The 144179-nt window shown below is 40.6% G+C and overlaps 1 protein-coding gene across 7 annotated transcripts; it reads left to right on the forward strand.

Moving 5' to 3' along the window:
- The first annotated feature begins 14365 nt into the window (after positions 1-14365).
- Positions 14366-116052, forward strand: KCNC2 (potassium voltage-gated channel subfamily C member 2). Of its 7 annotated transcripts, none has more exons than XM_075057721.1 (4): positions 14366-14998; positions 105525-106455; positions 108870-109037; positions 114931-116052. In XM_075057721.1, the coding sequence occupies exons 1-4, from the start codon at positions 14366-14368 to the stop codon at positions 115038-115040; spliced, it is 1842 nt and encodes a 613-aa protein (XP_074913822.1). In that variant the 3' UTR covers positions 115041-116052. The 7 variants fall into 7 exon arrangements, with proteins under 7 accessions (XP_074913822.1, XP_074913826.1, XP_074913821.1 ...); XM_075057725.1 differs by lacking the exon at positions 114931-116052 and adding an exon at positions 113794-113855; XM_075057720.1 differs by lacking the exon at positions 114931-116052 and adding an exon at positions 112948-113084.
- Positions 116053-144179: the final 28127 nt, after the last annotated feature.

Raw genomic sequence — 144179 nt, forward strand, 5'->3', positions numbered from 1 at the left:
TGAGTCGTCTCAGAGAACCTCTTTGGCGGACTCCTTCCAAGCAGACAAAGACCCGAGAGGTTCTCCTCTTAGACAGCCGAGGTCAGCCCGTGGCCCCTCACAAGCCCTGGTGAGAAGGGCTCACCTCGCGGCTGGGAGAGGACGAAGGTCCTTCCGATGTCTACGGGTCCTTCCAATGTCTGCGGGTTCTTCGATAACCCCCGCAACCCTGGGCTCCGTTCAGAACCCTTCTTGGGAGAAGCTTGCGGGAAGGAGACTTCTGGCAGACGTTCGGCTACCTACCAGCGTGCCAAGCTAGAACACAAGGACTGTCCCTCTGGTGGAAAAGCTGCTCTTTATAGCAACTTTTCGAAACATCAGCCACTTGGTACCGTCTAGCTGCAGGCAAGTGTAATGGAGAGGGCAGAGGCTGGACAGAGATGGACTAGAGAGAAGACATGAAGAAAGGACAGGCAGAAGACGTAAAACGGGAGCACTTAAGGGGGAGATGAAAAAGTAGGGGGTGGCAAAAAGTGCCTTTGCAGCAGGGATTTGTGGGGCTTCTTCCCTGTCTTTTCCCCATATTTCTATTTTATGCTGCATCTTGTATTTGGTTGTAAGTTGGGAGTGAAACTTGGCAGGAACTGATTAATTCAGGTTCAAAAGGGCTCTGTTCCAAGGGCAGCTCCTGGTGCTCCCGTGTCCTGTTTTTATCTACCCTATTTCTAGGGTGGTTGTTGGTAATTCTGCTCGAGTTCTGGCCAAGGCCCTCACAAAACTCGCTTTGGGAGGAGCATGCCATGGACAATACCCGCTTTACACTACTTTACGCTTCATGTGGGGAAACCCCAGGCTGTTAAAGGGAAGCACAGGTTAAAAACAGTGGAAGCTAAAATAGCAGCTTTAGGGGTGTATCTTAAAGCGATATTCCCTTTTCTTACAACCTCTGTCAAGTAAGTGAACACTTAATGACTCCTATGACTAATTCTGGGATCCTATGATTTGTCTTGGCAATAATTAAATCCTGCACTCACACTGGTAAAATTATTCCCCTGAAGTCATTTCTTTTGACAACAGTATTTGCCTTGCAGATGCTCGTGATCAACCGCAGGTTTCAGTTGTGAATACTGCAGTTGTTTTCATCCACTAGATGTTCTTGAATTTGTCTCCTTTCTCAGTGTTTCGTGACCAGAGGGAACAGCAACAGAGGTCAAATCAGTGCTGCAATTTAACTTTTGTTTTTTCCTTTAAAGCCAGCATTTTGGAAGTGCCCAATATAGCAACACAGTTTAAACCGAGTTATAATATTCTGCTTTTTATGGGTTTAATATGCTTTTGCAAAATATCTGTTCTAGAGATTATTGTTGCGTAGACCCAAGTAACCATAGGGAAATAAGCACTCAGAAAAGTTAGCTTGTTTATTTATTAAAACCAAGACAGCGAGAAGGGAATCGGTTGTTGGTGCCAGATAATTAACTTTCCATATTCCTTGTGTTTCTTTTCTGATACCTTAGTCCTTCTTTCAGACTACGTGATTTCCAAGTTCTCTTTCCAATTTTGTCTTGATATGCCTCCAAACTCTTTTCTTTTGGGAGCATCCTTCTTGGAAACGAGCTTCTTCAGTAACAGCCATAATGCTAAAGACTTTTCTGAAATAAATCAAAATATGAAGTAACATCCCACAACAAAAATCCCTGGGGGAGAGGATAGGAGATGAGACTGATACAAGCAAACAGTAGCTATGATGACATCACTACTCATTAATATTTTTTGTTCATTCATATCTTTTGACTCTTCCTTCTGGAATGCCAGCCTTGAAGAAAAGCCTACCCAGTACTATAGGTCAGTTCAAATACTCTTCCTTCACATACCGTCAGAAGAAATCAGTATCAAGATTTCACGAGGTTGTCTACTCCATTATCCTATGTTACCTGGAAAAAATAGTGTGTGTGCCGCCTTCTCATCTGTGATGGAGACTCCACCATATTCCCAGGTAATCTGTTCTATCACTTCAGGGCACTTCATGTTAGAAGTTCCCCGCTGATTAACCTGAATCTTTCTTGCTACAGTTTAAGCCGATTAATGTTTCCGCTATCCCATCCTTTCCTTATGCAACAGCTTTGAAAATTATTACTACATCCCCTTTGATCTGAAGTCTGCTAAATATGACTGTTTAGGAGAATTACATTAACTGGATGTGTTTAGTCCATTCTCATTATTCTCCTGAAGTGACAGTTGGTGCTTTTCTTGTGCTGAATGCAATGCCCCGTGCTAGGCACATGCTCTGGTTAAGGTCTTGCCGGCGAGGTACTTGGCTTACAGATTTTGTTTGTCAGCGTGTGTATCTCCTCAGCATCAACCTGATGTTATTAAGTATTGCTGAGGTTGTGATAAGTTTTAACCCACAAATTTGCTTCACGAGAACTGCTTTTTCTTGCATCATTTCACTTGAGGAACGGTGAAGTTCTGCCACCCTATGAGATATGGGGAGATGTTCACGGGGGAAAACCTGGCCCTGAGTGTCTCAGTTTCGTGGGAGCTTAGTGCTTATGCTTCTTTTCAGATTGCCAACATGCTTTCATCAGCTTTACCTGAGACTAGAAGAGTTATTTCTCCTTCCTAGTTTTGCTTGGTAGGATATATGTCAGTGAAATCCACAGCATCAACATGGAATCATATAATGGAAAATAAAGAAGACCCACACAATGATTTTGTTTTTAATTACTTTTTTTTAGAACAGAAGGGAGGGTAAAGGGAAGCTGAACTAAGACGTAAGGTGTTTAACAGCAGCTCTTTTCAGACACTGTATGTAAATGGTCTCTTATGCAATTAATAAATGTAATATAATAACGTATGCAGGTACTTATTATAGGTTTTATCATTGCTTATTTTTGATGTCATAGGGAAAATCTTTGTCTCAGCTGAAACGTATCTTTATTTGATTTTGATATGGGTGCTAATCCCTGGTACTGTCTGATGCGTAGAAGTGCAGGGAGATCACCTTCAGTCTACAGTTACTTTACTGTAATTCCCAAGGCAAACCTTGCTTCTCTTCAACAACGTTCAAGATGTAGGACTTCTTTTCTGCTGCTCTGGTTTTCCTTCTTTTACTTAAATTAGGCTGTCTCTAACCTGGTGAACTGAAAGGTTTTGTTTGGTAAACATAGTGAAAAAACCCTATTACCAGGTGTGATATTTCTTCAGCCCCCTCATTCACTTACTGCTGTATTAATTTCTGCAGTGCCTTCCCCCTCCTCCTCAGTGAATTTAACTACCATGAATAATACATAAAATTATGAACTGCCTTTCACCCCGAAGGAGCAGACCACAAGGTTGCTTTAGACACCAGTCAGGATTATGTCAAGATTACTAACTTGTTAGTATTCTTCTTGGCTTAATCGCATTTTTCTTTCACTAAAACGAAAGGAGTAGTAAAAACAGTAGCCATATTAGTTCCAAATAATCATGGACTTCAAACTCTTCCTTTGCACTTTTACTTCAAAGACAGTCTTTTTGATAACGTGTTAGATTGAATTGTGCTCTTGGGCTGTAGAGAGTGTTTGATGGCAGCAGCTAATGTAGACTGTGCATTCACAACTCGTATCTATGAGCAGTTTAAAGTTGGAAAAAGATGATTCTGACACTTAAAAAACCAACCCAGAGTGATAACAACACAGCAGTGCTCAGTTTAGACTGAGTTTTAATTGCCAGTTCCTAATATCTATCCTGATAGAAAATGTTCAGAAGCATCAAACAAAAACTGGCGTGGTAGATGTCAATTTAGGGATCTAATAAAATGCAAGTGGAGGCTGGTGACATATCGCTGTGCTACTGCAAGTGCTTTATGTCAATTCTGTACTGTGAAGCTGAATGTCCTGTTGCCAGAGGAGGACACGGTGATGCTCTGCCTTTAGGAGAAACGACTGACCAGAGCCTTTTTGCCCATCTGTATTCTTGAACGTGTTTTGCCTACAGGAAGGGTTGGGTGGCTGTAGGATGGGAGCTGACACGTGGAACCTCCTAAGCAATTTTCAAAATTAACAGTAAAAGCCTAAGCCAAGGAGTTATTAAAAAATGTAAATGAACCTGATAAGTAGTGGTCTTTTTTTCCAGGATTAGTGTAATATTCACATTAATTATGGTACTGCTAGATTTTAAACTAGAGCTTCCTTTCCTGGAGGAGGAGTAGCAATCTTTCAGTCACAGTAGTGGGAGAAGCTTAAAGGTACACTGAAGATGGCAGCTCTCTCTGCTCTCAGAGCATCTTTTTTTTTTTTTTTTTTTTTTGCATTTTGTCTTCTACTGTGCCTCTCCTTTTGATGCTGAAACTTTTTGAGCTGGGACATGTCAGTTACTGTTTCATTAATGTGCTTTCTAGCTTTGAAGTGCCTAAAAACTGAATCATGTGCTGAGCTGGGCACTGTGTGAACTACTATGTTGGGATATAATCTTTGCCTCAGAAAATGTAAAATCTGAGCTGGAAAAGGTATGAAAGAGAGAAGAGCTGAGGATGGGAGACAGGGAATATTATGTTAACGATACAAGCAGCTAACATTTAACATAACCACAAACATCGCAGATTGCCTCTTGCTTAACAAATATCAATGATAATTTGCAGAATGAAAAGTCAGAGCAAACCCTCATCTCGGCATCGGTTAGCAGGAAAGCTAAGGTAGAGCTTTAGATAGGTGGGGGTTTGAAATATTGTGAGGCTTTTCTTTGTTTTGGCAACTCCCAAATAGAAGATCTTTAGAATCCATTCCTTTTTAGAAAGGTCCTTTGAATCTCCCATGAGATTCTTCTTGGCTGCATAAAGTTTTGTAAAAAAATAATTATTACATGATATGGGAATGCTTCTTCCCTTTTGACAGTCAACATTTACTAAAGACTATAAAAGGAACGATTGTTGTTGTTGTTGGTTTTGTGTGTGTATTGTTGTTGTTAACCTCCATCTTGAGAAAAAGCGGGTGAGAATCCGAGTGGAACGAAGTGGCAGTAAGGGACTTGCTCATGCTTGCCTTGCCAGTAGCTGTCTTGCATACTTAAATGGAGTTCCTCACTACGGCAATGGCAGACTGACTTCTGTCTCTCTGCCAGTCCTGCCAACTGCCGAATTGCGAGCTAAGTAGAAGGGTGAAGGTTCCAAAACTGACACCCTGAATTCCCACCAGAGGCTGCCAGTAAGCTCGTACCCACGCTGCAGTGATCTTGAATTCAAAATTTCTTCTTAGGAGGGGTATAAAACTCTCGGGTAAGCTTAGCCTGCGTGCCTTCAAGGTGTAGGGGGATGAAGAAGGTGTTACAGCAACTCAGGCTCGAGAAACGGAGCCACGGGTGGTTGTGGCAAGGTCTTGGTTAGTTGCTGGCAGGAGTGAACGGCTTAACTTTAGGCACCTCTGTTGTGCTGCCGCAGTCTTTAGGCTGTCTGGTTATTCTGCAGAAAAAGCAGGGTCTTCCAGACTGTTAGAGGCATGTGTCTTTCTGTTGTTGAGTATGTAAAAGAAATTACCACAGCTAAACGAACTCGCAAAAGTCAGGAGCGTATTTGTTCTTCCTGTGGCGCACAGATGTCAAAAATCGATCCTACCGTAGTTTGGCAGATCGGATCGGTCCAGGACCTAACAACCGTCTCTGTTCAGAGTTCCTACTGCCAGAGGTATGCAAGGCCTTAGGCAAGGCTGCTGATGCCCCAAGGGCCCCGTTTTCTCCGGTCCAGACACATCCCTCAGGACGGGAAGGTGGCCGGGGTCGGTGTCTGGCCGTGTTGGACCTGCTTTCCCCGACCCAGGTGCTCGGCGAGAGGGTCCCTTAGCAGCAACGGCAGCCCCCGAGCCCACACCTTCCCCCTGTTGCCCTAAACGAGCCCTTTTTGTCCTTTAAGGAAGGCGTAGAGCAACTTGGAGCACTGCAGTTGGAAACAAATTGGGAAAAGATCTCAAGGGTAGCTATCAAAAGTTGCCGAAACGTTCACGAGATTAAGGGCGGACGCGGTATGTCCTTCGACGACGAAGTGTGACAGTCAATGTGACCGATGCGGTTCTACCCTGCGCTTAAGTACAGAAGGTGACTCGCTCAAAGACACGCGGAGACTCGAGAAATCCACTTGCAGTTTTACAACCTTGTATTATTTTCCTGATGCTGAGACGGGCTACTAACTGAGCCTTAGTTGGGCTGTTTCTGCCAAGACCTCTCTACCTCAGCGCGACCTTGCGCAGCTCTTTCAGGCTCACTGGCACCTTGCCTCCGAGGACGAAATGCTGACGATGCTACCCGCCACGGATCTGGTATTTCCCATCTGGCCCTCCCCTGTCAGGTAGGGTAATGGTCCGATTTACGGGTTATAGCAGAAATCTATGCCAGCACCTCTAACTTTTGTGAGCAAGATCGAAGCACGAGCAGAGGAGATGCAGTGTTTATCTCTTGAGAATACTGTTCTGTTTCCATGGCAGTAGACAGCTCAGTCCAGATTTGGGCAATCTTGTCTGCAAAGTAGCATGAAAAAAATTAGGAGAGAAAAACTTGACTGCAGCTGAATGGAGGCAGTCAAAATTAATCAAGCTTGCATACACTGAGATTGGGTCTGCTATATGAGACTGCAGACGCTATGAAGAAACCTCTTTGCTTCCTGCATGGCTAAGGCATCTGATTTAAAATCTGCCTGCGTCAGCCAGTGAGACTCTGCGGGAGACTTCTGCCACTCGCACTCTAGAAGTATCCCTTCTGATAGGTAAGCTAGAACTACTCACATTGGCCCACACCGCCACTGCATAACATAATTATTAAACTTGTTACAAAACTATTGTTACAAAAATCTCTTCTACACGCTGGTGGAGTGATCAATTAAATGGGTGTAGCATCAAGGATGCCTCGAAGATCATCAGTACAAACGTCTTCAGAAGATAAACCTATTAAAGCAGACCCCTTGCCTTCTTGGATACGTGTATTATGGTCTTTTACTAAAAATTAATGAAAATCATGGAGTTTTTTAGTCACAGAAAGGAGGACAGTGATAGATGAGGTAGGTTTCCAGTTAAACCCTGGTGGAACGCAGAAACTAGGTGGAACAATGCCAGTCATCTGAAAACCCTTGTGGTCCTTTGAGTGTGTTTTCATTGATTTTGATGGCATGTGAGGGAGGGTTTGCTGGCTTCCTCAAATAAATCACCATCATATGTGGGTTATGTATCGGATTTGAACTGATTTTAGGAGAAAATCAGTAAAAGCTGGCATTAAGTGAAACATAATACTGCTTCCAGAAAATTTTAGCAAGTGGACCTATTCTTTTAAAAGCACAGACTAGCTGTTCAACAACAGTTTGAATATCGATTGAGGTAGTAGATAGAGCGTGTACTGGATGATAATATAATTTACCAAAATAAAAATGTAAAGGTCTTTTCCCAACCCCTGCTCCCCGCCCCCCCCCCCCCCCGTCAAATTATGTCCAACTCAATTTGATCAGTTCAGAGACTTGGAAACTAGAGATCGCTTTAAGTTTCTTCGTAAGGCTTGTACGGTCCCCCTGTAAATTGGCTGTTTCTTAATACAGTCTTTGCCAATGAAATGAAAATGACAGATGTTTCAGAGCAAGCTATGTTATAGATCTGGCTTTTTTTGTTGTGTTTTGTTTTCTTTTCTTTCCTGAAGAGACTGCTAGAATAGATAACAAGGCACTTCTGTTTAGACAGATTTAGTTCTTTCAGGGCATGCTTTTCTGTAGCTGAAGAAAACTATTTGTCCTGCGTCTTCTAGGTGATTGTTGATTATTTATATTATGGGAGTGCTTAAGACTTGCAACCAGATGAGGCCCTCATTATGCTGACACGAAGTTTATTATCAATGTGTTGCCCAAAAACTTCAGTCAAAATGAATGAGGTGGATAAAGAATAGAAAATTGCAGAAAAGGTGGGAATAGCATTCCCCAAAATCTTCATGAGGCTTGTGCTCCTGTGCCAGGAGGCGAGTGGAGGCGAGCTTGTCTCTGCTGGCTCAGATAGCCACGCTGTAGGAGAAAATACGTGGCTTGGGCATTTCCCCATTTTTCCACCTCTCTCTGCTTTCTGATTACAAATGGAAAGATTTACCCTTCTGAACGATGGAAGCTTCTCCCCAAGAGCTGTAACTAGTTTGGAGGTACTGCATTCTTTTCCCTGTCCCTCAGGATTCTGTATGTTTGACTAGGTCATTCCAAGACCTTTTTTTTTTTTTTTTTTCAGTCTCTGGAAGTATATAGAGCACCTGGAAGAAGCTCAGTCCATGTATTTACATTCTACTTGAACTGAAGAGAAAACACCCATTGAGGAGCTCAGTACTGTTCTGACCATTTAATTAGTCTTCTTTACAAAGCCACTATCTCGCTGGCAGGTGACAGTCCCTCAGAAGTGGCATCATGTGCTGGCAAGTTATGAATGAGAAAGACACATCACTGACCTTTAACTGGAATTGAAGCAAGTTTTCGGGATAGATCAAAAATTCATTCCAACTATTTCAGCATCTGGCACTAAAAAGTGTAAGTATGGACAGAGCCTGAGGCAATGCCTCCTTTTATAAGCAGAATGTAATATCCTGTAGGTCTTGAAAATGTGCATCCCACAAATGTGAATCAGCACTGACAAAGCTACTTGAATTACAGCAGAAACAGGTGAGTAATCCTTCTTTCCACCACCTTGCATTGCTAATACCTCTGGCATTAGTAACTGGAGGGAGCCGAAGGGCACCGCAGGCTCACGAATGAAGAAGGCAGTGGCTAGGAGAAGGTTCTGGAGTGGCTGACCTTTGGGCAAAGGGTGTGTGGGATCCACTCCTGATTTAGAGGAACAGTGGAATTGGAAGCGGAGGGTGACAGTTTCTAAGGGATTGTCCCCTGTGAGAGCAAATATTTTGGGTCTGGGAGTTTATGAGGCTGGTGGGAGGAGGTGATTGATCAGAACGGCTCCGCTTTGCATTATATGTGTGTTCTTGTAGCATCGTGGGCAAAACAGTCCTCCGAGCTGGGGAATTTTCACTTGCTTTATTTATTTTAACCACACGGGAGGCAAGTGCCAGGGCTCCTGGCTGGCTGAGGCTCTGGAGGGCAGGGGGGGCTGGAAATGGATGGGACTGCAGGCACCCCGCGGTCCCGCTGCCCAAACCTTGCTTTTTCCACCCAAGATGCTCAGTCAATACGATCGCAGTTGAAGGAATGCCTTTTGCTGCAGAGGCAATGCTAAGCAGGTTGCTGAACTCACACGTGCCAGCGCTAAGGAGAGCTTTGGAAAACAGGGAAAGGTGGAAGGAATTTGGGAGAGGAGCAGAAAAGAGATGGGGGAGATGTCTGTGGAGGGAGCTGGGACATGGAATGGGACAGGCTTGAGTTCCTCTGTGATGGGGAATCCAAGGGACAGCCCATGGAAGGAGCCCAGCTCCACCTCAGCCCCCAAAAGAGAATCGGCAGATTCTGCCCTGGAACCGTCAACGAAATGGTGTGGCTTGTGGTGTTGGAAGCTTGTGAAGAGGGAGGTTGCTTTGAAATCTTTTGAGCACCTGTGGGAGGGCTGGAGAACCAAGAAGACGACGAGAACGTACAGGTTGGTGCGCTCCGGGGTCCCAGCTCAGAGCAGAAGGAAACACGAGGATTTCCGAGGGCGAGTGCGACCGTGGGGCATTTCACAAAGAATTGAAGATCTGGGGTTGGGTTGGGCAGACAAACCACACCAGCCTGTATGCAGTGCCTTGTACAGGGGACTCCCGTCTGCTACTGTGCGACTAAGAGTAGACTAATTTCATGACAGTTTTCACATTTTGTCCATCTGTCTTGTCCAATCTTAGTTTTATTTGTATTTTTCTGCAGTAAGACCTTTTTTCACTAATTCTGTGCTATTGATCGAACCAAGCTCGTATTTCAACTGCATTAACTAAAAATGCAATCATGCTTTGGAATTTAAAGATAATGACAACTTTCTGCTGGCTTTGTTTCCAGCCTTGTCCAATTTAACTACCCCATGGCTCCTCACAGTTGTATTTCACAGACATTTACTTAATCTATTAATTCTTTTTTTGCAATTTCAGAGTAGGTTTCTGACTTATCATCAATGTACTTCAGTATAATGTGGCTGTCATGTTCTGCAAGATCTGTAATGGATTAGTACATGTAATTGTAAATAGTAGAGATGATCATAAATAATAAGGGAGAACAGAAGAAGACGTGAAAGAAACAAGTAGAAGCTTAATAAAATGTTAATGGCTGGATATTTAAAATAATTAGTTCATTTACTTAATCATCAAGTAAATTGATATAAATCGATCATATTTTGGCTATGTTGCACTGTCTTCAACTGTAATTTTCCAATATAAAATTGATTTTTTGTTTGTTTGTTTCTCAATTACACCATCATATGAAAAATACGAAATGGTGACCTGCACTAGAAAAACTTCATGGCTTCTGCCTCTCGTGTCCTCCTCAGGAAGACGGAGGGTAGCTGGGCAGGTTAACCTTCCCAGGGACGCCCTAGTCATCAGGGACAGAGCTCCTCCAGAAGGTGGTTCAGAGCAGGACTGTAAGCGGGGGTACGGTGCCTTTGTCCTCAAATTTGTTTTTCTTTTCCACAAGTCCTTTCTTCCATTTGCTCTTTTATTGTTAGGCAGCTGCAGAGACTTTGCACTGCAGTACTCAAGCTTGTAAGAAGAATGATTGCTGCTAGTAAGTAAAATGCTGATTTGGCTCTGGTTTCTGGTGGTGGTCTTCACATCTAATTTTATTGCTTTGTTGGTTAAAACGATAACAGAGGACCTTTGCTACGTATCCAGCAGGGAAAATGTGTTGTGCGTTCCTCAGTGTCACTCAGCTCCTCAAAGAAAGTTCCAAATCTTGAGCTACAGAAATGTTTCCACTTAACTTTTACATAAATATGCTTGAGAGTATGTGTAAATAGTTTGTTTTTTTTTTTTTTCCATTTGCAGATATATTTCATGGTAAGACTTACTCAGCAGGCACATTTCTCTCTTACATATGTCTCATGCTTCCACTTTTATTGGAAGCACTGAGGAGTGCAAAAATTCAGGTCAGTCTCTTGTAGTGGGGAAATTAATTCATAAATGTTACTACAGTTGCCTATGTAGAATATTGTCATTCAAGAAAATGTCGGCTCTGGAAAGTCAATGTCTAATGTAATTTCAGTCTTTATTGAGAAGTCTGCCACATGCTAAAAATACAAGGAAGAGTGACACACAGAGAAATTAATAGCATTATATTTAGTAACAGACATGGTGTAGAATATGGACATTTTGACGTGACTGAAGGACTATTATATTCTGCAAGAGACCGTTCCTTTTCTTACCAATTGGAAAAACTATTTCTGTGGCTTATTCTTCCCCATGCAATAAAAAAGCCTGTGTGCTTAAGAAGTCTGAAGCGTAAACAGATTTCTCATAACACATGCCTTTTTTTATGGCATTGGCATTACAGGGTATGACTGTAAATTTTTTGTTTGTGAGATGCCATCCTTGTTAGTCTTGGGTTTCCTAGGCTGTTGGGTGGGATGTGGGGTGGGTTTTTTGGGGGGGTGGGTGGGGGGTGTTGTGTTTGGTTTTGTTGCTGGTTTGGTTTGGGTTTTCTTGTTTATGGTGGTTTGGTGGGTTTTTTTGTGGAGGCGAGTGCTTGTCTTGAAACTTAAGCACAGCTGTGGGACTTGAGCAGACAGCGACAGTTCAGAGGAAGTCCTGATATGCTGTGATGATACAGTTCGTGTCGTGTTTTGGCAGCTACTGCCACCCCATGGTTTTCCATAATGGATGAATGCTGCAGAGCTTTAATACATTGCATTTCTCCAGAAACCTCTCATAGGTCAGAGAAAAGACAATGAATATTCATTTTGTCTTACTCCCTCCTTCTCTATGGCCCCTTTTCAGAAAAATCCCCTCTGCAAAGAAAAGCAAGTATGGCATGAGCAGCGTTGCTTTGGTTTAGGATGGGTGAGTCCTTTCCACTGGATTTACAACTCTGTAATTGAATATTAATTTTGGCTCCTGGGAGTTTTCACTGACTGATTATATCTGCTTTGGCAGGACATATTTTGCCTTTTTTTTTTTTTTTTTTAAGGAACTTCAAAACATACATCTGGAGAGAGAGTTTGAAACCCATTTCTTAAAGTTGCTGCTGCTTTGGGAGTCTGCGTTTACATCATGGATGCCACATACAGACAGATCTGGGTTAAAGCCATCTGGCCTAAGCACAGTGTCCTCTGAGCATCACTTCCAGCAGAACTTTGCCTTCCCAACGCCAGCAAGTGCCCAGCCGAAGGTTCTGATGCAAAGGGGGACGTTTCAGATACCGTTATTCCACTCGTTACCCTACTTCATGCTAGGGACTACCCTTGGAGCGGAGGCAGATTTTTCTTTTGAGGAAGCGGCAAGCCGGATCACCTCTCATTTTGTGTATCTTCTCTCTGGGGCTGGAACCTTCTTTCCTTTTGACCAACCCGGCTGAAACCAGGCATCAGTAACATAGGCTGTAGAAAATAACTCGGCTGGCTTGGAGGCAAAGACTTTGGCAAAAGCATTGGGCTCCCTTGTATATTGTCGGGGACTCTCAACTTCCACACGCCCCCCCCAACCTCCAACGTTGAAGTATACAGAGTATGATGCGTACCCACCGCACCATATCTGGGGTTTTTTTGGTGTTTTTTTTTTTTTTCCAGCTGACATAAAAGTTGGATCCCCTCTCCCCAAGCCCTCCCTCCCTGACCCCCCACAGGCCAGGGCGTCCCCCAGTTGCCAACCTGTGCCGGACCTGGCTCCGGGGGGCTCCCCGGGAGCTGGGGGTACTCCTCGCCAGCACCCTGCGCATCCCCTGTGGGTGCTGGGTGACCTGGGTGCTGCAGGCACCCACCTGCCCAGGGCAGGACCCTCTCCTGGGGGGCTGAGCAGCCCCTCTCCTCAGTCACCTGGAGCCTGCATTCCTCCAAAAACCCAGCTATAGCACCAGCTCTGCCCCATTCCCGCCTGTTTTCCTTAAATGAACCAAATTCACCCGGAGCAGGAGCGGAGGCGGCGGTTTTGCCCTTTTTTTTTTTTTTTCTTTTTTGCCTTTTTTTTTTTTTTTTTTTTTCCCAGAGAGATGTGGTATTTGTTTTTGCTCTCGCCTCTCTCAGCCACCCCCCACCCCAGGGCTGGGGGGGGGTACGGAGGGACGGCTCCCCCCGCCCCGGGGAGGAGCTTCAGCCCCAATTGAGGTGGGTTTTGGGTGGTTTGTTTTTTTTTTGGTGGTTTTTTTTTTTTTTTTTCACCTTTGGGTTCGTTTTCCCGAAGAAGCGCTGGGAGCCCGGCAGCACCGGGTCCCCGAGGTGCCCCGACCCCACCGCCCATGGCTCTGCTCGCCCGCCCGAGATGCTCGTTCGCCGTCCCGCTGGGGAAAAACTGGCTTTGCCTTGTAAAATGAAGAGAGCGGGGGCTCCGAGCGGGGGGCGGGAGCCGCTTTTACGCTTTTCGGTGTGGAGCATGGAGAGAGGTAAAACAGCTACCTGAAGGAGGAAAAAAACCCAAACATCAAAAAAACCAAAAAAACCCCAAAAGATCAAAAACCTAGAAGAAAAAAAAAAAAAGCCAACAAGTAGTTCTCGCCCGGCGGGGAGGCACGGGGAGCGGCGGGGATTCGGCGTCCGCCGCCGCGCATCAACCGGAGCCCGCCGGGGAAGAGGAGCCGCTCGCTTTCCTCCGGTAAAGGTAACGGAGGGGAGGAAGAAGAGGAAGAAGAGGGGCTGGAGGGATGGGGGGGGGGCATGGAGAAACCCCCAGCTGCACGCTCGTCTGGATGATTTGTCCGAGAAAGTCGGGAGCTCTGCTTTTCCCAGGGTGTGCCCGCTGCCTGAGCTTACTGGGGGGGGGGGCTTGGTATTTCTTCCCCCAAAAGCAATCCCTCCCTGCCAAAATAGGGAGGGGGGGGGGGCGACGAAGAGACAAACCCCTAACCCTTCTTTTTTTATTTTTTTTTTTTATTATTATTATCCCCCTCGTTAAGCTGTTAGGCTAATAAAAGATAGATGCCCATTAAATAATTAACCGCACACTTTCTATTCCATCAGCTCGGTTCACGCAGCCCCACGAGGGAGAAAGGAGGCGAGGGGAGGGGGGGGGGAGAAAAGCAGCAGTGCCATTTCGGTAGCCTGCTTTCAGGGGAAGCGGGGGGCTAGGGCAGGCAGTGATGGTGGGGAATAGCCCCCCCCCATCTCCCCCAGCGATGCTTGGGGGGGCTTCTCCTCGATTTCTTCTTTCTCTTTGCGTTTAAGGTAGAAGCTCGTCCCCCGCGGAGCTGCCCGCCACCGGTGTGTGTGTGTGTACCCCCCCCAGCCCCCCCAGCACCACCATCCCCGTTGCCGCCTCCCGCACCCTCCCCAGTCATGTCCCACCCGGAGCGATGGGGAAGCTCGAGGACAACGAGAGGGTGATCCTCAACGTGGGGGGCACGCGGCACGAGACCTACCGCAGCACCCTGAAGACCCTGCCGGGGACCCGCCTGGCCTTACTCGCCTGCGAGTCCCAGAGCGAGTCCCCGGGCGGTGAAGAACCAACCCTGCCGCCCCCCAACCCACCTCCACCCGCGGGGGGCTGCCCAGAGCCCGGCACCGGCTGTAGCCCCCGGGGCAGCGGGGGTACCAGCGAGTTTTTCTTCGACCGGCACCCGGGGGTCTTCGCCTATGTGCTCAACTACTACCGTACCGGCAAACTGCACTGCCCCGCCGACGTCTGCGGGCCCCTCTTCGAGGAGGAGCTGGCTTTTTGGGGCATCGACGAGACCGACGTGGAGCCCTGCTGCTGGATGACCTACCGCCAGCACCGCGACGCCGAAGAAGCCCTCGACATCTTCGAGGCTCCCGACCTGCTGACGGGCGAACCGCCCCCCGACGGCGACGACGACGACCTGGCCGCCAAAAGGTTGGGCATCGAGGACGTGGGGGCCACCGCCGAGGGCAAGGGCGGGCGCTGGCGGCGGCTGCAGCCCCGCGTCTGGGCGCTCTTCGAGGATCCCTACTCCTCGCGGGCCGCCAGGGTAAGCGCCGACGGACGGACGGACGGATGGACGGACGGCGATCCCGCCCCGGGGGGAGGCTGAGGGGCTGCCAGGGGCGGGCACGCCGTGGTCCCCTTGCCCTTGGGGCGTCAAAGGGGAAGCTCGCCCCGGTTGGGGTGGGCGTGCGGAGGCGATGACGCTTCTTCGGCGGGCTGCTGCGTGGGGGTGACGTCGGTTCCCCGTGGGGCGGTGGTGCGCGTCCCCTCTGCATCCGCGGGCGGAATGGGGGTCCCGCCGTGCCGGCGTCCCCCGCGGGAGCGTATGTGGGGTGAGGTGGGAGCCGTGCCCCGAGGAGTCTGTATGGGGGGCCATGCTCACCGTCCCGGGTAAGGGGGGGGACGCTTTTCTGCGTGGGTGTGGGCAGACACAGCCCCGAGGTGCCCTCGTCCTTTCTGAGCACCTAACGTGGAGGTGCCCTTGGGGCCGGGGCAGGTGGTCCCGCCGGGAGGGCATCGTTGGGGGGGTCTCGGGTTTGGGGTGAGGAGGTGACGAGGATGCAGGCGAGCGACCTCAGCCCTGCCCCAGCTTCGCTCCGTCTGCTCTGGGAGGTGATCCGAGTTCCACAAAGTAAGTGTGACGGGGGGGTCACCCTGGCTCTCCCTCCATCGATTTCTCAGGGTGACCCTTTACCAGCTCCGTGGCTGAGGGTACGGGCACAAGGCAGTAAACAATCGTAGTAAGTTTCCATCATTTAGATTGGGGCTTTAGATTTTGATGCCGACTACTTTCTACTTTGACGATTTGGACTTTAGTTCCGTCTTTTAGTTGCTGTTGTCAGTGGCGATGCCGGTTTGCTTCCTAACCCCGGGCTTTGGAGCAAACAAATGGTTGTAATTCCTTTGAGAGAAAGATTTAACAACGAGAAAAGCAACCACCAGCAAATCCTCCCTGCAATACAACAAAAAGAACTTGTAATTGGAAACGTTTGATTATAAAATGGTAGGAAGTGTTTTGCAGCACATTTACCGGGATTCCTGTGAAGTATTCAGAGCTAAGCCTCGTTCTGCAGAAAGTGCAGTTACGGTGGGTGTCGTCTCCTGATCCGTTCCCCTGATCTCACTGGCAACCTCACAGATGTGACCCTGAGAGTGTGGTTAAGTGAATTCCTGATTTGTGCCCTATGGCCTGATGCAGTTTCTGTGGAAGTTAGCAACTCCCGTGAGCTTAGTGAGGTAAGTTAAACAGAAAGTAACAGTCCTTGGAGTCACTACTGTCCCTTGCTGAGTGCCAGCGTTGTTTATGTTTTTGAAGGTTGCCCACCGATACGTTTTCCCTTGACAGCCGGCTCCAGCTGATACTTGAAATACGATTTTAATAAAGGATCAGTTCTGAGGACAAACTACCAGAAGTGTCTATCTTTGCTCATCGATGGCATACCCACGTTGCTCGTATCTTAGCTGTCTGAATCCTAAAGAAAATTTGGCTGTCAGTTATGTGATGAACAGTAGCGCGCGCGGTGATTGCACTGCAGGTTGTCTTTCACCTCCTCTTTCGTGGAAAGTTGCTGACGGCGCCGAATCTGCGGCTTTTACGATAGGGAATCTTTCCACTCAGCTTTGCTGGAGAACCGAGGAGTGCAAAGTAAACGTTAAATGGAAGATACCAGGAGAAATAGGAAGGTAGGCATGCTGATTGCAATTGTGCCCTGGAGTTGTAGCTGTCACTTGGGTTTTCAATCCACTTCGGTCCACTCTTTGACAGAGCCTGTAGGCACTTGCTTTCCAAATTTTCCATCTGTACTAGACCATCCTGACCTGTCAGTGGCTCGGCTAAAGATATTTTGAGTTTGCAAAATGAATGCCCTAATTAACATAATAACAGAAAATTGCGACATGGCAATATTCGTGTCTTAGGAGATAAGGTATTTACCTTTTTATAACTTAAAGCCTGGTTTTAAACATTATATTCAGATTTCAACCCCAGGCAGCCAGAGTAAGGCAGTGTCAGAGATGTAACAACAGTGTCTAAATCAGCGTTTTCATTTTCTTCAAGGCTGCTACTCTGTACCTCGATCCTTCAGGCAGGGAGACAACTTTGAGAAGTGCTGGCAAGTTTTAAAGCATTAAGTAAATCTGTATTTAAGGACTAGCATGCACTTAGTAAGCACTCTTGAACACAGTAATTTAAGGTGATGGTAACCTTAGTTTGGAACTGAGACATTAATGTCAATTCAACATTTTCCCACACCTGAAACAAAGACGTTATTTTTTGAGTGTTCTGGCAAATACACTTCTTGTTTTGTGTCAGCTGAAATGATGACTAACTCTAAAAACATTTGAGTGAAATCTTGGCCTTACTGAAATCAAGACAAAACTCTGTGAACATCAATCTTTGCCTCGTAGTGTCAGCTACTGACTCATACGCCACTTAGATTATGGTGAGGCTGCTTAGTCGTAAACTTTCTTAATAATGGTGGTAATTATTTTTTTAGCATTACTGCCGGATTTAACTTCAGCAATGTCTTTTCTGGGAATTATGATGATGATAAAAATGGGATATTTTCTATTAATGAAATGGTACTTAATATTTGTGATTTTCTTTATCCTAAACTGTGATCTCTAAAAATAGAAATTTATAGAATTTCAAATATAAGTTGCCATGGTAACCTATTGGGGGATAGTGCACGCACAAGATTATTCTAGCAAGACCATCCAGTGATGTTACATAAATAGTGGAACTTGTTTGTTGACAAGAAGGTTTACTTTATTTGAGATTCTAAAAAAAAAGATTCAGCTTTTAGTGTATGCAGTTTGATATTCAGATGGCGACATCTACTAAACGTGTTTTTTGTAAATATAAAATGTAATCCACGTACATACAATTGCTTTGAAATGTGCAATGCTTTTCTTTGTTTCTCAAGTTCAGGAGTTATATCTGAATATTGTTTCTGGGTGTTTTTTTTGTTTGTTTTGGATTTCATAGACTGTGAAATGAAATTAAAGAGTACAGCGGTACTCCTTTCACTCCCAGGCTTAATAGAGCAATCATTCACAAACTGCTATTTGACAGAATGCTGTTATGTAGGTACAGAAAGCTAGTGGCATAAGATACTGTCATAGGAGGAGAAGCGTCGGGCAACTAAATCTTCCTGTGAGTTGGTTTAAGCATCTCTGAAACAGACACTTACCTGATTCTTACCTGAACCAAACGTGTATTGTGCGTTTTGCTAGTTAATACCTGTCAATGATTTTGGTATCCTTTGATGGCTCACAAGTGCAAAGTACTTGTTATGCTTTTGTAAAGTGCAAGGATACATCCAAATAGTTTGTAAGAAAGTACGAGAGGCATAATTAAGCACTGAGTTTGAAGGAATGTCTGCAGAAGCCCAGCAGGACCTGGAACGTCAGTGCTGGTCTCAGATACCATATTTCAAATTAATTAAGCTTTTAAGGCCTTTTACTTTTGAATAATAGTTGATGCTCTTTAAGGAATTAATTCATATTTGTCATTGATTTTTCCTAAAGATTATGGATTACTCTTGTACTTAGCGCAGGAACTCAGAAATAGCCCAGGGATTCGCAAAGTTTGTAGCTATATGTCCTTCACTTTCCGAGAAGACGGTAAATCTGTTCGTGGGTGAGGGGACAGCACCTGCGAAGTGGGGTGGCTCAGGGGGTCAGTATGGCCCAGGGCACTCGAGCAGGCGCTGCCTGCAGCACCCTTGCTGGTTCTGGCAGCTGAAGGCAAATTGCACAGCCCCTTTGCTGTAGGGTCTTTATCTATAGGAAAGATCATAATTACTTGGTTTACAAGGGAAGGAGAAAAACTAATTAGCAAGTATTTGTAAAGTTTGCTGTAAGTAAGTATTCACTGAAACACAAATAAAACCACAGAAGCCTGGCAGTTGAGGCATCAAGATACTTACACCTTCTTAAAAATACTGATCTTGCGCTGCTTCGTCGTGACACAAGGAGCTGGACTTGAGCAGTGAGCGGTACCATTGGATGGAAGTACGACGTTCCCGTCTACTGCTTTATGTGAAGTTACGTTGTCAGAGAGTCCTTTCGGCGTCCCGTAACATCTACACCAGCTCTGAACGTTCGGTGGGGCTGGTTGTAGGAAGAATCGGCTGAAAGGAGTGAGATGGGAGAGGGAGAAAACAGGATTTGATAGATCCCCTCGAAAGGCTAAAGCTACAGAAATCATACTGGAGAGCATTCTTATCAACAATAACTTCTGTCTTTATTGGTTTTTTTCCAGGTCCTAGATACCCGTCTGTATGGTGAATGACTGGAGTGGGTTATATTTTTAGGGCTTTGGCTGTTCGTGATGCAAAACAGTTTTTATTTTTGGTGGAAGCAACGCTGCCGGGATAGTCTGAGATACTGTGAACGGAGTGGTGAAGATATATTAATCTCAGAATATATTTTTGTAGATTAATAGTGAATAGCAAAGTTTATTTGCTTTCTTGACAAATAGAAAGGCCCTTTAATTTATAAGTGGAAATCTTTATTCTCTGTCTTCTATTCAACAACGAAAGCAAGTATACTTTAGATTTTACCATTTAATAATTTTTGAGTTATGCAGACATCTTCTATCTGAAAGTGATAAAATAGTAAGGCTGATAAAGAAACTGCAGAGAGGGTATTCCTTTTGCCATGTTGGTAATCAAAGTGCTGAATTTATTTTTAAATGGGAAAAGAGTCCTTTAGATTAAATTGGTGGAAAACCAGTCATTCTGCTTGAAGCATTTAGCCTTTGTGAGCTGTCATTTTTAAAGAAACAGCAAGATCTGTTCCTAATGACAAAAATCATAATGCATCGCTGTTACAGATATTCATACACTCTGTAGATTCATGGGCTACCTGGGCTAAATCGCATTGTAAGTAATTTTTATTAATTTACGTGTGGCATGCTGGCTTTTAAAAGTCTGAACTGGAAATTGTAGCCTAATGCGTGACGTAGTCAACATAAACTAGCTTGATTGACCTTAAACGTAGACGGCGTCTGATGGCACTGACATGTCGGTGAGGTAAAATCAGCAAGATTTCTGCCTCCCGAACTTCTGCCTTTCCCTCTACAGCTGTTCTGCCTGATGCTGCTAGTGTTTCCATGGAAACAAGCCAGCTCTTGGCTTCCTCTTCCCATTGAAAACAGCCTTCTCGCTGTCACTTATTCAACTGGGAAAAGCATTTTGTCATGGCTCTGACATAAATGCCACAGAGATGATCCGTCCTATCGTTTCAGAAAGAGACGCCGTTACATACGTGCGTGTGCATACAGCCAGATTTGTCTTCCAACGACTCTGAAAGAATTCGGTTAACGGACTTAGGCTGAATTTGCTTTGGTGTAACTGGAAGTGGAAATTAGCTTAACATACACAGCCCAAGATAATAATGGTGTAAGAAGTAGTTCTGGTTGAGAAATCTGGCAGACCACGTTCCCTTCCTTTCTGTAGTTAACATGCAATGTGCTATTGGCCACGTTTGTTTACAGTGGTAAAATTCTTAAATGGTTTACTGTGGGGATGAGAACTTATCTTCAAACCAATTAAGATGGTGGTGGGAGGAGTGGCTCACAACTTCTGGTGAATATTGTATAGGTTTCCATGCTACCGCCAGACGAGGTATCACATTGTCACGTCATTGTCATATGATGCAGTCAGGATATGAAAAAAGTGACATAAGAAAACTGGTATCCCTATATTCTTAAAGTGTCTGGTACTTAGTCCAAGGTAAATGTATCAATCAATACCCTGTGAAGAAGTCCACATTTTTGCTTGTTATAGTGAATTCGTGTTGAGTCATAATCAAAGAAGTTCAGAACTCAGACTAATCCCAAATCCTTGATTAGTTTCCTTCACTGTAGTAACTTCAAGATATTTTAAGGGAAGCTTGCGTAAAACTTGCTTGTCCTTTTCTCCCTCAGTGATCACTGGCAGAAAGTGACTGTTCTCTTCCTATGAAGTTACCTTGCAATTGGGGCAGAAGGATCAGAGAAGAGGAAAGGCAACCCTATATAAATACATTTTTAATATTTTAATAATCTCTTATGAAGTGCTGTCCAGTCATTTTAAGATGGAAGAGACAAGTTCTTCTCATTATCAAGTGCTGTTTCAGAGCTGTTTGTTTCTCCAGAGAGTCGTCCTGCTCATCCTGTGCTTCAGACTCTTGGCTCATCTTGGGGAAACTGGGTTTCCTTCAGCCACAACTGGAAAGAAAAGGGTTTATGCTCTCTGTATTTAACATCCGATGGGGATAGTGTGTTCCCTTTTAATTCTCTTTACTAAACTCTTCTTTAGACCTCACTTCTGGCAATGTGATTTACAGAAGCTTACTGATTCAGTGTAGAAACTTGTGGGGATTTCTGCAGGTTGGTTGTTTTTTTCTTTTTTTTACTGTAAGTAAAGTAGTTAGGCAAATAAAATATAGATACGGTAATATTTGGAATATCAAACTATCGGTTATCATTCTGCTTAGTGTATTTCTTACAGTGATACCGTTCCTTTACACACGTTCTTTGACAAGCACACACCCTTTCCAGTATAACCTAGTAATTGCATACAAATAAAATTTTGTTTTTAAAGCAATGCTAAGCAAAGCTGTTGATGAATTTTATATGGAGAACAAATAGGGGAGCTATGTCCACTCTTACTTATATGTGCTGTTATTTCCTAAGAGCCTTTCTCTTGGTGCAAGGGCTGAAACTTGAGGATATTTCAGTATTTCACACATCAGAAATCATTGGAAGTGGTGACCAAAATATACAATTGTGGAAACGTGCACGGAAATGCTAATAAAAACTTAGCATTGGCAATATTTATCAACATGATAAAAGGGATTCAAGTTGTAGTGATGACCTGGTACATTTTCTTCCCTATCCTGACATACACATGTATATGTTGATATAACTAAACGGTAATTTTGTCAGAGAGAGTTGTAGAGAATGAACATGAAATCACACTTTTTTTTTTTTTAGTTGTACAAATGTGTTTAATTAACATCTTTGTTGGCACTTTATGATGACTAAAGCACTTTTGAAAGAAAAACTCCACTTCCATCTGTTAATCAGTAGTGTTAAAAATAGAATGCCATCTAATCACATGAAATACAATTTCTTGTGATTTGTGATTTGCTTTACAGAATTTTTGACTGAAGTGGTGACTTGAAGCTTAAAACCCCAATTATCCAATTATTATTATAACTATGGGTTGTCGTCGACCCCTCCCCCCCTTTAAGTTGAAAATTCTGAGATGTTGCTGTGGTTTTGGTCTTTTTATCAGTAGGTTAATTATCACAGTGGTGTAATAATTCAGTCCTTTCTTATTACAGACAGCTTTTTGTAGTTTCTTAGTGTTTCTAGATGAACCTTAGATATTGGGCTTTGATATGCTCCTGCAAAATGCTGTAAACAGAGAACAGTCTCTTACCCTGGTGCTGAATAATGTGGTAAAGTTCATTAATATGCATTAAATATACCACACAATATCATCTAGTCTTATTTCTGAAATAAGTATAGTTTCTTAAATGTTTCCATTTTCATTAGTGTATAGCACACAAAATTGTTTGGGTCTTTTTTTACTATGCCTAGTCTTTGAAAAAGGGGAAGTATCCCCTGAAGTTTGTGGGTTTGGTTTTGATAATTTGCAGAGTCCTAGCTTTATAGCAGTAATCTTCTTTTTAACGGTTGGCCTACTTAATTTCTCAGATCATAAATGTTCACAAAATATATTAGGCTTTTATATGCTGTCTAATATATGATTGAGGGTAATCAAGTATGTGGTAATTAGTATTTTATATATAGCCTGTGCAATAACAGAATTTTATTTTTTTTTAAAGTAATGGTAAGAAATATTACAGGACAACGTAAAGGATGTTTTAAAAGTATACAAATGTGTGGGTATAAACTTTCTTTAGTTCTTAGACAATACCAAAGGAGATGTCCTCATTAGTCCTTATTCTTACATAGGTATTAAAAATTTCTCTGTACTTTTCAAGTGAGCTATTTTATCTTCTTCATTGGCACTTGGTAATCCTTTACCCATATGAACGGTAATTATTTTTAATAATTGGTTTCAGGAGTATCTTAATTTTCACAGGATAATGATTGTTAGGAGCTGAAAAAGTTAACTTAGATCTTTTCTTATATCATTCCAAGTGTTATGCAAGGGTTTTTTTTCTGACAGGAATTTTGCAGTATTATAAGTTTAGTCCAGACATAGTTTGGAAAAGAACCTTATTTGTCCTCCTGGTTTCTGATCACATTTGGGAAAGGAGTTCTCTTGCATTTTCAATTCTAGGTCTGATATCTACCTTCAGGTTTCCATTTGAATTTTAGGATATAATTGATGTGCAAACACATCTGGATTTCATCTTGAACATTCTTGCATTATTCTGGGAAATTATTTACATTATAAAAAAACTCAGCGGGACCTGTGTTTTGGCTTTCTCCAGCTTCCTGAGAGGGGAAGTGGGGAGGGAGGGTGCTGAGCTCTTCTCCCTGGGATCCAGTGATGGGACACGTGGGAATGGCTCAAACCTGTCCCAGGGGAGGTTTAGACTGGACGTTAGGAAGCATTTCTTTACCGAGAGGGTGGTCAAACACTGAAACAAGCTTCCTAGAGAGGTGGTCGATGCCTCAAGCCTGTCAGCATTTAAGAGGCATTTGGACAATGCCCTTAATAGCATGCTTTATCTGTTGGTCAGCCCTGAGGTGGTCCAGCAGTTGGACTAGAAGACCGTTGTAGTTCCTTTCCAACTGAAATAGTCTGCTCTAAATAGGGAAGTTCTGGTCTTCCAACCTTCTTTTCCCTTACAATGGAAAATGATGTCCTTTTACTTAATAATGATGATGTTTTATATTTTCATGGTTTAAAAAATAACATGTATATAGTAACTGGCATATGATAAATGACATCAACAGCGCTTTTGAGGCAGAAATCAGGTGGGGTAGGATTTCAGTACAGGTATTGAACATCAGCTCTGCTGTATAACTCGGTATCTGTTCATTATCTTGTAATACTTTATGTTAAACAAATTGTTTTAAACACCTTAGGCACCTGCATCCTTTGGCCAGTAAATTTTATTACTGGCTATATTCGAGGCTATTTGAATATAGTTTCAAATTTGAGGATTTGAGACTTTTGGCAGCAGGCTGGAGTTATTTTCCTGCTTGCCTAGGTGATATACCTGTGCAGCTTGGAAAAAGAAATGGTCATGTTTGTCATTTGTCTCCAAAACAGGCATGTGAAGCTGATGTTGCAGTGACCCGTGAATGGTCAACAAAATTGGTTTGATGCATTGCAGCTACAGGGTCTCCTTGGTTAGTCATTGCATGTTTTAAGTTCACGCCTCGATAGCAGAACAAATGAGCTGGGGGAATTAAAAAGGAGAAAATATTTGATAAAAAGGGAAAACTACATCTTGATGAAAAATGAGCCATTATGGACTGAAGCAAAGAATGTATTTTGATTATTTTGGTTTATCACAATATAGCCAGCCAAACCTTAAAACTGGCAAAGGCATTTTGTGTTGCATGTGTGGGTTTTTCTGAGGGATGTTCACTGCTTTAAGGATGGAAGATGTTGGTTTTCTTTAAACCGCAGGTTTATCTACTTGTTGCCGTTGCCACTTCCTTAATCTCAAAGTGAGAAGGGAGCTTTGATCTTTTCAAAATGACTTCCCTAATGACTAGGTTTATCACATTTTGGAAACAGCTACTGTAGGTCTTGCAGCCGGTCTCCACCTCAGTCCAGGAGCTGCGACAGCCGCAGGTGTCTCCCAAAACTATCTCGAGAGGCTCTCAGAGTTGGTTCTTAGTTATCTGTTTCCCCATTTTTTAGCCCCACCGTGTTGCATTCAGTGTCTTGTACTGTCACTGAGCCAATGACTGGCTATTCTAATACTCCTGAATCAAGGCCTTTTCCAATGCTTTTGTAATAAAATTAACCATTTTTCTATGGTTTGAAGTACGATGATAGCTATAGATGTCTCTGCTGTTAACACTACCTTTAGTAGCTGTGTTAGCAGCTTTTCTTCGAAAGCGTGGTGGCATGCATCACTTATTGAAATGAAAACCCAGCAAAATTTCAGTGATTTTGTATTCTCAACAATGTAAAGATGTTTAAATTCAGTATTCAGTAGCAGAAATGTACCCATTAGTCTCTAGAGAAGTGCAGATGTAGTTGGGTTCGTATTTCATTAGAGGAACCTGCCTTGCACTGCAATCCTGACAGATTCATGAGATGAAGGCAATCCTCTTTGAAATAATGCCTGGTTTGGTTCAAATATCAATAGCTAACTTTCTAAAATAGCGTGAGGAAAATTATTAAACTCCTGTCTTGTGCTGCTACTGTTTGTGTACTCCTTGAAAATACAGATCACGAGGTGTGTATTAGTAATTATAATGTACAAACTTTGCAAATCTTTGTTTGTTTGCTGGCAATGCAATTTTAAAATAACAAGGTAATTGTTACAGTTTCCTAATCATGTTGTGGGTAAAATACCGCCTCCAGAAACCCAGGCCTTGTCTTTGGGTAGGAAAGTCTTGGCAATAGTGAAAGTTAAAGGAAAATGCATGACCTAAATTTTTCATACTGTTCAGACAAGTACAGTGTGACAACTGTGTGCACTGCAGAAACAGGGGTGAAATGTGAGTCTGAGACAAGGGAGGAGAACGTTTGTGGTCCTAGTGCTTTCAAACTTCCAGTGGAGTTTTTATCCATATATATAAATATGGATGCAAATATTTTTTGTGTGAGTGTATATATATATGTGTGTATATGTACACACAAGCACACACATTTCTATACAAATGCATCTATTGGTGTTCCTAACTGTAATTATGATAGTCAAGGAGATTTTTTTTTTTCCTATTTGTCCTTGAAGATTTTAGTCAAGAAGCCTGCATCCCACATCTCATGACTTAATTCAGTGTTCTTGCTTTTACTTGTTTAATTCAGCTCAGAGCTATAAGTTCGAGTTTTGTGGACTGCATACCTTGCTTTAGTAGGCTATGATTGATCTATCTTACTGGATACACATATGTATTACTATATTGGCTTACAGTATTTTGTTAATCATGTTTGATAATAGAAGTAGTGTTCCATTCTTTATAAATTTTATCTCAGAAAAAGGGGGAAAACTTGAAGCAGTTATGTAACTAAAGAAATCTTGCATTCTGTAAATGTATATCTTATGGGTGACTCTTAGGGCCAGTTAAACTTTTTCCTGCACTTGGCATATTATAGAGTCTCCTTTGAGTGCAGGTTTGTGGCTGTCAGAAGGTTCTCAACTCTCTTTACAGCTTTTTCTCACTGAAGTTTTTGGAGCTCTGTCTAAATGGGGCCCTTATTTTCACAGCCCTGTAGAGATTTAATTGTTTTCCAAATCTTTATCCTTTGGTCCAACTTGGTTATAAATGGCCAGCTGGTTCAGAGTTCTTAGGTGAGGGATCAGTAAGTCTTTTCTTTTTAAAAAAAACCCCAAACCAAAACAACAAACCAAAACAAAACAAGGTGAAGTTGGAAGTCCTGACAACTTCAGGACATCTTTTCTCAAGAAAGCACTTGTTACATCAGGAAGCATAAATCAGCTGAAGTAATTGGAGCTCAGGAACAGGTTGAAAGAGCCAGCAGAGGCTGAAGGACTGTTGTGACTGGGAGGGGGTTTCACTGATGTAAGGAAATCCTGCTGCACTCGAGAGCTCTGCCTTTTGTGCAATGAATACTAAATCAAGATGGAAATTGTTTTACAGTGTCTTGTGCAGTCACTAATGCATTATGATATGCATTTATGTCATTTAAAAAACCACTTAATTATTCCAAAGCAAACCAATATCTTATGGTGTCCATTTTGTGGAAAGCACCTATAAAATGTAAACAAGGAGACTATTCTTTCTAGGACTTTATTTCAAACATCCTAATACAAGTAATTATATTGCTTTTATATTTTTATTTTTTTAATACAAGTAATTATATAATTATCTTGCTTTTATAGAGTTACACAGAATGGCTCAAGAACCTATAAAAGGTCAGTTCTTGTGGTAAATTATCTGGAATTGCACTAGAACCCTACTGGTTTTTATATTGTAAAAACCCATTCTTTGTATTATTTCATAAGACATATTAAGAAACTGATGTCTCCCAGGGATGCAGCTTTCCCTTCTTCAGCTGTTGTTAAGGGGATATATTAAATACAATCAGATTTGGCAATCATTTTCATTGGGTCGTGTTGATAACAACATACCATGATTTTTCATCTTTGAAGTGTTGCAACTTGTTTTATTATTAATTTATCTGTATTTTTTCATTTCATTGTATTTTTTTTAGAAAGAAGAGAGGATCAATTCAAGTCAAGTTCATACACCTCTGCTTCTTGTGAGGAATACTGAATAAAGAGAAGAACAAACCCAACATTTAAGCGGAAGATGCAAAAAGTCATAGTACAGTGAAAGCGGTGAATGGTGTAGGGATTGTGTTGCGATGAACTCATTTGGTCAGGCTAGGAGGGACACGGACAGTAGAGGAAGCTCAGTGACTGAAGTGTTGGCAGGGAATTCTGGAGATCCAGGTTTATGTCTTTGCGAGGCTGTAACATCTTCTGTGGTTCACCCTGTCTGCAAACCGGGAAGGTACAAATGTTCTCTTACTTTAGAAAATAAAAAAATAACGTAAAAAATTATGCAGTGCTCAAATAATGCAGTAAAAAAAGGGGAACTGTATTTTAGTTGGCGACTGTCAAATGTAGTGCAAAGGAGAGCTTAGGTACTTTTTAATGGAGGTTGGGGATTGTTTGCTGATTTCTGTGCCCAAAGATTTAAGCGTACATAATCATCTCGTGGTCCGTCCTTTTTTTTCTTTCTCATTCAGTGGATCTATGGTGGGAGTAAACTGGAACTGTGTAGCCATTTGGATATACACAGTAATGAATATGAGAGGAAGTCCTCATAATATATTGATAAATTTGTTTGCAGAGCAGAGTTGGAGGAGTGTATTCAGAGGAGGAGGCATAGATCCCACACCTGAAAAATATGGGAAAAAGAAAACTTTGAATTCAGTAAGAAAACATTGTCCATTCTGTGAACTGGCTGAGGCAGGGTCTACATGGGAGAAGACTCTTCAGTCACGTTAGTAAAAGTTGCTTTATAGGACGTGAACACAAGGAGATTGAATTAAGGTGGGGTTTGGCACAGATACAGTTTGTTAAAGTTCTTCCTCCAAAACTTACCATTAACATTTCTGAAATAAAAGGTTTCCAATATTCAATACACCTGAAAACAATGTAATTCTCCATCTTTCTCACAGGTTGCTGAATGTTTGCAAAGACATTTGGCATTTGGCCTGCGCAGTTAAATTCTGGCAGAACAGAGTAGAGAGTCTTAAAATGAGAAATATTGGTCAATCTTTACAGTTGGCTCTGCTACAAATTCAATCTGCAGTATATTAGAAAGATTGTTAAATATTTTCAGTGATCTCATGTTGATTCTTGGTTGTGTTCTGTAGCTGCTTTTGAAGTGTAGACTGATGGTGAGCCTTAGCCACCAGGCATGGGAGGAACGCTTGAGCTTGCAGGCTGTAATTCCATGGGATACATTTTATCAGACTTTTAACAAAAAGAATAAAAGGGCAAGATCCCAAGGAAATGCCCAGTGTGAGGAATACTTATGGTAGCACTTAATTTTGTATTTCAGGAGCTTTTGCATTGGTTAGTGAAAGCTGGTTGCTATTCTTTGCTGCTTTTTAATATGTTAATTAGCTGTGCTCAACTGCGTAGATGATCATTATTGGCTAAGCACATGGCAGTGTTGTAACTGAGTTACTGTAAACTCTAGTAAGATATTCTTCCAAAGGGATAGGTAATACCTGTTCCTCAATTCTGAAATAACACCCATTTTTGTGTCCTGCTTCTCATGTACAAGAATTCTAGCTGTGAGTTCTCGCTATAGAGAGGAGTGAATTCTTCCTATATAGGTGGATGCATTTTCGTGAGTAAGGTGTTGTTTAACAGCTCATTGTGAAACAAAGCCAAACATTTTGCTAACTTGATCAGAAACCTGAATTGTTCTGTAAGGTAGAAGCCACGGAGAGCAAGAGCATTGCCATCAAAATCACTGAAGTGTTTTGAAGATCTGCCTTTACAGAGGCCTGGGGGCGCCAATGATGTTAGTTTGATTATTATCTTTTTTTTCCCCCCTCTTCCCCCACAAACACCCCTTCCCAGTTCAGCATTACATTACTTTTACATATCAGGGAAGCTATACTGAATTATTACAGGAAATTCATTCATAGTTTAACTGCTGTGTTTCTGTGCTAGAAAAAAACCATCTAGCTATGCCTGGCCAAGATTTGAGGATGTGCTTGAAGCTAGTGACGATGTTGGCTGAATTAATTCCAAAAGACGGCGGTTGACAAGTGCTAAGTCTGCTGTGATCGTGGACAGGCAAGCAATTTCTTCATTCAGTTAATTGCTTTGGAACAAGATGTAGGACAAACAAGTGAGCTCAGTTCTTTTTCCTACCTGAAATGAGCATTGCCTATAGCCTTGACAGGACAAAGCTGCCTTTTGGGGATTTCTTGTGAGGCTTTTGATCTGTTGAGGTTTGAAAAGTTCTTCTCTGGTGTGTTGTTAATAGCTGCATAAGGCAGGGCTGGATTTCAGCATGATTCCTTACACAGAGTAATGTCTGATCTTGGAACAATATACAACTTTTTATTTAGAATTGGATGTGTGTTCCCAAGCAATAAACCAATTGTGAAATATTTAGGGAGAGAAAATTTATAGAATTATAGCTTTGTAAGTCTGCCGTATATACTTTCTGTTCTGCATGTGCACCATGCTGATGTTGTGCAACGTTCTGAACTTGGCAAAGCTGGTTCTGAACCAGGAGTGTAGGACAGATTGTGTTTCACGTTTACCACGTAACTTTAAAAAACAAACCTTCCATAGCAGGAGTTTAACATGAAAAAATAATTCCGTGTATTCCTATGGGTGATTGCAAATTGTTGGCATGGGTGACTAGTTTGGCCCTGAAAAAGCTATGAGCTGGTAGCCATGATAACAAGCTACAGTGCTTTTTAAACTGAATTTGCCACTAGGTGTTAAGAAGGTCCTCCTTCACTGCCGTGATATTTATTAGAGTGAAAACCCTAATATCTTAAAATATTTTCAAGACTTAACAAGCTAAATACTCACCTTGCTTTTTGTAAAGATTGGAGTTCATAGTAGTGTTCTTTTGAATCAAGGGTATTTGTGTTTAAAAGAAGGACACTGTGCTTCCCGCATTAGTCTGGCAATCTCTCAATCAGGAAAGGATTTCCTAGAATATGCAGGGAATCCTGGACAAACTGAGCCTTGTCAAGTTGATAACCTAAGTGTGCTAGAGGATTTGAGTGCTCCTATAAATAGGAAACCAATCTGAAAAAAATACATTAAGACCTTGAGGAGAGAGGATCCTAAAGGAAATATCTAATCAGGAGATGCTGAAGAAAAATGATACTTTTGAAATGGCAATTAAATAAAACGAAAGACCAGGGGAGAGAAAAGAAAAGGCTTGTTGGGGAGGGTTTTTTTTGTTTGAAGACCACAAAGTAAGTAAGAGCCAGGAAATGAGGGACTGGTGTTGCCCTGAAATGTAGGTTGTGTTGGTTATAGTTGCTTCTGGATTTGTTTTATTCTGCTGCCTAGGGAAGAAAAAATACACTTTAACCGTTTTGTAGGGTGAAAATATTTGCATTTAATCACAGTCCTTGGAAACTCTTCAGCTGATGAGGATAAAGTATTGGTGGGGGAAAGGGAAAGGAGAAGGACAGGGAGGAGCCTCAATGCCCGTTCGTACAGAACTAGAGTCTCCTTAGGCATAATTCTATACATGGTTCTCTAATTTTGAAAAGCAATGTATCGAATCTTTCAGTTTTCCATGGATCTGTCTGAAGCTGTATCCGAATGGTAAAAATTCAGTGTACCTCTGTAAGCTTCAGAGTGTGATCCTGTATATGCATTTGGTTTTTATTTTTCTAAAGAGTCATTAGCTCACCATCTTGACGCCGTGCTTGTGCATAACTTCTCTATCAAAAGCGGTGCTTGTTCTGCAGTATTTGTAGCTTTTTAGACAGGAGATTTTGAAGATAAATGCCTGGAAATATGTGACATAGATGGCATTGAGGTATAACTGTGTTAGACATGTTGTGGTTTCAGCCCAGCCGGTAACAAAGCACCACACAGCTGCTCACTCACCCCCAACCCGGCCATGGTGGGATGAGGAGAAAACGTAAAGGCAGGGTCGTGGGTCGAGACAAGGACAGGGAGGGATCACTCCCCACTTACGGTCACGGGCAAAAGACAGGCGCAACCTGGGGAAGAAACAAAATCAATTTCATTTGCTACCAAGCAAACCAAAACAAGGATAATGAGAAGTAAACCCCGACCTGGCTTCCCCCAGCCCTCCCGCCTTCCCAACCCCACTCCCGGTTCTCTCCCCTCAGGGGAGCAGGGGACGGGGGCTGGGGTCGGTCCCTCACCCCTGGTCTCTGCCGCTCCTTCCTCCTCAGGGGGAGGAGGACTCCGCGCTCGGTCCCTCCGGCGGGCTGCAGTTCCTCACAGCCCGCTCCAGCGCGGGTCCTTCCGCAGGGTGCAGTCCTTCCCTCACAGCCCGCTCCAGCGCGGGCTTTCCCCCAGAGTGACGGCCATCTTGGGCGGCCCCCGCTCCCCTCCGCGGGCTGGGGGGGACAGCCTGCCGCCTCACGGCGGGCTGCGGGGGCATCGCCGCCTCCTTCCCGGACCTCGGTACCCGCAGAGGGGTTCCTCTCACACTCCAATCCCCCGACTCACCGCAGGTTCCCCTTCGTAAATCCGTTCTCCCAGGGGTGTTTTACCGCCGTCGCTGAGGGGCTCGGCCTGGGCCAGCGGCGGGTCCGGCTGGAGCCGGGGGAGCTTCGAGCAGCTTCTGACAGGAGCCGGCCCTGCCGACCCTCACCCGATCACCAAAAAAACCTGCCACACAAACCCAAAACAACACAACACTCAGTGAAGTATGTATCCGTACGTACCAATATTACGAATATTATAATACAGTAATTTTTAAGAAAACTAAATACTGGTTTTTTTCAGTTCATAGGAAATTGAAAAATAGGTCATGTTAAAAAGAAGAGGCTACTAAGATAAACATTTAACATTTGAAATTCAGGAAAACCATTAAGTAGCATGGAGATTTTTTTTTTTTTTCATTTATTTCTAGCTCACTAGTTTTTTACAAAACAGCCTTGAATAAAATTATCCTAAGGCAGGCTGTACTATACGTTCTGAACTGACATACTCAAATCAAGGCTTTGTCTCCATCTCAAAACCTTCTTTAAGGCTGCTGTTGGAAGAACACTGGTACTGCAACAGTAAGAAAGTATCCTAATCAGGCTGTGAGGAACCTCAAATACCAGATGATTCTTCTACTTTTTTAAACAGAGAGAACATTTCAAAATTTTTTGAGGCTAAGAAGAATAGGTGAGCTGTAGTCCATTGTGGGGTACTCTTCTGCAAAAGTTACATTTATGTGATATCAGCTGGTAGTTATTTCTGTTCTTTTGGGAGAGAACCACAGAATAAAGTGTCAAGAATGGCTAACACCTTGCTCTGCAGAGAAAAGGTGAAGACAACTATAAATGAGGGGGTGGAACTTTCAAAAGACAATGTCAATTTTTTCTACATTTCCCAGTGCAGGGATTCCCCTTCCTTTAATAAAGGAAAAATATGTACGAATTAGAAGCCTAATAAACATGTTTCCTAAGCCTGTTTTCCTCCTTTGATCTTATCTCATGATTTTCTTTGGTCAAAAGGTAAAGTCTAGAAGGAACTGTTCAACAAACCCCTCTTATTTAAATTTTTCTCTGTAGAATGGAAAAGACTAATTTTTTTCTCAGCTGTTGTCTAGAATACAGGAATCTGATGACCTCTGGAGTCCTAGGCTTGAGCTAACTCCTGATGTCTTAAAAGCTATCCAAAGCTTCGTAGTAGTTCTTTTTATTAGATTTTTTTTTTTTGGGGGGCGGGGGGGTTAGATTTATACTATAGCAATAAAAATGTTCTTGTGATACGTAGTGCTTATGATTTATAATGTATTTTTAAGCTCACAGCAATGAAGAATAGGTGGTTTGCTTCAGTATTCACTTAATGTGCCTCTCTAATTCTGATACTGGTTAAAGAAGTTGTGCTTCTAAGTAATCTAGAACTGGAAATCCTTTGCTGGGCTGTAGGAGTCTTACATTATTTTCAAGGGGAATTTCACAGTGAACTGTTTCTGCTATGGATTAATACCATAAAAAAGTGGAATCGTTGTCCTTGACCGTGTCATCAATTTTCTGTCTTTAAAGATGGCACTGTTAATGCTATTAGCTAATGTTAGTTTGATATGAAGAATGAGAGGCAAAAAATGAGCAGAAGAACAAGGGACTTGACATAACATAAAATGCTGTGTGGCTTGACCTCTAGGATACATTTTTATTACTGGGTTTAGCAGACTTATTTTGTATCCATTCAATTAAGATGAAGACTCAGAAAGGCAGCAGAAGAGCAGTAAAAATTGAAAACGAAGCTTGGAGATTTGCAGTATCCCTTTTCCTGAATTATAAATGATCGAAATTAAAGTGTCAGACAGTCTTGATAAACTGATTTGTCTGTATTCATAATCAGACCACTTTACGAAAATTGCAATTATTTTGGAACAAACAAGAAGAAACAGAACAACCAAGAATATGAAAGTTGGTATGTGTGAATGATGATTTTATGACACCTTTCATCAGAGGTTCACTTTGGAATGCCTTATTGATAATAGTGTAGTAAGGAAAACTGTGCCAAGATTTGCACAGTCAAAGACAGTTCTAGTTTTGCACTAAATTTAGATTTTTCTTAACTTTTTTTAATTCATACATATGAATTATCATAATCCTTATTTCATAAATTCATTACTTTTTAGAGCAAACCGATTTTCTTTTGGCTATTTCCTATTTTTCTAATTCACTGGTCTTTCCTCTTTATTTTTTCCTCTTTATTTTTTTCTTATCACTTGAGGATTGTCTAAATTTAAGTAACCCGTTACTCCTCTGTAGCAAGATTCATCAGCAAGGCTCCATTCTGTAAGTGTGGGTCTTCACATCTGTAGAGCTAGTGGTACATCTCATGAGCTTAGATATCTGATCCTGCAAAACAGAATATGTGGGCAGAGTCCATAGCCCTTTCTTTTCCCTTTAGTGGGTAAAAAATAATAATAATAATAATAAAAAAATCATCCCTATAGACTCACAGCTCAGCACTGTTAAATATAATGAACAATATCCTTCTCTTTTCAAACATGGTTAGACTTACAAACTTAAAATTGCAGGAAGAACTGTCTCTACTTTTTAATCCTATTTGCAGATCCATTATATCCTTATTACAGAATCCTCTACACAATTTCTGCTTGAAAAGTTCTCAAATGTTGTGGTATATAATTTTTCAGCTAGGCAGCCAGGAGGTGCAATTCAGAGCACCTAAAATTAGGAATCTAAGTTCCCCATCTTCTTAATAGTTAGAGATATAGGCCTAGATGGTTAAAAATAGCTTAGAGAGATGCATACATTTGGACAGACTAAATCTCCTTTTGAGTCTTTTAAATATAATTCTGCTATATGTGTGACTGGAATAGGCATTTGTGCTCTCTATTTCATTGTGATATGTTTGTTTTCACATAAGCTGAACTACTGAGAAGTGAACAATGTGAAAAGTGGAAAAAAGAGTGAATCGTATTTGTGGCCTAAATACAGAATTGGCACTGATTTAATTAAATTGTCTGCTAAAGCTGATTTACCCAAATCGGTGTAGCAAGCTTGTATGACCATGGTTCAATCAGGTTAAGAGTGCCCAGTACTCATTTAGCTCAGTTTGGCTTCCAAACCAATTTTCCCACTCTTAACAGAATGCACCAGAGGCTAGCTCTGATGTAAATAAGTCAATTTGCAAACCAGTTTAGCTAAATTGGTGCAATTTCTGTGTGATTTCTGTATAGGCCACTTGTGGTATTAAGGTGTTCAGACTCTCATGAGATATTCTAGGAAACCACAGTTGTATGCCTAGAGCTATCAGTTTTGCTCCTGAATGCTTGATGTGTCTGAAATACACTTGCTTTCAGTATGCAATGCTTTTCTTGAAATTAATGTATTTGACTGAAATCAGATTGAACCGAGATTCAGCTACTCAGCTACTTGCTTCCAAGCCACTCACTGCCTATGTTCTGCACTTTCCTGCCCCTACTCCTTGCCTTGGTCTCTCTCAGCTGTAAATCCCATATCAGCACAGACTGTTCTTTCCATACATACACGCATGTTTGACTTGCATACGTTTTGGATTGTGTGGCCAGACTCCTGGTATCAGTTGGAGGCTTCCCTAATTGTTACTGCAATAGAGATAGTAATGACTTCCCAATGCGATTTGCTGTCAAGTTTGTGACCTCATCAAGGTCAAGCAAGTCAAGCGTAGCTTTAGAGGGCTTGAATGTGTTGGGGTTTTGGTTCCTTTTTTTTTTTTTTAAGAAGTCAGTAAAATCATCTTAATTGCATTCTAGCATGTATTATTATTGTTAAGGGGGAAGAACTGTGACAGCTGCCAGCATACCTTATTGCAATTTCTAACATCACATAACCACAAAGTGATGTTTTTTTCATTCTTTACATTCATGCTGAACTCCCTCCTTGTCTGCCATGCCCCTTGAACACACAACAGAGCTATTGCATGCTCTTGGGACATGCCGTGGCTGCATGAACCCTGTCGAGGCAGACCTCTAAATCTGTTACTTCAACATCAGTGATTTCTGTTCCCCCCCCAGCACACCCCAGCTTTTGCCTTCCCAAGCCGGGGAGCAGAGACAGGGATAGCTGCGCTGCACGGGAGGACTGATGCGAGGCTGGGATGTGTTCAGGATCAGCAGAGAAATTCTTGCAGTAAATAGTGGGCTTGTGTTTTTGCGGTGGGTTGCATGCAGAAGGATGAGAGGGTGAGGTCTGTTTGTCCTCTGCCATGGGAGGCAGCGTGAGCAGTGCCAAGGGAGCTGGCATGGACAACTGCCTATATGGACCTGTGGAGGTCCATGCAGGTGCAGCCTTGTTTTTCTCTTTTCAGGCCTTTTTTGGTCCCCTATTCATTTTGAGGGAATGAATGCAGCTCTCTGTGTTGGGTGGGGTAGGAGGTTATACAGTTGCAGCTTTTATGTAATTTACTCGGTCTGTGTCTGCCTGGGGAACAGAAACCCTGAACTTTCCCAAGATCTTTTTGTCATTGTAGATAATAGACCCATGCTTTCTTGTATGGGAAATACTTTCATACACTATATATAGCCTTTAAATGTAGAAATTACAGTAAAAAGCATCTATTAAAATTGTGCGGTTAGCACCCTGAATTAGGGAATACTAAAATTCAGCATTAGCAGTAACATCATCCTTATGTGTATATTTAAGATGCAGGACTGTAGTGCTGGGTGATACTGTTCACCTAGTCAATGGGGGCTGTTGCTACCTCCACAGTTTGTTCACCAAACTCCATCGCATGGTATAGACATGCTGGTAGGTAGCTATTAGTTTGTCATGTCCTTGTATTTCCTTGAAAACTTTGTAGTGAATTCAGTATCTATAGATCAGGCAATCTGGTGTCATCAAAAGGAAGGATCCCAGTGTGGACTGTGAATTGCTCGCATTCAGGACCACTGTGTTTTCTTTTGTGCTAAAAGGGTTTCCCTTTCTTTGGATTATATCTGTTCTACCTCTGTGGGAAGTGAAAATTTTTTTGTAACTTTGAAAGTCATTGAGAAGGATTTTATCTTTATAGGGTATATTTGAAAGAAACAGATTCAGAGATTAAATGAAGGAGAACATGGTGATGCTGTAAAGACCACCTTGGCTTTCTCATTGCATGCTAAGCTATGTTCTCAGCCCTGCTGCGGGCATCACCCTGATTTGTATCCATCCAAGCTGACTTTTTGTTCAGGATGACTAATGTATGCACTGGTATGAATGGACAGTTTACTGCAATGTTAGTGTTCAGCAGTGGCAAAAAGGCTAGAGAACAAATACAGACTTTCTGTCAAAGGCCAAGAACTGCTCTCCAAATATTGCCAGAATAAAAAAGGTAGTATGGAAAAACTGCATCTGAAGGACAGCTGCCCATTGCTATTTTGTTTTTCCAGAAGCTGGAAGCCAATTCCATTTGCTCAACTGCAGTTAATGGTGTCACCCATTTCAGAGGAAACTGTCTTGTAATGCACTAGAGAGAGATTGATTGTTTGAATAAATGTCATTGGAAATGTCATAAATATGAAAAAAAACTTGCTTTGAATTTCAAAGCAACAGCTCTTGCCGGTGAGACTCTAACCCGGTCATGCAATGTGTGCCTCTTTGGTATCACTTCAACGTGTTTTGTTTCATACTTGTATTATAGTTTTCAGTAAATGAGAAAGGTTGTGAGAACCAAAAGTTTTGCTGCTTTGCTGGCTTTGGATTTATTACATTTTCAAATGTTTGTAACCACTGTAGGATCTGACTTAGCAGAGAAATTAATGTTTCATGATTTTGACCTCTGAAGACATACAGATTTGCAAGGTTTGGCTGTTGTAGAGCTTAGGTTTGATTCTGGATCGAAAGTAATGTTTTGTTTAATCTGGAGCCAGGCAAAGTAAACAATAATGTGAAGAGGCATGAACTTTCTCATTTACCTCAGTGGATGCTGAAGCCAGGCTCTGACTATATGAGTGCCAACATCATTAACCCTTTAACTGATGGACACATTAAAACAAAAATCTAATTTATCTTATTTTTCTGGTTATTTATGTAATCTTGTAAAAAAAAATTGAAGTCCATTAACTTGAAAAGATTGTAATTTAAGGACTAAAACTAAATATTCAGGTAGACTGTTATCATGAAAGATAATGTTTAATTAATTAGAATTGTGAAATTCTAACATTATGAAGACAATACTATAGAGCTTATATGACTTTTGTGTTGTAGTTGGTAAGGTTTTGTTATTTTTCTCTAAAACATGGTATCATTCTTAGGCACAAAATCTGTATGTTCAACTGCAGTTGAACAGTGGTGTAAATACTTCCAGATGACTTCCTTTCAAAAATACCTGATACAAACACAGAAAAAAACCCGAAAAATAAAAAATACCTGTTCGTATTAGCCTGGGCCCTAAATACACCACAGTATTCCTCCCTCCTGAGCTTACCCGAACCTCTGCCCCTTGCGCTTTGCCCTCCTCCTCCTCCTGGTGCACTCCTCCAGCAGCAAAGTCCCACCTCAGGGTGAGTTAGTGGCTGTCATCCAAGAACAGGAATAGGTGATGTTGCTTTTCTTCCCAAGGTGTTTGCATGAATGCAGGCTCATTGCATCTTCCATTTGCTGAAGCTTTAGGATTTAAAGTTCAAATTGTACTTTCATAGCTGGAAAGTTATAGATTAACAAACAATTGCCTTGGATGAGATCATCCATACTTTATTCCCTCCCATGCTTGTTTTATGTTTTGTTCTTAATTGCAATACTACTTTGTAAGAGTTTTTAGAAGTGGTAGAAATTGTTTATATTTAGGAGATTCTGTATTTCTAGTCACAGAAATTTGGGAAATGTCTATTTTCCAGTGGATTGTGAACATAGACTTGTAGAACAAGAGAGTGATCTCAGATTATAGGTTAAGGTTTTGTGTAGTCCCGATTAATTTTTTTTGGCAGGCATTCTTACTTCACATAGTCATTGTGTGTAGCTGCTAAAAGCACCAAGTGACAAAAGTAGTTCCTTATGACAGGAGTGTTGGGAGCTAAGAGAATTGTAAAGTCAGGCAATGTAGACTGAAGCCATTCTGTGTTCATATTTAAATCGCTGTGTAACAATAATGATGATAAAGAGAGCAGTAGCTCACCAGGAAGAGCTGGCTGGGAAGCTAGAACATTTTTGCTCTACAGCCTCTATTTGCAGTCACGAATTTCTGCTTCACAGTTTCTAGTCATGAAGCAAGCTTTAGGGTGTTTTACAAGTAGACTCTGCAAGTTGATTGAGAAGTGCCAGATCCTATTGTTTTGGCCACATCAAATCCAGAGTCATCATTTATGAGTTCTGTCACACAAATCAAGATTTACAAGCCTCTTCCACAGAAGAGAAGACGCCAGTCAATTCGTATCTCTGTATCTACACTCCATGTGAAAGACTTACACTAGTTTATAAATAATCCAGTGAGGTATCTAAATAAGCACATAGAAAATAGAAACATTTATAGTGTGTGCTTGTGCCAAAACCACTTTGTCTTTATTGAGATACCTGTGTTTTTCTTATGGAAAATGGTAGCAAGATTTTTACCTGAAACAAGATGTGAAAATAGGTTTTGAAAAACTTGAAAACGGTAATAAACAAACACCTGGAATACCCTCCAAAACCTTGAACTCAACCAGATTTTCTCTTCCATATACTTTACATTAATTCAACTGTTTCTCTTTCTGAATTTGACATGCCTTCTAATGTTGTGCCTTTCCATGTTTGTGCTTATGCAGATAAGTGCCTGTTTAATGTGCTTACGTGCTTTTCTGAGTCAGACCTGTAATATTTTCTGTGGTGTGTGTGTTTCATACATAGAAGTCCACTCAAATGCATGAAAAACAGCTGAAGTGCTGGGCAGTATTTATTACTTGGGCAGTAATAAATTTGTCCAAACTGCAGCTTAGAGGAGATAGAAACTCCTAGAAATTCATAAATTTTGTTGTTGTTGTTGTTGGATAATTTAGATACAGGGAAGGAGAAATAATGGGAAGGGGCAATGTTTTTAAGGTGCTGATTTTTTTTTTATGAGCTGTTAGTTCTGAAATGTCATTTTCAGTAGAAATCTTATTAAAAATTAGAAAAAAGTATAGGATAGATTTAAATGTTTTGATGTTGAGGGGAAAATTCCCCTGAAAAAAAACAGAAAAACGTCCATTATGGAATGATCTAGATTAACATTTACTATTTTAGCGTGTTCCTCAAACTGTGAAGTCCATTATTTTTATCACTCAAGTGACTGTCCCTGGTTAGACATTTAAGGCTTTCCGGGGAAGCGAGAAGAAATCGGGCAGAAGTTAGAGCTCTCTGGAGGAGTCTTACAATAGCAGCATCAGAGGGCAAAACACCCTGGATGTCAAACACCCAAAGCAAAACAGACAGGCTGCTCAGGTCAGAAAAGATGGTGATGTGAGCTGCCTGAAACGTCTACCGGTACATCCAAGCCATGTGCGCTCTGACAGCAGTTGTCTGGAGAAGGTTCATTAATTTCAGAATAATAGTTGTCCTGTGAGAGGAAGAATGGAAGTCATGGCTCAGCATTTCAGCAGGTCTAAGAGATGGGCAGGTAGTTGAAAAAAAGAAACCAAAACCTGGTATGCTTGGTGGTCTTGATGAGTTCATTAAACCTCAGGCTCAAGTAGAGGCAAACTTTAGAAAAATGTAGTAGATGATATTTCTTATATAAACACGAATATCTTCTATTAAAAGCCTGTGTAGATAGAGGTAGTGAGTCTTTATGAACATTTGTTGGCTTTTTAACAGAGTTCATTATGCAGAAATATGTCTCTTCTGCTCATTTAAAAGTTTGGACATTAGACTTAATTGATTCATAAGAAGGCGACATGGGTAATAGGCTGTTATTAATGTGCATAACTTGCTAAGGTGAGCTTTGTTCTGCTGAATTAATAAGTGAATTGTAACAGAAATGGCCCAATTACCAGCAGAAATGGAACAGAATTTCTTTGTAGACAAGGTATAAATAAATACTATCAATTTGGATTACTCTTAAATTTTATTGAAACAAAAAAGCAAGTGGAGAAGAATGATAGAAATTCAACGTGAGAAATCACAACAGTTAACTTCTCTATAACAGCAGCTGTTCTGAATTAATGGAGTGTGACTGCGTGCAGGCAAGGGAAGGACTTGTCTCTTAAAGGAAGGAAGAAGTAAAATCCTTAGACATACCTCTGGAAAAAAAAACAAAAAAACACTTTAAAAGGAGTTTCTGCAAGGGAATTCAGTTGCTTTTGCCCTGCTATTTGGAATGCCTATTCAAAGCGTCTTCTGATATACTCCTGTAATTTGTACCATGATGCGTCTTCTTTACACTGCGAGCAAGATGTGCGTGTTAATGTTGTTGTGCAGGTGTCACTGAGCTGTTGTACAAGTGTGTAGGCTTGTCCCTGGCCCTGGGAATGTCAGCTGTCCTGCGGGGGCCGAGTTACCTAGTGCCATGGGTGTGAGATTCTGCTGTTGAGTCCCACCTCACTGGTGAGATGTCAATTTGCAGACCTGTTTGAGTCTTTCTGCTCTTCTACAGAACATTGTAGACCTGCTCGTGTGTGGGGAGGGACTTTACTTTCCCATACGTGGGAGAATTGGGAACTATGTCCTACCTGCTCTCTCTCTGCACGTAATACGAAGTCTTTTGCCCGGCACTCAGTTTTGACTTGGCTCCATTGATACACCTAATCAGTCCCAATCCCATTTGCAAAGTTTAAATGACTGCTTCACTTTGAAAACTCAAAGCAGGAGAAATGCTATTTCAATTAAATGGTAATTGCTGACCAAGGTGAAAAAGTCATAAACTAGTCAGAAATTTAGACCAGAACTGTTCTTTGCAAGAGTAGTTACTGGTTGCAGGAAAATAAGTTTTTGAGGAGAAAAAGTTTGTACAACCTGCTGGCAGCCTTATATGGGAGGAGTGTACTGCTGCTGTGTGCATTCCCTGCAGATGTACGAGGAGCCCTTTTGCATAATTTTGACACAACGGGTGTGTTATGTGAAGGAATAGGCACCACAAAAATCTTTAATGATGTTAAAATTTTGTTCTAGTATTAAAAGAAATTTTTTTGCAGTCCTTATGCCCACTATGCTCAGTGCTGTTTCCCAATTGCTGTAGCATGAGTTGAAATATGAGTTAACTCAGTTTGCCGATCTTTTTGACGTGGTAATGAAGATGGACAGAGTCTGAGGTGAAGGCCTTTTGTACAGGAACATCAGCAGACACATATGCCCACAGCGTAGGCTGGTTTTGTTATTAATATTTTTGCTCACAGAACTGTCAAGGTTAACTGTGTCCAGCAGATGTTTTACCAGGAGTGCTAAGTTCCCGATGCTGCTGGAAGGTTTTCATGTGAGAAATGTAGCGGTGTGTTTCTCTGGCACTCACGATGTTAGAGAACAATTTTTGTTCAGAGCAATGCTGCTAAAGGGAGAAAGAAATGCTAAAATAATGAAAGCATGCGTCTTGAATATTTGAGGTTAAAAAGTTCTTTGCATGATCAGAGCAGCAAATAATTACAATCAAAAAAGGGGGAAAAAACCCCCGAAAATACCAAACCCGCCCTAGTAACTCTGTGATTGGATATGCTGATTTCTCAAATCAGCCCAGAGTTTGAGCAGTGCTGGGATTATTTTGACAGCTATGCAGAAACGGGCACCTTAGTTTCAGTGTGATCATTCAGCTCACGGTCTTCTGCCTGGGGCTTTGGAACATGGTCTTTATGTCCTCTTTTCTTCACTGATTCCTTTGCCTTTAGAAATTAATAATTGGCCAGGTAAATCTGGACACTGAATCCATTTGAATGTAAAGTAGTGAGGGAGGTGAGGAGTGACCCGCACAAGGACCTTTTGAACGGACTCTCCAGAATATGCAACCCAAGAGGCTTTTTAGGGCAAAGTGAACCTCACGGTTGTGTTCCATGTGAAGGAGACTTACTTCTTCAGTGGAGGAAAGGCTACTGTACCTGTAGGGAAGAAAGATGCATGAAGGGTAGTAAAAAATGCATATGTGTGGTTGAAAGGGCAAAATGGGGCACCTCTGCTCTCCCTTCTCTCTGTCCCAGGAGTAACAAGCAGTTCCAGACAGGTTTGTTAGGAGTGATAGACTGAATCTGCTTCACAGCATTCTTAGTGCGATGGTGAACTAGCTCTCTTTCTGGAAGAATCTGATTTTGTATCAGTGAATAACTATGATGGGTGCAACCAATAGCTTTTAGACAATAGTTTGGTTTTGGTTGGTTTTTTTTTTTTTTTTTTGTAGCAGAGATGGTGTTTTGCTCTATGTGTAATTTCAGCATGTATCCAAGGTGGCCATTCTTTTGATTGTGACCTACTGGCATTACAACTATTTAAAGAATACCGAGCAGTCTAATGGGCAAGTGGGAGAAGTGCTAGAGAGATCTTCCAGTCCCTGGGAAACCAGGGTGGTCATCGTGGGAAATGGTTATTTGAAGAAGTCTGCCAAGGTAAAGGCAATTCTAGCTTATCTAACTATTTATGATAGAAAGCACAACTTGAACCAGCATTTTTTTCATGCCCATCTCTCCTATGCAGAAACTCTGCTTGTCATAAAACTAGAATAAGCTTTTAATTTTTCTTAACATCTATTATATTTGGGACAGATAGAATAAGGTGAAGAAAACAAAGACATGCAAATATGCCTTTTTTTTTTAATTCACTTTGTGTTTCTATCTATTTGGCTTTCTATCAATGAAATATGTTTGTATGAATAACAGTTTTCTTACCTAGATTTTCAGTGACTTCAAAACAAATTGGCTACTAATAATGGGAATAGAATTTGGCAAATGACTACCCCAACTCGGCAATAACATTTGTTATATCTGCCTTCTTTTTCTTTTTACTATAATATAATAGAGCTAGTAATCTGAATATATTTTCTCTTCAATGGAGAGTGATAACTACTATAATTATTAAAGCAATGCCAGTCACTTAAACATGTGGTGTTCAGTATGAATAATAGTCTTTCTTTTAAAACAATTTTCACTCCTACAGTAATAATTTCATTACTTACTTCATGTCACGTTATTATTAAATGGAGTATACCTAAATGCTCTTCAGAAAAGATATTGCTGACACTTTCAAATTAGTTTTAAGTCTAATTAAACTTCCACCATAACAGATCAGGCATTTGGGGATTTCCAAATTATTATTTTTTTTTAAAATAGCAGATGAAGTGCCACTGGAACAGAGAGAGATAGAAACACAAGTTGCTGTGACATGATATATTTGATCAATCACACAGAGCCTTCTTTCCATGTGGAAATGTTAAATGCAGAGTGCCAAGTGTCTCAGGACACAACTGAAGATTAAAACTGCGACATTTGAACCTGTCGCTGATCAGATGGGATGCCACAGAGGCTGATGAGGTGAAGTAAGAACATCTGACATGTTGAAGCCGATGGGAGTATTGGAATGGGTAAAAGAGTAGGAGACCCCCTTCTTGTAAATTTGTGATATTAATCACAGTCTGCAAGCCCAGAACCTGTTAAGTTTCCATTAGCAGGCAAGTAGTGCAATTAGGTCCAAACACAGGAGTACTGAATGCCTCCTGGTGATGTAGAGGTGAATGGTCTGGTCTTCCTGATATGCATTTTAAAATTAGTCCTAGGCCTGTGAAACGTGCCAAAAGAATACCACCCCCAGTGAAATCCCAGGAGGGGTCACGTTATGATTTGCATGTTTTATTTGCTTGTGTTCTGAATGCAGCATGCCTTTCTGATTTGTGGTAGTTATATTTTTTAGCTCTGGATCAGATGTATATACTGGGAACAAATTTGCTTTTTTTTTGAACACTGAAATGTTTGAGAAGGAAACATTTGATGAGTGAAATTGTGGATCTAGCTGCATCCACAGCTCTGGAGTAAAGAGAAGTATCGACTGATTGTCTTTATCCTACATGCAGTGAATAAAACTGCTATCACATCAAACTTCCTTTATTCCAAAAGAAGAATTAAATAATACTCTGGCTTCTTGTTGCTGAAGTTCTCCGTGGCTCAGAGCTGTGGTTTTCAAAGGAGAAAAACTATGTGCCAAATTATATTGCATGCCAATAATATTTCAACTCATTAAACTGCTTTGTGATTCCTGGTTGACAGATGTCAATAGTCAAATATATCACCCATCTTGTAAATTGCTGTAAACTGGGTTTAATGAATACTGGTGTAGTTCAGTGGAGCAACTCTCATTTATACCACAATAAAAGCTCACTTTTTTTTTTTTCTTTACTGGATGCATCAGAAAGCTATTATTACTATTTCTTGATTTATTTCAGGATTTTTTTTTTTCTCAGTATCAGTGTCCTTTATTAAGTAGGGAAAAAAGCCTCAGTTTTGTATGTGAGAATTCCATGGCTTTACTTTTAATAAAAGTTCACATCTTTAGTTTTCTGCTTGCAGATCAGACATTGAAAAGTATTTGCTTCTCTTGACTATTCCATGGAAAATTGGCTTGGGTGAATATTTTAATTTTGTGAGGGAAAAGGAAATTATTATTTTACATTACACCAAAATAAAGTGAATGAGAGGCAGTTGTTTAAGAGTTTGGCATGAGGTTCTGCTGGGCATATCCGGAAAGCTTTAGAAATTAATTTAATGTAGGATGGAAGCCAAAATGTAGTCCTGTTTATGGGACTGTGAACAATTCTAGGTTTAGTATCAACTTCCTGTTAAATGTCACTGTCACAACTGACAGAAGTATCTCCTAGACCTGATGAGGATTCTGATTTCATGTTCTTTCTTCTTATCTTGATAGTTCCCTGTCTAATTTGATGATACAATAAGTCTTTTCCCATACTATTTTTTTTTCCTCCTAACTTAGAAGTCTAGGCCACATTTCTTTTAATTTCCCTCATGTAACACAACCCTATTTACAGTTCTGGCCTGGTCAAGAGCATGAAAGTGCTTCTAAGTCATAGTCAAGCCAACAGGCTTCATTATTTAGGCTAGAAGAGCTGAGGTGATGACACACATGCAAAAGATAAATATTACATCATCAGTGATCCCAAGAACTTCCAGTAGAATCACAGAATGGTTGAGGTAGGAAGGCGCTTCTGGAGATTGTCTAGTCCAGCCCCCTGTTCAGGCAGGTCCGCCTAGAGCTGGTTGCTCAGCACTGCGTCCAGTTGTGTTTTCAATATCTCCAGGGATGGAGACTCCACAACCTCTCTGGGCCACCTGTGCCAGTGCTGGAACATCCCTGCAGTAAACCACATTTTTTCTTGCATTTAAACATCATTTCCAGTATTCCAATTTGTGTCGGTTCCTCTTGTCTTGTCTCTGGGCACATCTGAGAAGAGTCTGGCTTCTGTCTTCTTTCATTTTCACTGGTGCATGGCTGAGCTGGGTCAGCCCTGAACTTCGCTTGAATCATCATGAAGTACCTGCATCAAACTGTTTATACGGAGAGGCTTTAAGTGTTAAGATACAGATCTTCTAGATTTTTCTAAGACCATGTGGAAAAACAGTATTCTTAGTATTCCATTTGGTGTGGTTTATTAGTGTTGCATTTTAATGGTTTTTCAGTATGTAAAATAAATTTTCACTCATTTGATTAAAAAAAGAAATAAACATTGACTATACTGGAAAAAAGGTAAATTTCTGTTTCAGAGGAAACAGCACCTTCTTATTGCGCATATTGTCTTCTGCTGTCTGTTAGAAATCTTTAGCTCAGTGAATAAGATTAATACACATTTATAAAACAACGTACTTCTACAGCGTCACTTTTGTTGGCAGAAAAAATTGATAGCACAGAATGGGCCCTTAATAATGAGTGTCTAAATGATTGCGTTGTCATTTACAGGTGAATTTACTGTTGAAAAAGTACAAGACAAGCAGCTGGTTTTAGTTTTCAGCCAGTGGGAGAGTGCGGTATTTTCCTTTTCAGCAAGGAAGAAATACAGCGCAGAAAAATCCACATGTTTACTTCACAACATGGGGAAGAATCTTATTAACCTCACCTGCCATGCCAAAGGGTGAGACCATTTTTCTCTGTTAAAACTTGTGTAGCCTTCACGGGTTCATAATTGCCTACTCTCTGAGCAATGCATGTGAAATCTCCTGTTTTGCAGTGGCAAATGTTTCAATAAATCTCCATGAACTATGAGCACAGCACACTAGCGATAGAAACCCAGCTTGGATTAATAAGAAGTGTTTGTGTTTATAGTTTCTTCAGTGCTGAGACATTTCCCCATTATGTAGAAAATTTCAACGATTTGAAGTAGACTGGACTCAAAAGACTGCATGTGGCTACTGCCAAAGCTCATGTCTCTTGATGTCTTGTGGTTGGTGTCCTCTGTGACCTTCAGAAAATCATATTGTCTGGACAGCTTTTTTTGCGTGGCATTATTAACTACCACTACTCTCCACCTTTGTTCCTTAACTACTAAAACAGCGCTTGAAAGGTCATTCAGCTATCATGGTGCTACTTGTGGCCTCAAACAATTCAGGATACGTCAGCGCTTCCATTGTAAGTCATAGTTTTCAGGATGTAACTATGCTAAATACGTTCTTTCTGCTCTGAAGTATGATCGACAAGGTCTGTTAGCAGTAAGATTTGATTTTAATTAAGTTGTTTTAATGGAAAACTCTTGAGAGTGAGAGAGATTGGCTTTGGCTTGGGTTCAAAGCCTGTGCGCTTGCCACAAATTGCTGTGTTGCCTCACCCCAGCCAGTGGCTCCAGCCTTCCCAGCATCGTCTCTCCTCTGGAAGGCTTTGCATTACAGTGAGAGGATAAAAGGCTACTCTGAGGGCTTTTATCCTCTGAGTGCTTAGGTTAAGAGCAACAGCCTTGGTTTCATCCATACTAAATGTCAAATTTGTATCCAGTTTTGTGGAAAATAAACAGTTCTGTCATTAAGACATTTAAACACAAGGTTTGCCGATTTCCCAGTTCATGTTCTCTGCTAAAAGAAAAATATTTATTCATGATATGGCTCTTCTATGGCTCCAACAGCATTATGAATAAAATTCATGTAGTTCTTTTTCAGATAAGTTAAAATTATGGCTTGATTTATCACTTAAAGAGGAAAAAGGAGATTTAGGTAGAAGATTAGTTTCCAGTATCATGGTCTGCTCATTTTAAGTCTGCAGATTTGTGTAGGGGCATGAGACTTTGTATAAATAAATTTTTGCTGCCCTGATGAGACATATGTGCCTTGCAGTGATTACTCCTTGAGAAGAACACGTACACTCACACTGTCCAAGAGTTAAGGCAACAGGACATTAGCTTCTGCAGTTGCTGTCCTGTGAGAAGTCTACAGACTTTGCCTGTGGAGAATTATTACAGTTCTTTTGGGAAGTAAAAATCCCCTCTCCTCAGCAGCTGCAGAGTATATGATTAGGTATCATGGAGCATTGCCTTGGATTATAACCAGTCTAATTGCTGAGCCTGAAAATCTGGTCTTTTAAACTGCCTGCTGTTTGATTATGCCTCTCTGTCAGGATTTGGGATTACAGCAAATGGCTCCTAAGGGCAGGCAGAGGTACAAGAAGCAGATTGAAAGCTGCCTTTACACTTCAAGATATACTCCCTCGCGGCCGGTCAGGACTGTATATGCATGTGTGTATGTGCTGAGGGAAGAATGAAAATTTTCTGTTTACAAAGAAATGTAAACAAAACTAGGCATTTCTTGAGTATCTGCTCATGTGGGAGTAGTTGGGGATCCTTCATGAAGAGGACAGCCATGGGTGGGAGTGCTTAAGAGAGTAATGCTCAGGAAGGGTGGGGGGAAGGAGAAACTATATATCCTTGTCTTCCTTTGTTTGACCACTGTTTTGACGCATTTCAGCTTTTTCATGGACTCTAACGGTAAAGTTGATTTTGGTGTAGGCTAGCTTAGGCTTTGCTGGAACTAGGAGAACTCATGCTATCCAACAACAAAGATGAAAACTCATTTCAGGTAGATTTTAGGTAAATTTATGGATGGAATTGGGTGACAAGGTTGCTAGAAATTGAACCAACTCGTATGAGTCCATGGGTGTCCAGCTTGGTGATATCCCCAAAGGAGATGTGATTGGCATTGACAGTGTTCATTTGTACCCTTTTTGTATGAATCACAGTCCACAGCTTACTGGGACTGTTCCCTGACCTTCTGTTGTATATCCTGTCTTCTCAGGGGTTTTTCTTTTTATTTTTTTGTTTCCTTTTTTTCTCTTTTTGAAGCATACAGGGGTGGCTGCAAGTAGGTAGGTAGGTAGGAGAAACTGGTCAGATATGCTGATGCTGTGAGAAGTACTGGTGTGTCATCGACCCCTTGATGGTTTGCCATGTTTGCGTGCTCAGCCCTGTCACCAGTTTTACAGCTAGGGGAGGATTCTCACCCGGGTTTGGAAGTGACTTCACTGGAAGTGGTTGGTTTGTTATTATTTTAAAGTTGTTATCATTTTAAATTTATTACCATCTTAAATTTGTTATCATTTTAATTCCATTGCAGAATGGGGCCTGGGCTACTTCCTTGGAGCTTTAGGTCTCTTCTATGACAGCAGTGTAAGGGTTTTTTTGCTTGGGAAGGGGTTGGTTTGGTTTTAAATAGAGTGTTGTAAAGTGCTTGTTAGGAGAAACATGGAGTCACTTCTGTAAAAAATAAAATAGAATAAATATCTATTGTCTACTTGCCTGCAACAGTAATACTTGCCTACTTGGCCTGTGAGGGATTAGGCTTGAAGACTCTGGTAACATGTTCTGTTCCTGTGTTCCTGTGAATGGGGGCTGAACAAGCGAGCCTGGCATTTCCAGCTTCTGAGTGTTTGATTTTTATGATCTAATTAACATTTTTAATGTACTTCCTTATGAGTGGAGCATGTAATACAGAATATTGTTTTATGCAAATTGTTTTTTGAAAAATACTGAATAGAAAAATATCTAATTCTTTTCAGTTATAAAAAAAGCAACTTTCACATGTAGGAAATATCTACAAAGATGATACAAAAAGTACTTTTTCCATCAGTATGGAATATTTGTATTTTTCCTTCTGTATTCTACCTTTTTATATCAATGTATTTATCAGGCAGTAATAACTTTGAAAGATGAAGCATTTACTTTAGGTCTCATGCTTAAAGAAAACAAAATATAAAAGCAATAGGCATCTGCTTCAACAGTTGTTCCATTAGCTACGTGCCAGTCATTCATGAAATGTATCCCTTCAAAAATTTTTTTAGTCCTGAGGTGAATCTCTCTCAAAAAAGGTAAATCTCTATAAATTAACTTGATTTAATATTCAGTCCTTTTTAAACATTTGTAAATTTACTTTGTGCTGGGGTAGTGCACAAATATTGCACCTTCTCACTCAATAGGTCTTTTATTCAAACATATTAACAGATTTCTGTGTTTAATGAGAAATTTTGAATTTCTGTTGCCACTACATAGGCTGCAGCTATTATGAAGAGTTGACTAATGATTGCTCTTTCATGTACATCAGTGAAGGAATCGTTTACCCAAATGGTATTTATCAATTGTCTGTGAGCTATGGGAGTGTTTATCATATAAACATATTTTCTCTTTTCAAAAGACATGAAAAACTGCTTCAAAATCTTCTGAATGGAGCACTGGTTCAGGCTGTGTTTGGAAATGAAGCTGCTGTCTTTGGAAAGTGTGGAATATTATCTGGTTACCTACCATACTGTCTAACTTCCAACTATAAAATGCCAGGAAACCGACATCTTTCACGCAGTCAGAGGTACAGGAGGCAGCATCGCGATAGCTCTTGGGCTAAAAAAGAAGTGTGGTCTGATCTGACCTGAATTTGCACAGGTTGTACGTGCAAATGTCTTGGGAAGGGTCTTGAAGTTGGCCTTTGCTTGGGGCAGAGATCAGACTGGACATGGATAGGATGACCAGTTTGTCAAAAGTATTTATCATGGGCTTTTATGTAGGGATAGATATTGATAGTAAAGTGAGAAGTACAGTTTTCTCCTGTATTCCTTATACAATTGAAATTCTTATCAGAAATAAGATGAAGATACTTAATTCTGTAAGTTTTGCAAACTAAAGAGTTGCTGAACTTTTCTTCTCTGCTTAAATTTCCTCCCATGGTTTTTATTTTTTACTTTACAATATTTATTCTCTTTTAAAGAGATGCTTTCTTTAGTTGCATTTTCCTCTGCTGTCTGACACAAATTCTGCTTTTTTAGGCAGTGTTTCTGCCTCAATTGGAAAAAAGGAGAAAATTCTTCAACCTTCTTTGCCTGTTTTCCCTGTGATATATGCCTTTTGTGAGAGGCATTGGCAAGGAACTGAGGTGCAGAAAACTGTGAAATACATGAAAATCCTAAAAGCATCATATAAAAAATTGAATGTCTAAATGTATAAAGCTCACACAGCATATCATCCTACTACATATTTAACAGTTTTTCCTGAGCAGTAGGCAGCTAGTGTTGGAAAGTTCATGAATATTTTATTCTGTGAGATGAAAAGTAACCATGTAGCAAACATACAAGACCTACATTTTATATTTTGTTTATTCCTTTTTTTGGTTTTTGTTTTCATATGGGTGAATCAGCCTTTCATCTCCCACAAACCTTCTAAAATTATTCCCATCAACTTAGTAGTACTCATTGCTGAGAGCAGACCTCATCAGCTGGGGGTTCCCTTAGTGAAGAATTGAGCTAAACAGCAGATCACAACTGTTTCTTTGGTCTTGGGGCAGTTTATGAATTAAAAAAAAAAAAGCACCTGAAATAATAAAGCTGAATGTCAAAATTAAAGTGTAGTTTGAACCCTTTCTGCTGCTGGGAGCTGTAATGTTCTGTAACCTTCTGAACTGAGGACAGAAGCAGAAACCTGGGATGTTGTCAAAGGGGCTTTTTGACAGAGCAACTAGCTGAAGAGAAACCAGCCATCCTATAGGAGATGTTTGTCCTAGTTCTGGTAGTCAGGCTGTTGTAGTTCTGGTAGAGTAATGATGGAAGAGAAATACGATTTACAGGTAGAAATAATACCTTTTCTTAGATCAGAAGGCATAGATGGAAGAAACAATCAAGACTTTGGCTGTGTAAGCCCTTGTTCAGATAAGAAACAGAAAAAACAGAGATAGTACAGGTTGAAGACAGTTGCTGTGAATTTAATTATGTAGATCATCTAGACAACTCAGAGAAAAGGATTCTTCCCACCTGTGGTGCAAAGTGTTCTGTTGTGATGGATCATGTTGTTTGATCTGGAGGAGGCAAGCCTTAGGCTGGTAAAAAGTGCTGACATACCTGTAGACTTGAAGGAAAATTGGTATGTTGGGGGGAATGCATGATCATTTTTGCCTGGGCAATTATTTTGTTGCCATGCTGGAATTTCTTTTCCTGCTTGTTGATGGGCATCTGCTCAAATTATTATAAGCAGTTTTAAAATATTGTTTTATGCCCCTCCCCCCAACTCTTGAGAGCTTCTGTTGCCCTCTGCTTTCATTTTTATTAAAAAGTTTTTCTTTCCTTCCTTCCCTCCCTCCCTCCTATAAATCTGCTTAGCTTACATCTCACTCTCATTTTTCTGTGTTAATCAGAGAGTTCTCTTCTCTATGGCAAGATGTCAGGAAAGTTAACTGAACATGCCAGTACAAGTTCCCCAGATGTCATATCACATGCATGGTATCTAGAATAGAAGTAAAGAAATGATCTGTATGCATTGTAGTTGGAGGCAGAGGAAAGGAAAGCCTTCAGCAGCTGCCAACATTTATTTAGTACAGATGCTGAAACCAGGCAATCATTCTGCAGCTGTAGTTCTGAGGTGGCTAGGAGATCTTCTGTAAAGGGCCAGCAACTGAATGATTGTCTTTTCTAAAAAATGGAAATGCTAGTAACTGGTAATCAAATTCCAAAATGCTCCCTTGGAGCAGAACACAGATGCAGTAGGACAGCCAAGAGCACCTGAGCAATTCATGGCTGGTGGAAGGGGGCAGAAACCAATGGAAAAGAGACAGTTTACATCAGCTGAAGATTTGTCATAAGTCTGTGTTTTATTTCTGTAAATCCTAAAATGTACAATAGTATTCTAAGTATGTTACCTCTGTAAATCAGAGGAAGGGATAAGCCAAAACATAGAAAATGTACAATATCCATGCCTCCTCACTTGAAACTGAGGATTTGAAACAGTATTTCCTGTATACCTAAGAAAAGTTCAGGATAGTCTGTGGCTTGTGTGTAATAAAATGTGTTATGTTTACACATACAGCAGCTGGAGGAGGGAAGAGAAGGTTTTGTCACATCCTGTTGAGATAATATGTTGTTGGACTTTATTGGGAGCAGGAAACACACTGAGCCTGCTGCCTTTCTTCCAATTCACATGCCTAAAAAGAAGGCTGTACAAATAGGTCTGGGCTTGCCTCCTTTGAAGGGACTTTTGCTTCACAGATCTATCAATAAGTATGAGCATTGCACTTACAAAGATGTAAAGTTACTACATATTCCCATTGGCACTCTTTCTTTGTTTTTTTGTGTGCATGCCTTTCTTGCAAGGGCGGTTGTGAGGATTAAATGCTGTGGCATAGCATCGCAAGATGCTCTTGGACACTCCGAGTCCTCCTTCAGTTTTGTAAGTCCCGATCACTTTTCTTTTTGCACGTAAGCTTGAAGTAGTGCAAATCTTCAAAGCCTTTAGGCTCTTCTCTCAACATATGTTTATACTAGTAGAGTACCACTGAGTATTACTTCATTACATTCATGCCCCCTAATCAACACTGACTCTGAAGGTAAAACAGATGGAATTTGTTTGCTTATGAATTATGCAAAATTATAGTTTATTAAGTTCCTGCATTTTAATGGACAAATGAGCTAATGGCTATGTGGGTGGGCTGGGTACTACACAGTGTGTAGCTGCGTAGATGGACTACAATTGCTTCAATTTGCTAACGATGCTTTCAAGTACACCTGTTCTCTATTGTGGTTTTCAGCTGGAAAATCTGCCATCTGGAATCAGATCAGGTTTTGAACAAAAAAAATGAATGGCTATAAATTTAGGTCAAAACACTTTTTTCTCAGCTAAAAGAATGCTTTTTCATGGAACTTGGTAACAGAAACAACTATTTGTTGAGAAATATAAGGATAATTAGAAAGTAAAGAGTTTCATATTGCATGCTAATGGATGATGAAAGCTGAAAATGAGGGAAGTATATGAAGTGTATTGGCACCACTTTAAATTTTGCAGATTGCATTTAATCAGAACCTGATTTGGCTTGAAATGGCTGTTTGTTGAAACTCTGGGTTTTTTATGTTCTGAGAGACAGAATATAAAGCTCCAATGACTCTTTTTTGATTCAAAGGGAATGAACTGGAAAAGATAGGAAGCAGCAGATGACAGGTGTGTTATTTGGCCATTGCCTAACTTTATTTACATTATTCACAGACAGGAGATGGGCTTTTTGTCTTTTTTTTTTTTTTTTTTTTATAGCTGGGCAAAGTTTGATGAAAGATTATTTAAAAAATCAGCTTTCATTTTGGTTTTGAAAGACACTGCGCCAACCCAGTTTCATAACACTAGCCCAAAAGCACAAGAAACTATATTGCAGGGTATGTGGAAGTGTAGAAAAAGACAATAATTAAGGTGGGAAAATTAATCTTTTAAATTACTTTGAGTTTCTTGTAAGCATGAAGAGTTTGTGGCCGTGTAGGTGACTTACTAAAAACAACCAATATGTAAAGAGAAATAGGAATAGTACATATTGGCAAATTAATGTTTAGCAGTTAATTAATTTCATAGCTCCTCTAATTCTTGGTGTGGGAGAGTCAAAAACTAAAGAGGTGAGCTAATGTATGCCTTCATATACACTAGTGCCAGTGCATTGACCTCAGTGTGATTGCAGAGCTGTAACAAATGCTGAACTGTGGCTGTTAAGAGGGAGCCTGAATGACAGTTTCCTCCTCTGCTAGAAGCAAAAGCAGATCCCCTTTCCTGCAGACATCAAAGACGACGTTACAGCTACCTGTGTGTTATCACCAGGATGGAGGTGATTATGACCAAAGGATGCTAGCTGCAAGGAAGAATTAGTTATCCATTTGTCATTCAGGTCTTCCAAAATGCTTTAGGAAGGTATTTAGAGCTAAGATGAAAAGCTTTGCTTTGAAATGAAATAAGGATGCTTAGGCATTTATTTTCCTGTGGGACTGGTAAGCTGTAGAGGACAAGTAACAAGCGGCTTGGGGAAGAGTGGTAACACTGAGCCACTCTGGTAGCTTCCAGAATAGTCAAGGATATATCTTCCTTCACTTTCCAGTCACTACTTTGTGGTGATTACTGTTTCCTCTTGCTATTTTTATGCCAGGGAGAAGTGATTTTCGGTGTTGATTTTGGTGGTTTGAAAACATATTTTTTTTTCCCCTCTTGAAAAGGGGAGTGTTTGACTGCCGATACTGCATGGTGCATAAATGATGAGCACTGATGACAGCTGCTCACTCACATTTGTCATCATTATGTAAACTGCCGTCTGTCAGGAATGGGCACCGTCCAAATAAAAAGCAGAACAGCTCTCCTGAATATCAACTCCTAGGCTGGGCTGAGCTATGGCGGGGCCAGAAAGATTGTCTGATCATAGACTCAACTTCTTCCTTTTGCATTTGTTGCAGCGGCTGGTTTTCAAACAAAATCGGTGTGCCTTGGCTGGGCAATGTGCATGGCTTGCTTCTGGTACTGTGCTCCCAAATAAATATTCAGCAGCAAAGAACTAAGCTAATGATGTAAATTGTTTCAAACGTTGCCACTGTCGTGGGTTTTATATCATGTTCACTGTGAACAGCAGTGCTATATTTAGGTGAAAAGTTGGACTACCTGGTTATTGCTTTTCCAACAACACAGCTCTCAAATTCTCCAACCAACAGGCTTGGAAATAAGTAGTGAAAGACTACTGTGGCCAGAATAGAAGGAAAAGAGTAATGATTACTCTGAAACAGGACAACCAAACTGTTTTCTACTTTGCAATATAGCGTAGTTTGGAAACATTTCTCTGAAGACACAGTATTTTTGTCCAGTTAGTAGGAGATTATGTTTGAGAAAATTCCAGTTGAATATATTAAAAAAACCTAATGATAGTTACAAATTGCTGAACAACCTCATTGCTGTGCAGGTGCTTTTTTGCAAGTTTATCTCCTTATTTTTATGTTACAGCTAAGTTAGCATTAGTCTAAACCCAGCAGGGTAATATTCCACATTGGCCAGTGTACACTAATACTGTAGTCATCTCCAGCTGTGACAGCTCCTACAGCAAAAGGGATTTGTTTTGTTCACAGGCTTTATGTTGTTGTAATGTTCAAAATTTTCAGTCAGAATTATTGATAGACTCTGAGTCTTGATTAAAAAAAAAATTCTTGAAACTTCCTTTTTCTTTTTTTTTTGAATTTCCTCATGTCCTGTAAATCAGAGAGTCATCACAGAATGATGATGCCTGCCTCAATGGTGCTGCAGTGCAGTGCATGAACAGGGCAGGAGACAAGCAAGAGCTAAATTTTATGTACTCTGGAGGTTTACCTCCCTGTGTTGAGAGTGACGCAATATGAACCATTCTACTCCTGATCACAGGCCATTTAAAATGTGATTAGTGCATTTAGTCAAAACTTAAACATAAATAGAAAATAACCATCCATATAAAAATATTTGTTGTGTGTGATTTTTCCCCTGGAGTAATAAATTAGCCAGTAAGAGGTTTCATGCAGTTTTGTGATGTTTATTAGCTACTGTGCCACACTGTATCTTAGGAAAAAAACAACTCTTTTCAATTTTATGAAGCAGTAGAAGAACCTTTATTTGAACAGTTTGTGGCCAGATGTCCCAGATGATGGGTGCAGGAAACAGTAATTTTAATTTTTCATGTGTTTTTAGCCTTACTTCATCAAATACTCCACATATCACAATGAAAAATGTTCTTCATTGCAGTTTATGCTTGGTCTCAGTTACCTGAGATTGCAGATTTTGTGTTAAGGAGTTTAGAAGTACCAGGACAGCAGTGTGGGGTCTGTAGAGTTGGCTCTCTGGAGCAGGATGGAACAAATATTTTGTTATGGTGCACGCAATTAGGTAGTTCCCAGTATCAACACACAGCACTTCCAGTCTGTACTTTGTAGTCAGTTCTGTGCCACACACCAGCAGACAGCTACAGATTTTTCCCCACGCCTGGACTCCTCCTTGACCTTCTCTCTGTTTTTTAACAGTGACGCGAAGTCTTCCCTGTTTGCTCCTGCATTATTTATGTTTTGCTGCCAAGCCTTTCTTCTGGTTCTTCTTAATCCACCTAGAAAATCTACTTTTTCTATCTTTTGCCTTCTCTAGGAGGATGAAGGCTAGAAGTCAGCTATATTGTCTTTTGCTATGCTTTCTGCAACTCTCTTTTACTCCTTTCCAAACTCAAGAAATCAGCTTCAAGCATGAAGGACACCTGTATTTTTGTCTGTTGGTGACTTGACTCTGACACGAACTGATCTACACTGTCACATCAGGTGTGATGCATTTTTAAGTAGTCTATGGCTATGGTGTCTCTACTGTAATGCCTATGATTTGCAGTGTCATTAGTCGTGCTAGCTTGCGTCTGAAGTTCATGCTCAGCCTCAAATTCTGTATTGTCTTTACTTATTTGATTTGTTTCAAGTGAGGTAGTCCTCTCATCTTGACATGAGAAAAGAGCCAAACTCCTAGAGGTTTTCCCTGGTTGGCACTGTGTTTGTCTGCTTCATGGAGAAACTTCAACCAAAACATGAGTACGATGATTCAGACTTTGTAAGATCTTCATAAAGTGTCTGGAGTATTTCTAGCCTGTTCAAAGCCCCTTTCACTTGCTGTTTGCAAGGTTTTAGGATAAAAAGGTGGGAGAAACAGCTGAATTAGATGTGTGAACCATTTGTGATTTGCTAATGTAGTTAGCTGTCCTTGTGCGCCAAATATGCAAGTACCTTCACTCCAAGTGATTTTGTCACATTTATAGTTAGGAAAAAAATATATTTCCAGTACTTTTCCAGTATTTCAAATAAAACAATAATGTTTATTCTGTTCCAACACTTAGAGTGGAGTAGCTTCTTCTTTTGTGTTGAGTTTATTTGTTTTCTTCTTACTCTTTTCTCTCTTAATTTTCACCTGTGAACTGATTCGTAGGACTTGTTAAATCTTTCTGTTACATAGCACATTTGATCTGATTCTAAGAAATTTTTAATCGTGCATTGGCTGCTGAGATAAAATAAGCAAGGGGAAAAATGGAAAACTGCTTTGCGGAAATGAACCTTATTACAGCTTTGAGGAAATGACACTGTAATTAAAGCTGAGACAGATATTTTATTCAAATCCCTTCTCTTCAGCTGTGCATAGCATATTGAAAATAATGTTGGGATAATTTATCATATTTAAACTTTTTAATGGACAGTTTGTGGAGAGAATTTATACTTAATTCTGAGAGAGAAAATAGAGTATTTCTGCTTCATATATTCAGACTTCTGTGAACTTTTGCACAAAGTAACTTGGAAACTGGCTTTAAACTTCTATATTGTGTCAAACTTTGTGTATACTATTGCCATGGATGTTCCTGTATAGTGGAATTCTGTCTTTTCCTCTCAAGAGCCAGAAAATTGGAGTTTGGATTTTGACATTAGTACATATGATGTTCTGTAATGATTAATGATTTATTTTTGCAAGAGCAGAAGTGCAAAGGGAGCAAATAGAAAGAAAAAAAAATACAGATACAATTGACTAGGTTTCAAGTTCTTGCATTGCACCTGTGACTCTACCATCCAGAGACCTTCCAGATATCTTAAAAATAGCAAAATATATTTTTTAATTAGGAAAAAAAATTAGAATAGGCAGGCAAAATATAGAATAGAAGATTTGAAGATTGACCCAGACATGCCCCGTAACTAGCTCTTCCCCTTGTTCTGGTCAACAATGCCTCAATTTTGTTCAGTCTTTTCTTATTGCAGCTTTTTTTAAAGCCTTCTCTTCATTTACCAGTAAAGACAATAGTTTCTCTGAACACAGAGAAGCCATTCAGTTTCTCTGAACACAGTGAGAATTAAAGAAAAACATAGCTGTAACTTGCAGTTATATTGACTGTTATTTTTCATTCTAAATCCCTTTTTTTCAGTTGCTTATATTTTTGTCAAAATCACTCCATACCAGTATATACTAAACTAATTTACAGTGCACAGAAGGGAAAGTTCATCAAGCAGATCCCTTTCCCTAGCAAAAGGGAACTGTGTTTTAAAAGGTTTATGCTTAAATGAGAAGCAAGTTATGTGCATGAAATACAACAAATTTCATGTATACACACAAAACCCCCACAATAATTGCAAAGATGCAAATACAAATCTTTGAAGAATCTAGGTTTTTTTTTTAAGAAGTGTGAATTTTGTGATGGTAAGTAAGAGGTTGTTATTTTTAGACAGGAAAAGTAATGAATACTATTTTCAGTGTCCTTTCTTGGTGTAGGTTCAAGGTTCCCAACTATGGAAAGCATATAACTAGTGGTATGAAACCCTCTTCGCCTTGGCTTGTAAAAGCTTCTGAAGCAGATAAGTGATATCACATATTAAGTTTGAAAACCTTTAATATAAGCCATGTAGTCTGAGCTAAAATCCATTCAGGTGAAGAGAAGGGTGACTTTCTGCCCTGTCTCCTGTATCCATACAGGGAGTTTAACTATGAGCTTTTGACTGTGAAAATTTGTTTATTGTCAAGTAGCATAGGTAAAATAGGGAAACAACCTTTCTTTCCTGTGCAAAACAGCTACCACAAAATACTACACAGCTAAGGATATCAACTGTGAGGAATGCTTTCCTAACAAATCTACTCTTTGCTTCAGCTTTAATCCCCTCTTGCAAGAATATTTTCACAGATGCTTTTCAAGGAGAGCTTCCCCAGTATGGGTGCTGAGCTGGAGAGGAAGGCTGACCACATACTTGACTGGCAACTCTTAACAGGTTCAGATTAGCAAAAGGGTGAGCTCTTGTCATCATCTTGATCTGTAAGATGAAATCTGTTGGAGCTCAACAGGTTGTTCTAAAAAGCCTATGTATAGCAGCAGATAACTTATTTTCAATTTTCAGTGTTGGAGGTGCACGAAGATTTCCAAGATCATTCAGAGATAACTATTAATAGCACCATGCACAAAGAAGGTCTGTAATGCTTCAAAGGGACACACAAAGCCTAGGGCGATGCTCAGACTTACTGCTGTGTGTGATTGCAGAAGAAAGTCATGAGGCTTGCACACTTCTAAAGTCAGGGCATGCAAAAGTTCAAGCAGCCCACGCAAATTCACCTCCCCCCTTCTGCTTGTTCATTACAGTGCCTATAATTGCTCAATCAGTTTCATTTCTTCAGGGCGTTTCCTTTAGCAATTAAGAGATTTGATGATGCAAGTATGAATGAAGTTCTTAAATAATGTTTATTGGTATTGAGCTTTTTAGCCAAATAGAAATGCAAGCTTTTAGCTTTATTGCTGCTGCTTTGCCTTTGCAATCCATGTCTTTTTTGACCATGACCTTGTCTATTAAAGATCTCTCTTGTCTGTCAAAGCAAGCCTCTGTTCTCAAATGCCTATACGGTACATAATTTACCAGTGTTTTGGTCTATGGGTAACATTTTTACATGCTGCTGTAGCTGAAAGAAAAAGTACACATGAACAGTAGTACCCTGTCTGCCAATATTTAAATGTAATCTATTAAAAAGATTTTCTTTCCATGCAGAAAAGAAACATATTTCTTTGAAAACATAGGGCTAAGTTTTAGGGATGGAGCCTTAACTCCACATGTCATGGTCCTCCAGTCCAACAAAATGACTCTGGCATGATGCAGACACATATGGGTTTAAACACAGCATAGTTTAGGCCCTCTCTGGAGTGTATGAGTTGAGGTGAAAATATATGAATCAGGACCATTGTAGGTTTAAGTTCACAAGTATCAGCTTTTTCTTTGTGGAGGCTGAGGTACACAGAGCAGTTAGAGCAGCTGTGTCCTGCAATGGGTGATGTAATATGCCTGTTACCTTATCTAAGGCTCCAGCAAGGCTGCCATTAAACCTTTGTATTATTTTTGTTGTTGTTGTTTTTAAATAATAATAATAATCATCTGGTTTCTGTGTTTTCAGTGAGAACACCCAGCCTTATTTAATACACAGACCAACCTTTGCCTTTGGTTTCAGTGGTGTCAATCCACATGTAGAATTGTTCTGGATTTGAACACTGAGGTCTCTTTTCTCTAACAAAATAAAATTAATCCATTATTAAATGTGACTTCAAAAAGAGGCAATGTACCGCACTGTCTTTATCCATATAGAGTCAGGTAGTTTCAATGTAATGGCTTCAGATAGGTGCTTTTGGACATTTACATTTCTTGCAGAGTACTTTATGTAAAATGAAAGGCAATAAAACTGATTAAAAATATTACTGTAAAGGATTTTTATGATAAGGTGAAGTAGTCTAAATACATTTATAGTGACTGAAGAGATTTTAGGCATAAGTGGCAGGTGAAATGTCACAGATTTGATGTGTACTACTTGCCTCCAGCACTAGCTATTGCTGGCTAACCAGTTAGTAAAGACATGCAGTAATGTCAAACCTGCAAATACAAGCTATGTTAAAATACTGGAATTTATGTTCATAAACTATTATTTTCCCCTGCACACTGAGCCAATTTACTTCCAATGCCTTTATCACTGAATTGTCAGGTTTTGATGAGACTACTACACTTTCAGGCTCAGTTTTTTTCATTGAATAGTTGTTGGATAGTTGTGTTGTTTTTTTCCTGTCTCCCAAACCAGAGAAATGCTAAAGCTAGTGGTGAACTGGAATGTTAACAGTGAATGAGAGATAAGGCAGAACTTTTTGAAAATGCTGGAATTTATATTTATGAAAAGTTATTTTAGAGGAAAAAGGAAATGGCTCATAATTAAAGCAAAGAAATGAGAGTCAGGCATGGTCTTTGTTTCCAGCTCTGGCAGAAGCTTTAAAAAATCATTTAACCTTTTTGCATGTCTTTGTTTCCATGTCTGTAAAATGGCATGATAAAGGTGTACAGGAAGGCTAAGCTAATTCAAGGCTCTGGAGTGTTTAGAGACCTGTGGATGTGTCAGATGGAAACAACTGCAATTTATTTCAATATGAGAATTTACCTTATTTAAATTAACTTGATTACCATGCTAATTATTTTTTTTTATCTAGAGCATAAAGCACACTATTGAGTAGCTTGTGTGTATCAGGGTAATAACTTATAAAAAAAAATTGTGGAAGAGCTAGAAATGGATGTCATTTTCATGTCATACAACAGAGACCACTTTGATAGTCTCTGTTTAATTTATTCCAACTCTGAAATAATTTTGAATTTCTGTCAGGAATATGCAACAACAATAATTGTCAGGCATTACCTAAAGAAAAGAAATTATCATAGATTTTCAAATAAAGCAAAATCTTGAAATCCTGATTAAGTGAACTCAAAAAGCATATTGGGAAACCCCTGAGTTCAACCAGCTTGCACAGGTTTTTGATGGATAGTCTGTCCCTTCCTGGCCCTCCTACCTATTTGATTTTGGAAATGCTTTTAGAGTTCTGCAGAGGTCCTATTCTTTGGGGGAGTAGAGATCTGAATTTCTTTGGAGGTACTTTGGTTGAGATGGTTGAAATAGAGTGTTTGGCTTTGAAATTTGAATCTGGTTTGATTTCACATTAGAGTGTGAGGTGGAAAGTAAATATTCTTCAATAAAACTATCTTTAATTAAGTAATTTTTCTATTGAAAAACAACTTTATGTTTTAAAATATCCATCCCATTAAGATGGAGCATACTGTTGGTTTTTATTTACTCTGAATTAGAACATTTATTGTCCCATGGTGAAATATTTAAGAGCTGGTCTATGCAAATGAGACAAACAGCTAAAAATAAGTGAATAATGAATTAATGAGATGCATGTTACTTACTAAAGTGTCTCTAAGGGTTTATTGCCTTAGTGAAAAGAAAATGAAATGCTGTGTATATCTTCATGGTGGAAAATCAGCCAGTAGGAAGATACTGTCTTTGCCATGAGTAACCTCCCAGGGAACAAATACAAAGGAGAAAAATCTGAAGCCAAATCGGTTCTTCATTTAGGAAAAAATACTGCAAGTATCAGGATTAACCTTCTTCTAATTAAATGATAAGCTTTTATCAAGTTAAGCAAATACTGTATATTTGAAAATTTTATCCCTAACATATTATTATAGTTACTAATTTTGCTATTCTAAGAAATACAGATATGTAAAGCAGGTGAAATGAGGAAGTCATTTGAGATCCAGAAGGAAATTCTTTTAATGTTTTGTTTCAAGTCTGCAAGAACCTGAGGCACTTGATTGCAAGGTAATGTATAAGAGAGAGGAATGAGCAACTTTTCAAAGTACAGGCCTTCTGAATACGAAATCCCTGTGTAGACTTCAAGAAGAGGTAGTAACCACATTGGTTCTACCTTTTGATAATCTGCCTTTATACGACAAAGGAAGCCTCCTTCATCCCTGGCAGTAACTTTGAATGAGTTTTAGGTTATATCACCAACACCCCTTACAATCTATAGAATAGGAATGAAACAGTACAGTGAATTGGCCTAGCCTCATAGTGATAAGGAGGGTGAATTGTGACAATCTTTTTATTTTCATGTGAGAAAATAAGGTGTGATTTTGAATGTCAGATCTAGGGTTTTGAGCCAGTAGTCTCAGTCCTTCACAAGCCATTCCTACACTTCTATAGTTTACTATGTCTAAACATTGTCAACTCTTAAAGGAAAAAAATGATCAAGTGTATATGAGGCTTTTCCCTAGCCTTCCATAGCATATTAATGTCTTATGTGCTTTGCTTGTTGGTTCTTACAGTTTTTGTGTTGCAACTTCAAAAGCTATTTCAGTGTACTGGCCAGATAAAGCAATTGCTTAATAGGTACAAAAAGCTGTCTTATCAGAGCCAAGTTGCACACTGCAGCTAAGAAGGAATCAAATAAAGATTCACAGTGTAAGTTATAAGCTAAAGATGGTGATTTGTATAGCTCTCTGGCTTATCAAATGTGCAATATTTAATTGTCTCTGTTCCTTCAATTCTTAGAACTGTGGACGTTTGTTTCATTTATGTAAAAAATAGTTGGACTAAATGATTTACTTTCTTCTTACATCTTTAAAGCTAACTATGCAGAAGAGGGAAATGTCTTAAAAATTTATACTGGAAGGATTTTAATTACCTAAACCCTAGATTTAAAAGAGTTTATTTCTGTCCTATTTAGTAGTGACTTGAAAACCATGGATATTTAATTTGGAGGAGAATCAAAACAAATGAACTTCAAGTTGGCTTTTCGAAATGGGAATTTGAAAAGCTGTAGTTCCTGAAACAAAAACAAGTATTATTTGCACATAAAGGTCTTTCTCTGCACATAAAGGTCTTTGTCTGCCTAGAACAGTTTCTACTAGCTAGTGATATATGGTTTCTTATACAGAATTTTTTTTTTAAAACAATGACTTAAGGGGAAAATCATGCAAGTTAAAATGCTTTGTAGAGACCCTGTCCTTAAAAAGGGTAGTTCTGAAGTGTAGATGAAACCACACTGATTTTATATTGTGCTGTTTAAAACTGTAGAAGACTGTCCAGGCAGAAAGATTTGAAACACCATATGCACCATCTAGGATGAATATGCATGGAAAGTTAGCTGAATGATAATCTAAACTCATAAGTAGTTGCCTATAGCCACACTTTTTGATGTATCTCTAGAGAAATCCATCAGGGGAAGATTTTCAGCCTTCTCGTAAAGTTTTTTTTATTTTCTCCCCCACTATTTAAACACAAAAATTGAGAGGCAGATATCTGGGTGACAGCTGTTCGAAATAGAATGCAAGAATTTTTTATGAATGGGAGTGGGATTATTCTTAGCAATTTATGTCAGGCTTGTAAAACATCTTTCGCCTACTCATCCAGAACTATAATAACAGATTCACACGAGCTTGAAAGACAACTGGACTTTTCTTTCTTCCTTTTTGTTCCTAATGGATTGAACACCACCATGACCCTAGCTCAATAAACAGGGTGTTTGCCTGTGCTGGAGAACCAGTGATTTCACTGTGTTTGTATTAACTTCATGGGGAAACAGGATTTGTCCAGCTTTTTAAAGTTCCAGCAACGTGGCTTCTAGCTGGAGTTACCAGCTCTCCTGGATTCTCCAGGGTGAAGATTCATCTTAGGAAATGAACTGAAATACGTACTGATTTGTTTATGGTACCTCTGAAACCCATGAAACCTTTCATAAAGAACTTCCCGGAGAAAGTCCTCTGCCCACATTGAGTAGTGTCCCAATGGAGTCCCATACAGGACCTGGTTTAGTTGTGCTTAACCAGTAGGCCAATCATGAACAGGCTTAGTATTAGAGGCTGTACTTGTGTGGAAAACAATGTTTAATCAGGTAGATGAAAGTCTGAAGGACCTTACTGATTTTAATCATGCTTCCCAGAAAACAAAATAAGCTGACTTTTGTTCTTAAGACCTTCTGATAGTTCACGTTCTACCCTCACTGCAACTTCAGGAGCTATCCCTGAAGCTCTCTGCTTGCTTCTTTGGCAGAGGCAGGTATGTTCATTGGAATATCACATGCATAAACCTCTTGTAAATCTCTTTATGATAGTGATATTGTGTTCTGATGATGATGGTGATGCACGTACACACAGGTTAGAAATATAATTAAGAAAAGCTGAAATTTCTTTTGTAGATTTTTAACTCCTAATTTCTCATTTTACATGGCTTGTGGTTGGGGACCATGCAAAATTGCTTCCTAGAGTGCTGTAAATTGTCTAACATTCTGCATGCAGGTCACTGATATGTGTTACTCTTTGTACTTACCCTGTTAAAATGCTGATCCCAGCCAGCAATATGTGACTGACAGGGTAGTACAGATTTAGAATAACTGGTGGTAGAAATGGTCAATGAGTATACTGTTCTTTTTGCCTAGCCTAATCCATCTAAATGTTACTTGTCTACATTTAGCTAGTGTCTGCACTCCTACAGTAATCAGTGAAAAGAGTTACCATAGGATAAGACAGATCACTCTCCTAAGATACCCATCTCTCTCCATAGACTAAAGAAGAGTAATTCTACTCTTGGTTCCTCATCCAGCATATTGCTTTCCTGAAGGCATCCCTAGTTAAGAATGATGTTTGGCAAAAGTATTTGTGTTTGTCTCAACTTCAAACAGCCAAGGGGGTAAATTAGTCCTACCTGGATTTATACTGTGAAAAACATAAACCTAGTGTATTTGCTTTGCTACTTTTGTTCCGATTTGGGTTCAGTTGTTGTGGTACTTCAGGCTCTTTGACCCAAATCCATCCTGTCCCCCAGTGTATCCCTACCTGCAGACTATCCAGGCTAGAAGGACAGTCACTCTGGTGGGTGCATGACTCCTCAGCTGGAAGAACTGGACATGTTTTCCACCTGAGGTATAGACCCTGTTCTTTCAAAATGAAGCCTACCTGCAGCAAGTAGGCTTTTTCCAGTTGCTTCTCAGATGCCTGTTCTCCACACTAGTTATCTGCTAATCATTCCAGCCTCTGCTAAACCCCTTTTCAGGCACTCCCCTTCATCTTGGTTTAACACTATTTGCTGTCTCTTCTCCTCTTGTAACTGCATTGTTCACATAATGTACAATTTTACAAACATTTTACAGATCATGGATGCTCCTAAGGTAGCTATAGTGCTGCTGCACTTCTGGGTACTGCAAAAAACTGCCCAAATCCTTGATATTTTGGGTTTTTTTTTTAGTGCCTTTTCTTGTAATAAGAGCCTTTCAGCAGGCTTACTTTTTTTTTTCTTGATGAGAATGAGAAACTCTTTTCAAATATATGAACATTATGATTCTGGAGAAGCTGAAATTACTGCTGCAGAGGAAAAGGAGATTTTTGCATACTGGGAGTATCATAATTACAGCTGTGGGCAAGATTTAAATAATTCTTCCCGGCGAGCTGGGTGGGTGCCTCAGGCTATGCCGAGGCTGAACAATTTCTGTGTGAAGAGATCCTGGATCTGCCAGATCCTCCCAGGACTCCCAGCTTTGCAGGCCTGGCTTTCCTTCTTGGGGAAACCTTCTGGAGGAGGGAAGAGAGGGAACTGTTGCGTGTCTGGGTCTTGACCACAGCACAGTTTGAAGACAAGAAAAAACAAATTCCTGGACCCATGAGCTCGAAAAACTCCCAGCTTCAAGTTCAGCCGCAGCTTCAATGTGCAGGAGCCTCTAATCAGATGGAGAAGAATTCTTCTTTAACACACCACTAAGCCTATAAACCAAACTAGATTATTAGTTTCTTCTGAAAATAGTTCTAATTAGGATTTACTTCTATGAAACTTTTCTGAGGGCTGATATTTAGCTGAACTGCAGTCTACTGAGAAAGGGGACAACTGAGTGCTCTCTTGAAGTCCCTTAAGCAAATGTTAATTGTCTACACTTGATAAGGACAATAAGTGCTGGGGGGGGAGATGCTGCCTGCAACCCTTGTGGTAACAAACCTAAGATTGACTAGAACACAAGGAAGGTAACCCTTGGCTAAAGTTAGACTCAAAGTGAGATGTTGCCTGTGAAAATCTGAGCTTAAAGCAAAAACACACAATGGTTGGGGATTTCTGCTAGCTAGAAAATCTTTCTAATAAGAAAACAAGGACTGGCAGGATAGTGCTACTTTTAGCAGGAATTCTGCTCCAAGGCTTGGGCTTGGGCTGTACATGGAAGCTGTAACTTTCACTCTTTTCTGTAGCTTTTGTTTTATTGAGCTGTAAATGTTATGTGCAAATAACCATTTTAATGTTTCTGAGGCTGTCTGCCATGCCAAATATTTAGTTCACCCTCAGATAAGCCTATAGACTGTGTAAATTCCATGACACAGATATATCACATCTAAATATCTAAACATTGGTACTGAATTGAGAAGACCTGTTAAAAATGTATGAAAGCAGGCCTTGTAATTTGCATTTCAGCTGCTTTCGTTCCTAAGAAAACACTTTAAAGACAAATTTCTAGGAATTATTTCACTGAGGATTTATTAGCATCTATGTCCTTCTCTCTGCAGGCTCATCCAGTCTATGGCCTTTTGAAAAATAATCGGCATTTTGCAGTGGAGTGCTATTTTCAAAACCAACTACCAGTCAGAAGGCCTGAAAAGATATAGGAATTGATGCAGCAGAAATATATGCAATCAATTTGGGAAACCGGTTCAATGATAGCTTTACTCACAGCCCATGAAAATGTCTGCTTTGGCTGTGTTGATGTTCCTGGCAAGAGGCATTAGCAACATGAGGTTTCCAAGGGTTCAACTATTCATTCACCAGAGAGAAGAATCACTAAGAAAATACACAGGGTCTGAGTAATCTTAGTTGAGTTTGGTGACAATGTTTCTATTCCTTATGCAAAATCCTGCAGGAATTATCAAATAATTTCCTCCCCTTGCCCCAGTCTAAACCATGTGCTGTGGAAAAAGACAGGACCATAAGCACTAGATGTGTTAACAACAACCATTTTCTGTTTCTTTTTGAAACAGCCGGGTAGTGTATCCAACAAGAAAGTAAATTGGGTCTCTGATCTCCCACGTGTACCTCCCCTCTTCAGTATGGGACAAGAAAAGAATAACTGACCTTCAGTCATTTATTTGCAGACAAACGAATGGGGAAACCATTCCATGCTTACCTATTGATTTTGAGCATTTCACCCTGAATCGTAATGCGCAATGTCCGCGTATGTTCCTGCCTGCATTGGTCACACTAAGTGAATATAGTTAAAAGTTTCAGTAAACTAATTCTTAAAACTGGTGCTTTATTAAAATATTTATTGAATTTTTTTCTTTAAAGTCACATGAAGCAGGGAAGCTTCCAGATGAAAGCTGGTTACCTCATGGGCTTTGGAGAAGTTCAAGGTCAACACTGAAGTTTGTGGCATGGGTCCAATGGCAAGTGGGAATTCACAGAAAATTCACGAAACAGTAAAAGAAAAAAAATTGTAACCTTAGAGTAAAAGTTGCACATGAGCATCTCTTGGCAACACAGTCTGTAAAAGTGAGGAAGCTAATGTTAATATCAGCACCCAAAGTGCCTATCACTCAGATATCATGGCTGTATACAGTATTCCCGAGGGCAAATTAAAAGGCAACGTAGTTCCTGTCTTTATTACTTCGTGGCAGGAGAGTTGTGGAATTACCCTCATTGTTGCACTTGTCTGGTCCTGTCTGGAACACAGCAAGCCCCAGAAGGTTCATCTACTAGAAAATGAAAGGAAATGCTAATGCGACCGGTTTCTTTATCATCCGTATAATCCTCAGTTCCTTCTAGTAGGTACGTTGCCTGGTGGTTGCTGGTGTTTGTATTGCATTTTCCTTTGAAGAAGAACCTCTGTAGCTGATGAAGTAAAACCACTCTGGACCTAGATGGTGCTTTGCCCTTTCCAGTGCTACTGTGGGTGTGAGTTTATCTGTGAGTTTTTCCGCTGAAGCCATTTCAGTTTGTTCCCTCACGTCTGCTTCTTTTTGCAGTTGTCTTTATGTACCTTTCACGCACAGATAGAGGACATCTCCAGCACAGCTTCCCACTGCTCATAGCTTTTATCTGTAGAACTGAGTACGTCAAACAGTTTACATGTTCCAGGACCATTAACTCATGCCTATCTGGGCTGTGATGGGGGAAGAAAATCTTTACTTTGGGCTGAGATGCTGTGCCTCTTAAAAATGCTTATTTCTCTCCACTGCCTATGAAGGGAACCTATATTTAGATGTCCATGGTACAGGCATCTACATTTGATCATTAATGCCTGCATAATGCTGCATATGCTAGTTGTCTTCTGTTTGGATTCCATATAAAATAGCCCAATGATCCAGAGAAATTGGGGAGTCAGCCACAAGAATAAAGGAGAGAGTAATTTTTCCAGATTTACTATTCTAGTACCGTTTGATTGGTGAGGTCTAAGGATGAAAAGAAAGCACCTGGTTGGCAAGACCTGTTAGTTAAATGCTATGTTAGAGCACTATGCAGTCTTGCTTTACCTGACTGCAGAGAAAGCTGACTTTTATGCAGCTGGGAGGAAGGCAAGTGTCCACAGTGCCAGCATTCGTGTAAACAAGTTCTAGGAATCTGTCTTCAGAATGGGCATGGAGAACCCAAATTCTCATTTTTGCGTGTGTTAGCTGATTGAAACTGCAAGGAACGTTGTCCTTACCAATAAGTGGATCGTTGTGCGTGTGTCTGTATATATAAATTCTATATAAGTCATATATTCATATTTAGAACAAATAAATTATAATGTATATATACTTATAAATGTAATTTTAATGTATGTATGTATTTTACAGAGAGAGAAAGAATCAGCTACTGAGTAACTTTTATTTTCTCATAATCCATGCAATCTACTTCCATTTTGCATGTGTAATAAATATTGTGTACCTTTTCAGCATACAGCTACAGGGCTTAACAGATTAATTGCTGTAATGTAAAATGACTCCACTGTCCCTGAAGATCACGCTCTGTCAAAATTGCAACTAATTAATGCTTGTTGGCTATCCAAGTTGGTGCAAGTAGAAATAACTATACACAAAGCTATATTCTTACAATGAATTAATTAAATAGCATTTTCGCTAAGCTTATTCAGAAATTTCTTCCATGCTTTCATCAGATAGATAGTTATATTCTTCACCAAAATTTTTGAAACAATTAAGCCATTATAGATTTCATGGATTCAAATTACGTTTGAAACTGTCTGGGGTGGGGACTCCTCACTTTGGTGTTTGCAAAATTCTGCTCTCATTGCAATTGAAGGCTTTGGTACTGCCACAATTGAGTTAATAGCAGAAGATAGGAATCTTTTAATTTCTTATGTTTAGGATGTGCATGAAATAATTTATGGAGGGTTCTACTTTGTTTCTTCTGAATATGACAAATGTTATCAGTGCTTAAAAATTGGCCATTTCCTCTTTTTACTTCCACATGTGCTTCACTATCATGACATGTTAATTTGCATCTTCCTGTGTAATAGAAGGGTTGTAAAAGTGTAAGATTCACACATTTGGTTGTTTCTGAAGAAATGTCACTTTCATACAGCCTTATTTTTCTTCCGAATGTGAAATATTTCATATTTATCAGGGAAATAAAAAGCCCTTTTAAATGCAAGGACAGTATATATTAAAAACCAACCAAACAAAATTAATTAAAGCCTAGAAATCATTTAGGTAATGATCTAGGTTTACATGTCTTTGTATTTGAATGAGTCCTGGTAGTTATGGAGAGAAAGAACTTGATGTTTAGGCAGTTGAATTGTAGGTTTGGAAGTCTTCTGTACTGAATTGGTGGCAATTCATAACTTTATTTAGGGGAATGGATAACCACAGTATTTGTGAGTATTTACAAATCCTTATTGTCTGCTTAGCAGCAAATAACAAAATGAACAGATGTCTTTCCCAAGGTTCTTAAAAAGAACTCAAGAAGAGGGGGAAATGGCTTATTGAGCATAACTAATGCTGCACAGACTACCTCTCTCTTCAGAATAGATTCACATCTGCATGGTGAGGTGATGTGGTTCTTGTTATGAATAAAGCAAACCCGTTCCTGATTGCATCCTGACTGCGGTACATTTATAGTGCTAGCCCTTGGCATAATCTCTGTGGCGTACGCATGTTTCAGAGAGCTGCATGCATCTGTTTTATTTTCAGGCTTCCAGGTAACCTTTTCAGGTTATTTGGGGATATGGAGAGGGGAGGCAAAACTGACTCCAGACTGATTGTTGTGGGGCTGCAGAGCATCAGGAACCTTGCAGAAACGAATTGCTGCTGGCCTCAGCAGCTCACATGTTTTTAAGGGGCTCAGGGAAGGTTTTCCCACTGTCTTCAGCTCAGTCTCTGCGGTCCGGGAGGCAAGGTGACTTTTGGGAACTGAGTCTCCTGACACATACCCCAGGTATTCTCTCCAGCTGGGTGACTTTTCGTAGTTGCTGATGCAGGCCTGTGATTAAAAGTCATTAGCTCAGAACGTATAGTTTGTTCTAGAGGTTTGTCTAATGCAATTTGTATAATGCATAATCATTCCTGTCTCGCTTATCTAATACGTGTGGAAAATAACTCAGGTTATGAAATTTGCAAGAGAGGCTTGTGGCTGCAACATTTTGAAAATAAAAATGCTTGGTGATTGTTTATGCTTTTGTTCTCCTTTATGCAAATTAGCTGATGATAAATGAATGCAGTATTTTTTCTGTAGCCAAGCTGAAAACATATAAGACATGAAATCCTCTATCCTACATAACTCCAGCTCATCAGTAAACCTGACTGAATGTTTGTATCTTTGGTTTCTTTTCTGCAGTTTACCATGGAGAATGGCAGCAGTTGTTACTGCTGAAATAAATCTGTCACTACCTAATCATACTGTGTCAAATATACTGTTAAAGTAATGTTAGAAGTAGTTTGGATGTGGGTGCTTATGTAGAAATTCCCACCTCTACTTTTCAGTACGTTTCACATCCAGGGAGCTCTGTCTCTGCACTCTCTCTGAATAGTGCCATGACAGTGTCTTCCTCTGTTTGCTGGCTGTCTTCTGCCTTCAGATTTGCTGGTACGTCCTACCTCCCACCTTGCTGAAGAAGCCTTTAAATTCTGTGGTGGGAATCAGGAAACTCTCAGCTCCCAGGTAGCTAAGCTGTGCTATGTGCTGCGACGTATACCTTGTGCACTCACTGCTTGGCACTTGGACTGTAGCTTCTTGTGTGTCCACTTGTCTCAATTCATAGAGGAGCACTGTTGCTCCTTCCCTTTGACTCGGATACATGCTTAACACGTGCAGCTTCTCTCACCAGATTTGCTGTTGCCTCTTGACCAAGGACTCCTTTGATGACAATTTTGATGTGGTCAAGGAAACAATACCGATAGGTTGCTTGTAGCTCTGGCACAATGTAGGCAGATCATCAACAGGAATACTAAATGCATCCTGTTGAAAAATGCTGTGTTGTATCAAGTATTGAATATTTCTATTCATCTAGATTATTTGATTAGGTCAAAATGTGGTCAATGTTATGTCATTTTATGAGTCTGTGTGTAATTTCTGTCCTCACTTCCCTTGACAGTAACAAGAAAATCAGTGAAAACAAAGCTGTTTAATGCATTTGTCATCTATGACATTCAATGCTACTGGTAGATGTGTTTCATACAGACCCACTTTAATTGAGTGTGTTAAGTTTGACTTCATCTGCTCACAAACTGTTCTGTTTCACCATAATGGTGTACCATCTCATCATTTTTTTTTTATAATAGGTAGTCTTGCTTCATGTTTTTGTTAATTTTTCCAAAACCTTGCCAGGTCAAAGTTAAAGCTCACTGATCTTCAAAAGTCACCTGGAAATCTTGTAAGAACTTGTACTTTTTCAAAATTTCAGTAAGTCTGGAAATAGCATGAGAAACAGGATTGTGTCATTAAGAGCTTTGGTGGCAGGTAGAACACAGGAAGATGAAGGGGAGGATGGACTAACTGTTCAAGTCCAGCAGTAATGGGAACAGTTGGGATCCTTTTGAGGAGCACTGTCTTTGCCTTTGGAGGAATTCTGATTTCTTAAGTGTTAATACTACTGGAGATTTGAAAACACAATATCCACTCATCTGTCAGACCACTGGATGAGGCAGCATTGTTCCGTACTCAGCTTGCTCTTGTCCATTGGATAAAGCTCATTCTGCAGATAGTGTTGCTAAATCTTTGGCAAACTTCTGACTAACCACCCTCTTCCAGAAGCAATTCTCACAGGGGAAGCCAGATGATACCACTAGTCATTTATGTTGTTTGTTTTTCAGTTCCTTATGCAGTAAATACTGATTCCTTTAAACTTTCCAGGGAAGTTGCAGTGGAAGATGCGGGGAAAAAAAGAAGTAAAAGAAGATAGTGAGAAGGATAGTAAGAAGAGAGTAGTCTTGTGAGGAGAAGATAATAGCTTTGTGACTGCTATCTGTGGATACATTACCTATACATCTGACTGGTTTGAAATATAATATAATGGATATACAGAAGCAAAACAATCACATTGCAAAAGTTGGACAATGTTGAGACAGAAGGTTATATGAGAGAACATCTACAGGAAGAGACAAGAAAAGCCATCAATCTGAATTAGCAATGTGTTTTTCAAATCAAAATAATAATATTTTCAGTAGAATCTAAACATTTTATCTGCTTATAAAGTGCTATGTGAATGTAAGTTAGAAGCAAAGTATTTTTAAACAGTTTCCTCCAGTTTTTCCACTACTGAGAAAGATCCTATATTTCTTTTAAAGGACTATTTAAGTTATGCTCAAATGACAAGAGGTAAGATAAGGGAAAGAAGCTATCGCTATTTTTCCACTGAGGTTTTGGTGATTCCATTGAAGAAATCAGGTGGTGACACATGGAAAGAGAGCCCTGTATACAAATAAATCATTCTTGACATATCCCTTGGGCAGTTGGCTTTCTTATGCTATGCAGTGCACTGGGACGGACTATTATTATTTCCCATGTGATTATGTGTGTGCATATGTTGTCACTTTCCATTGCTGGAATAAGCTGTTTGAGCTGGATTGTTTCTGTGTTTAAATATTCCTTCTTTATTCATCAATGAAAAGTTGTTTTGATGCAAATTAAGGCCTTACTGAATTTGATTAGCAAGGAAAAATGTAATCTTTCTTTCCCCTGGCCCATCTCCAGTTGTACAGCTAAGGGGAGTCAACAACGTCTAAGGTGATACCTTAGATGCTGGAAGTGGTGTGAAGTAAAATGAAGAAGGTGCAGCTGTAGCTGTCCATTTCCAATTTGAAAGCCTCCAATTTGAATGTGTTGAGTGTTGGCAGCTAGCACTGAAACGCAAAGGAGCTGTGTGAGTGTTCATTATTTCCCCACACCTAGACCTAAGGCAAGATGCTTTGCATGAAGCAGTGGGAAAGATAATTGTCTTTTGTAAATCACCGTGTGATGCCCTGTGTGGTTTTCAGAGAGATTTTGTTTGTGGCGTTTTGTCTTTCCATCTCTTCTGCTTAGTGCCTGGCAAGATGATGATGCTTTCACTGTATTAAATCAGGACTAAGACCTCTGTGACTCCTGATCACAATTATATCTGGTTTGTCCTGGAGGGGAGAAGAGTCTGGTTACATTTGTTTGTCCATGAACCCTCTTCGATCATATTCCTTTTGACAATTATTATTTCTCACTGGCTCTAGGTGCTTGTTGTAGGGGTAAACACAGTGTTTAGCATCCCTGTCAGTATAGGGAATGTAACATGCTCAATATTTTGCACAAGGAGCACTAATCATTCTGTGGCAGATTGATTATTCTAGTAAATATTACTGAAAAATGACTGTTCAGTCTTTTCTTGTTCTTCGGGTGTTTCAGGATGTGCATTGCTGTGGAAAGCCCTAGGGATTGTACAGGTTGGCTGCAGCGAGTGAGGGGCAGGTTCCTAATGCAGCAACTCCTGTTTGCCCTGAGGTTGCTGTGTTATTTGCCACCCCTAAACACTAAGGTGTGGGGTGGGAGAAGAGAGGAGATTTCATCACTCAGATACAGGCATTTCATTAACCAGCCACAGCCAAGGTTTTATGACAAAGCCATATGTGTAATACTGGCCTGTGGTAGTTCTGCTTTGTCACCAACCCACCATTTCCCCTCCCGTGCTGCTCCCTTTGCTGTTTTGCCACAACGCTTTGTGCAGCTGTGCTGTGAATTGGATTTGGAAATGGATGACTTAAAAAGCATGCAAGCTGGGAAAATTTAAGTCAGAACAACAGCGCTTCTCATGAAACCACAGCCAAATTCAGAGGATAGTCTTCTGAGGAACTTTATGTAGTAAGTGGAAAGAAAGAGATTCCTTGGTAGTGCTCCTTTCTCCACAGAGAGAACGGGCTGGAAGTTGACTGGTATGAAAGTGCCTTATAAAACAAAATTTTTGAGGAGCCCTAAGTCTGAATTGCTCTTCTTTGTGGATTTAAATATGAATTTCGTTTTAACAAGCCTTCCTATGCTCACAGAATATGTAGGGTCATGTATTTTGTGCAAACCAAGTTGTTATCAATGGCAGGAGTGCAAACTGGATTTTTTTCTTGCAGTTACTCATTTTACATTCAGTGGTGCCTGCTCTTTTTGTGCTTTACAGGAGGAAATAATGTGACTTAAAGCTATTTTTTTGTTTCCCCTTTAGCAGCTCCCCATGCCTGAGACTTCAGAGATTTTCCTCTTCCCCTGGCACTTGTAATGGCTTTTTTTATCCACAATTAATAGTCACCGTGCTTTGGCTGCAGCTGCTTCAGAGCCTGCTCGCTGAGCCGGTGCTTTGGGCAGAGCAGGACTGAGAAGCTGCAGCCTGAGGGGTTGCCTTCAAAACGCACCTAACGCTTGGCTGGTGTACTTCAATCAAGTTTACTTCAAAGTATCTCTGACTGTTACTAGCTGCGCAGGCAGTGTTAGTTATCATGCTGTCAGATGTGCACACTGGATCCAACCCATTCAGAGCTCAGAAGGTTATTTCAGCCTTCTATTATTAAAGTGTTTAAAAATAAACCGTGGCTTTGAGCCACTGTCCAAGGTGAGGGGATGGTGAATACGCCCTTCCCTGCTGGCAGCACAGCAGAGAGCCCACGGATTCAGCTCTTCCCATGTTGTCAGAAGGAGGTGAAGAAAACTGTGTGGTTTCCTGTCTCTTTTATTCCCCATAATCAATTTTAAGACTTTTTGACATGTTATGATATCAGTTGCTAGGAAGGAAGACTGCTTTTGGCTGTATGTGTTGCAGAGGATACATGGGATCTCCCTAGTAGGTGAAATTATGGGTCCATCCTAGTCAATGTTCTTCAGGAACTTCAAATCAGCCAGCAGCATTTTGTCTTCTGTCTTTGCTTTCTCTTCTTTTAACTGTGGGATCTGTCCTAATACAGTAGAATCAGAGAGAGAAAATTGTTTCATGTAGAAAAGGAAACTGTTACAGAATTACGAATTTTATTATACCAGAACATATATAACAAGTTTTCCTGGAAGTGCAAAATATACATGTATAGATGTCTATATAAAGATGGTAATTTGAAATAATTTAGTATATGATGGTATACATACTGTCACTTCAAATACATGTTATAGAATTTTCTGTAGAGAGGGTATGGGTAAAGAATAGAGACATACCATTTTAACCCTTGTGGTTTTGTGTGTATTGATGCATTAACAAACAATTTAGAAGAAATTATTCAACTTTAAATGTAATTCTGCCAAAGACTTCTAAACAGAAAGGTGATTTTATGCCTAGCCCCAAGCATGTGTCTTAAGGGACTATTGCAGAAATGTATTTTTTGTATAACTCATTATTTCATAGTTTTATTATTTCATAATGAGTATCATAGTGAGTCAACTGAAGTATGAAATTATGAAAAGCAACCATTTCAATACCAAAAAGAAAATGCACAATCAAAGTAAGTATTTAAACTTCTTCCTTTATTCTTTGTTTACATAGCAAATGGAGCAATAGATAAGTGATATATCCATAAAAGAGTCAAGTAGGATTGAAATCATGTAAACACCATCTGTTGTCATTTGAAGCTCTCTCTAAATGGTATCTTGTATGTAACCTTCATAGTCAATGGCAAAAACATTTCCCTGCCTCCTTTTACATTTTTCTTTCATTTCTGTTGTCCATCCAGTGTCAGTCCCTTACTGAAGTGTATGTTCCCAGAATAGCAGCCTCCCTACCTTCATGGTTTCTCGAGTAAGGGATTCCAATTGGTGTCACGCTGTCATGCCCATGTCACGTCTGTGCTGTGAAGCACCCACTTTGGAGTATAGACCTTACTGCTGAATTATCTTATTCAACTGTATAATGTACTCTGAGGGCCAGATGCTAGCACGTCATGGGCATTCCTGTAGGCATTTTGCTGGCTGAACTGTGCCCCATATCCTGTATATTTGTTTCATGGGGCATGCTTTTCACTCCCCATGCCTGCAGACTGCTCATCGCATGAATTTTCTAAATGACAGTCACTCATGGACAGCTTGTACTCTTAGTTAGACCCTTCTGCTCCATGACAGTGCCCCTTTTCCTGCAATTTTCCTTGTTCTTGACTTCTCTGATCTTCTTTTCCTCTTTGCAGCTCCCCAACCTACCAACCATCCCTGTTTCATTGAGAAGACCTGCAAAGAGAACACAGTTTTGTGTGTGTGTGTAAAAAACCAGGGATTTGCTGAATGTCAGGAAAACAGTTCTTTTTCCCTCTCCCTTTGCCCCCATTTTAAGAAGGAAGTGTCTGAAGGTGAGGAGAAATAGCCTGTCTGACAACAAATAAATTTGCCCTTTTGACTTGCAGAGGTGAAAAGGACTGGAAAGGTTCAGGGAGGGCTTTCTCTATCATCATCTTAGCTTTGAACAGTGAAGTACAGAGACTCCTCAGCCCTCTTATTGAGTGGCAGCAGATGAAACAAGGGCAGGAATACTGTTTTAGCATTATATGATGAGTATAAAAGGTTTAATGGATTCCTTCCCTTCCCTTGGCTCCCTGCTTGTTTCGGTGGTCAGTCAGAAATGCCACCTTCAACCCCACAAACCTTGAGAAAGGTGAGAATAGGATAATAAAGGATGTTGCAAATGCAGTAGCTCTTCATGGGAAATTTGAGCTGAATATTTCTGATCTTCTTAGTTCATTTAGCATGTTCAGAAAGCCTTCTTGGTGTATACTGTCTCAAAGGGCAAGAATATGTTTTGCATATTTTCCGTTCTGCAGAAAGGAAGGCACCTGGCCCTTTTAATGTCTATTGATTTCTGTTAAATATTTGTAAGCAGGTGGAGACAATCTATACAAGGGAGGTAAAGAAAAGCCTCCCTAGAAAGAGAAAGAAATGTCATGGAATTATGATAAATGTATGGGAATTTTACTTTACAGTTAAAATGAAAATTAATGCCACTGAACTTAGGAACTTTTCAATATCTGAAAGCAAATTTAAAAGTCAAATCAAACAACTGCGTCACTGCACTGCAAAAATATGCCCCCAAAATGAAGTGGCTTCTGCATCCCTACAGCAAGCATTTTTACATTGCAAAAGAAAAAGCACTGAACAGAAGCATTCTTCCTGTTATCTTCTGCCTGATTTTTTCAGATATTATTTCTAAGCACATTTTAGCACCGTTAAAGATATAGATGATTAATCCCCATTTGCCATGTGAAAAGCAAGAAATGAAAGCCATAGCAGTTTTAACTCACACATAAACCTGCTTGTCAAAACTCAGGCTGTTTTTTAACCTTATTATGTGACGTTTGGGGATGAAGGACAAGGAGAGTAAAGCAACTAAATACTTTAAGAATTCTGAGAACTCCTGAGGTATTAGTTCGTAAGTCAGACATCCTTTCCCCTTGGGAGGCTTACTAACTGAATTAAACGAGAAAACAGAGTGCTTTCTTCCATGGTGTACTCTTATTTTTGAAGTAATAGGGAAAGGAGTTCATCAAGTACTGAATTTTGCTTTGATTTTCTTCTTTCAAGGCAAGCAGTATTTATTGTATTTTTGCTTTGCTTTGCATTATCTTGCATTGATAACTCCATAGGAAGATGCAGTCTGTGTATGTGTAGACTGAGGATGTAAAAATAAAAGGGAAAGTATCACAGATGCTTTTTAATTATATGAAAAACATATTTAAATGTTAGAGAATGAAGTTAACTGATGCCTTTAAAGCCTGGCAAAAATATATGATCTTAACTTGAATTTCATTATTTAAGTGCTTTTAATTCCTAGTTGCTAATAATTTCTTAGCTTTGAAGATTTGAAGAACTACCTACAATGCAATGTTTGCTTCTTTTGAGCTCTCATTATTATTATTTTCATTCATTTGTTCCAGAACAACAACAAAAAAGACAATATAGAGTCTAAAGGTTCATGTGCCAGGCAACAAGTCGAGGTTCACTTTCATATGCTCTAAACCTAGAGGTGTAAATAGACGTACTTATCAGAAATTCTGAAGGTCAGCAATTTGAGAAATTAATTTTTCACTCCATAGGGACAATACTTCACCTAATGCCTATGCCCAATGGTTATAAATCTGCTCGTGTTAGTTTATACTAGTCGGCTATTTCTTACGTAGGAAAAGTTCATCAAGCAACATAATAATCATCCATCTGTGGTGGGTATATTAAAGAGGTGACACTTTTCCATTCGTCTGTTTATTTTTGCCATTGTTAGAGTCCTACTTAACTGAAACAAGAAATGCGAAATACATCACAGTAAAATATATCTAGCTTAGGAAAATGTAGCAATGGTAGCACATCTAGGAAATAGGAGGTTGGTTGTGAATGTTATTATTGACTCATCAAATATTATGAAGGGGAATATTAATGTGCTGCCTTAGTTGGCCTCTGTGTATCACAGTTATGTGTAAGTATTTTGTGAAAGCAGTTCGTAAAAACATTCAAGGGTGTGGTTTTTATAGGCCTAGAGTATTGTAATTTATTTTTTTCCTGAATGAGTTTTTTCTACGATAACCTGAATGTCTTGGTTTTAGATATAGTAATTGTAAGAGCAGCTATGTAGCACTGTATATTTTCAAAGCATTGATATGATGGAGAAAACATGAAGCAGCTCTTTCAAAAAGAGAGTGGTTTTAGCTTTTTTTTTCCTCATAAAAGTAATCATATGGTTTATAGTTCCTTTTCTTATCTTTGAATTCAGTGACATTTTGCCTGGGGAACACAGGGGAGGATTAGGCTTTGTTAGTAGTTCAGTAGTCAGTAGTCAAAGTAGGAAGTAACCAGATTAGACTGGGTTTGGGTAAACCAGAAAATGTGATGGCAGTATTAGTTAGTTAGAGAGGTTCTTCTGAAAAGTGACATCAGTGACTAACTAGTGAGGACACTACAACTAGCTGTGGAGCCACAGCATGGGAAGGGAAGGAGACTCTGACCTCCTGTGAGTAGACTCATTTGACCGCATTAAGTGCCAGTTTCTCAATTTTTAAAACCTGCAAAGAAGCAGAAGGTGTGCTATGATAATTTGCTAATGTTTGTAAAAAAACCGCACCGTGGCCCAAGAAGAAAGTTAGTGCAGTCGCTCTTGCTCTCAGCAGCGTGTTGTCCCTCTGAAGATCCCACTCAGCCCTGAGGTCTTCTGAAAGGCATCACACGTGAGTGTGTGCCTTAAGCACCTTCTGAGTTTCCGATGAAGGGATGGTTCCCCCGAAAAGCAAGTCTTGTTGGTAAGTCCCTGGGGAGACGTTCAAAACTCATGTTCTCTGAATCACGATGTCTAGCTTGAACAGTAGCAAGCAAATCCAGGTTTGCCTCTATTAAATAAAATTGTGCTAGTGTAACAGGAGATATCACCAGTCCCTGGGGTTCTAAGCACTCTTTAAATCATACTATATCAAAGATGTTTTTCTCTTAAACTTTGCACTGTTTCTCTAGAGCAAAGGATTTCTTAATTTGTATTTAAAATAAGAGGTTTTGTTCACTACAGTGCTTTGTCACTCTAGTATAGAAGTTCATTTGTAGGCTTTCTATTAACTGATTGTTTTTTTTACCCCAGGTTGTATATCTGTGTTTTAAATAAAAAGGAGTAAGCAGCCAGTCATCCAACCAAATAGAGTGTATGTGAAGGTCAAATTAAGACAGCAAATTTGTTTCATGACCTGATGAAATTGCAGTGTTATTCTTTTGATGAAAATTTCTCTGATCTGGCTTTAACATTACATTTGGAAAAAAAAAATTAAAACCTGCCCTTATATTACAATTCCCCTTAATGCCTGACTTAGCAGAATTCTTTCTTTTGACATAAATTTACAGCTACAAATGGCCTGAGATGCAACAAACAGAAACTATTCCATTGTGCTTCGGGGTCTGAGACAAACGTTTTGTTTTGAAAGTAAAAAATATTTATGGACATTCAAAGACATCTAAAGAGTGTAATGCAGTCTAACCATAATGAAATATTTCAGGGGGGGAATAATCTCACTTTGATTTTCCTTTTTTTTTTTGAATGAAATTTTAGAATGCCATAAACATTCAAAAAAATTGAATTTTCTCTCCAATGTAAAATCTCATATTCAACATTTCAGACTTTCCTCACATGATGTGAATTTTACATCTGTACTTCCCCTCTCCCTCTCCTCCTAATTAGGGTAAGTGAAGCCTAACAGATCTAACCAGATTTGCTGTCACTATCAAATGTACTTTCTTAAGATATCTACTCTCTGTGAAATGTCTACAAGTTGTTTCAATGGCATAAGTATCCCAAGTGCATTAGATATGAAGATGGGAGGCATCTGCTCAAATATTGGTATCCACACAGAGGTTCAGTCACGCTGGTCTCCTTTCATAATCAGTGGAGGCAAATGTCCACTTTCATGTCCTGTGGTTCAGTTCTAAAGGAGACATCTTTACAGGTTAGATGAGTGGTAGCTTAAAATTGCCTGACTGTTGACTATGAAAAGAGACTAGAACATAGGAATTCTGTGAGAATATGCTATAAACGTGAGAGAATGTCTGTGCTCTGGAGCCTCAGTCAGCTTAAATGGAACAGAGCCCTTAAAATTCCCCAAAGGGGGCTGGTCTGGGTAAGGAGGATATGCACATCTCCTGATGCCCAGAAAATTATAAAGACACAATAAGGCATCAGCTGGTAATTTTGGGCACCACCAAGCCCTGGTGACAGAGAAAGAGGCTCTTTCACATCATAGTGTTGATGGATTTGGGGACTGTAAGTCACATGTAGCATCTAAGACCTCTGAATTTGGCCTCATGAATCTGGGAACCCAAGAAAAGTGGAGTTTATTAGCTAAGAAGAAATAGAAATCATTTAGGTCCCAATTCAGAAAAATGAGCAAGCTCTAGATTTTCAACACAAGCTTGTTTCCCACTAACTTTGATGAGATTTATTAGTCCTACAATAGCAGGAACTTACAAGATATAAGAAAATATCCTTTAATAAGACCTCTTTGAGATAACTTCCAGTCTGGTCAAAGATTTCATAACACTTCCCATTCAAAGATGATGTGTGCGTGCGCATTTAAGATACAGTAATTGTAATAACAGCTATGTAGCACTGTATATTTTCAAAGCATTTCAAAGCACATTTTCATAGTCTTATATGTGGTTTCAACTGCCCTGTCTCAGCACTTAAGAAATATACATCAAAGAGTTTTAAATCCTGCCAGTCCTACCAGCTCTGTTTCCCTCTTTCTACATAATTAAGTTAATCTTTCAAGACAAGTCAACACATGTAGTCAATTGGTTACAGGGATTTTTAAGATCATATTTCATATTCTTCTAACAGGCTAGTAGCTATGGAGAAATCTAACTTGGGAAATTTTCTACCTGCACTGACAATTCCTTATTATTAAATTCAAAGTGCATATATGCTGATTGATTTCTGATTAAATCCTTGTCTTCTGGAACACTCCAAATAATTTATCTAGTCAGTTTCTTTTGCAGTCAAATATTAAGAGGGAATAATTCACTGTGTTACGTGTAATTATTTACAATAATAGTGATTTGATCGGTAATATTTCCAGGATTCCAGACACTGGCAACATAAACTGCAATAAAAAGCTATTATAGTTCAGTTTGTTATAATTTTCCTCACATTTAGCTGCTTTCATGCATTATTAGTTGAGCTGTGAAATTTATAGGCAGCTTGAGAAACAAACAGCTACCTAGTACGGAGCACGAAACCTGCTTTTGGTGACTGCTGGCGTCTTGCCTGATGTGCTATTATGCTAAAAAAGTGGTATATAAACAGTTTACTGATGAAGGAAGAATCTTTAATTGGGAGTTTGACCAAGGCCAACTAGATATTAAGGAGAAGGTCACGTGCAGAAAATCGGTTCACTGATAAATGGCGTGATGATCTGCAGAATGAAATCAGGGACTTTGTGTGACTGATTGCCAAAAGGGAGAATGCAGCAGGGGCTACAAGATAAAAGATTTAATATCATCATAATGAGATGATGGTGGGTCCAGTGCTGCTCCTGACACACCACTTTGAATCTGGACTAACTTCTGAAATTGCTGAACCAGCTTGAGATTCTGTTCCCCCTGTTTCTCCCTGTCACAGAGCTATTTCTGCTCAACACTTTCTGGAAGGCACATAGCTATCTGTGTTTATCACCACTTGTTCCTGCATCCCTGTAGGAGAAGCATCCAAGGGAGATGAGTCGGGGGAGGTGGGAGGGATTGTGACGAGGACTGTTTGCTGACCCTTGGCTCGCAGAACCACCATGAGCAAACCTTTCCAGCTGGCACCAGGGGAACAGCTACGATGACGGACAGATGTAGGACTGTTACATTCAGTGGAATTAATCCAGGCTCGCGATAACTCGAGTGGCCTGTTGTTGACAATGGCATGGCTGTTGTTGCTATGAGAAACCAACCACATACTGGCAAGAGAGAAGGATTGCAGATTAAATATTTATGTCATGTTTGTTTACCTTTTCATTAGGAAAGCAAACAAATTAATTGCCTATGGCATGGTCAGGTTAAAGATAAGATGATGTATTTTTTTATTGTTCCAAGTGAAAATATGGTATCTCTTTAGATGTAAACTTAAACCATCCTAAATAGAGGAACTAGCATGCTGTGGAAGTTGCAGAGGAGCCACTAGCAATGGCGTATTTTCAGCTATGTATATTTGGCAGGGAGAGATCCTATCTTCTAAACAGCAGCTCTTTCTCTCTGTCCTTTGTTGCCGAGTGTACAAGAACAATTCCCAAAGCTGTTGCACTGACAGAAGGAAATGCTTGTTTCATTTCATGCTTTCCAGCTATGGTAATTGTGATAAGCTCCTTCCTCACAAATTTGCAGTAACTCATCACCTGTGGACATGCCTGTGCAAGGGTACAAGCCTCTGATCTGATGTATGTACGGTTAGTGGTCTCAGTCTAAACTACACATCCCATCCTAGTCTTTCTGTGGGAGGTGGTAGATGTTTATGGAAAACATGTTCTTGACTGTGGCACGAGTGACTACCGAAACATATGTGAATAGCTATAATGTTAAATAGGTACTGATGATCAGAGCCAATGCTCTGCCCGTGTCCCGTTTTTCCCCAACCAGGCTGTCTACTTGAGGAATCAGGATGCGCTTCCCAGGGGAAACATTGTAAATAGCCATCTGACTGAAGGTCAGCTCTAAGAAAAAGAATTAGTTATTTGTGGTGCCTTTCTACACTGCCATGCTAAGAACAGCTCATTTAAGGTTGTACTGCAGCTCCCACTTGTAGACACGTTCCCTCAGGTAGACTGAATCCTATTTTTCTGTTTCATTCCAATATCTAGCATTGCTTTTGAAGGTCCTGATGTGTTCTTCCTTCTTTACTTCTTTCTCAGCCTACCAAGTTGAGAAAATAAACAAACTTATGAAGCCTGGGATTTATTTCCTCTTTCAGTGATTGTGGGTGAATCTCTGTTACAGTAGTCAAAACATGGAATGAGTTGTTACTTTTTCTCCAAGTTTTCTCCTTATTAACAATATCGGCTGAAAATGTAAAAAAGAGTAAGAATTGCACAGAATATACAAACACACAGAGGAACACTTACACACCCAGGACAGGAAGAACTTTAGAAAATTTTAAACCTGTGCCTCATGGTGTTTTTATTCATGACTTAGACCAACTGTCCAAATTACATGTATCGGCAAAACAGGAAATTCTGAAGGAGTGCTCCTTCAGTACTGCATGGTGGCAGCAAGCCTCTGAACTAAATCAAACTGCCCTATTTGCAGGTAACTCATTAAAAAAAAAAAATAGGACTCTGAATTGAAAAAGTTTTATTTTTCTGTATCAAGTACGTGAGCCTTCCTTTCCCTCCTAACCTGGGAATTCCTCCTGTCTCCTCCGTGAGCTAGTTAGCATACATACGATAAGCAGCTCTCAAATCTAGCCTGAGGTTTAGAGTAAATTCATGCTGAAGATCAAAATGAAGCTTCTAATCAGATGAATGCCATTAATTCAAAACATTTCTGCTGGCATTTCATCAACTTGGGTTGCATTTAAGATAGGCATATTACCAGAAGTTGAATAAGGCCATGTTTACTTTTTCTTTTGTACTCAGCTACATTATTTGTTGTCATTATTAGTACTACTCTTTGAAATTAGGAGTCACTTTAAAGTTTGGAAATAGCAACAACTGTTTGCAGTCTCCTATAAGTCATTCCAGCTGGTAATCTTAAAAATGGCAGTGTCATAGTCTTAGAAGTGCCTTGGAGAGAGCTGGGTAAGTTTTATTTTACCGACCTTCTCTGTTACACCAATGTGTCCACACGTGCCTGGTTTACAGTGACAACTGAGTACTTTCAATTTGGCTGGTTTGGTATATGAAGAGTTTCCAATGACTTGATGCATATATATCATCCAGATGTAGTTTAATAAACACTTTTATCATGACAATAGCTTGGTGGAGAAATTTAGCAGGGACATGGGAGAAATGGAGCTTTCTCATGTACGCTGTCACCATTGCAAACTTTGTTTCAGGCTTACTTTCAAGGTAAGCGTGTAAGAGAATATTAATTAATGATTCATAGACCAGCATCTTGCTGCATGTCTGCATATCTTACAAGCCTGCACTGAATAAATTTGTTGGGCACTTCTAAATTACATGAGCCTTTCTAGATTTACTTTGAATAAAAGAAAGATCTTAAGGTCCATGTCATGAGCTGAATCTTGGATCATGTACCAATGGATTTCAGAGTTTGTTTTATTGCTTCTTTATAAATTTACTACACCTACTAGCTGCAGAACAATACAGCAGCAGTCGGTGCACATTGAGTGAGCTTACACACACGCAGGGGACCCAGAGTCAGCATCACATTACCAAAATCGATGTGTTTATTCGTGGGTCAGCAAGATTCTTAAGCATGTGCCCCATTGAAACCTCTGTGTCACCACGCTGACTTCAAAATAATTGCACAATCACTGTCTTAGACGGTCTGACATTGCCAGGCTAGGTTACTTTTTTTGGCTTATTCTCTTATTCCCCCAGTTCTATGACATTGGGTTTGTTTCTGGTCTCAATTCTAACAGCATGAAACTCCATTGCGTCGTACTAAGTTATTCTGTTATTACACCAGTGCAGCTGCATTCATCATCAGGTCTTGTATGGTGATGATCAGCCACTGAAGGAGTACAAGCCTGAATCAGCTTGTATTTTTGGAAAAGTGTCACTAATACCAGCTAGCATTGCAGGCAGCCTGGATCTGAATGAAATGGGGGAAAGATGTCTTTGCCTGTGCAGGCTGTTGCTGCTCTATCATACAGATGGGTGCATGTGTACCACACTAAGTCTTATCTAATGACCTACTGCCTCCCTAGCATGCCTTGTAAATGCACATTCAACTGATAAATGTTCTTCTTTTGGTCTTGCATGTGGCTTCCCTTATTGACTTCTATTATCTTTCATGGGCCTAAATTTTCAAATGGGCTGCTTCTGATTTCCATGTGCATCTGCTGATACGTGTAAATCTTATACGACCATATCTTGCATGAGCCAATTTTATGCATTGTCATTTCTGCAGCCAAAAACAAAAACCCAAATATTTTAATATCTGGCTCTATTTACACAGAGTTTTGGCTCATTTTGCTTTCATAAGGACATTTTCCACCTACCCTATATTCGTTCTTTGGAAAATGCAAGAACCTCATGTGCTAAACCAGTTATGGCAATGTCATGTTGTGGCCTTTTTAGCCCCTTGCAATGTGCATATATTAATAACACATAACTGCAGAAAACAAATATAGTCATGTTTTCACATAGTACTATTATCAGATAAGTAAAATAAAATAAGAAAAATACTTTAACTCAACCAGTACAGGTAATGACTTTCCTCTTCTGGCTATCCGATGCGGTCATGGATTTGTGACAATGAGTAATGTAATATACCAACAGTCAGTCCTTCTAGGGTGGGCACAGGCCTATTTACAAATGCACAAAAACCTTCCCAGCTTTCTTCAGTTTCTAACATCTGAGTATTTGGATCATTAGCCAGTGGTAGATGAAATGGGATTTAATAATAGACATTTGAGTACTTTAACTGGCCACATCCAGCATAATTTTTCATACATCTGAAATGAACTGTTAATGAATATGAAGCTGTGAAACTTAGATTTTCACACTGTTGGTCATCACTTCATATCTGAAGCATTATATCACTTGATAGCATGCTAGTAGTCAAAATGTTTAATGAAACTCCTACAAGCAGTATGGGGAATAAAACTTTATCTTTTAAACATAGACCTATACTTGGTGAGCAAAACTCCATCTCAGCTGACCTGACACATACTTTAGTTGGGGACATAAGTGTCCATAACCCTGTTTTATACAAAAGAACTCTCAAAACCTGTTCCATATTGGTAGTCTTCTAAGAGAAACAAAATTTCTTGCTTCCCAACTTCTTGCTATCCATAATTTCAGAACCTAGCTTTTAGAATATGTTCCTAGGCTATAATGTGTATCTGTCCCCCAGGATGCCTGTTGAGATTCAGCTGAAATTTCATGGTTGAAATCTGAAAAAAGGTGAATAATACTTAAATATTTTTTATTTCAGAGAGCCTCCCCTCTTGGCACTGCAATTATCTGTACCTGAAGGATTATCTGTTTCCCACTCGTTTACCTAATGAATAAACTACAATGAACTTACAAACAAGAAGGGCCCCAGAATAAGGACACTTGTGTAATGGCAACTGGTCAACAAGCCCTCTTAGTCTTGGTAGTCATTTAACCCCATGTAACATAGAGAATTTTCTGAATTCTGGAAAATTTTTCAAGATAGGGCCAAAAAAAGAAAGCTGTAACTGGCAGTGTGGGTAACTGTAAGAGCCGCACTAGGACATTATATAATCAAAGAAACAGTAGATGAAACGTTAATCAAATGAAAATTTTCCAGAAAGCTACAACAGCAAGGCATGAGATATGGAAGCACTAACATAAAGTTTGCTATAAATCCCATGCAGAAATGGAGATAAAAACCCAAGAGTGTCAGATTGAAACAGTGTGTACAAACTGAGACTTCTACTGTTTTTATTTTCCATAAAGCTAAAGAGCTTTGTCAGATTCCCACATTCATATGTTTCCTACAGGGAGCCTGGGCAAACAGTCCTCACTGGACCAGTCCTGTGTTCTGCTTATTTCTCCCTCTATCGAGTATCCTCAGTTCCCACTGCAGGAGGTGCTCAGCATTTCACAGGATTGAGCCTGAAAAACTCCATGTATTTGGCTCTGGTTGAGCTCCAGCCACTCTTTTTTTTTTTTTTTTTTTTTTTAAAGAAATAGTATTGGTGCCAGCTGTGCAAAATGGACACCCCCTTCGCCCCCTCTTGCTTTGTCTCATTCTTGTATCTGATTTCTTCTGGAGAGAAGCTCTTGTATTCAGCGAGCGCGTGGCCAGGCCGTTTGTCTGAAGGCCAGTTTTTGTTCTGGGTTGGCAGAATAGGATTTTTGTGAGCTTCCCCCCTGCTATCACTGCAGCTGCACCTGGCAAGAGGAAGCAACCCACAATCTAAAAAGCTCATCAGAACAATAATGTCTGCTTCTCTCTTGACAGGTTAATTAATTGCATGCCATTATATTTTGTGTGTGGTTTTGGATGGTTTTGATACTTTTCTTTCAAGTGTGTTTCCCAGTAGGGTTTGAAAAGTCTGGTGCATTGTCTGCCTGTCTGTCACTTCAGATGGTGCTTGATGCAGAAAGAAAAGACGGAGAGGAAAAGAAAGAGAGAGAGAGTATGTTGGGGTGTTCCAGTTAGAAAATCTTACCCACTACAACTGGGGTAAAATCATGGTTATGGCTGACTGGAAAACAAAAATTTTGTTTCCTGAAATTTTGGGCGTTTGAAGTCTGTTGCGTAGCCCTTTGGATGGCAAGGAAACGTGGACTCCACATCAGTCCAAGGCTGTAGTCTGGGGCACTCATTGACTCCTTAGAGACTTTGACATGGTCTTTCACCTCCCCTGGGAGCATCCTAACCCCCAGCTACTGGCTGTGTGCGTGGGAAACCTCTTTTGCGGGAGAGATACAGGGGAGAGCAGAAATTAAATTCTCTCCTGGAGAGACTGGAATTCCCAATGAAAATTTCAGACAGTTTTTCTGCAAATAACTGCAACTTTTCACCTCTTGGATTGCATTATTTTAGAAACTAAAGTAGCAACATGCAAATGATGTGCTAGAACTAAGGGAGTTGACCAGACGTTATGATTTTTCAAACTGGAATGTTTCCAGATTGCATTATTTTAGAAACTAAAGTAGCAACATGCAAATGATGTGCTAAAACTAAGGGAGTTGACCAGACATTATGATTTTTCAAACTGGAACATTTCCAGAGGTTGTATAACACATCTTTATGTCCTCCCACCCAAAAATATATTGAGACTTATGGGAGGAAGAAGTTTGACAGTTTTCAGTGTTCTTGGAAGATCCACTGCCACAGAAAGTTTTAAAAGACATAAGTGCCATATATGTATATTAAGACTACCTTGGGTAAACAGGGTAACATATCAATGTCCATGTTCAGCATAAAGGAAGATATTATTAGAAATGTGTTATTTATATGCAAGTGTGTAAGTTTGGAGGGCATCTGTCCTGTGGCCCGAGACAGGAGCTTTGTCGCCACACAAGAATTTGTCAATGAAAGACCCTGCATGCCATGCACTCTGCCATCCTTCCAAATGCTCTCAGTAACGTGCACATGTGCTGGAGTTGCTAATGGCTGTTGTCAGGCGCTGCTTTTGTGTACTGCTGTATGTGGTACCAGTGCAGAAAGCATGCCCTGGCATCGAGGGTTCAGCTTCACATGGATGAAGTGGGTGCAAGTGGGCATATTTGGACCAAGAGAAAAAAAACAAACCAGAGCATGATGGACTTACCCAAACACCCTAACATATGACTGGATGTCATTCACTGTATAAGAATTTTTCATTTCATCTAGCAATGACAGAGAAAAGAGAGTTCTGAAGGTCTGGGAAGCAACCAGACCCGCTGTGACATGTGGGAGACAGGTTATTTCTATCTGAACTTCAACGATTTTCATCTCTGTTGTATACGAGGAAGCTAGAAATAGTCTTTTTTGGCACTGGGACATCTAGAGTGTTGTGGCCTGGGAGCTGCCTGCCCTTGCCATGGTGAGATGGAATTGAGCTCAGAAGCCTCTAGTGCTTCCTGATCCAAAATCCCAGCCCACACAGTACACGGTATGACGGATCATTCTGGATGAGCTGGGTGAATGAAAAATATTCTGTACAGGTGAGTTTATTATTAATTTTAATTTAGCAAGTAACGTCTGTTTTCATTGTTATCCTCTAGAGAAGAGGGAGACTAGATTTGCAGACAGTAGTCACTACTGCTGTTGTGAAATAAGATGACTGTAGTTCCTTGTAATGGTAAAAATCCCCTTTTGTAGCAACATTCTTCCATTTGTTGAGTGGACATGCTGCTCTCAACCTTGGTACCTTGTGTGAGTCCTGCATCATGTTCACCTGACAGCAGTGACTCCCTGTCTTTCCCTTGGGACCAAACTCGTAATTGCACTGAGAGACATGCACCAAAGGTTGTAAAACTGCAGGTCAAACACAATGTTGTATAAGCAATCTGTATTTGAACTGGAAATAGCATATATTATAAACATATGTATAAACATAGCATAGATGGTAAACCCTGCTCATGAATGGTATTTTTTTGAGCTGTTCATGTGTTGAGAGCAGGGGAAATACCTGACTGGCTGGGATAACATTTGCATTATAGCATATACTTTACTGAAGGAAGAAGCAGCCTTTCATTCCTAAAATGGAGCAGAAAGAAGACCTCTCTCTGCTGCGTGCTGCAAACCAGAAAGAACCCTCTGGTGTATTTAAGTTTGCTTCTCTTTCCCCCAGCCTTCCAGGTTTGTCACATACAGTCTCTTAATATGTCTCTGCTTTTGCCTGGCAAAGCAATCCTGCACACTGCAAGTGATAATCTTATATTAGACCATTTTAGTGAGCATCATCTCTCCTAGTAGCTGCAGTCCAAAAACCACCTTCCCCCCCAAAACCACCCTACCAACCCCTCTTTGACCAAAGGTTGATGTTTCAATGCAATTATAATTCTGAACATCTTAAGGGACAGAGAGTCTTGATGGTGAAGAATCATTTGTGAGTAACAGTGTTTTTGTTAGGAATTAGGAGGCTGTAAAGAACACAGTCACCAGTAGCATCCTGCTAAAGTTTTGATTTTGTTTTCAGTTTCCCCGAGAGTTACCAGGGCAAATTTCATTAGACACCAGGGAAAGAGGCTTTCATTCAAATCCTGAAGAAGCAAACCATCTGGAAAATTCGTGATGAAATGGCTTATCTTCATTTTCTACATCTTGAACTGCAGAATGGTAAAGAGAAGAGTGAGTAGGTGAACTGATGAAAAAGAGCTGAAGAAACAAGGTGAAAATGAAGGCTGAGCCTGCCACTAGACTTCTCTGCTTGTATGCTGTTAAATAAAGTTGTTTTTCTTGGCATGCATCATTTTGTCAAGATGTTGTATGACTGTCAGTGATATGAAAACAAAGAGAATTTATTACCCTTCAAATCAGGACTGCAAAGCCCTAAATAAAAAACCACAGAGTTCCCCAAAGCCCGGTTTGCTACTTCGTAAACACCACCAGTGACCAACCTCTGCTGGTATGTCACATGCATATTTCAGCAGTGACAACACTTGTAATTCCGTGTACAAGTAACCTGCTGCTTATTTAAGAGAAGTATGCAGACAGATGTAACCAGTCTTGAAAGGAATGTGCCAGCAGTAAAGATCCCATGTAGACCTTAAACTGGAAATGGAAACTGTGGAACGTGCCTCTGTGCAGCCTTGCGTGCCGCTTCTTTTGCGGATTAAATTCACAGTCTCTAGTGAGCATGGTCTGCCTGGTAGTGGCAGCGGTGGCAATTCATTCTCACAGAGTTCCCACTCTGTGCGTAATCAGCAGCAAGATCTCAAGTCATGTCAAAGACCTTCTTTACTGCGTGATTGCCTGACTCTGGTCTTCAACACAGAAACTCTCTCTAGAGAATTGCGTTCCCTTAATGCGAGGTTTCCTTTGCATGCTACAAACACTGCCTTTCATTGCCGTGAGGATTGTTGTAAAGATACCAGCCCAAACTATAACCGGTGCAGAGTTACCTTCCTTCAGATAGCCCAAAATCCTAGCTACGTGGAGAAAGAACTGCTCCAGCCAACTCAATGGCATGTTGACTCTGACACGTGAACGATAATACAAGTATTGGTATTGCTGGCTGCTTTACTGCAGATGAATTTTAGCCATACAGGACATCCAAATGTTTATACTAAGTTTATATTTCTTCCCATGCCCCTTTGTGTGGAGAATTTAATCAAAAAGATCCAGGAATGGGTCCACTGTGTATATTGTACTATTGATTTTTCATAAGTAAGCTATTAATGTAAGTTAAAAATTAAAAATGGGGTTTAGAATCACAAGGAAAAGGGTGAAGATATTTATTTTCTGAATAACTGTAATACCTCTGAACGAGACAAGAGTTGTCATTAAAAGCCAAAGTGCAGCAGACAGACAGTAGCTTTCCCCGGCAAGCTGGGAAGGCTGCTTCTGAAGCCTGCCGGATTGGGATGAATGCTTTTGTCCATCTGAGCACCTGGTTCTGAAGAAATATATGCTGTGGTGGATTGACAGGTTTGACACAGGAATTAATTCCTCTGTTCTCCTGAGGTCACAAGGCAAGTCCCGTGTGGTTCCCCTCTGCTGCTAGCCTGCTCCCTCTCATCAATAACAAGCTCTTGGATAAAGAAACCTTCAGCAGGATGAGGGTCTGTGCACAACATCGCTGGTATTTGTCATTGTGCTAATTAGTCCAGTCCTGAGTATAAGGATTAGTGTCAGTCCCTAGGGCAAACTGGTGATAAAATTCTAAGAGAATGTTTTAGCTAAATAATGTTGGCAGTGCAGATACTATTAAAGAGTAGGAATACATTTGAAATGGTGCTGTATGCAGCTTCAATGCTAATGCTTGCAATGGCAATAGCTTAGAACATAATCTATGTATTAAATAAATGTGTAAATTGGATTTGGAAATATTCATGGGGACAGAGGGCTGGAGGAGCCTCTTGGGTCTTTGAGTCCAATTCCCTGTTATCACAGGCCCAGTGTCAAATAATCCCTCTCATAAACTTGTGTAATCTTTTTCGTATGCTTAAACATGCATCTCCCAGGATCTAGAGGAGGGCCTTGAGCTATCTTTCATCTCAGTTCAAGTGTCTGCTTTGAACAGGGCAGGAATGAAATGTGAACGTCACAGTTGTCTGAGTATCCTAATAACTGTCATACTGGTGGGTTTTCTCTTTCTCACGTTCCCTTTCTCAGTTCAATTGAACTGTTACTTCTGCATCCCTGGAGACAGAGGTAAATGGCATTTTAATGTATTTAAAAATGCAAGTAAGCTACATATAGCTTTTCCCCTATCCTTAGGAAAACCTTCAACAAGATTCTGGGCACCTGGTTGATCAATGCAATTTTTTTGCACCATGGAGCTAAAAGGTAGATCTGAAAAAACAATGCGTGTGTATGAACTAGCGTTGTCTGGGGCGATGTGCTCAGTTCCTGAGAATCCAGATACGCCTAGCTGACTACTGTTGCAATGAATAATTCACTGTCTCTAAATTTAGCTTTGATCTATGTGATTGTGTTGTGAGCTTGAAACATACTCACATACATCATGCACAGGAGCCTTAACAGCCTCACCCCTCTCATAAAAATGCCCTTCTGACCTCAAACTCTTCTCCAAGTGCATCACTCTTTCAGCTGTACCAGAGTGTTAGGGTGCACAGTTCATCAATTTAGGTATCTCAAAGATTTTTTTTTTTAAATCTTAAAAGACTTTTCAGAGGCTCCTGTGAGGTGATGGAGGAATTCCAAGGACACTGTCTCATCTGGCGTAGGAAAAGGTTAAAGCTGAGATACTGGTTTTATCTTATAGACTAGCCAGCGATTTGACTATGGAAAGGCATAAATCTTCCTCTGAAGAGGAACTGTTTTAATTTTATTAGACGGTAGATTTGTTTAATTAAGGTCACCATTTATCCTATGCTCCCTTCCACTTTCCTGGCATCTAGCTGATGCAGGGGAGTAAGCCTTCAGCCTCAAAGTCAGGCCAGGTTTGGAGGAAGAAATAACATCTTTCATTAGACCAGTAATTCAGTTGGAAAAAGCAGATGAGTATGCAGGCATGTGTGCCCTTCAGATTCAAATATGAAAGTCACAGAAACCACACAGGGAGAGTATACTGGCATAAAAATCCCACTCTGCCATGGGTCAGTTAAACTACTCCTGTTGTTCGCTACCCTGCTAGTGCAAATGGCAGAAGAGTTTTGTCCGCTGGATTGCAGCTGTGACAGGTCCTGTAAGAAGCCACAGGGTGAAGTTTCTGGGTTCATCATTTGCTCTTATTAAATCTGGGTTACTCCACAAAACCTGCTGCATTAAAACTACTATACCAAGTAACTAAGATTTAGGCAATGCCATAGTCTAGGTAGCCTATTCATTACATTTTTGCTTTCCCATAACTAACAATCATGAAACAAGGGCACCAGTTAGTATCAGCTAATTGTATTACTGTGGTATAGGTATGAAAAATTAAACCAATGCTGCTTAATTAGTATAAGGAAGAAAGAGCTTCCAGTCAAAAAAGACTTGGTAATCAGCTGTTTGAAGGTTTTGCATAAACTTTTGAGTATCTTGGAAATGGCTCTGTCTCTTCAATTTTTAAGAAGTAGTTGGGTAATTTCTATTCCAGCTCTTGCAGTAGAAGTCTTATTACGTTGTACAGGAAACACACAAGCCTGGAAAATTTTTAAATAATTCCAGTATGTTTTGATTAGATTTGGAATAGGAAAAAAAGTTTATATGGTTTGGTTATAAAACTTCGCTGGTGAAAACTAAGGTGGGCTCTATTACAAATCTTAATGGATGTCAAACCTCAAAATCTTAGTTTTCTAAATTTGCCCAAGTGTAATTTTAAATTAGGCCATCAGACTTGTTTTGAGTGAGAGGAAAAGTAGACATAAATGAGCCTGAGTGCTTAAGTGAGACAGAGATGATAGGGCTGAAAATGTTTCTGTAATTTTAATGGACATGAGATTTATGTACTAGACAAACGACATTATAATAGAATTTTCATGAATTTGTCTTCTTAAGAATTTCTCTCTTTTCTCCATTTGTCTGCATGGGTGTGAAACTCTATTAATAATAAATAGTATTATACTGAAGATTTTTTTCCCAGTTTTGACCCATTGAGCCAAATTAAACCTTTTCATGATAAATCAAGTACAGAAAGAATGATATTGCCTGTGTAGCATTTCAAGTTGCCAGGTCCCAGAGCCTAAACTCTGCTGTAATGGTGTGAACAGCGGGTAGTCTGGGGAAGGGAAACAAAGCATACAGAGATGCTAATTTGACTCAGCATGTAAATTTGGGATTGCCTGAAATGGGTCCTTCAAAATGTGCTGCCTTCAGCCCTTCAGAGAATTTTTAGCTTCTTTTTGGAAGATGGTCTTTTAGTAGTAAGAAGCCCCTGAATGTCTGATACCAGACCCAGAATATGGACTGAGATTTCCTCTTTTTCTCACCTTTGCCTTGATTCCAGGAAGAATATCCATTGCATTTTTGCAGCTGCTAGAAATATTTTGCCTGCTTGAGTGCGTAGATTTATAGCAATGTTTAATGAATGAGTGGCAGTGGTTTGCTTATCAGGCCGAGTAACTATGCAGACCTTTTCCATAAAGCAAGGTCAAAGTGAGCCTTGCTGATGCCTTTTTAAAAAATGAGTGCTAGAATATAAATGCCAAGTCTAGTTAAAAAAATAAACACAGCTGGCTGTAAAACGTAAAACATTGCTGTGATAGTCACAGCTCAGAAAGATCCTAAGTGAAACAAGCTTGATAAATTCAAGTGAATGGGAAAAGGAAGTTTCTGGAGGCAGCATAATTGCTTTTCAAGCAGTTCTGCTGAGTTGTCGGGAGGAAAAAACAGGCAGTGGGATATATGTTGTGTGTCGCTGTGACATGTTTGACTTAGTTGCTCAATAGAAGACCAAAGTCAGGTGGTTTTGATTTGCCTAGTGGGAAACAGCACTGGTCATTTAGGAAATTAGTAATTTTCTTGGACATGAGGCAACCAGGGATGGAGTACAAGGGAATGTCGTGGGCAGCAGGTCAGTCCTGTCCCAGGGACTCCCACTGCATGAAGTGTGTCCCTGCCACTGAAACGCATTGTCACGTCTTCTTTCCAGTCGCTCAGCAGAGACAAAGTTTTCCATGCTGAGCAGCAGAACATGTGTCTGTATCAGGGTAGGTCTGTAAATCAGTTTTCAGTCCTTTGGGAAGATACATGTCACTTAAATGCAATTAAAATACAGCATAATTTGTAACTCTAGTTTTCTTTATGATCTGCTTTAAAATGTAGAGGCGCCTAAGATTTGTTGAGTCAGGTATGTATCTGGGTCAAACTGGTGTCAGACTGCTGATTTGCCTCACAACTGAGTTAGAGTGACTTAATTGTGGACCTGGATTTCTGAATATGAAAAGAGGCATTCATAACCTCTTTATTTGTGCTCCAGCTGGTAATGAAAGACAACTGCTTTGTACAACTATAACAAATGGGAAAAGAATGAGCAAACGAGAACATTTGTGTTCCCGCTACTACATACAGATGGTAGCCACTCTGAGTTGTAAATATTCCCACACTATAAATCTATGCATAGCATATTACTTATAGGCTGTTCTTAAACAGTATATCAATAAAAGTGTATTGATATATAGATATTTTTCTTTCAAATATGACTATTAGTAGAATTGTAGCAGCAGAATATTAACTGTTAAATTGAACACCAAATAATGTTAGCAGGAGAGAGTGCAGATGAGGAAGAACTGTACTGAGGATTTGAAGAGTAGACTTAACTTCCACAGTATGAAAATGAACATATTGGCAAGAACTCTACCAACTGTGGCTTGATGTTGGTTGAGAAATTATAATGACCAGAGTTTCCAAGTTAGGTTGCTAAGGTTGGGCTTTTAGATCTTTATCTAGATATTTAAAAACCAGTTTAATGCTGACATTCTACCTTATCCCCCATAAGAAGGATGAGTTACAGATTTTTAGAGACATTAGCTTGGTCTTAGTGCCTGATACTTCATGTATCACATTTTTATTTTTCCCTTGAAGATTTATTTAAAATGCTGTGTTTGTATTCATTCCTTAATCTTTGAAGAGTGATAATGTGAAAGATTATGATTTATGAGTGATGAAGCAAACTGATAGTATATTTGCCTTGAGTTTATATTTTAAATGCCAGTAGTTTGGTTAGTAGCTGCTGATGGTATTTGGTTTCTTATTCAGTATACCCAGATGCAATGCACTGAAAATGCATCACACCATAAAAACATATATGACTTTTCCTTTTTTTCTTTTTTTATGAAAAAAATTTTCCAAGGGGAGTTTATGGCTAAGGAAGAACAGCAACTTTGAGAAATAGAGTCATGAAGAGACTGATGATCCATTTGGTGAGATATTTGGGTTTGTGTGAAATGAATGCTAATATTTAAATTTCACCCCACAGAACATTAAACCATACAGAGAGGTAAGGTTATCACAAGAGCTCATTCTGAAATCACATTATGATTTTAGCAGTCTCCTGATAGCCATATGAAATTAAACAGAGGGAAAAAATCTGTCGTGTTAAAGTCAGAAATGAGGACAATCCGTCAAATCTAAACCCAGAGACAACTCTCTTTAAAGCTGGAAGTAGTATCTAATTCTGTGATTTCATTCCAATGTTAGTTGCTACTCATTAGAGTGAAGCATGCCATGTACTTTACAAATGCAGTTTCTTTTTCTGCTTAAGTAAAATCCATAGTCGAGTCGTATTTTCATTGAACACCCAAATCCCTCAAATTTATTGGAATTTTTATGGGATTTTTTTTTAAGACTTTGGTTTTATATGACTAAGCAGCTATAAAACTGGATTAAAAAATCAGCATCGCAAGTTAGTTGTGGCTAATTGGAAACAGTACATGACATTGGCTTCATTCCCTGTCTAACTCGGTCTCACTCCTGCAGAACTAGGGGGATTCCACAAAGCAACCGTGGGTTTGAATTCCTGGAAGAATGAAAAAGGCTTGTGGAGAATATTATGGGACAAATATATGGAAGATTTACAGGAACAAAGACTTTTCTTTCCTCAACCTTGAGAGAAAAAAATGTCTATCAGATTATAATGTTTATGATGGGAATATTTAATTTTCATATAACCACTTATAACTGTCTTATTCTAAGAAATATTGTTCATCAATGAGTCTTAGAGTACATATGAAGAAAAATTCTAGAATACAGTTTTGTAATTAATATATCTGACTAAGTTTTTGCAGTCAATGAGATTGGATCTGTTTAACTCATAGATTAGCTCACTTCTTGTGGTCAGAGGGTTAGTAGAAGGAAGATACTGAAGTAGTTATTTTTTCAAATAATTTGCATCATATTCTGGACTATGAAAAGATGAGGCTTAAACTAACAGATATGAACAGACATCACTGGAAATAATTTTTAAATCTCCAAAGTATAGAAATTTATTTTTGATTTTTCAAAATGAGTATGATATTAACAAAAAAATACTGCTTTCCTTTTAAGTATTTTTTTATCCAACAGGAAAATTACTCTGTTTTGAGGGTTCTATTTAGCAAGAATGATCTGGTGGGAAAACAAAGAACTCATGACTGTGGAAACTCCCTCACTCTTGTTTCAGTCAGGAAAAGTTAAGTCATTTAGTAAATTCTTATCTTTTGCAATGAAAGCAGGATTTTGGTTTCAGTAGTAAGCAAGCTTCAAAGCTGGTTTCTTTAAGAAATAAACACAATCTCTTTTCTGTGACAGTCTCCCTGTAGTTGTATTTTTAGTCTACTAAGTGTGGTGGGGAGGATTATTGTTGTTTTTTTTAAATTGTTTTAAATTCCAGCAACATGCATGTATCAAGTCTCATAATGTGCCTGTGAAGATAGTTATTTAAAGCAACATTGTCATCTTTTTTCTTTAAAGGCAATTCTGTACCTGCATTAGAGCATATTAAATGTTGTATTTCCAAGGGCTTATTAAATATTCAGTAGTTTTCTTTTTCTGTACACAAGCATGTCAAGGGCAAGCCTTCTAAGTCCTGCAATGAAACTCAAATGAACAAACCAAATCTTAAAAGGGGCTATTGAATACTCATGTTAGAAAATATACCTTACACAGTGGGGGAGTTGAGGGAGGAGGTTTTGAGATCCAACCCCAGAACAAGTTGTATCCAGACAGGATACAGACTCTCTGGGAAAATACTGAAATATTGTGAGAGATTTTATTCAAAACTTAACTTTAGGACAGGAGGTAAGGGTGACTGTGACTACCAACAATTAACTGGGCATTAACCTCTTCACTGACTATGACCCATCCATCTTGGAATACTAAATAATGTGTAGAAATAGCCTGGTTTAAGGGTGCGGGTTGGACAGACGAAGCATGTCTTGAATTATGGAGTGGTATGAGTCTGATTTTATGAATATGAATAACAAACCTGAGTATAAGGATGAATTTCTAGCTCTGTTGCTGTTTTCTTTGGTCTGTGTGTAAGCTGATAAACCTTAGAATGCCTGAAGTCAGGCTCTGGCTCCATCACGGGACAACAAGTTGTTCAACCAGTCCCATGTCTGGGTTTGTGCTGGAAAGGAAACTTGGGTTAGATGTGAGCCACAGCATCCTCCGACCAGGTGCCTTTTCCTACTGTGAAATCCAGACATGGCTCAGGTCATTTGCAGCCACGATTTTTAAAGTGACCTTAATTTATTCAAGGCACTTTAGGAGCTATGTGCAAGGTAAAACATGACGTTGGACGCACAGAAGTTCTGATAATCCACAGACTGCTCAATTTGCAGTCCTAGAATTGGTTGTCATTTTTGAAGTGGCTTTAAACTCTGAGCAACTCAGTTCCCTCTGGGACACTGAATTCAAAATAGCTATCATAAAGTTTTCTGCTTCCAACAAGTTATCTGCAGGCATCTGACGCTCACTTTAGATTTATGCGCTTCACTAAAAATCAAGTTGTAGATGATTAATCCACTTACTGTGAACATTAGTAGGACTCGGTAACAGAGCTTGGCTGGTGATCCCATCAACTAGAGAAGCTGAGAGCTGGAATCTGTACCAACATTGTCTGAAATGTGATGCTGACACACATGAACAAAATTGGGTGCACGCCGCCTTCAAAATGTGAGCAGAGGGAATCAGCAGCCTACTGAGAGCTTTAACTACTTAATGAGGAAAGTTCTGCATGCTGTGTGTTACATACTGAACATTTTTGTAACTTTTAACTGCTCTCTTCTGGCAAAAATGGAACAAAAGTTTTATAAATTCAATTTTTATTAATTTTGGTTTTGAAAAAGGCTGGTTTGGTGGCCCTGAAGTGTCTGTACAACCATTCTTTTATGTAGAAAGTGCTGTCCCTCAGGGTAGAAAAAGAAAACCTAAATTAAGAAAGATAATTTTATCTCATCTATTGAAACAAACAAGAAACAACTATTTTTTAAAAACTTCTAAGAAATGGGAAAAGGAGCCTGATTGTTTGGATCTTAGTTGAAAATCCTTCTTCAGCTTTTTTCCAAAGAGTTTCAAGCCATGTGCTTGGACCACAATCTTTGGTTTAAAAAAGGGGGTCGATGAAGCTCTTTTTTGCTGAAAAAAAGGCTGAATTTGTCTTGCAACTAGTCAAAACCTAAGTTTTCAGAACTTCTCACAGTGAAAGGGTGCTAATGATTCAACAAAAAACCTGTCTCTTGCTGTGACCTTTCTGAAATGATGATCAGGCTAACTCCTTTTAGATTTGTGTGCTTCATTAAAAAAAACCCAAAACACAAGGTTGTGTGTGGTACCCCAATTGTTGTGGACATTAGCGGGACTGAGGAATAGAACTTGGTTGGTCCCATCCCCCAGAGAATCTGGGAGTTTGGACCTGTACTGACTTTGTCTGAAATGTGGTGCTTGGCCACTTGAACAAAAATTAATGTGTTTTTAGAGGCTCATTACCTTCAAAATGAGAGAAGATGGAATTAGGATGAAGCAGAAGGAAAGCATAGAGTGAGGATAGCACATGACTTAATTACGACTGTTTGTGAAAAACATTCTAGAGTTTTTTCAACACATTGCCTAGAATTATGTAATAATAGAAAGTATCTTTGTTAGTGTAAAATAAATTCCTAAGCATTTTTCTTTGACTGTTAAAATGTTTCTTCTTGCACTGGCCATTGTATTTTCTTCTTGCAAGTTCTCTGAACCCTCTGATTATTACAATAACATTGTAGGTCTTCTTGTGTATGAGCTTTCATCATGCTAGGTGATGTGCAAGCTCTCTCCAGAATGTCCTGATCCAAGGAGTTTACAGTTTGAAGGAAAATGCAACAAGAGATTAAAGGAATGAGTGTCTTTGCTCAAAAGCAATGATGTATGTGCTATTGTGTGCATGGCAAAACGTGCACAGCCCATTGTTTTATATTGCTGTGAATGGAAATTTGCAGGATTATCAAGAAATCTGTCACTAGATTAATAGCTTTTTCTTGCTTTTGTTTGTTCTAACCTCTGAAAGATGATTGCCTTTAGGATAACAGAGTAGGATACTCAGCAGACTGTGGAAATGTCTTTTTCCTTTAGGGATAATAAGGCACCATTGAATGTAGGTGCACAGTTAAAAATTTTGATCTGCTTTGGCAAGTGCCGATTGCCAAGTGCACTGTGGCCTTTCACAGTGTCAGTGTTGAGCAAAACAGTAATAAATTGTCAGGCAGTTCTACCTGTAGTTAACAACTTGGTATTTGGCATTTTTTAAGAAAGGATCAGAACCAGAACGGACTCTCTTTCTGAAATACAGTCCAGAAGCAGGTGCTAATTATTTACGTACTATTAGGTTCAGTTGAATGCACAGTTAATCCTTATGATATTTGAGTTGTTGGTAAATTTTAGTTTGGCTCAGTTGAATAGAATTTTCTGTTCTTTTCAGACAAAAAATGTTCACAGTTGTCTGACATCGCCGAAGTGTTGCTGTTAAAGAGGTTGCCCAATATTTTATCTATTAAAAGTTCCCACCCAGGTTGCAAACTACAGTGCTGACTTAGCTTCAGTGATCCTCAGCCTCCACAGATTTGTTTGCTTTTTCTCTCCTTCACTGTGTAGAAAGGTGCTGGAGGATGCTCCACCAGTGGCTTAGAGTCTGAAAAATTCTCTGTCCATGTTATGGAGAGGTTTTACAAGGATCTGCTGAGATTAATTCACTTAGGCTATATAAATCTGGTTGTATTTGCTGACTCTAGTTGTCTCACAAAAGACTGAGGCTTTTTTGTGTATGTTGGTCTCAGGTGCCAGGAATAAATGAGCTATGAACGTGCAGCAATTTTGTAGTTAAGGCAAAGGCAGAAAAGCCTGTTCAGTAAAAATCAGCCAGACAGTGTAAGATTGTTTGCTTAGCTCATGACTAGAAGTTCAGACTGGATGATAAGTGTTCAGTTCAGTCCCTGACTCAGTCCTTTCTGAAAAACAGATTTAGAGCGTTTGTAATTGAGGGGCTTGGTGTAATAACTTTGTTTCATTGATTGAGGAAAGGAAGCCATAAAAAAGCTGCAACTCTCTGATACAGGTAGATATAGGGGGGGTTCTGATAGATAGATACATCTTGTGAGTCTGAATATAATAAATTTGCCAGGCTTGCATTGCAAATTTAAACTTGTTTCTCAGAATAAAAGCAATTCTCTCTACCGGTTGTAGAGACAACATTTTGTTGTCTAAATAATGTTCTGTGTTCAAAAAATGCAACCATTCAGTAATGTACCAGCCCAAATGAACTCCTGTGGCACACAATACTCAATCTGAGCACTAATACTAAATTCGGTGATGGATACCCGAAGTACACAAAATCAGTTCTGCTGCAATATTGCAGCCTGGATTAAAGTGACATAAGAGGCATTCTTGCTTGTGGCTGCTGTTCTGTCTCCCTTGTAACTAGATTTTTTCAATGAGATTCAAGATTTAGGTGTGGTAACATACCAGCATCCTGCTGCCACATTTTCTCTTGCCTGTACCACTGGAACCTGGACTGAAAGCTACCCTTTCCAGTAGGGTGGTAGTAAAGAATATGATATTTTTTTCTACTTGCTGGGCTTCTTTAAGGTATTTAGTTTCAGGTTGGGAATTAACAGATTAAAAGTGTGATACCCTGAGTGATTTGTAAGTAGTATTAAGGGAAACATAAAATACATTAAGATTCTTCACTAAAATAAATAATATTAAAAAGGATGAAGCACCTGTCTCAAGCTCTGAGATCCCTATCATGTATTTTTGTTTTACCAGCAAGTAACAGTTCAAAATTATAAAAATCCAAGCCAGAAGAGTTAGTCATTTTCTGCCATTTTGAAAGAAATGTGTTTCTTTCTTGATATTACGCAGTGATAAAATTTCAAGCAGCTAGATATGTGAGGAGGCACATAGGCACTAGATATTTTCAAAAATGTGTTTAGGCATCGTTTTGTCTCTTTGGACCCCTAAGACCTTTGAAAATCTTCAAGTCTTCAGAGAGTTTTTTCCAGGATAATGCTGGCTATAAAATGTCTATTAAGCTGAAAATCCAGAATAACAGACACATTGATAACATGTTATAGATCCTGGCTCAGGGAGAGATTTAAACATATCATCTATTCATGTACTACACCATTGCTGTTGGAGTGCTAACATGGTGGTAATGTATTGTCACTTAAAAGAAGTTAACCATTGTAGCAAAGGAGCAATTGCCCTCAAAACACCTTTTCATTTGGTATGTTTTACTGGGTGTAAGAAAGTTTATCTCCCCCTCCAGATGTTTGGCTCAACATTAATTTTTATGAGATCCTGTCCTAGATGTTCCCTTTTCTTCAATGCTTGACTGTGATGACTGAGTTGAAGATCAGGCAGTAAATGGTTTTTAAGTCCTTGACAATCCTCTTTGAGGGCTGTCTCCAGGTTATTTAACTGTATTTTATCTATCCACATGCCTCTACTAGAACTGAATTTGTATTTCCCTACTTGTTCAGATTGTCTTGGGTCTGCAATTTTGATAGCAGGATTGTGGATCCTAGGAGACTGGCAAAGCTCAGCCCCTGTGGTGAGAGAGGTTCTGCTAGGTTTACTCTTAGTCCTGCCTAAGAGTATGAGTGATGGATGACTGCAAACATAACAGGCTGTACAACCAACTCTGCCTGTAATACGGAAGGCTTTTTCTATCAGTAAATATCCTGTGTTTGTGAATCATTGAAAATCCAAAGGAAACCCGGTGTTTGGATCTGTTCCTGGGACCTTCTGAGGTGCCCTTCAGGCCAGGTGACAATTCCTGAACCGTAATCTCAAGACCATTAGGGTCAGCCCCGTTTTCCACGATGTGAGAGGTGGACAGCCTTAAATCTTGCCGTTGTTGGTGTGTATGGGGGCTGTTTGTAAGGTACCTTGACAACTGAATGGAATTCAGATGATTTGGCACGGATTAAAGAATTTGTTGCCACTTTCTGAATGAGTTGCAACCTGTCATGGTGTCCACCACCAAGACTTTTCCCCATCCCAGACTCCTGGCCTATGCCCGAGAGCTGTCTGCTGCTCTCCTCTGGCCTAGATGCAAAGGTTTATGCATACAAATTTGTGAATCATTTGGGCATGATTCAGTAAAAGATTTATAATGATCAGTGACATTGTTAGTATTACAGTGAAGAGCTGTGTGGTTCTGATGTCTCTTTTCCCTCTTTTTGTTTCAGTTCATCGCCTTTGCCTCTTTATTCTTCATCCTAGTTTCAATCACAACCTTTTGCCTGGAAACACATGAGGCTTTCAATACTATTATAAACAAAACTGAGCAGGTCGTCAACGGGACAGAAACTGTGCTACAGTATGAAATTGAGACAGATCCTGCCCTGACGTACGTGGAAGGAGTCTGTGTGGTATGGTTTACATTTGAATTTTTAGTACGCGTTGTTTTTTCCCCCAACAAACTTGAATTCATCAAAAACCTCTTGAATATCATTGACTTCGTGGCCATCCTGCCCTTTTACCTAGAAGTGGGCCTGAGCGGGCTCTCCTCCAAAGCTGCTAAGGACGTGCTTGGTTTCCTCAGGGTGGTGAGGTTCGTGAGGATCCTGCGAATCTTCAAGCTCACCCGGCACTTCGTGGGCCTCAGGGTGCTGGGCCACACTCTGCGAGCCAGCACCAATGAATTTTTGCTGCTGATAATCTTCCTGGCACTCGGTGTTTTGATATTTGCCACCATGATCTACTACGCAGAGCGGGTGGGAGCCCAGCCTAACGACCCGTCGGCGAGTGAGCACACACAGTTCAAAAATATCCCTATCGGCTTCTGGTGGGCTGTAGTCACCATGACCACCCTGGGGTACGGGGATATGTATCCACGGACTTGGTCAGGCATGCTGGTGGGAGCCCTGTGTGCGCTGGCAGGGGTGCTCACCATAGCCATGCCGGTGCCTGTGATAGTTAACAATTTTGGGATGTACTACTCCCTGGCCATGGCGAAGCAGAAACTGCCGAGGAAGCGGAAGAAGCACATCCCTCCTGCTCCTCAAGCCAGCTCGCCCACCTTCTGCAAGACAGACTTGAACATGGCCTGCAATAGCACGCAGGGTGACATCTGCCTGGGCAAGGACAACCAGCTGATGGAGCACAACAGATCATCAGGTAGGACCCCACTGGAAATGCATGTCCTCTGAAAACACTTTATAGACCAGTATGTTCGGCAGGGGTCAGAAAGCAGCCAGTCTTTCTGCCAGGAGAAGACATAGCTCCCACCCTTCTCCCCTCCAGTGTTTGCGTGTGTCAGTCTCATAGAGGGCAAAATAGGTATAGCGACGTTCCCAAACCTCTATGTAGCTGGTCTATACAGTTTTGCTTGCTCTGTTGAGAATGCTTTCCTGCTGATGATATCAACCTTTTCTTTTGCCTGTTGTTTGTTGCGTTGTATGGATGTTTCCTGTTTTTCTGCATGACTGTGACTATTTGAGCAGCCACCGTGTCCCACCCTGTTGGACTCCATGGTGTTTTGCCTCAGTGTCTGTCTCTTGTGTCAGCTTTGCCTGTGCCACATCGTGGCCTGTTAAGCAAGATCCTACAAAGAAGCGGTCATTTAAAAGGAGCAGGTGCTTTACATCAAAAGCCCAGCACTCAAAGGAAATGAGAAGAAATTCTCTTTCTAGCTTTCTTTCCATTTGGCATTCTGCTTCCCTGGCTAGAAGAACCTCCTTTGTCTGTGTTAGATGAGACATTGCATGATATTTACTTTTAATTGAATGATAATAGCATAGCTGATGTAAAGTTTGTCAAGCAAAATGAAAGTGACAGCCCCTAGCAACATCATCGTTATTGGTGTTGATTTTTATGATTTATATGACCTTATTTGTTAGAGTTCCAAATGATGGATAAGGAGTATTTTGTGCTAATCGCTGTGAAAACGCATATCAAATGACAGCCTCTGCCCCTCCAAGCCACTGCCCCATATTCCGTATCTCTTCAAATTAAAGACTAAATTTTATCTCTCAGTATAATTAAAATTTTTAGCGGCAAGGATTTTTTTGTTTGTTTCTTGAATGTATTTATTTTTATAGCCAAGCACAATCTGATTACAAAGCTCACATACCAGTCATTAGACTCCTGTTGAAAAGCTGCTAAAGAATAATAAGAGCAAAGCCACCCATGACTGGTGTCGTTCAGTAATTGAAATTTATTTTTTAAAAAGAAGAGTCTGGAAAATCGGTCTCTGAACAATATCCATCTTTGGTCTGTTGCTCTGTTACTGAATAGCATTTATGTTCAAAGAAGCTCAGTTTCAGTCTCCGAGTGAGTGTACGCAGACAAAGTTAATACAGCTTTTTGAACGTCCTAAATATATTTAAGAGGATGGAAACCCTTGAAGGGACTCACACTGAGGGTGGAATATAGTTAGCTTTACAGTGCTTTGACTGATACCCACTTTCAGACAACATCTTTAAAGTGTTAATGATAACAGCTTTTTCATGCCATCAGGTCCTACTAAAGGTGTTCCGGAATGCAGGAGGCTCAGTGTGATCAGAGAAAAGAGACACTCTTCTGTGTCTGCAGCTTTATTTACAAGGTGTTATAATCCTTGAAGTTAGAGACAAAGCAGATACACAAAAAGAAGCCATTTTGAAGTGTTAACTTTCTCTTCAGTAGTGCCACCACTCATATTGTGCACTGTAGCTTTATTTCTGGTAGAGAATGCTGTTAGAGTCACTAGGAATTCTGTGCAAAACTTCAAGGCTGAATAGAGCCCTTTGCATTACCAGTTCAGAAAAACACATGCTCAGGTTTAAATGCAAAGGCAAAGCTGAAGTCAGTAACATGCCATTACCTGTTATGTGCTGTACTGAGCAGAGATTTTTTTTCTTGAAGTGTGGCTTGAATCTGAAATGGTAGATAATTTTAAAAGAGAGTCCTTTGGGAGTGCCAAATCAGGAGAGGTAAGAGTTTCGCTGTTTGATAAAATAAACTACAGAGACCAAAGACAGCATTTCATGTTGGGTACTTATGACGACAAGCAGTGCAAGTATGATAAGTATAGAAATGACAGCTAAGTGTGTTATTAAACAGGTTTTAGTGCCAAATGTTGAAAATTTAATCCTCCTGGGGGAGGGGTTGTCTTTAAAATATGCTAAGCAACATATTCTAAGCAAAAATGACTAACATGACCTCTTGTTTAGCAAAAAGGATAGCCAAAATAATAAACACTTGTTTGAAATATCCAAGGCTGCCTGTACTCCGAAAAGTTATGGTCCATAATAGGCAACTAACTGAGCCTTGATTTGATTATTTCTTATTTCATGTTAGTTTAGTATAACTTTATATGAAATTTAAAAGAAGAACAAGAAAGTCAAAAGATCATTTGTCCTTGAATAAAAAATATACTTTTTGCCATTTTGTACTGATTAATGGTGAATTGCAATCTTGTTCTCTTCTAATGATTTACCTTATAACGATTTTTTGAGTGATGGGAATATCCGGCATTCAGCATAAGCTCTTTGTGATGTCTCATTTCCTCATTCATTATTGTCTGTAAATGGGCATGGTGCTTTAACCAGTGTTATCAGGTGAAGACAGTGCAGGAAGTGAGCAGCCACTCTCACCTGGTGAAAGGCTCCCTCCCATCAGACGCTCTAGTACAAGAGACAAAAACAGAAGAGGGGGAACATGTTTCCTACTGACCACAGGTGATTACACGTGTGCTACTGATGGAGGGATCAGGAAAGGTATGGACTTCTTTCATTAGATCATAAAAGGTTACTTAGCAATGTGCTTGTGAAAAGCAATCTTAGAGTAAAATGATGTGCACAATGCTCTCAGAGGAAAGACTGTACTCACAATGTATCTTTTACTTTACTCCTAGTCATTCTTTTCCTGCTTTCTTTTTAGAAACACTCATCTCCTTTAGTCTTCACAAAATGTGCTTGATGTTGGACCCACATATCACTTGTGCCTTCATTTGTCTGTTATCTTTAATGGAAAAGCCTGCAATTCAGACCTCATTCAACCACTCATCACTCAATACCATTTGTCATTCTAAAAGACAAATTAATTATTGAATAACTTTGGTCTGCACTTAATAACTTAGTAAAAATTACAGCTGAATAAATTACACTTAAAAGGTTGAGATGTCAAAAGTGAGCAACGTTTTTGTTCTGAACACAACAGAGCATATCTCATCAGATGCTATTTAGATTTCTTTCAAAGAAAAGGTTGAGTTTATAATGCCACAAAATGTTTCCTCTTTGTAATACACCACTGATGCTAAAAGGTGGCTGTCTACCCCAACAAGAATTCAACTACAATAAACAATGTTTGATCTTGCAAGGTGCTAAAAATGCCTTTCTAGTTATTCAGCCTCTTCAAATCTGATTACTCACTGTTCAGTAGGATTGGGTTCCCCAGGCGGAGTTTGCAAAACCTTCTGTCATTTTATGTATCACCCATACGACTGACGGCGTGGCTACCCCGTCAGGCCACAGCTGGCTGTGGCTGCAAACCTAACCTCAGGGCATAGCCCCCAAATCAGCAACGCCAGCGGTCATCTTGCCATTTCCTTAGATAAGAATTGCTTTGGTTTCTTGGCAGATCGTATCATTCCAACAGGTTTCACGTTCCTGAGTGCTGATGTGCAGTCGTTCACCTCAGAGTTCATCTGCAGTAGCCACGTGGCACTGGACAAATGTTTTTGGCTGAGATTTTTCTGCCTTTTTTTTTTTAATTATTTTTTTTTTTTAGCTTGATTTGTGTACAGCAAACATAGCTGTCCAAGCCAGCCGTAGACCCTAAAGGAATTCTCTTGAGTTATTCTACAAATGCTCTTTTTACATTTCAAAAGCATGAGCTCAGTAGGTTAAACCTGTGAAGACAGATATGCAACCAAAGGCTGATGTGTATGGTATTTGTAAAGAGTATGATTGTCCCTATGTTCCTGTGTTTTGCATATTCCTGTACATAATGTTTAGATTAAATGGGACTTTCATTGCGAACATGTGTTTGCACAGATTTAGGACACTTTCCACCAAGCATATATCTCACACTGTCTTCTCAACAACTAGGATTATTTAAAATATCTCTAATGCTAAGAGCCCAGTCTTTGAGGAGTTCAGGAACACCTGAATAAAGCAGATTGCCATGGCATCTTGCAAAATAAGGTTCTTGACTTCCTTTAGGAAAGTTAGTATAAACATTTGAGTGCTGTTCACTTGGCAGTAACCATAATTAGAACAGATCAGAAATAATAAAAGACGTTACACATCAGCTACTAAAGACATATTCATATAACAATAAAACATATTTTATACTAGGACCACATGAACATTTTCATTTCAAAATCTAGATTCAAGAGAAAACTGTGTCATAGTTTTTACTAGAAAAATGATGCTTGAGTTCAGAACTGACAGTTTCTCGATGCTGTTTGACTGGTTCTGATGATAACCATAGTCTAGGCTGAAATGTTTTAGCCACTGGCTTCCAAGTTTATTTCATACAGAGTGGGGAAGTTAACTCATAAACATCTCCAAGTAGCATCCAAATGGTTTTGAATACTTGAATTTAATTCACACATCAAGTCTACTACTTTTTCATTTTATTTTTTCCCTGTCATTCTTTTGGTACATCCTTCTTGTTTGGTTGGTTCCTTGGTTGGTTCTTGGTTGTGTTCAAGGATCATTTATTCTGAGCTTTTTTACATTAGCACCTTATCTCCGTCTCTGAGAAGATACTGATTCAGAGCTGATCCAAACCCCACTGAAATACCTGGAAAGTACTGATCTTGGATCATGCCCCTGTCTCTATTCATCTTGTGTATCTGGTTTTCATTTTTTTAGGAGTTCCTGTTTTCTTTATCATCTTTACCATCTTCCTCTATCAGTTCTTTGCTTTTATCATTAGAAAAGTAGCAGGAAAAATATTTTTAAAAAATACTTTCCTAGTTTCTGTGTAAAAAAAGCTACCTGATTATTTTGATTTTTTGGTAAGCTTTATGTTTACAGGGGAGGTTAAATATATACACTAGCATTGTGCTTCCCCTCAATTCCCCTTTCAAACATGATTCTTTCTAATCTGTGTAAATACGGATAGAAACTCAGAAAATGGAGGCTGGTTTTGAAATGTATCGGAAGTCTGTGAAGCATCACAGTCTAGCCTGCCTTTGCAATCTGGAGATAACATTGCACAACATTTTAGCAGTCATGAGGTTCTACATTTGCTTTAAGTTTAGTTTTACAGTATGCAGTTCTCGGTAGGTAAGAAATATGTTAATTGTTGTTAGGGGAGAAGCTAAGATACGATTTTTCCTGAAGATGCTAACAACTGTCTGTTATCTGGAGATCTGGAATTTGAGCTGGTACCCACTTCAATAAAAAAAAAAAAATGTCTGGTGATGTCCCACGTAATGTTTAGCTGTTTTTCACTGGCATTTTATAGTTTCTGTGGGAAAAGTCTCGGTATTTCACTGTAAGCAGTTTATACCTGAATGTCTTAATCTGACAAATGCTTAGATGCATACTTGTCTTCAAGGAAATAAGTAGTGCCGTTGAAATCAATGGGACTTCCCACGCCTGCAGTGGAGCATATATCCATATACTTGAGGAGTGGGGTCCTGTCCGGCTTCATCTTTGTTGTATTTCCTTCCTGATATCTCTCTCCAGACTGATGGGCTGATCCTTTTCTTCACAAGTGGGCTTATTCAGGTGCTGTTGAAAATACTTGATTATGAAGATAGTGATGCAGCGAATAGCAATGCTTTTCTGTCATTGTACAGCATAGCCTCTACAAGGTGAAAACAATCTATATGTAGCAAAAAGTAGGTAGCTAGAGCTCACAGTGTATGTGAAGAGAAATGTCTGCGAGTGCAATGTTCCCTCCAAATTGTGAAGCAATATGTGGTTGCCTCATTTAATGATTACTTATTTACTACTTGCTTCTGTGGTTTAATACCATTTATTTCATTTGAGTCAGCTGGAGAAGGAGCACAGATATGGTGTTTTAAATTTGCCAGTCAGAAGGCATTTGCAAATATGTCAAACTCTACTATCTTATTATACTTCAATATTAGACACAAAGTCTTAGGGTTAATATTTCTGTAGATGAAGCTTCTTTCCCATAGTATCATTCAATCCTCTGCAGAAGTGATTTACACATACTGTATGCAATTTATTTGTTTTTGTTTTGTTTTATTTACTTTTAAAGAAAAATCATCCTTTATTAGGAATTGGGTTTAGCAGAGATTATATAATTCTAACAGTTTTTATAGTCTGTCTTAATGGGTTTTTGATTATGCTTAGCCAGATAGCTCACCCAGTAACCCTGCTGGGATCCTTTATCTTGCACTCTCTGCAACCCTGCTGAAGCCAACAGAGCGGCACCGAGTGCAAGATGGGGTGTGGAAGAGCAGGTCAGACCTCTTGTGTGATGGTCTGTTTAATTTTCTGGGAAAGAATAACTGCATTAATCTGTAAATAATTTTACTTATTAATATCTTTTGGTAGTGACGTGTCTCGGCATTGAGTTCTTTTGCAGGCAGATTCCCTCTGAGCCCCAGATAGCTCCTTGGATGACATTACATTGTATTGTTTGTCTTTGTCTATTTTTTTGGCTGAATTCAACTGATGTCTGTGCATTTTCTCATACAAGGCTATGAAAAATCTCGAAGCTTAAACAACATAGCTGGCTTGACAGGCAATGCTCTGCGACTGTCTCCAGTAACATCACCCTACAGCTCACCTTGTCCTCTAAGGCGCTCTCGGTCTCCCATCCCTTCCATCTTGTAAACCAGATGGCATCAATCGGCTACATAGTATTAATTCAAATACTGTTTACCACATATTGGAAATAAATGTAGCATTAACCATAGGCTCCACAAATATAACTCCTGCATGATGTAACTGTCAGTAGTAAGAAATGCCACTTGGGTAGCTGAAGATTTTTATCTTGGCTCTTAAAGATTACCGAAGGTAGCACTTCTCCTTTTATCTACTATATTGTCCTACTTTCCTATGGCAATAAAAGGACAGTTAGTGGATGCCGTTGGCCAGTATATTCAATAAATAAGCATATTTTCAGGGAGATTTACTTAAAATAATGTGCTTCCAACTAATTATCAGTCACTCCATTGAACTTCCATTTCTTGTGACTCTAACCCATCCTGAAGAGGTCTGGAATCGTGTCGTGGTTGCACACAATGTGACCTGGGTCTGCTCATTTGCATGGACCATCCTGTCTCCATCACCTGACAAGCAGTGTTGCCGATCGCGGAGACCACAGATGGCTCTCGATGTGTGTTCTCACATTGTACCATCCTGCTGAAATGAAAGCACTGATAAACTGGTCTGCATGTGGGATTGTTTTTCTTTGTTTAACCTTTTCCTTTATTTTCTTAACGATCTACTTGTTTATAAATGGCTTTATTTTGTGATTAACTTACTTCGGTACTGGATTGCTGTATCAGAGTTCTGAATGTCTCCGGTTGTTTGCACACAGATAACTGCAAAGAGGTTGTCATTACTGGTTACACGCAAGCAGAAGCCAGATCTCTTTCTTAATGGCTTGGGGAAGGCACAAAACATGCAAGAAAGGTAAACGCCATCCAGACTTGCAATTTTAAGCTAGCAAGTGCTGCTTGGTACTGTAGTCATTTCTCTACTCCAGGGTTCTTCAACATTTTCAGAGGCTGAGTACCAAGTAAAATTGAGAAGATTATTGGGGGCTTTTTTGTACCACTGTAAGAGGGTAGCAGTTCTCACGTCGGGTTTTTGACCAGCCTTATACCTCTGGCTCATGAGCTTCAAAAATTTCTTCAGTCAATGTTTTTTGAGGTGCTTTGTCCTATATGTTGTTTGTCTGTCTGTTTTGCAACCTGTCTACTGTATTCTCCATCTGTCTCCATAAAGCACAGAGATACTGTTAAAATGCCCCCCTCTTTTAAGGTTAACTAAGGACATTTTTCTCCTTTTCTCTTTTTTTCATATGGACTATACTTATGTGTATAGATACAAATATATATATTTTTCAAGTGCAAGTTAGTATCGTCTAGACTAACTCATGTGAGCACTCTGAAGATTTTTCGAGTGGGATTTAGTAGTGGCATTACAGTACTGACCGGTTGCCTATTGCATCAATCTTCCTCCTAGCAACCAGCATTCATTACAGTTTTGAAACTGTATCTCCTCTAGTGGCTTTTTCATTCAATATTAACCTCTGTTTATGCAACAGGACAAATGCAGTGGCAGATTTGATGTTCTGGGCTGGTGAGGAAAAATTACCCTAAACCACAGTTTTAGAACTACATGGGGAAGACCATAACAACCCAAATCTTAAGAGATCCTTGAGATTGTTGAATAATCCCTGATTGTCATGTTTTATTTTTTGTTAGGAAAAGAAATATAACTTATTGTTGACCATGTAACATGTTCTTCTGTATATAGCCTAGCCCAATAGCATGATCTGCATGTCAGAATTCTTGTACAATAATGTATTTATCAGAGTATACATTTCTGATATTTAGAGATGTACATTGATTTAGTTTTGGTAAAATATTGTCAATAGAGAGATAATTGCAAACAGCTTTTAGCAAAGGAATTAATATAATATCTGGTGCTGCTGTTATATTAACTACAGTGTTGTACAGAATTTATCATGGATTTTTGACTGCTGAAAAAGGGACAATGGAATTTAGCCATACCAAGGACTGTACTGGAAAGAGACTGCTGCTGCTGAATGGGCCCTGATAAACAACTCGCGCCTTGAGGAGGTCACTGAGACTTTACATGCAAAGTAGACCTTGTTAAAGAAGATTAAAGACTGCTCATAATTACTGCTGCCAGAGGAAGGGGTGACTAGTCACTGTTGATGAGTCAGCTGTAAATAAAACGTGTGTGCATGGAATATCAGTTTTTATCTATATCAAGGAAAGCTGAATTCAAGTCATCATTGCTAAGGCTCCATGCAAAGACCCACACCCCTGTATGTATTCTTCCTGGTTCCTGCAGTAAGTTGTGCTGTGGATCATACAAAGACACCCACTTAATAATGATAGTGACGTAAACTACATCTGTCTTGACTTCTGTCATAATAACGGTATATTTTGCAAAGGTCACAAATATGAACAGAGTAGGTTTGCATAAGTCCTTGCTTTCTCAGTTTGCCATGACCTATATTTGTATGAATTCTAGTGTACATGCGAAGTCTTAAGTTTACTTTTCACTTTGATAACAGAAATGTGACTGCAGACAAATATCACCGACTTTGTTCACAGCACACAGTCTTCTTTCATTGTTACCTCAAACTATAAGTATTATGAGAAATAAAATTCTGGCAGCAAGACTATTTTGTTTTTTTTTTTTTTTTTTATTCAAAGTGTTGCAAACCCAACATCAATAAGTATAAAAGATGTATTAAAATTATATCCTACAAATGTATATTTTACATAAAAGAGATATTCTTTGATCAGTTACTTTCTGTGATTTTTGTGGTAAATGGATCTAGTCTATTCTATGTTTATGAGGCATTGTAGTGCTACGATGTGGTAATTATGTTCTCTCCATCCTATTCAGTGGGAAATTCTCCAGAATCTGTTTTGTCACCCTGGTGTCCCAATTGTAGGGACCTGTCCCAGTTGTGAAACTCTGTATCGTGGAACTTCTGTGAACATGTCAAGGTGCATGCACAATCCTGGTGGAAACCAGTGGAAATGTAATACCTGAATTGGAGAATAAAAGGCAAAAGACCTGGGGAGGAACTTGGAACATATCTTCTGGAGTGGCTCATGAGCTTTCTTTAGCTGTATCGGTCCCATGCCTGCTGCTGGCCGTCCCAATTCTCAAACCAGTTTCCCGGGGTACATGAGGAGCTAATTCAAAAACTAGCATGAGCTGGCTTTGAAAACAACTTAAAATCTTCCTTCTTGTTAATGACCCCACGCCTCATGCAGAAATTGTAATTGGGCTAGATGTTATCATGCTCGAGGCAGTTTTATTGCATCACGGTGTGAAGTCAACCTAAAAAGGAGGTGATAAATGGTTGCTTAAAACTCCTAATTTTTGGAAAAGGTGCAGGAATGTAAGAAAGATTCCAGAAAACAGGATCAAGAGGTGCTCAGGTTTTGGAAGATGTGGTATAGTGACATACCACCAAAGCTCAATGTGCTGAATTTGCCCAAAGGTTAAAAGCTGTCTGCGCTGTGACCTGTGAGCGGTACCCACACGAAGAAGCGGCGTGGTGGTTAGCCAGGACAAGGCTCACAGCCGGCTCCAGTCACGCAGGTCTGATGTCTGTCCCCAGGCACCCGGAGAGAGGTGTCTGGCTTTCCTCAGTGCTACACCGGGGTGGTGAGGACCCCGCGGGGGGTGCAGACGGGGTGGTGCATTGCGTTGGGCGAGATTATAGAAAACACTGATGGCCAGAGGGTGTCTGATGTCTTCTACTGTCTCCGGATGGTGAGGAGCTTAAGGCTGGATGGACCTCCACCGAGAGAGGACCTTGATTCCAGAATATCCTGACTGCAGTTGCTTAGTTTTCCCCTAGAGAACCAAGCCTATCTTTAAATGCTTTCTTTTAAAACACACCTGGAGGACAAGCTGATGGTGAGTCCATTAACTGATCATGTGTCTTGGGACTACAACCCAAATTTAACTGTTCTAAGAGGAAGCGTTGGCTTCACCACCAGCCTTCAAAGACTAGCAACCTCCTGTTCTTCCCCTGCTTCTGGGCCCAAGAAGGGGTGAAAGTGCATTTTCAAGGGAGGTAGGCCACCAACGTTTAACTTTCTCAGACTGAGGAAGGCTTTGAACCTAGACTTCACTCTTCAGGGTTATGCAGTTCTTAAGTGGTCAGATACTATGTGAAGGACAGGCAACACATTTACATTCGCTTTGTCTTTTGGCCATCCTTCAAAAATAAGTAGGTGTGATGATCTTTTGTAAAGGAGGTCCTCATGGTGCCATGTGCTTCCACAGAGCGGATCTATCCGAGCCCCCAGAGGCAAAACTGCACCCGGAGGAAGGAGTTTTGTGTCAAGCAGGACGATGCTGTGTAAGTGTGGGTAACCTGGGGATCAAATACTCACCAAAGGGAGGTTGTGGGCATTTCTGGGCCTGCTTTAAAAGTCCAAAAACTTATTTAATCCTTGTATAAGTAAGACTTGAGGGTTAGAAGCCAAAACTAGATAGAGTTAAACAAGCAATACATTTAGAAGCAATGCATCCATTAAGACAACTTACCAAAGGCTGTTGCTTGCTCATCTTTTAAAGTCGTAAAGTCAACATGTCAAAAATGAGCATCTTTCTGAAAGGTAAACTAGTGCAACAGCAGGTTTGGTGCAGAGATCAAAACCTGTGACGTATTGTGGAGATGTGCAGATTATGGGACCTTTGGACTTTGAACGCGGTTATTGTTCTTATGGGGCCTCATTCAGCACTGAGAAAACGTTGCTGTTCCAGCGAATTTTGAGACCCTGTATTACAAGAGTTATAGATGTGTACTGTAAACTGGTGCCAGAGTTGCTAAGAAGCATGCAGCTAATGATAATTACTATAATGCTGTGTGTCAGGGGGCTTTTTCATGTCTGAAACAATTATTGTTCGTAAAAGTTCTCTTACAAAAGGTCTGGATTAAATTAAAACTGTTAGAAGGAAATTTAAGGAAGCCTCTTTTCAGATGGGTTACTGAAAACTAGAGGGGGAAGGGACCAATCTGACATGAGCAAACTTACCAGCTTATTTAATGTGAGGCTATGAATTTTAAAAGTCATGAATGAATTAACTATATGAAAGAAGAGGGCATTTTATCACCAGAATAAATCATGCAGAAGTCAGATAAAGGAAATTGGAATGGAAAACTGCTACTAGAAAGAGAAAATGAATATATTAATATGCTGTATTACAAGCAGTGGCTCGAACGATTCCATAATAGACCCTTTGAATACTAACTGAGTGAGAAGAAATTACAAAAAAGCGCAAAGGTTTCTATCAGGTTAAAGTTATCAGAAATATTAATATTTTTATAATACATTATTTCCCCCTTTGAAATACTTGTTATTTATTTAATTTCTAAAGAGGCAAGTTATTTAAAAAATGGTGGGTTTTAAAGTCGAGAGTTGGCTCGTGAGCAAATACAGAGACGTTAGTGCTGGGTGTTGGGTACCTCACTGGTGTGCCGTTACCAACGTTTCCCTCCTACCGACCTGAATATCCCTGGGACATGTTGAAATCGCAGAGGTGTCTGATTCCTGGCCCCAGTGATGGGGCTCTGCCACACATCGGCTCTGCGGGAACACCGGGCTGCACCCCAGCCAGATGTGATAGCTCTCCATCTCCGCGGCACAGCCTGCAGAAGAACCCTGAGCCATCGTCTACCTGCGGCTTCTCGTTGCCTTCTGGCAAAATACGCGTGCTTCCCCCGCCCCCTGCAACCTCCTCCCCAAAACCCAGCCTTCTGTCGCTTGCATTTTGTTATCATTAGCATGTTGATGAACAGCTGACAGATTTCAGATTCATACTTTCACAACTTCACGTTCACAGATGGCAATATTCTAGCATATTTTAAAAAAAAGAAATTGGAGGTGGACACTTTTTGAAAATTTGGCACCAAAATGTTATGCATTTCGTTTAACATCTCCTCTATTATTTGCAGGTGGAAGACTGGAGATCAGCTTAAAACCAGGGCCACAGCTAGGCTATACTGAAACTTTCAGGATGTGTTCATTTTATATTCTGCATCTGGTTAGAGTATTGCTGCATTTTACTATCATGTGAAGCTCTCAGTTTTCTCCCCAAATGGGATTTGGAGCTAAGATACTAGGGCAAGTTTGAGAGTACTATTTTAAGTTAAACGTTTTCTCTATAGAATGGTTGTGACTCCTATAGGACTGTAAACATGAATTGTAATATGAAGAAAAAGATATTTCTTGGGAAATACTGAGGCTGTAATAGGTGGCTGTAATTCATCTTTGTCTTGCAGAATGGTACAGGCACCCTTTCTTTAAAACACGGAGAGCAGATGTGTTGGCCTCCTCTGAGCAGCATTAGACCTGCATAAGATCATGAACTACCAAAAGAAGAGTGTGGAAGTTGTTTCCCTTGACCTTATTTCCAAAAGCAGCAAGATCAGGCTTATTTAAGAAGCTTGGCCTTTGCAGTGAAACAATGCAAAACTCCATCAATCTGAAGAACAGTAAACCGTAGCCACATTATCCTATTATGCTGATGCTAAATATAGAATGGATTTTCAGTTTCTTACAGGGATTTCCTTCTTTGTGACTAAATGCAGCACCAGGGTTTTATGAAAATCTTATTTTCTTCATGCCTATGAATGTTATTGGTACAATGCAGTGTTTGGCACTGAAAGTCTTAAAACAATGCCATTGTTTAGTAGTACTTTTTGCATTTTGCTGGCATGAAAAATCAGATTTCTTCTGAACTGGAACACTGGAAAGGGGGGTAGAGGGAGCACTGAAGGACATGGTTTTCTTGAACTGTTATGGAATCTGCTGCATGTAACGGTGACCACACGGAAATAAAAATACACGGCTTTCCCTATGTCAGTGTCTTGACATTGACTGTAACTTTTCCAATTCTGAAACTCCTCTTCTTAGTTTTGGTTGGAAAACATGGCAACAAAATTTATTTAGTTACTGCTGTTTATAGCCTCTACTTAACCCTTGATAAGTTTGCTTTAAATCTGTGAATAATGGAGCAATTATAGAGCTTAACAGCACTAGGACTGAGCTCAGAGAAGAACTTATGCACAAACATAATAGGTCCATCTGTAATTATTGAACAGTGTTCTCAGTACAGGACATAATCTGAACAAGTTCCCGGCACAAAATGGCCTCCCTGAAATGAACGGCAAAACTGTCCTTGGCTTACTTAAGCAAGACTGGGTTTTGGGAAGAAACTGGTTCATGTCATGGACATTTCCAGGACATTTATCACCAACGTCTTAGTATTCAAACATATTTCAGCTGAAATAACAATGACAATAATGACAATAATGATGGTGATGATGATGATGAAGAATAAAAATTTGATTTATTGTGGTGATCACCAATCCGATTCTGGTTTGAGTACAAGTAGCCACAAGCATATGCAGCTGCAGCTTTTGTCTGTGCCCCGTTGCCCTTTTCTCCATCCTCCACCAGCTGCTGCAGCTGCAGCAGAACGGCCCGTGCGAGTGCCCGGCGCTTCGCGCTGCAGCTGGAAGGTCCAACGTCCCCCACCACGGTGTCGGGGTGAGGAGGAGAAGGCGACTGTCACCTCCGCACCCCACTCACCCGCAGGGTGTGCGGCAGCACCTCTGCCCCATGCGTGCCTGGTGCCTACTCCAAGCAAGCTGCTTGGGTTTCTCCAGAGCTAAGGAAGATGGATCAAGCATCTCCAGAAAGTGATTTTACCCATCTTTCGGTAGGGGTCACACTGATCTCTGCGAGTGCCTGTTGACAGCAAAAGTAGCCGGGTCTGTCTCCCTCCTGGCGCGGGGGCAGAGGCTCAGCGCAGAGGCAACGTGTCCCTGCCCTGGTCCCTGGCCATCCCGGTGCTTTGCCCGCTGTTGCAGATGTGCGGTGCCAAGGTTACTTCCCTCCACCACCCCAAAACCAGTTTCTTTTTCAGCACTTGCGTTCTTCTCAGAAGTGGAAGGGAGCGTGTAATCAGAGCCTGCCCGGGAGGAGGCTCGTGCTCAGGTGTCCGTGGGACTGACATGTCCCCGCGCTGACTCCCCAGCTTTCTTCTCTCTTTTTTGTTGCAAGAAATACATCTCTGACTGAAACCATCCTATCACGTGAGCTCCAGGTGTACTTCAAAAACACTTCTTGGAAGACCATTTGGCTATCTAAGAAGCTTTAAGCAGAGTTCATATTGCTTGTTTGCTTTTTTTTTGCCTTTGGCAGACTCCTGAACCCACTGTGTAGATTATTCCCTTGTTTTCTTTGCATGTGCCTTCACTGCTCTCTGCCTTCTGCAGCTTTCCTAGCTGCAGCTCTGCCCGTCCTGTGTTCAGGACTTATCCAGACGCCTCCTGTGCCTGTGTCCTCATTGCAGTGAAGCTGTAACCTGCATGAGAGCTGCTGGAAAAGGACAAGGTGAGTGAATCTGGACCTTTATCACAAGGGTAGAGGAGTACAGGACTGAGTCTCCTTGTGAAGGTGACTAAAATTCGTTGGAGATGTCGCCTGATGCAGTTGGGTGCAGCCCAGCTTGGAATGAATTTGGAGTTCTCTGCAGCTCCTTTTCTATGGCCACCACCAGTGGGGAACATTAAATTTTGGAACCACGAAATGCTGTCTAAAAGCAGCACAACTGTCAATAAAGAGCAGTTTGCAACTGGAATGTGGCCAGTGCCAGGGACACTGCAGAGGGACATGCCAAAAAATGGATAGAGATGATGGCGCAGAAACCAAATTCAGAAATTAGATTTTCCAACCACGAATTCACTGAACTACTGATTTATCAATCAATACAATAGTACTGAGCAGAATGATTGGAGTGCTGAATATATCATAATTTATCAAAAGTAATGACAAGTACTGACATGATTCTTCCTGCCTTTTTTTAAGGCTTACTGTAATACCGAATTTCCTTCAGACTCGAAGATAAATACAATGAAAATAGGTGCATTAGCTAAATTAATGTCAGGGAATAAACATCTCTCAAAGGTAACTATAAGAATTTACTTTAAGAAAAGTTTTTATGTTCTAGTCCTAGACAAAAGCTGTTCATTAAGTTTTATTCATAGCCCTCAATACCCTTCAAATAGGGCATAATTTCTAGACTTCTACTGTCCTTGTTACTGGGAAGCCAGTTTCACTTATCTGTATTTGAATCTTTAGCCAGTAACTGGTAAGTTTTTGATTCAGTCATTCCTGCATTGCCTGTGTCTATTTAAAAATACTAGACAAACTGTGTTATACGCTTCCCCAAGTTTTCAGGTGAGATGTTTTGTAACTGGCAGGGCAGGCAGGCATCGCTTAGCGACGGAGACGCTCCAGATTAATGATCTGCAGTTCATAGCAGGTCCTCGGGGTGATTTGTGGGGCTGGCTTTGCCTCCGTGGGGCTGTTGCTACCATGTCTAAGCTAAAGGAAGGGGCTGGGACTGCAGCTGTCTGACTGCCCATAAAGGTTTCAGCACTGGGATTTCAGCAGGCACTGGGATTTAATTCCCTGCCTCCCTAAAAAGCCCATCCCAGGCCACTGAGCGGCGCCGACATCCTCTGCAGGGCACAGCTCTGGGGTTACAGCTGCATTGCCAACAGCGTTGCCAACACCCTTTCGGGTCCTGGATGCGATTTCGCCCCTGCAGCCGTGTTTGGGACCCAGTGGGGGTGTGTGGGCTGAGCGTACCCATGTTCAAACCTTCACGCCGAACTGTGCCATCCCTGGCAGCAGTTTTGGCCGGGCACGTGCTGTCTACCCAAGAAGCAGCCTTATGTGACAGCCACAACGCCTCTGCAGCACACGTCTGTGTCCTCTTGTCCTGAGGGTTTAATGAGGGTGTTTTCTCCTCTGTTGGTGGGCTTCGCTTGTGGAGCTGCTGGCAGGGAAGCAGAGCTGTACGGCAAGCGTCAAACACGGTACAGCCCTCTCCCCCTTCCTTTTCACCTCCGCAGCTTTGCAGAATAGTCACATCATCCAAAAATATTTAAATAATGCCACATCTCGGTGTTTTACAATATCATGTGCTCAGTATAAACTGTAAATTGTACCACAGGGCACGAGGCAGTGGGAGGCAGGGGAGCTTCTCCAAATCTCTCTGCAGTATGCCTTTGGGAGCTCAGCTTTCAGTGATTTTTTTTTTTTTTTTTCAGAGTTAGAGAAGGAGTTTGTGGTTTTGCCCATTGGGTAGGTGGGTGGATTTGCAGGGTCATGCAGGTCCATGGGGGCCTCAGAGGGGGACAAATGTGCACTGGATGGTCCCTGTGTCCATGGTGCCTGCACCAAGATCCAAGGGATCTGTTGGATGCGGAGCACGCTGTGAGGGCTAGAGCCACTATATCCCCAATCGATCTCAGTGGACAAATGCTGCTGGTCCTCATCTGCTGGGGCCCTGCGGGTGGGCAGGAGGTGAGTGAGCTGTGCTGCAGAAGGAGGGAGGGAGCTGCAGATGCTGTGGGTCAGTGGGAAGAACTGGTGCCAGGGCACGGGCACAGGTTTGGGGCGATCCGGTGGGGCGCAGCATCTCTGCCCATTGTGCGTCCCCTCCTGCTCACAGCCTCGCTCCTCCCCGCTCCTCACGTTTTCTCTTTTGGGGCTTGATTGGGCTCCTACAGGGCAAGGGAAAGCACAGAGCATCACCCAGGGTGGGGGCACAGGGAAGCGTTTTCTCCTTGGGTGCTCTGGGTATGGGGAGATCCTCCTCTCCCAGGCATCGCTGCAGCCACCAGCTCCTCGCCCTCCTGCCCCATCTTGCTCCCCATGGATTCCCCAGGAGCTGGAAAATGAGAAACCGCTGTGCATTTCTGGTCCTAACGAGGTCCTTTCTTCCTTCCCTGATGCTCTATGTAATGCACCGCCACCGTGAAGGTGACACCAAGTACCTGTGTCACCACAACCAGCCCAAAACAACGTGGTCAAGCAGGAGGCAAGGTTTGTTAAATGGCTCCGTGGGCTAGGTGTGGAATCTAGACCCGTAGAGACGCCGTTGTTATTACACATTTTGTACTGGTTTTGACTGGGATAGAGTTGATTTTCTTCATAGCAGCTCCTATGGGATATTTTTTGGATTTGCAAACAAAACAGTGTTGATAACACGGGGATGTTTTTGCTGTTGCTGAATGATGCTTACACAGCATCGAGGTCTTTTCTGCTTCTCAGACTGCCCTGCCAGCGAGCAAGCTGGGGGGGCACAAGGAGTTGGGAGGGGACACATCTGGGACAGCTGACCCCGACTGACCCACGGGATGTCCCAGACCACTATATGACACCGTACTCAGCAGCAAAAGCTTGTGGGGGACAGGGGGTGAGCTTGCCAGGTCCACTGTTGCTTGGGGACTGGCTGGGCATCAGTCAGCTGGCGGTGAGCAATTTTGGGGGATTTTTTTTTTTCACCCCTTGTTTTTCTTGGTTTTGTTTTTCTTTTTTTTTTCTTAATTTTTTTTTTTATTTTAATTATTAAACTCTCTTTATCTCAAACCATGAGTTTTCCACTTTATGTGTTCACCCAGAACCTGCTTTTGGTTGTGTTTAAGATGATAATGGCTTGTTTGTTTGCTTGGATGTTTTTGCCTCCAATTAGTCAGGTTTAAGTATCCAATTTAGCTTCTACATAGGAAATTCCTTTTCTTCCTTTCTTTGCAACACTATTTTCTCTTTCAAGACCAACTTGAGGCAGTTTCAAGGAGACATCAAAAGCATAGCAGCTGATGTTGAAATGTGAGTGCCAGCTCACAGTTTCACAGCTGCATGTGGTCTTTAGCCTCATCAGGATTACAAGGCCACCAGGGTTTTTGAATTAATTTTACATAACTTCAAATGGGTTTCTGTTAAAAAGCATACTAAAATAGTACAAGTGACCACTTACCCCCGCAAAGGATTCAAACAAAAAATAGTCAAGGGAGAAATTCTGTCCTTTCATTGGCACTGTGGATCTCCGGTAATGGGTTTTATGGACAACAGATTTATTGACAAACGTGCAAGGATGGATCCCAGGAGCTCTCCCTCCTACCAGTGTTTGACTTCATGTTTCTTCTGCCTCAGAAGTCCTGGCTCCCCAGAGAAAGGCGATTCCTGGCTACACCGGGGTTTTGAGCGTGGGTGCTCTGGTCCTACAAACTTCTGCCCCGCTGCTGGTCCACAGGAGCTCACTCGGGTGAAAACATCAGGCTATTCTGTTCTTTAGCTAAGGAAAAAGAAACAGCAGGGACCAATGGCTAAAAGCCAAGAGGCTAGCATTTAGGACCCTGGGATTCACTAAAATCAATGGGTTTAGGCTCCTAAATGCTTCTGGATCTGGCAGATTGAATGGGTCTTCTCCAGACATGGGAACCAGAGCTCTGTTAGTCTAACCTTGACCAGTAAATTATTGCACTGTCTTAGCTTAAATGCTGAGTGACTGGGCCTCTGTTTCCTTCTTTAAAAAAAACCCACAAAACCAGGGATAATATTATTCATCCACTTCTGAAAGGTGCTTTGTGTACAAGGTACTCTGCAGGGGGAAGCTGGCACTCGGGTAAATGGTACTCTCAGCCTTGTGCTGACCCTGGAGGTAGAAGAGGATAAGATGTAGCTGGAAAAAGCCCTTCCTTGTATGCACACCAAACACAACTGCTGTGAAGAAGCCGCCACTCTCTTTGGTGACAGGTCACTTGGGAGGATGGCTGATAACCTCTCCGACGTTGCCACTCACCGAGCTACAGGTGAGAACGGGGCCGTGAGTGCTGAGGCACTGCCAGGGCTCAGGACCTCCAGAGACAGCTAATTCCTCTGACATGCTGCACCAGCATGCAATAAAATAAAACTCTGTACCCCCCCCCCCCCCCCCCCAGAAAGGGAATTTTATCCTTCTCATCAGACAGTGCAGCAAGTAGTGCTTGTGAGTGTGAGTCAGCGAGCAATACGTAAGCAAATGGACCGCACGTTTCAGAGCTTAGCACTGAATTTTTAGAGCTGTGTCGGGGCTAGAGTGCTGTGCCAGTGGTTTGCAGCGCGTTGTACGCAGCTGCCTGGAATGCACAGGGAAGCCACAACCCTGCCTGGCAGCCGGCCCCACCAAATTAGACTGCTCGGTGCCCCCAGCCATGGCAGGAGATATCCCCTCCCTCCGGGGAAAAGGCGTTTGCGGTTCGGGACATGCTCTCTCAACACGTTGGCTCTTGGGCAGCATCCCCACAGAATCCATTCCCTCGGCGTTTGGGCACTTCACAACCTGCCACCGGCTTTAATTCGGACAAACGCATTCCGCCTTTGGAAGCCCTCCTCTGCAGACCTGGATTACAAATGACTTTACCAGTACTTTCTTTTTTTCTGGAGAAAAAGGAACAAGGATGAACAAAAGCCATACTTGCAAAGCAGTACTGTGTACCTTTGGAACACTGTTTAATACAATGGTCGTCCAAAAAATGTGTTGACAAGGAAATCCCAGCAAAAATAACTTAAGGAAGCAATATTCCTGTAATCTAATGGATATCCATTAGTGCACTTCCTTAGTTTTCGTCTCCTGAGTCTTTTGTCAGAAAGATCCCTGTTTACAAACAATCTAACTACAATAATAACAAAAGTAACACTTTTCAGTAATCATCCCAAATGACCGATACTGTATTTTTGTCATTTTGATGAGTTAATTTTTTTCCCTATCTAAATAAAAACTAGAAAAAGAATTCTCTTTTACTTTTTTTTAATATATGACACTTTTAAAAGATATGTCTTTCTCTTGTGAAGTACAGAGACTGCTAGACACCGGAGAGATACAGATTTCCCCAACACTGATTTTTACCTGCTGGCATGTAAAGAAGTGATAACATAATGTATTTCCAGGCAATAATGAAAGAAGCTATGGCAGCAACCATGTTGTGTGAGTGGTGTCCAGACTTAAGGGTTCTTAACCTTTTTGCTTTCCACCCTCGTGTATCAAACACTTAGTGAAAGCTGTTATAAGGTGGTAGTAACATGAACTATTTTTAACAAGCTATGATGGCAAGCTGAAAGTAGCATGTTGCACAAAAAGTCTTCATCCAATTTCCATTTCAGCAGAGTTATTTTCAGATGTTGTATGTATTAGCCCTTTCCATTGAGACTGCGATCAGCTGTCATTAATATCGCTAAACATTTGCTGAATCTGCTTTAGCTTCTGGGTAAGCTGTTTCTGACATGGTAGCCTTGACTCATCGGCTGGGACACGTGCATCATTCCGAAGAGGACCAGCCCCATACATCGGTCCTATTTTAACCTATTTTAACCTATTTTAACACTCCTGCTTGTCACGCAGACTCTCTGCACAGGCTGAATCTGAGCAGTGAGGGCTGCAGCGAGATGAGCTCTTCTGCTGCAAATGTGTGACACACACAAACATTTTCGCAAAAAACCACCCAGTAGTCATGAAAATATTCAAATAACCCTAACTGCTATAAACACTGTTCAAACGCTCCTAATTGACATGAATACTGAACGTCTCATATGCTCTTCTATTCACATTATAGCTAGTCTATTTTTTTAGGGAAGACATTTCTTCCCACCATGTGGGATTAGGAGCACAGTTTCAAACTAAGGAATTGAAATCTGCTGATGAAAGCAGTGTGAGGACTAGAGAGCACACGGTGTTTGCCCACTGCAGATTGACAGGACGGATGAAAGGTGAGGGGGGCACTTGGCAGGGCAGAGTAAAGAGCCCAGGTCAGCCATATGTGGGGCTGCTCCCCAGTCAGGACATTATGGAGCAATGTCAACATACCTGCCTATGTACTCTGGGGGATAAAAAGAAAAAGAAAAACCCCAGCCCTCCAGCTATGAAAAAGATGAGAAAGATTTGCTTTTCTGTCGACCTCGCCCAAACCTCCATGCAGCTTGTTCTCAGAACTTTATAAACAGTATCTGATGCGAATTGGCTACATCAAGAATTCATTTACAGTTTGACGAAAAGAAAACCTGTGGCTCATGGCCAATGTAGAGAGCTGACGCTGGCCCATCGACTACAAACCTTGGGACCAGTATAACATACATCAGATCTAGGTCCACGCAGGCAGCGTCCCCACCTTTGACGTCGGATGCCCATGGTTGACTTCCCTCTTTGGGCTCTACCTGCAGATATGAGAAGAGCCAGGTTGTTGCCATCATACTCATGGTCAGAGCAAAGTTGAGTTGCAGGAGGAACAACTAAGAAATAAAGAGAAGTACAAGGATGATAACCCTTCTTCAGTTTATGTGTTTTCATGTCTCACTCTGCCCCTCAGCATGGAGACCTTATACAGATGTAACTCTCTTGGCCACCAGAAGAAGGGTATAAGAAGTGGCTTTGGTAGAATCAGTCAGACGGAGGGGCTGTGAATGCTGCATATTGCTTTATCTGCAGCCTTTGAGCTTCTGCCCACGTTTCACATATTCCTCACCAGCAACAAGGTATGTTTAGAAATGTGACTTTTCCAGAAAACTCACCTGAAAGTGCACACCAGCTTGCAGGTTGGCCTCAAGCACATTTTTGTTCTTTTCCTCAAAACAGCATCAAAATGGCAGCTGCTTTCACATTTTCAAACCAGTGTGGTCCAGTGAAATTTTCTTGTGAAATTGCAAAGGTATGAAGAACACTGATGCAAGATGAAGTAAGTATCTAGTCAATAGAGACTGGAGCTGAAGATTAAGAAATATAGAATTGCAGGGAAAAGCATTAGTGAATGCTGTCATGTGCAGACATCAGAAGGCACCGGTTAATATACAGTGTGCCAAGATCAGGCATCTTTGAAGTATGGATGTATGTTTGTGCAGAGTAGGAAAAAACCCAGCAAAGTTGCAAGAGAACAAAAACATGCTGAGCCTCAAAGTTTTACTGTAACCCACTCATCCTAAGTCTGTCCCTGAAAAGATTAATGTCCTAGAAATGTAACAATGAAAGGAAATCTAGATTACTTGTCCAACTCTGAAAGTGAAAAACAGTAAAGGAGTAAATGAAAAGCTAATAATTCAGGACTAAAAATTCAGCTTGAAAGTTTAGCTTTTCTTATTGCTTTTGAGGATATAAACAGATATAGAAAACAATTTCCTGGACTGGGTCTGGGGGAAAATTATAGATACATATTTTTTAATCTATTTAAGGTCTATGGATGAAATCTTAGGCATATATTCTGAACCAAATTCTTATTATTCTCTTCTTGTAAGGTTGCTCCTGCTCCAAAAATGTTCATATTGATAGCATTTGGGAATGCTATCTAAGATAAGAAAACAGACTTGAATGTGGCTTATTGTGAGTGTGGAGTCCATGGGGTCTGTGAGTGATCCATGTTTCAGCTGTCTGTGGTTATCTGTGATTGATTATAACAATCACATCCCTCAGTGGACTAGCATTTCTGGAATAAAGATCACTATGTGTGAATTAAAAGTTTGTTCTTTTACAGTCATGTGCATCCACAACTTTGCATTTTACTTCAAAGGCCAGTGCAGTAAACATTCACTATCCGAAAACTTGCTTGTTCTTATTGTAGTGATTGAAATAGTGCATTGAATTCATATCATGGTCTGCACAAAGATGGGTTTCACTCAAATTAAACTGAGGTGCCAGTAAGATTCAATGACAGAAGTGTTTGTTTAAAGTAAATCCAAAAAACTCTTATGGGTATGACTCTAATAAATGCATTAAAAAATAAGTGATGACTCATGTAAAATATTTGACAGCATACATCCAGATCTGGAAAGGAAATTCTGCTAGTTTTTAAAAATACATCTAAACAAGAAGTATTTTTTTTCACCAAGTTAAAAAACCTGATGCTTACTTTGCTCCAGGCAGCAAGTTTTTGCCTTTTCTGTACCACCAATACGGGCTGTTTCACTTTACATGTCTTGTATTTTGGCACATGTGACAAACCTTTAGACTTTCCATAATGCCACAGTTCATCTGAGGTCAATCTAAAATGTCTCTTGTTCCCCTCTGAAATTTTTCAATCCCTGAATGACTCTCACACAGCCTTTTAAATGTATTTTTCTGTAAGCATTTCGGAATGATGCACTATTCTGTTTCTAGAAAAAAAAAAAATCAAAAAAATTCCACTGCTGAGAGCTCTGCCTCTCACTGAGACAAGGGGCTAAGAACATGCCCAGGGTAGCATTTAATGGGCATGTTAATTGCTTTAATTTCCTTCTGCCGGGCCTCATCCTTAGCTGCACTTTTTGTCTGAGCTCTGGCACACTTTTCATGGGACAGAACAGGCGGAGTCTTGTACTGTGTGGGGGTCTGACCACCCAGCCCCTCTCCCACTCACACCTGTCTGGGGGTGCAGGAGTTGGTCCTACCCTTCAGAATCAGCAATGCTTTGGTCATTTCCCAGTTAAACTGGTCTCCTAGAGAGTGCCTGAGAATTTTTAATATGATCAGCAAAGGCCTTTGTTATCTGTATATTTAAGTACCTGGGAGGATGCTGATCTCCAGTTTTACTCATAGTGTTGTGAAAGTTGCCTGGCTCTTCATGGAGAGCTTAGAGTACATCTACAAAGCACATGTTGGTGTTAAAGAGTCTATCTGGCACTCGCAAGATCTAATAAAATTGCTCAGCATGGCTTGATTAACCTATTCAGGGGACTGGCATAATGCAGTTACATCTCCTCCAGCACCTGATATTATTTTTACAGCCTTTGCTATCACTTCTTGTGCCATCATCATTGTCTTCTGTTGTTATAAATCTTCAGGACTCCTTCAGCTTCTTGAGCTTTTGCTTGGATATTCATCCCAAGTCCACAAAAACCCTCTGCCTAGTAATTGCTCTTATGCTGGGCAAGAGGCTCAGCCCCAAAAGACTCGGTTCTCTCGAGTCTTTGGCATCCTTCCTCACCTGGGCAACATCCACTCTAGTGAAGGCACCAGAGATTTTAATCTTTTAGGGCAATCTTTAACGTCTACATTTTTCCACTAAGGATTTTGTCTTTCTCCACAGCACTCCTGTATTGTTCATCAGTTACTCACAGCCAAAGCATCTGGAAGTTGTCTGCTTCATCCTTTACCTTAGAGTTTTGGCATGTCCATCACTTAACTAGCTCTGACTTGAGGCAAACTGCTTCTGAGATTGAGTGTGTAAGTCCTTTATACAGTGTGTGTTTCTGCCAGAAACCCTCGGTCATGATTGCAGACCGCCCAGATGAATGTCAGGGCTAATACCTAAAATCTTCATTCTGAGAAATGATCCCTTTCCAGCAGAGTACTTAGGTACACTTGAATGCATGCACTTATGCAAGACCCTTTGACTTTAGACGCACTTAAAACACGTTTTTAAGTGTCTTAGTGAATCCCATTATGATCAAAATCTAGACTACAAAATAATGCCCTTTGAGCAGATAAAGAACTTGTAAGGTATTGCTGTGAGATATAGCTTAAAGATTGCTTCCTTTTCTAATTCTTCAATAAGGTGACTCAGCTTTTTCTGATCATTCACAAAAATCTGCTGGAAATGTTTAATCAGTTCAGGAAAATTCTGGCAGCTTCAAACTGAATCTCTCTTTCAAGGGTGAGTGTCGCTTCTGCTTACTAATAATCAGACAGAAGAAAAAAAAAAAAAGCCAAGCATAAATTAACCTGGAAAGAGCAGCATTAAATATTAAATGGCTCTGGAGACTGCACATCTTCGTGTTATTCATTAACATAATTATATGTACTGTTTTGTCCAACGAGATTTTTCCTTTCATACCTTTATCCATGGATTGCAAAACCCGCTGCTCCGGGGTGTCGTTCCATACCCGTCTGCGGTCTCGCCTTTCGCTCAGTGTCCGAAAGGACCCGGGTACTCCCCTAACTTGCCCCCTCCGCTGTCAGCGCTCACATCCCCCCCCGACCCTCCAAGACACCGCGCACCGATGCCGAACCCCGGAGGGGTCCCATTTCCTCACGGCTGCCTCGGGCACGCCAGCTGCTTTCCCCGTCTTGGATCGGCAGCCGGGAGGTTCCAGCCCTTCCCCAGTTTTGCAAGGAATTGGCTTCGCGTGCTCGGATTTGGGGACGGAGGCGCAGTGGTCGCATCTCGAGGAGGATAAGATGTCTCAGTGCACGTGGAGGTGGGTCCCCCATCCCCTCAGCCTTCCCTGAGTTTCCTTGTCCCCGGATTACGCTCTCTAAAGCAGGGCCTTGCAACCTCCATACATTTTGATCTTAAACCCTCGATAGGGGCGTAGCGTAGGGAAAAGCTGCTAAGGTAACATTTTAGCAACCACATTAATCAAATATTTATAAACTACACTATAATTCCTTAGAATATCATAGAGCTATTTCACACAAATGGAGCATTGGTAAATTTTTTAAAACACTCAGACCACTCCGAGCTACAAATTTAATCGGAACACCTGAGTGACAGCTGGCTTTCATGAACAGGAGTTCAGCTTGGAGGAAAGAAGTGATCAGCAGGCTGGCCTATTTTGGGGAATGGCTGGCTGGCTGGCACAAGGGATTCACAGGCATGGAAAGCATGTAGCTCGCAGACAGGCATAAGGGAAACTCATGGGGTCTCAGGCTGGCTGCTGTGATCACTGATCCATCTCTTTCCTTGTAAACTTCGTTTCTACAGCAGCTAAGAGCTGCTGCTGTGCTTTCTCCACCTGGTACAGACTGCCCTTCTGAATTAAACCCTGTTCGTGGAATACAGCGTCCTAAAATTTGCTGGTTTATCCAGCATTTATCAAATATCAGTTGACCAAGACCTGCTTTCCTGTATACCCCTTCTCAATCCACTGCAGCAAATATATTATCATCTCACCGACAGCATTTTCTCCTTCTTTCCTCCCTTCTCAGTTTGATTTCCTATCTGTTTGGGATGCTTTGCCTCAGGTGAGATCTTGGCTCAGGTTATGCAGGCAAAGACTTGGTCCCGCGAGGTGTCTGTCCCGCAGGCAGATACCAGGCTGGCCTTTGGTGGGCTCGCCTATGCAGAAAGCGATATACTCGTCTTCTTTGCAGGATCAGGCTCTTGGGGTGCAAACTGCCCTTTTCTCCTCTCTTTGGTTTCTGGGGATTGCAGCACGCTTTGTGACGCCCGGGGAGATACTGCAGGGATGGCAACACAGGTCTGTAGAAGGGGAGATGGACAGAAAGCCTGCAAGAGTGCTTGAATTGTCTTCCCAGGTTTGCTTCTGACTTGCTGGGAGCCGTTAGGCTCGGCCTGTTCCCCAGCTCTTATAGCAGCATTAATATTGTAATATGCACTGAGGTCTTTATTAAAGTGGGTTTTATGAATGTCAGAATGATGATTATTTGGCTCAGCCGCATTCTTCTGAAATGCTTGCTCACATGAAAGATTTTTTTTTTCTTTTCAGAGGTTTGAAAGATAATTTGGCTAGATTGTTCCTTTCAAGTAAAGCAATCTCACATTTGCCATGGTTGGATGCGAAGTTGTTCAGTAGCATCATTGCGTTACTAGCTTGCCATTCATGTTCTCAAAGAACTTCAAAAGGGGTGCTCTGATGTACTCATGGCCTTCTTCCAGCTGGTGTATAGCACATAGTGTCTGTGCTTTTGTAGCAAATCGTAACTTGACTTGTGGGATTTTTAGCATTTTACTGACTGCCTGAGGAAGTATACTGAGGGGTGCCTTTTGAACAACATACAGGGGCTGGATAACAAGATGACAGTTGTAAACGGAGTATTTACATTGACAGAAAAATACCCTGTGCTCCTGGAAAGAGCTGACGACTTCTAAAGTCTGCACTTCCCTGTAGCTCCTTAGATTTCTGCACAGGGAAATGACAGTGTGTGGCATCTGGGTTGCTTCTGGCTTCACTTTCCCATTTCTCAGCTTCCCAAAGAGGCTTGTTGCGATCCCAGTGATCAGCAGGTCGATCTGAGCTTAACGGTCCCGCTGGCTCCGCGTGCCCAGCGGCACCGTCGTTATCCTCACCAGGAGGTAACCGTGTTATTAAAACTTCTCTCCATGGGAGCAAATGGGTAGTGCTGGCAAGGGACCCAAGGAGCTTTAGAAACAGTTTTGCCTGGTGAGAAAGCTTAACTTTCCAGCCAAAACTGATGCTGGCTCATCAGATGAAAGACTCTCACGGACTGGTGTTAGCCTGATGCAGTCTGTGTCCCCATGAGATGATGCTCTGCTCTCTGAAAGAGGCATGCAGGCCGGGTGCTAACGATGCCCCGCATCTCTCCTGGGGTTGTTTATGGAGGGATCAGATTTGGGACACTGTCATCACTGCAGGATCCCTCACCGATGGATTTGCCCCAGTATCTCCTGGCCAATGGGTAACCTACGGCTAAACACTAACACGTGAGCAGCGCCCAGTTGACGCGCTGCTCCATCAGTCCTGCGCTGCATCCAGGCACAGGGTACCACTGCCACCGCTTAGCATGCAGATGAGATTAAGTCATGGGACTTGTAGCTAGTTACTAGACTTTAATCTTTATTTTGAACCTGGGCCCAGAATATCTACAAAATGTCCTGACGTGCTGGGATGAAGACCAAAGGTGATAACTGTCAAGTGACCACTGGTGCTTCCTCTGTCACAGAGATGAGGTGAGGTTTGTCTGTCACGGGCATGGACTTTTCTTGATGGCTGAGCCGAGACCGTGAAACTAATTGTGCGGGAACTGAGGACCATCACTAACCTGGCTATCACATACTCTGATGGTAAAAGCCATTGCTTTGACTGGCTCAAATAGAAATACATTAAAAGAAAACCTGCATCAGACCAAACTAAATAAAAACCCTATCAAAACTGAATGTTCCACATGGTCCAGGCTTCTACCTCTGGGGCAAAGCTGAGAAGCTAAACAGCGTGTGACTGATTTTAAAGTCCGTTGCTTAATGCACTATGGGTCTGTTGCTCAGATGCTATGGTGATGAACATGTTATAAAAGCTGACACAGAATGGAATGAGTATGAAAAAATTCAGACATCATGTTGAATTTGTGATTCAGATTGAAGTGCATTAATAATAAATTGAACACATGTATTATATATGGAGGCTCCTATTGAAACGTTTCTTGAGGGCAGCTAAATTTTAGTGCCATAGCAGAATGATCATAGTTTTAGAGGAAATGTAGATTACTGTAATTTCTCTTGTAAATTGTGTTGAGCAATAATTATGAACAATGACAGGGCTCATACAGGGTATATCACAGGGAACTCAACCTACTGTTAAACTCTGAATTCCCACCTCTGGCCACAGAGTCAGATCTTACCAATCTCTTTGGTGAGGGAAGAATAAAAAATATGGTGCAGGTTACAGGTCCAAAAATCACAAGGAGTATGTCCAATGATTTTAAAGGAAAATCTGTTGATGCTGGAATTAAAGACCTCTAACTGAAGTCACATTGTTCCCAGAAACCCAACCCACTCATCTTATAAAAAGTACATGAAATAGTGGAAGCTTTCTGAATACTCTTTTATGAGCTTAAGGATGATGGGTTGCAAGTCATACCCAGAGGGATTTTTTTCAAAATCCCTCCCTCCTCTGTGAGAAGGGAGGGAGAAATAACCAGGGGTGTAGTCACAACCGCACGTGCCCTGATCCTCTCTGACCCTTCAGATCTCCCTCTGTCCAAAACCCTCCATACAACCCCTTTCCTCTTCCAGAGCGACTGAGGTGCTTTTAATGTGCCCTGTCCTCTGGAAATAGCAGAATTGGTAGCAGGGGACATCTGGTACTCAAGAGGGAAAGGGGAGATTGCTTCTGCTGGAGAGCAAGCGCTGCTAGCTTCTTAGCTAACTTTAAGATCTCCTTCTGAGTACAAAATCTCTTTGCTCCTCCCCAGACCTTGTAATTCAGCTCAGGAGCAAGTCAAGTGGCCCTAGGGGCTCTGGGTAGCAGAGTTGCCTCTTCCAGAGATAAAGGTGCCCGTTTCCCCCATGAAAGGTGTCGTAGAGGTGCTCCCTCCCTACAGAGAGAGAAGAGCAGCTCTGCAGTGCCTTAGTGGTGCTGGCCATCGCCACTCTGGGGCTTTCACTTCAGACCTGAAAAGGTTGAGCAGGAAGGATGCTTTCCCAGTTATAAGGGTCAATTTTTGTTTTCAAAAATGCTACTCACATGCAGGAGCTGGATGTAGGAGGAGAGGCAGGATGGTGCCTCCTCCTCTCCTTTTGGTGTTCTCTCTAGCTGGAGGTTTGACCTGCTTTCTCCCTCACTTGGATTCCTGCATTGATTACATGGGGATTATGTGTCCAAACTCTTTCCCTTGAATGTGAAGTGACTAAACCACCTTTTGTGTATTTGCCTTTTTTTTTTTTTTTTTAACGAAAGCTGTGATCTTGATGTAATCTCAGGATTCAGAATCAGAGATCAAGGACTGAGCACAAGTCTTGGACTCTCAGATGTGCTTAGGTGCATCAATACTCACGGGGCCTGGGACATAGCACCTATGCCAATAACTCACCATGTTTTCCTGGTCATCTGTTTCCAGGTCTTCTACTGCTAACAGGCAGTAAGGACAGTCAGGGAAGAAAACATTGCTTCCAAATTAAGGAAAGTAAATTACTTAGCTGAAAACCAAACAAATAAAAAAACCTTGGTGAACTTTTGTAGAGTTTATCAGGAGAAAACCACTCAGCCTACAGGTGAGAGAGACCGTCAACATCAACACCTCTTGGCTCTGCCTCAGCCCTTGTTGTCCAACTGCAGTAAAACAGTCCCAGGCCCTGTGTTCAGCACTCTGCCATGGAGCTAAGCCTTTATGTCAGGATGGGCAAAAATGGTGATATGAGTGCCATGCTGCATTTCCTTCAGTGTTTCAAACAAAGACTTAGGCAGTGATGTAGGCAATACCATCCTGACCGAGGAACAGGGGATGGAAAGCAGCCACATAAACTCACTGAATGTGAAACAGAAAAAAACCCAACCTCCTACAGACACTACCAAGATTTTTATCTTTTCATTTGAAAAAGAAAAGGTGGGAGTTAAAAGCATTAGGCTTGGAAAGCAGACTTTTATAGCTCAGCAGAAGATGTAGACCTCTTGAACCAAGAGACCAGGAGACAGAGCCTTTATCTGAGAACAAAATGTGGGGACTTTGTAAATGAAGTCCTGTCAAGCTATTGGCACAGCTTCTAACAGGTCCTATTAACCTTCGGAAGAAAAATTTGCAAGGAGCTTGAAATTTCTTTCAAAATAAAGCAGCCTTATTTGACTCTTAACTGGTAGAGCAGGAGAATAAATTAAACGAAGTCCAAGTATGTGGCTCAGTAAAGATAACAGAGCAGTGAGAGTCAGAGAAGGCAGAAGAAAGCTGGGTTTCGTGTGGCGTTTGCATATGAGCGGGGTGGTGGGACTCCCATGCTAGTTGTTTGAGAGCTAGTCAGCAGTTAGGGGGTCCTAGAGAATGATTCAGTTCTCGCCAAAGGAAACTGAGGGCATGATTCAGATGTCATTTACAATGCCTTTGAGGAACCTAAACATCTCCATGGGGCTGCCAGATAAGTCACAGGATCTACACTGGACCTCAGGTCTCCTGTAGTGGCTGCTGAAGGCAAGGCAGATATCCAAGGGCATCTCAGATGGCACCAGAAGGCTGAATTGAAGGAATTAAATCCATCTGAAAAGGTGGCCGGCAGCCTAGGCTCCAGTGACTGTCTTTTCTTCACTGGCTATATTGGGAGCTAAGGCACCCAACTTACATGTAGACACCTGCATTTACGTGCCCGGAGCTGAATCTTGCCAGAAGAGCCTGGCTAGGAAAGGGAGGGGATTTGCCCTTACCCAAGAGGCTGCTTACAACCTAAAATATGCACCAGAACTTGCAGTTTTAATAGAAAAAATAATGCCAGGGAGCTGCAGGTGCACTGTGCTATCCCTGCCAGGGCAGAGCTGGGGACAGAGTGTCCAAGAAGCCCCCAGCCCTGGAGTTACTGCCTTTAATCAAGCTTCTGCCTCTTCACCTGGAGGTTATGACTCTCCCAGTCCCAGCCTTCTTCAGTGCCAGCTAGTTAAGCTGTTTTATCAGGTATGGCAATGGGCTGTGAGCAGAGTATGGACAGATACAGTGCCTCAGGTGAGAGGTGTGGGTTTCCAGCCAAGGGGTGGTAATTTGTAATATTGCTAACTCTGTTTTGCAGGTTTGGCTAACCAGATCTCGAATGCTCGGGTAGCCTGGGCCAGCCTTGGGCTGCTCAATTACACAGCCCAGGTAACTTATGCCTTAATTTTCTATATCTGTAAAAATAGAGATATTGATCCTGGTATCCTTTGTAAATTGCTTTAAGATGTCATGAGGAAAACTTTTATGTAAAATTCAGTGTAAAAAAAAGAGATAATACCAGTTAATGCTAGGTCAAATGCAAACTTATTAAAAAAAAAAAACAAAACTGCAAAAAAATTGGTGGGCTACTACCTTGTGAGAGCACTGCTAGGAGTCCTCAGCTTCACTATCTTCCAGATGTCAGCATGGGGACACCTTAAATAATAGCATAACTTCTGTAGCCATTTGTTTTAGGAAACCATAAACTAATATTATTTGAATTTCTTTACAAGTGGAAGAAGCTGGACTTAAAATTGAGCTTCTTACTAGATCTATAGTTTCTAATTTCACAGCAAGACTATTGGGACCACTTAAAGAAGCAAAGTCACAGAAAAACCTCGATTTTTTTTCATGTCTAGATAGTGAGCCCTCACTCATCTGGGTGCCATTAGGCAGAAGACAGACTGTAATGATAAACAGTCCATGTTAATATTTTATGTTATGAAGAAGGAGTATCACACACTATTTCATTGGCAAGTCACAACAAGGCAGTGGGTTTCAAAAGAAAAACTATGATATCTGGTTGAAAACAGATTAGCTCAACTTTTGAAAGCTTATATCTTTCAAGATGGAATCATAACTATAAAACAAAAAAAGGCAAAACTAGACTTAGTAAAATGAATTACTTTTAACTTCTGAAAAACTCAAGTTTTATTTTATAGGTGACAGCAACTATTGGTTTTCAAGCACACATCATAGAGAGCACTGTTGGAGAGGACACAAACCATATGAAAAGTCGTAGCTGATTCCTATACATTTTGGTTACACCATGAAGGGAACGCAGAGATGTAATGGATATATTAGCATTTCAGGAGGTTGTTTTTCCATCGAGCTTATCTGTCCAGTGAAATTCCAATTGGGAGAATTTGTCCTCTTGCACCAAACTCCAACCAGTTTTCAACTAGGTACCATTATCCACAACCGAGAGCTTTTTCAGCGTGAAGAGAAGCCAAGCCATGACCTGTTTGGGCTGAGCTTTGTGGGATGGAGCACCCATGAGCTGTGGGCAGGCAGAGCCACAGTCACTGGGATGGTCACTGCACTGGGCAACTGTCCTGGCCAGAGGGCTGTTGTCTGCTTGGGGTCTGCAGGGTTCCCTTCTCACAACCTCCTTCTTGTCGTAGAGAGGCCATGGACAAAGATCTTCACTTGTGCTTCTGTACTTACGCTCCCTTTTGCATAGTTTCTTTTGCATAGCGTATGTTAATGCCAGTCTGTTATCCACCTTCGGTAAACACATATATAAGCTGTAGCAATTTATCTGGGAGGGGAAATCCCAAGTTTGCTAGGGTGAAAAGAAGCATTTATGAGGACTAAAGAGAAGATGAAAAGGGAGTTGGGGGTGTTTCTTGTATAGCTTATGCTTCCAGCCCACTGAAAATACACTGGTTTTGAGAATGTACTAACTCAAGTCTAAATTGGAGTGGCTACAAAGTAAATCTTCCCTTTCATTACCCTTCAAGCATTCATCAAACTTATGAAGTCCCAGCAAAAATGTCTATGACAAGAAGGAACATGACAGATTGCTTCTGCAGTTTACCAAATTTCAAGTCATGCTGTGAAATAATGCCTCTGCATTTTAAACCTGTGTCAGACTTGGGCAGGTTTCTCATGGCTGAGTTACGATTCCTGAAACGTGACAGTGGTGCAGAACTGTTCTTCTGTATGACAGAATATGAGTTTGTAATTCTTATTTTGAACTTTCTAACCCAAATTTTTGTATTACTTTTCATCTCACTGTTAAGCTGATTGTTGTAGTCAAGCATTCCCTTCACCTGTTTCCTCATTGCCTTACTAAGTTTTATTTAGCCTTGATGTAAAATCAAAATAATAATAATACATAGATAATAATACTGTGTTCACACAGCAATGAAGTTCAACTAATTGCAGCCATTTTTCAGTCCTTGTATTTTCAGCAGCCGCTTAAGTCACATTTCATTGCTATCTATTAGAGAAAGTGTTTCCCATTACTGAAGGACATCATTATATTCAATTTCAGCAAAATTTAACTGTGGATTTCCAAAGTAAAGGCCACCATAAATATGTTCCTTTCAAAAAAAAAAAAAACCAAAACCCATAGCAAGTCACCTATTTTGAAGATTCAAAAACAAGCAAGTAGGCCAATCCATAATCATGAATTAAATAATCCTAGAAGAATGAGAAAGATAGTGTAATGTCTAGCCCACTTAACAAGACTTTCCTTAGAGGCAATGGAGAGGGATGTGCACCTCCTGTGGGCAATTCATGCCATCCCTAAGGTAAGAGTCTCAGCTAAATGGGATGGCCTGCTTTCAGATGTCGTTTTACTGAATTTAAGAGCAGAAATGCATTCTTTAGACCAGATGCTTGACTTTTAGATGGTGACAGTTAGGCATCCAACCTTATCAACCATCATTACAGTTAATTACATTCATGGGAAACACTTTAAAACAGAGTCAGCGACTGACAGCTTATGGCAGTGATGCTGAAGACATGCGGATATTGGCAGAGTTTCTCATACCTGCTATATGCTACTGTTTGATCCTATCATGGAAGTCGTGCTATCTGTATTGATGAGCTCTTCACACCTTTTGGTGTCTTATTTTCAGCTCCTACAGAGAGCTTATTGGAGCAAAATGACTCTTGTTCTGCTGCACTGGGAAACCAGTGTCACCAAGCTGACTGAAAATGGCAGTATAAATACCTAAGGAGGTATTAGATGTTTTCTAATAAACTTTTTTGAATCGTGCAGTCAATGATTGTTTGGAACAAGAAGAGAAAGATGCCTTTGTGGTAGCAGAAGCAGCTTTGTTGTCCAGCGCTGAAGTGCAGCTGGGAGCAGTGAGATTGCTCAGCACAGGTTCAGAGGCTAAAATTTCCACTGCTTCCTTTATCAGCATTCAGCCACGCAGACTTGCTTAGCACCATGTAGTGATGATGGTACAGTACATAGCATTAAACAGGAATCTCAATAGCTGGAGGAGCATATATAACCACATTATTCTCAGAAATGAGCTGCTTTCTGAATATTGTTTTCTATACCCTTAAGCAAGCTAATGATGAGCAGGTCAGCACCAGGATAAACAAACCTCATGCAAACTCTGGTACCCTGCTTTTATTTCTGTGCATGCTTTCGTGCTTCTCTTTGGGCTTACGCCCGCGTCACCAGAGCAGAGGGAAGAGGTGCTTTCTGACACTTGCACCCTGCAGCTGCTTGTTCCTGCTCCTCTGACGGTGCTTGTTGTGCCCGCAGCGCGTTCTGTGGCCACTTGTCCATCATCTCTGTGCAAAGTCTGCTGGCCTGAGTTGTCCTCTGAAGTATTTGACTTTGCTAAAGCAGCGATCACATATCTTTTCGACTGTCCTGCTGGAATAAAACATGTGGCAGAGAGGAGTGATAACATCTTAAATCATTGTCGTCTATTGCTATGTGAAGGTATGTCTAAGGTATGGTTAATTCAGCCAGGTATTCAGAACTCGTTGATCAGAATCCCAATCATTTTAAGGATTTCTTAAAAATGAGGACTTAAAAATAATAAATGTATTAATTTCTAATTGTTCCCCAGCTACTTAAGCACTCATGGATTTTCCAGGTTTTCTTTGCAACTAGGAAGGCTAGATGATAAATTGGAGATTGTGGTTATTCGCATGGTTTCAGAGCAGGAGTTACCAGAAAACACCCAAAATATTAAGATGCAATATTATGCTGCAGCAAAGAGAGAGGGTCTGTGTATTTACGTATATGTTTAGGTTAATAAATAGTAATTGATGACATGTCAGAGTTTTTTATATCGTGAGCTTCTTGTAGTTTAAACCCAGCCAGCAACTAAGCCCCACACAGCCGCTCACTGACTTCCCACCTGCAGTGGGATTGGGGAGAGAATCGGGAAAAAAAGTAAAACTTGTGGGTTGAGATAAGAACAGTTTAATAGAACAGAAAGGAAGAAACTAATAAAAATTATTATTAATAATAATAATAATAACTGACAATAATAATAAAAGGTTTGGAATATACAAAACAAGTGATGCACAATGCAATTGCTCACCACCCACTGACCAATGCCCAGTTAGTTCCCGAGCAGTGATCCACCCCCCAGGCCAACTCCCCCCAGTTTATATACTGGACATGACATCACACGGTATGGAATACCCCTGTGGCCAGTTGGGGTCAGCTGCCCTGGCTGTGTCCCCTCCCAACTCCTTGTGCCCCTCCAGCCGTCTTGCTGTCTGGGCATGAGAAGCTGAAAAACCCTTGACTTGGTCTAAACCCTACTGAGCAACAACTGAAAACATCAGTGTGTTATCAACATTCTTCTCCTACTGAACCCAAAACACAACACTGTACCAGCTACTAGGAAAAAAATTAACTCTATCCTAGCTGAATCCAGGACAGAGCTGAAGTGTGTTTCCTTACGAGGTAGTATTTTAAGTTTGGATTCCTGAAATATAGCATTTTCTCACATCTTTTATATGCCAATCAGGAAAGCTCAGCAGGGATGTATGTATTTTTCCCAAAGTTCATTAAGTTCCAGGGTGATCTGCAAGTGTTTAACTGTTGGTTGCCTGGTCTTTTATTGAAGATGCTTCTGAAATGCTTTGGTGAAATTTCTCTTTTCTTCAAGGAGTTCTAAAATCTTGAGATTGTGGAAGAACATTTCTAGGTAAGTCCTTTCTCTAAAAGTGATTTGAGCAGTTTGTCTCACGTTGTTTATTTGTTCAAACTGCAAGAGTGTCATCGCCCTAGAGTTCAGCTTCCATCTTCTTTCTCTCTTCTGGAACCAAAGTGTCCAACCAGAGTGACAGCCACCAAATTAGCTATCTTCATTGCTGTCATCAAAACAATTTCTAACAACACAAGAGGTTTCCGATACACCTCATCAGTCAGAAGCACGATGAGTGACAACCACAGCAGTAGTTTCTAGAGGAACAGCTCCAAAAGCCGTCATTGAAGCTGTTTCTAACACTAGTACACGTATTCATTAAGTGTTGATCCATGATATTTAAGTTACTCTCTTTCCTATGTTCATAATCAAAGCCTCTTTCATATAAATATAATTCCTTCCTTACTCCCTTAACTCAAAACACTTCTGTACTGGCAGTACTACCACATGAGAGAAGATGGTCATTGGGTTGTACGAGGGCATCTTGACAGGGTACGTCTTGGGTGTGGTGTAAAAAAACAGACTTTAGGCACACGGTTTTTAAATGCAGGGCTAACCCAAATTATTTAAATGTGATTTTTTTTTTTTTTCTGAGTGACATATGGACTGGTGAAGCTGAGAGCAAATGAAGCTTTTTTTCCTCATTCTGTAGCACCTTGAAGTCATCTAGTGCTCCAGGTCTGTCAGTATTCAAGCAGAGGAATAGATGGCATATAATAGGCTAACACAGATGTTACTTTAATACTAATATTAATAGCATAAAACAAAATGTAAAGGGTTAATCTGTACCATTCATCCATTTGAAGAAAATAATAAGCTAAAATGCCCTTCCTGGTGGTGACGGAAAGCCAATATTATTAACACAAGGCTGATGTCTGGTGTTCCCATACAGCAATTAAGTTCAGTTACTTGCAACTACTTTGAAAGGATTTTTCAATTTTAGTCTATATTTTTTGATCTCTTCAGGTCATGCATCATCATTTTCTGTTATGGCACTATATTTTTTCCACTATTTTCTCCCCCCCCCCTTGCCTCATTTGTATGATGAGCTGGAAATGTGCATTCCCCAGTAAGTGACAGAGCTGGTGTTAACCAATGAATGGAAGTTGACTGCAGGCCGCCCTCGCAGAATGGCACAGATTAATACTCTGGCAGCTTTTGAGGAGTAAAACACTTCGTAGTGTTGAAGCAAATGGCAGAAGCAGCCATTATTTGATTAAAGTGAAGCTGCAGGCTGTAGGGCTTCTAAATGCAAACGCTTATTTTGGATCCTAGAAGATGAGTCTAACTGAAGAAGGAGCAACTTAATCAGTGCACCCAATTTTTTTCTCTTGAGAAAACTACATTTTCTGGTCTCTTTCTGAAGAGTGAACCCTAGGCTGTACAA

Source organism: Buteo buteo, chromosome 26, assembly GCF_964188355.1.
Source record: "Buteo buteo chromosome 26, bButBut1.hap1.1, whole genome shotgun sequence".
NCBI classification, from domain to species: Eukaryota; Metazoa; Chordata; class Aves; order Accipitriformes; family Accipitridae; genus Buteo; species Buteo buteo.

Coding starts and splice junctions, on each gene's coding strand:
- KCNC2 (XM_075057720.1), top strand. CDS start 14,366: ATGGGGAAGCTCGAGGACAACGAGAGGGTGATCCTCAACGTGGGGGGC. Junction 14,999..105,524: donor ACTCCTCGCGGGCCGCCAGG/GTAAGCGCCGAC, acceptor TTTTTGTTTCAG/TTCATCGCCTTTGCCTCTTT. Junction 109,038..112,947: donor TGATGGAGGGATCAGGAAAG/GTATGGACTTCT, acceptor TTCTCATACAAG/GCTATGAAAAATCTCGAAGC.